Genomic DNA, 144,179 nt, shown 5'->3' on the forward strand with positions numbered 1-144,179 from the left:
GTTTAGCTCCAACTTGCCTCAACACACCTGCATGAAAGTTTAAAGTTTAAGAGCTTTATTAGGTGTATTTGATTGGGGTTGGAGCTAACCGGCCCTCAAGGTCCAAGTTAAGTGACTCCTGCTAGAGTATATAGTATATATTGCTAATTTTGTATGCTTCTAAACTGAAGCTTAATGCTTTACTGACAAATGTTGCATTACCAAGAAATACACATTACTAGTAATGGCACACATCAATGCAAAACATTAGTAATGACACCCCATCGGTAGACCTTAATGGCACTGGTGCCACTGCTCTCAAATGCTAGTCTGTAGCCCTGCTTTTTGTTGTCTTACCACCAGCACAGCAACAGTTTGCACCAACCACAAATCATAGAAATAGCTGCAAGCACCACTAAAATAATAACAACAGCAGCACATATTCCTATTATCCAGTTGCGAGACAGACCTGTATCTGGAAAAGATGAAGACAGACAGTCATTAGTGTAAGTGTATCTGTCAGTCTGATCTATAACACTCAACACTTGGACAAATTGCACTTGGCTAAAACATAGTGAATATAAATCAGATTCAGAGCAAGAGAGCATATCTGTTGTAATTTCAGTAATTATGATGTTCTCATTGACAGTGTTTATGTGTTTGATGTTTAATGATACAGATTTAATAGACATGAGTTACTCACCATTTGTGATAGGCCTAGCTGTGACATTATTCAGTATGTCTCTAAATTTTCCATCAGGACCACCATATGCAGAAAAACGTCCTTCAGAGATGTTAGCTATGTCTCCAAACACTCTTTCTTCATCCACTTTCTCAGTGTCAGTGTGTAGAGTGACAGAATCTCCCTCTATAACTAATACTGTCTTTATTTCACCTGTATCAACACATGAAAAACAATGACGAACAGCTACTCAGACATTCTTCAAAAGCACACGGAAAGGCACATTTCAGGTCTGACGGAACATTTGTAATGTGATATTATTTTTGCAATATCATTGTAATATTATCTTACCTTCCATGTTGCAAAGTATTGCCATAAGACTTTTTTTTAGTTGCTTTAATACTTAGTATAATTCTCTAGAGTTTGAGGAACACTGTTACTAAACTAACAGCCCCCAAAAATGTATTGTTTATTTGCCTTAAACATGTAAATCAGTGCAAACGTGTTCATTTTCATCTAAACTACTCACACATTGCTGTTGATTTAAGTAAATGTATTATTACATTGAGTTACTCACCACTGACAGTCACAGTGAAGGCCTTGTGTATGGTGTGTTTGCTGCTGCTGATCTCTAGTTGATAAAGTCCAGAGTCTGTGGTTCTAGTGTTTGTGATGGTCAGAGATCCAGTCTGATGATCCAGCTTCAGTCGGTCTCTGAATCTCCCACCAACAACATTGTCATATGTGTTGAAGATTTCAGCTGTTCTATTGATTTCAGCTAAAGGAGATTCCTGCTGTTCAAATCTCCATCCTATCACATCATCTCTCTGTATCTCAGGAACACCAGAGAGCAGAGTAACTGAATCTCCCTCCAGCACTGACAGTGACTTCACTCCTGAATCTCCTAAACCTGAAAAACAAACATTTTCTCCGTCATTCATTACTTTTATAACAGTTACTAAACAGTTTTAACTGAGATCATTTATTCTTGTCTAGTATAGATATACAAATAAAAGTTATTAAATGAAAAACTGAAACACTCACATATGACACTGAATGTCTTCTCTGAGGTCCTTCTGGGGCTGGAGATCACAAACTTATAAAGTCCCGAGTCTGTGGTGCTGATGTTTTTGATCTTGAGATCTCCAGTCTGATTGTCCAGCTGCAGTCTGTCTTTGAACTGCACATTATCATACGTGAGATTGTTCTCAATCACTCGAGCTATGCGAGTGTCATTAAACCTCCACTCAATCTCTTCATGTCGCAGTATTTCAGTGACATCAGTTACAGAATCTCCCTTCATCAGTGACACTGACTCAACAAAAACACCTGATGAAAAAACAGAAACAGTCAGTCAGTCAGAGATTAAACTTATACAATAGTTATTTAACTTTGTCTTTAGTCTTAAACAAACACTATAAAACAACAGAATTGAGTTAACTCAAATAAACAAGCAGCAAACTGTATGACTATCCATATTCAACTGTTTTGTTTCAATAATCTGGTGAATTGTTAATGGACATCTCAGTGTTTGTCAGGAAAACTGGATCATGGCTCATTACTTTGTGCCCAATTTAATGACAGAATTGCACTTCTCAATGAATTAGGTCTATCATCATCGACCATGCATAATGTTGTGAAAAGGTGCAACCATGCAACTTTATGGGAACCTTATTTTATGATTAAAAAAAAGAAAACCTATAAAGAATGTTCGTCTAACGTTAATATTCAGTATTCATTTCTCTCATTAATAATAATTAATAATAATAATAATAATAATAATAATAATTTTGTGCTTTTGTATAGACTGATTACCATTGTCCATTAACATAACATATAAAAAAAAAATCAGGCTGTCATTTCATGTACTTTCAAAAGTCCATATAACCCAAACTTGTTCATGTGTCCTTACATAAATATAGTTGCTTTGTTTAAACCAAGTAAAATAAAAAATGTAAATCTGTGTGGTTTTATAGATAGTCTATAATCACTCAAAATTACAGAACAATTAAAATCGTCACATTTTTTAATCATTCCAGACCTATTGACCCAGAAAAGTAATTATTATCACATTCATTATCTTTAGAAAAACACTTACTGATTGCAAACAAGGGGAACAGAAAGAGTATAAGAGCTCTCTTCATGTTGATGTAGAGTGGAGTGAATAGAGATGATTCTGGATGAAGTCCTCTGTTCTCTGAGTGTTCGTCAGTGGTCCGTGACATGAGATATATGACATGAGCTGTGCATTAATATAGGATTTCTGGTTCAGGGTGAGGCTCAGAAAAACGGATCACTGATGAAAAAATCCTGCCGCACCCTTAACCGGAAATATAGGCCTATGACATGAGAGTGTCATAATATAATATGAGATTGCCTAAAGATTTCTGGTTCAGGGTGATCTGATGACCCAGAAATGTTATTCTCCCATTTAGAAATCTTATGTTATGACACAAGTCATTTAATGTGAGGTTATAATAAGAACATAAGAGCTCTTTTCAGTCATTTTGTCTAAGTTAAAATTGGAAAAAAAAGTGTACTATTGTCTGCTTATTTTAATAAATAAAAGTATTAACTTTTGTTAAGTTAATATACTGTAATTAATATATGTTAGGTCTAGGCTATATAGATATAAAAATATTTAAATAAAACTAATTTTACAGAAATAAAATAATTTAAAAAATAAATATTCTGATATCATTGAATGAGATTTACAGCAGTAACAATAAATTATATTTTATTATATGATATACGATTAATATTGTGTTTTTAAATGGTGGTTTCATTCTAAACATGGTGATTATCTCTATATTTATCTGAATCTAACCATGTCATGTCAACAAATGGAAAAGTCAGTCATCTATTAATTATCATGTTAATTATTGTGCCTTTAGACACGTTTACCATAAAATACCGTATTTTTTGCTTAAATTAGGTTGTTGAATCTTTTTACCTCAGCGATTCTCAGTTAATATAGTTATACCTTGAACATTGTAAAAAGCATCAAATATTAAATCAAGTTACATAAGCACAAAATCATCACAGCCAAATAATATCATTGTACCCTAATATTTGATTACTTATTAAAAATTCCTATGTTTATCATTCTCAAATATTTAAACCAGGCAGGGTTAATAATAATATGTATATATCTTATATATAATATTTTAGTAAAAATAGACACTGAAGTGGCCTAAATAGATTTTTACTTATTATTTTATAAAAAGTGTAACATGTAAACTGAAAATTGTACTTAATCTTTTATGCACATGTGCCAAGACATGTCAGTTTGTCTAAATTAATAAGAAATGTAAGTATACCGTGAAGTAATTCTTCAGAAGTCTGAACTTTCTGTTTAAAAAAAATAAATTAATAAAATGTTTTGAGAATTGATCCAAATTATAGCCTAATTAGAAATGTGCTAAAGAAACAGACATCATTTACTTTTGTCAACTGCTTTCCACAAGTAAAAACAATAAACATGTAAACAATAATGAATAACCTACATAATTTGAATGATATGATATCAATTCTTTTTTTCACAGTAGCTACATAATTCGACCCATGTTTGGTGTTTTGATGTCTTTAACAGCAGCGGTTATTGCTTAAACGTAGAAGGAAGTTAGTTTTGTTATGCAAAACGATTACAAGAATTTAGAGGTTTCTGTTGTTTCTGGTAAATTAAGTCAGTCCCATAATCATCCTGTACGTAGAAGACACCAATAATTACCCAATACAAAGAATAATTATCCTATAACTATCTTACACCTATAATTATCCTATATCCACCTTATTCGTCCTGTAAGAGTGGGCGCAGCCGTCTGTAAATTGTATGGGTCTTGCTTCCGGTCTCATGGCATCCAGATGTTTTTGCTGTACAATTTTTTTTAATGATATATGATATGTAATATGATTTAATATGTAATATGATTTTGCTGCTTCATATTACAAATTGGTTTGTCTTACCACATTATTTTAACGTGTAATGTTAATTATGAACACACTGGTTTGTAGTGCATGTTTCTTCACGTTATTTCCCTGTAGTGACTAATGATTCAGAAGACTGGCTTATAGGTTTACTTCCGTGTTGAAGAATAAGGTGAATAGAAAGAATTATTATCCAAAGCTCAAGCCCATACACACCCCAGATATCATCTTTTCCTGTAAATCAGAGCTGTTCCGCACTGTTTTTTCTCTTTCATGCAAGGTGCCATGAAGATCTACATTAGTGAAAATGTTTATAAAATTGTGATTCTGTGATTTTTCGAATTTTATTGTTTGATTGTTATTAATGCCAACACTTAACTCAAGACAAGAGACGAGACTCATGATTTTTACATATAAAAATAATTATCAATTATCAAATGCATGACTGGAAAAAAAGTAACTAATCATCAGTTCTACTTTCTGAGTATGAATTATCATATGCAGTAAAAACTACAGCAGTCAAACACAGTGACAGGTTTTGTTCAGCTGACTGGATTCTCTCCTGTTGAGTCTCTTCTGACCTCAGAACTGTACATTAATCAAAGATTGATTTCCTAACTCAACTCCTTTTCACAAACTGAACATAGAAATAAAAGCAGTAATAAATAACAAAAAATAAACAACAGTCTTAGTTAACTCTATTAGCTGTATTAAGTGCGAACAAAATGTTCTCTCGCTAGGCTATATTAAAAGTGCAAATAAAGGCCAGTTATTGTTTTTTTAAGCAAGATGCAGAGCTATAGAGAACTACACCACACATTATACCCTGCATACTAATAACAGTTTAGATATTTAGGCTAATATGCGCCCATCATGGAGTCGCTCTAAAAACACCGGTTTTTTTTACATCGCGCGCGTTTTACTTTCGGCTTCGATTTAACGATCGCGCAAACTCTTGGCGGTGCTAAGCATTTATTCTTAAATACAACACATTCATTTTGTCAGACGATCTGCAACGAATGCTGATTTGATGTTTTTATGTCTTTTTTGTTCGCGCTGAATTAAATTTAAAATAATAAAGAAAAATAGTCCGGTGTTCTGTCGATTTGTCCTACGCTGTCAGATTTTCCTACCTCCCACTAAAACAGTTGGTAGTACAATTAGACAACGCAAAATTCCACTGTAAAGTTATGGTTTATTAACATCTACACCTACCACAACCCTAATCCTACCCTTACAGTACTGCAAATATAGTAATTATGTGTTATATTCGCGGTTGTAGCTAGAAGGGATACAGCTGCAGGAAACCAGTAATAAATATTTTCTACCAATTAGATTGCGTTTTTATTAAAGATTACACCTACCCCAACCCTAAACCTACCCTTACAGTAATGCAGATACATAAAATATTGTTGTTTAGAGTGAGAAAAAGGACGCGACATTGATGTGAGCATGCGCAGTAAACCCGTGTAGGAAAATATGATGGGTAGGATGAAATGTCAGGACACCGGCCAAAAATAAGTTTATTACATCACACTGCGATCTTTAGCACTTATTTACATAATTGCCACTTTTAGCATTTTATACAGGAACACAGAATAAAATATTTCTCTAAAACTCATGAAAACATGGGATGTGTAAACTTTTCATCAGTGACTTAAATAAAAAAAAGAAAGAAAGAAAAAGTTTTAACTCAGTATAAATCAGCGTGAAATCTCAGTCTCATGCACTGAATTCTGATTCACAAGTGATTCACAATCACACAAAACAATTAATCACACAACATTTTATTTTCCTAATACTAATAATGTCTGATGTGTTTCCTGTTATAACAGTAGTTTAGAAACAAACAAAAGCTTAGCGAAAAGGATTGACGTGTTTAAACAGTAAGATCATCTGTAAGTCTTGTATGAACACAGAGTAGATTTCAAGAAATCTTTTAAAATATTTAAGCATGAATACTTCAATTAAGCATAACTATGTGTGATGCAACAGAGTAAGAGCATCAAATAAAGACAAAGACACAAGGATAAAAGCACATAAATCAGTCAAACTGACTCTTAGTACAAAAAAAAAGAAAAAAAAGAAACACATAACATCTACTGAAGGACATCTACTTTCGCATCCGCGAGGAAACAGAAATAAAACACAGAATAAGAGACCTACCTGACCACTATAATGGTGACACACAAATTGTGATTTTGGTGAGTCTGCTTGTTAACATCAGGTGTCTTCAATAATGCTCAATCATAACTCAATTAACTTCTTAATTATCTCATTAACTTCAACTCTGCTTCAGTGTTACTTTTAACACTGCTTCAGTGTTTATATGAGTCCACACTCAGTGTTAAATTAACACTGGAGATTTTGCTGTGCAAATTAAATAAAATATTATATATATATATATATATATATATATATATATATATATATATATATATATATATATATATATATATATATATATATATTTACAAACAGCTGGAAGAGAAAACAAATGAGCATGTCCAGATTTTACAAATTGAAACAAAGTTTTTAAAGAAATAAATCTTACCTTCAGTGAACATCTTTTTTTTCATCTTGTTTCTGTAGTTGATCTCAACTCTAAATGTTACTTTTTTGATTATATCCTTTTTTTGTCTTTAACCATTTGGGCAAGAAGGTGTTTTTGCATCAAGTTTGGTTTTCTTTTACTTTTTTCATGTTTTACTAGGATTATTTCACTCTGTTTATTAAAAGACAGTTTATATTCATATCTGATGTTTACTAGAAGCACACATGTAGGAGGCTGACAATGAACATAATGTGTGACACTTAGCCTGCATTTTAAAATCTTTATTTGCATTACAATATGCATTTTTCTCAGTCCTGCTATCAAAAGTCATGTCTTTTTAAAATCATGTTAGAAAGTAATGCCAGTTAGTTCCTTGTGATTATTTTAAAGTAATGGTGGTTACATTCAAATAATCACTAGGGAGGCACACAAGGAGTATTTTACTAAAACACCCTAGCAGTTTTTATTTATTTTTATTTTAATGGAAAACCACACATCAAGTGTAGGCTATTATTTTTATGATGTCATGTTTGAAACAATTATATAAATGATAAACCAAACAAAAAAGAGAAAAACTGTGGTTTAACAGTTTAACTGTGGTTAAAAAAAGTGAACATGTTTTGTGTTTGAGTCCACTTTGACCCGAAAGTGAACTGTGATTTTATTTATGAAATTATACTGTGAATTTGTTTTTTCCAATTAGTCATATTTATCTCTTAAACTACTTACTTTTTTCGTCTTGCCCCTGGGGCTGCATTTTGTTTATTAACATATAGTTAGCGTATACACATAATTCTGAAATTAAAGTAAAATAACAAACTATTAATATCTTTTTTTTAAAAGGTTCATAGATCAAATACTGGATGACCAAAAAAAAACCTTTTTTAATTTTGCAGCAACAGCTTCATGGATAATTTGCTTAATTGTTTTAATTTTCAGATTTCAATTTTCATGCATTTTTATACATATAAATGTCTTGAGGATAGAAACGGCACCCATTTGGTGAACTGACTCAGTGCATTTCCTTTCTTTTAAATGTACTCTTGTATTTCATTATTTTTGTTTATTTGTTTTAAAAACTTGGAACAAAATGATGTGGAAAAAAAGTTTGTTGGTTGTCTTTTGTTCTCTTTTTCATTAAAGTAAAAGAAATGACAAGTTGTTGAATATTACACTGAATATTGCAATGAATTACTTCAGGGTTTATTAAATAATATCTGGATGCATTCATATGGTAAAAGGTCTCCCGAATGTTTATTTGTAGCACTGTGAGAATTTAAATCAATCAAAACGGACAAACTGGAGTGCTCGTCTGATTATTTTTTATTGGAAAAGACATGTGGAGAACAATGGAAGTGTACACCAAAAAAATAAAAAAATAAAAAAATAAAATCAATTGAGTGATGGACAAGACCAGTTTTAAAACAAGTTTAACTGCCATTAACATACACTTAAGGTATTGATTAGTACATTACTTGATGTGTATATTGAGTGTTCTCTGCACACCTTATGTCACTTCTACACGTGCACCAACTTTGTTTTAAGTTAGTTGGGTATAAGGCATTTACCAAAGATGCAGGAACTTTATTATACAATTCTTAGACAAAATTGCAGATGACAACCGTTTCTAAGCTAGGACTGGTTAATAAAATTTTTAAGGTGTGGCTTAACAAATGTGTATTTGCATGCACAATTTAAATACCTATAAAGGAATTTTGATGTCACATTGTTAATTTCAAATATCTATATTGAAATTCATCCTAGTCTCAAAGCTAAATCCCGAAAAAGATCTAAAAAAAAATAAAAAATAAAATAAAATCCCATTTAGATATCCATAATTAAATTGCAGATATCTTTAAATGAGTTTTGAATAGGAGGAATTTGCTCAGTCAAAAATAAAATCCAATATAGTAACTCTTGTAGGCTAATTTGACTAGTAATACATTACTTTCAGATTTTTTACATTTAAAAACAATTATGAATTAACGATATCTTAAATTTGATTATGACTAGTCAAACACCAATTAGAGATATCTCAAATGACATTTTTTCCTAGTGGTAATTCAGTTAGAGAAATTTCTCATTTATTATCACTAGTAAAATAGTAATTTGAGATATCTCTAATTAGGGCCCGAGCACCGAGGTGCGAGGACCCTCTTGTATCTGCTTTGTTTTTTATTATTATTAGGGCTCAAGCCCGAAGGGGCGAAGAGCCCTATTGTTCCCCTAAGGATTATTCTTTTTCTTATTATTATTAGGGCTCAAGCCCGAAGGGGCGAAGAGCCCTATTGTTCCCCTAAGGATTATTCTTATTATTAGGGCTCAAGCCCGAAGGGGCGAAGAGCCCTATTGTTCTTCTAAGGATTATTCTTCTTATTATTATTTTTTTTATTTTTTATTAAACCTTCCGGGGGTTTTTGGGGGCCTTAACATGCTCAAAAACTCTTGAAAATTGGCACACACATTGGAATCTGCGGCCATCAGGACGCCACAGAGACTGGGACCCGGGCGTGGCACAGGGGCTCTACAGCGCCCCCTGGAACACAGTCAGAAATCTTGAACCATAGCTCACACACACTTGCATGTATTTATATGAAACTCAGTACACTTGTAGATCTCATTGAGCTGAACAACTTTCGCGCTCTATGTCAAAGGCTCCGCCCAACAGGAAGTCAGCTATTCATGGCTGTTTAAAAAAAGCATGCTCTGGAATTTGAAATACTCCTCTGAGGTTTTCAACCCGTTCGCCAAGAAACTCGGTGAACATGATCGCAAGACATTGAGGATGAAAAATTGCGAGGGGATTTTTGATATCTCGAACGGTTTGCCCGTGGCGAGGCGTGGAACTTATGGCAAGAAATGAGAAACAGGAAATGTCTAATAACATCCACATACATTTCCTGAATTTGATTAAACTTCATCAGATTATTCATTGTATGATGTCGATCGCATATATGTGACTATTAGGAGTCAAAGTTATAGCGCCACCAACTGGCAGCAGGAAGTGTGTCATTTTACAAATGCTTTGAATTCAGCATCTTATTTTTACTCGATTTACTTAAAACTTCATCAGAATAATGACAAAACATGGCCGATGAAAATCTGTTGTGGGGATATTGATATCTGATATAGTGTTGCCATGGCAACGTGTCAAACTTGAATGTTCTGTTGTGGTGAGTTTGAGGCAGACAACAAGCTCAGATTTACATGAAACTCCAAACACATATCAGTATTAGTGATAGCTAGACAATGGCAAAAGCTTTTAAAAGGGCGTGAATGAGGCACTCTATAGCGCCACCTTTTGTCAAAAGTGGGGGGGTTAGTTTTAGCTACAGACACCAAACTTTGTACATAAATTGTTCTTATCAAGACGGACAACTTTCTAATTCACAGTCATAAGCTACGATCAACAGGAAGTCGGCTATTTTGATTTTAATGTGTATTTTTTGAGATTTTACAGTTGTGAATTAATGAATTCTCCTCACAGGGGAAGTACACTATACACACCAAACTTTGTCTACATGAAGAAAAAACATCGAGGAACTTAAATTGCGAACAGATTTTGGTTAGCTTGAACGGTTTTGTCGTGGTGATTTTTTGAAATGACAGTAAAAAAGGGAAACATTAATTGTCTTGTATTTTTAAATTGCAGCTTCCAAACACTTCAAAGCATTTTTTCATACAGATATCAAATCATTCTGAGGAAATATGCATAGTTTCACGACTTTACAACACTGTATGGGTAAAAGAAAATGTGAAAACTGTCAGACTTCTCAACTGACATGATCTCACTCTGGCCACTCTGTCTGTGTGAGGAAAGGGAGGGGGAGAGGGAGGGGGAGTGTGAGGGGGTTGGTGACTGTGAATTTTTGGTGACTGACAGTGTGTGTGGACTGTAGGGAGGGGCTGTCTGGCAGAGAGAGAGAGAGAGAGAGAGAGAGAGAGAGAGAGACCTAATCATCCCTTTAATAATCAGGAAAAAAATATCTGTATTTTAAATTGTTATTGTTTTTGTTGTTGCTAATGGTGGCGTTTTTTTCCTTTCATTACAGGTTAAGAAATCTCTTAGGCCTTATCCTTTTCTGGCAGTTTTAGGGATTTAAAAACATCCTAAGAATCCTTATTTATGCTGCAAATAATAATTTAAAACTCATTTGATACTGACCTATGACAAACTGTGACGTGACATGACATTTATTAATCTCATGGATGTAACAGTAAAACTCTTAAACTGACAGATAAAGCTGCAATGCAAGCAAAACTATTTCACAAATGCTTATAGGTTATTAAAATCATTACAAAACACTAATAAATTATTTAAGGATTTGGTAACACTGTAAAATAATGTCTAATTTGTTAACATTAGTAAATGCATTGGTAACACTTTATAATAATGGCACTCATTAGCTAAGCATTAGTAAATAGTTCATGATTATAAAGCCTTTTCGCTTAATAATAGTCATTATAAAGCAGTAATACATCTATAAATAAATTGTTCTTGGTTTAAAAGCACATATATTACAAAGGAGATTAAAGTCTCAGTTGTCTCATAAAATAAATAAATAAATAAACACAACCCAGTTTGATTCAGAATTCAGAAATATTTATTTCAAGATGCAATAAAAGGAAACTGTACACTTAAATAGCTTTTGAGCGATTCTTGAAGGACTAGCATCACCACTTCTTGTACGATGGTTTGAGGAATATATCTTCCAGATAGTACCACCACTCCCTATATGCAGAGTATGCAGTATTCGCAGGGCACCAACTCCCAGAAGGGGCACCATCCCAGTTGCTCAAAAAAAAATAAAAAATAAAAAATAAAACATGCGCCATTCTCCCATCCGCGCTCGTGACAGATCACACCACATGTTTGCGGCTGAATGTTCGTAATTGATGGATGGATGGACATCTATGCCTGGGTATAGGACATCAGCAATCCGGCACAGAGAAAAGAAAACTAAAGAAAGAAAAAAAAAACAGGCATAAAGCTGTCTTGACATTGGACATTCGAGAGTCTCAAATTTAGGGACGGTCTCTAAAGTTACATGTGATATTGTTATACACTTTTCTAACGTCAGTAGCATTTGAAGAGAATGACTTACAAAAACAACTGTAATTGTTCATCTAGGTGACAGCTATAATGCACAATTAATTTGAATGTTTGATATTTATTACAACAAACTGTAAGTCATATGTAAATTATGCTACTTTTTCACATGGACTCAAATGCAAATTTGAAGCTCAATAGCATTTGAGAAGAAAGACTTGCAGTCACAAAACAATTGTAATGTGTTCATATAGGTGATGGCTTTAATGCACACCTTATAAATTTTTTATAAATATAAAAATAATGTGTTACTAAAGTTATATATATTGTTCTGTGTATGTGATTTCAAAGTCTAGATTGGTCGGATTAACCCTTTAACTGCCGCATCCCTTAAAATTGTATTGTCAGAGGGTTACTGTAAATGCTTATGCCCGCTGGGCACAGTTTTCCTGATGCCACCGGGGTAGCGTTGCATTGATGGCTTGAGCCCGACATCGCTGCTTGCAGCTATATTTATTATTATTATTTTTTTTATTTTTTTTTAAACCTTCCGGGCATTTTTGGGGGCCTTAACATGCTCAAAAACTCTTGAAAATTGGCACACTCATTGGAATCTGCGGCCATCAGGACGCCACAGAGACTGGGACCCGGGCGTGGCACAGGGGCTCTACAGCGCCCCCTGGAACACAGTCAGACACCTTGAACCATAGCTCACACACACTTGCATGTATTTATATGAAACTCAGTACACTTATAGATCTCATTGAGCTGAACAACTTTCGCGCTCTATGTCATAGGCTCCGCCCAACAGGAAGTCAGCTATTCAGGGCTGTTTAAAAAAAGCATGCTCTGGAATTTGAAATACTCCTCTGAGGTTTTCAACCCGTTCGCCACGAAACTCGGTGAACATGATCTCAAGACATTGGGGATGAAAAATTGCGAGGGGATTTTTGATATCTCGAACGGTTTGCTCGTGGCGAGGCTTTGAAATTATGGCGAGAAATAAGAAACAGGAAATGTCTAATAACATCCACATACATTTCCTGAATTTGATCAAACTTCATTGGTTTGTTCGTTGTATGATACTGATCGTATATATGTGACTATTAAGAGTCAACATTATAGCGCCACCAACTGGCAGCAGGAAGTGTGTCATTTTCCAAATGCTTTGAATTCAGCATCTTATTTTTACTCTATTTACTTAAAACTTCATCAGAATAATGACAAAACACGGCCGATGTAAATCTGTTGTGGGGATATTGATATCTGATATAGTGTTGCCATGGCAACGTGTCAAACTTGAATGTTCTGTTATGGTGAGTTTGAGGCAGACAACAAGCTCAGATTTACATGAAACTCAAAACACATATCAGTATTAGTGATAGCTAGACAATGGCAAAAGCTTTTAAAAGGGCGTGAAGGAGGCACTCTATAGCGCCACCTTTTGTCAAAAGTGGGGGGGTTAGTTTTAGCTACAGACACCAAACTTGGTACATAAATTGTTCTTCTCAAGACGGACAACTTTCTAATTCGCAGTCATAAGCTACGACCAACAGGAAGTTGGCTATTTTGACTTGAATATGGATTTTTGGGAATTTTCTTTTGTGAATTAATGCATACTCCTCCCAGGGGAAGTACACTATACACACCAAACTTTGTCTACATTAAGAAAAACCATTGAGGAACTTAAATTGCGAACGGATTTTGGTTAGCTTGAACGGTTTTGTCGTGGTGAATTTTTGAAATGACAGTAAAAAGGGAAACATTAATTGTCTTGTATGTTTAAATTGCAGCTTCCAAACACTTCAAAGCATTTTTTCATACAAAGATCAAATCATTCTGAGGTAATATGCATAGTTTCACGACTTTACAACACTGTATGGATAAAAGAAAATTAAAAAACTGTCAGACTTCTCAACTGACATGATCTCACTCTGGCCACTCTGTCTGTGTGAGGAAAGGGAGGGGGAGAGGGAGGGGGGAGTGTGAGGGGGTTGGTGACTGTGACAGTGTGTGTGGACTGTAGGGAGGGGCTGTCTGGCAGAGAGAGAGAGAGAGAGACCTAATCATGCCTTTAATAATCAGGAAAAAAAAATCTATATTTTAAATTGTTATTGTTTTTGTTGTTGCTAATGGTGGTGTTTTTTCCTTTCATTACAGGTTAAGAAATCTCTTAGGCCTTATCCTTTTCTGACAGTTTTAGGGATTTAAAAACATCCTAAGAACCCTAATTTGTGCTGCAAATAATAATTTCAAACTCATTTGATACTGACCTATGACAACCTGTGACGTGACATGACATTTATTAATCTCATGGATGTAACAGTAAAACTCTTCAACTGACAGATAAAGCTGCAATGCAAGCAAAACTATTTCACAAATGCTTATAGGTCATTAAAATCATTACAAAACACTAATACATTATTTAAGGATTTGGTAACACTGTAAAATAATGTCTAATTTGTTAACATTAGTATATGCAATGGTAACACTTTATAATAATTGCACTCATTAGCTAAGCATTAGTAAATAGTTCATGATTATAAAGCCTTTTCCCTTAATAATAGTCATTATTAAGCAGTAATACATCCATAAATAAATTGTTCTTGGTTTAAAAGCACATATATTACAAAGGAGATTAAAGTCTCAGTTGTCTTATAAAATAAATAAATAAACACAACCCAGTTTGATTCAGAATTCAGAAATATTTATTTCAAGATGCAATAAAAGGAAACTGTACACTTGAATAGCTTTTATGCGATTCTTGAAGGATTAGCATCACCTCCTCTTGTAAGATGGTTTGAGGAATATATCTGCGAGATTGTACCGCTGCTCCCTATATGCATAGTATGCAGTCTTCTTAGGGCACCAACTCCCAGAGGGGGCACCATCCCAGTTGCTCAAAAAAAAAAAAAAAAAAACATGCGCCATTCTCCCATCCGCGCTCGCGACCGCTCACACCTCATGTTTGCGGCTGAATGTTCGTAATTGATGGATGGACATCTATGCCTGGGTATAGGACATCAGCAATCCGGAACAGAGAAAAGAAAACTAAAGAAAATAAAACAGGCATAAAGTTGTCTTGACATTGGAGTTTCTAGAGTCTCAAATTTAGGGCCGGTCTCTAAAGTTACATGTGCTATTGTTAAATAATTTTCTAACGTCAGTAGCATTTGAAGAGAATGACTTACAGTCATAAAAACAACTGTAATTGTTCATCTAGGTGACAGCTATAATGCACAATTAATTTGAATGTTTGATATTTATTACAACAAACTGTAAGTCATATGTAAATTATGCTACTTTTTCACATGGGCTCAAATGCAAATTTGAAGCTCAATAGCATTTGAGAAGAAAGACTTGCAGTCATAAAACAATTGTAATGTGTTCATATAGGTGTCAGCTACAATGCACACCTTATACATTTTTTATAAATATTAAAATAAAGTGTTACTAAAGTTATATATATTGTTCTGTGTATGTGATTTCAAAGTCTAGATTGGTCGGATTAACCCTTTAACTGCCGCATCCCTTAAAACTTGATTGTCAGAGGGTTACTGTAAATGCTTATGCCCCCTGGGCACAGTTATCCTGATGCCACCGGGGTGGCGTTGCACTGATGGCTTGAGCCCGACATCGCTGCTTGCAGCTATATTTATTAGGGCTCAAGCCCGAAGGGGCGAAGAGCCCTATTGTTCTTCTAAGGATTATTCTTCTTATTATTATTTTTTTTATTTTTTATTAAACCTTCCGGGGGTTTTTGGGGGCCTTAACATGCTCAAAAACTCTTGAAAATTGGCACACACATTGGAATCTGCGGCCATCAGGACGCCACAGAGACTGGGACCCGGGCGTGGCACAGGGGCTCTACAGCGCCCCCTGGAACACAGTCAGAAATCTTGAACCATAGCTCACACACACTTGCATGTATTTATATGAAACTCAGTACACTTGTAGATCTCATTGAGCTGAACAACTTTCGCGCTCTATGTCAAAGGCTCCGCCCAACAGGAAGTCAGCTATTCATGGCTGTTTAAAAAAAGCATGCTCTGGAATTTGAAATACTCCTCTGAGGTTTTCAACCCGTTCGCCACGAAACTCGGTGAACATGATCGCAAGACATTGAGGATGAAAAATTGCGAGGGGATTTTTGATATCTCGAACGGTTTGCCCGTGGCGAGGCGTGGAACTTATGGCAAGAAATGAGAAACAGGAAATGTCTAATAACATCCACATACATTTCCTGAATTTGATTAAACTTCATCAGATTATTCATTGTATGATGTCGATCGCATATATGTGACTATTAGGAGTCAAAGTTATAGCGCCACCAACTGGCAGCAGGAAGTGTGTCATTTTACAAATGCTTTGAATTCAGCATCTTATTTTTACTCGATTTACTTAAAACTTCATCAGAATAATGACAAAACATGGCCGATGAAAATCTGTTGTGGGGATATTGATATCTGATATAGTGTTGCCATGGCAACGTGTCAAACTTGAATGTTCTGTTGTGGTGAGTTTGAGGCAGACAACAAGCTCAGATTTACATGAAACTCCAAACACATATCAGTATTAGTGATAGCTAGACAATGGCAAAAGCTTTTAAAAGGGCGTGAATGAGGCACTCTATAGCGCCACCTTTTGTCAAAAGTGGGGGGGTTAGTTTTAGCTACAGACACCAAACTTTGTACATAAATTGTTCTTATCAAGACGGACAACTTTCTAATTCACAGTCATAAGCTACGATCAACAGGAAGTCGGCTATTTTGATTTTAATGTGTATTTTTTGAGATTTTACAGTTGTGAATTAATGAATACTCCTCACAGGGGAAGTACACTATACACACCAAACTTTGTCTACATGAAGAAAAAACATCGAGGAACTTAAATTGCGAACAGATTTTGGTTAGCTTGAACGGTTTTGTCGTGGTGATTTTTTGAAATGACAGTAAAAAAGGGAAACATTAATTGTCTTGTATTTTTAAATTGCAGCTTCCAAACACTTCAAAGCATTTTTTCATACAGATATCAAATCATTCTGAGGAAATATGCATAGTTTCACGACTTTACAACACTGTATGGGTAAAAGAAAATGTGAAAACTGTCAGACTTCTCAACTGACATGATCTCACTCTGGCCACTCTGTCTGTGTGAGGAAAGGGAGGGGGAGAGGGAGGGGGAGTGTGAGGGGGTTGGTGACTGTGAATTTTTGGTGACTGACAGTGTGTGTGGACTGTAGGGAGGGGCTGTCTGGCAGAGAGAGAGAGAGAGAGAGAGAGAGAGAGAGAGACCTAATCATCCCTTTAATAATCAGGAAAAAAATATCTGTATTTTAAATTGTTATTGTTTTTGTTGTTGCTAATGGTGGCGTTTTTTTCCTTTCATTACAGGTTAAGAAATCTCTTAGGCCTTATCCTTTTCTGGCAGTTTTAGGGATTTAAAAACATCCTAAGAATCCTTATTTATGCTGCAAATAATAATTTAAAACTCATTTGATACTGACCTATGACAAACTGTGACGTGACATGACATTTATTAATCTCATGGATGTAACAGTAAAACTCTTAAACTGACAGATAAAGCTGCAATGCAAGCAAAACTATTTCACAAATGCTTATAGGTTATTAAAATCATTACAAAACACTAATAAATTATTTAAGGATTTGGTAACACTGTAAAATAATGTCTAATTTGTTAACATTAGTAAATGCATTGGTAACACTTTATAATAATGGCACTCATTAGCTAAGCATTAGTAAATAGTTCATGATTATAAAGCCTTTTCGCTTAATAATAGTCATTATAAAGCAGTAATACATCTATAAATAAATTGTTCTTGGTTTAAAAGCACATATATTACAAAGGAGATTAAAGTCTCAGTTGTCTCATAAAATAAATAAATAAATAAACACAACCCAGTTTGATTCAGAATTCAGAAATATTTATTTCAAGATGCAATAAAAGGAAACTGTACACTTAAATAGCTTTTGAGCGATTCTTGAAGGACTAGCATCACCACTTCTTGTACGATGGTTTGAGGAATATATCTTCCAGATAGTACCACCACTCCCTATATGCAGAGTATGCAGTATTCGCAGGGCACCAACTCCCAGAAGGGGCACCATCCCAGTTGCTCAAAAAAAATAAAAAATAAAAAATAAAACATGCGCCATTCTCCCATCCGCGCTCGTGACAGATCACACCACATGTTTGCGGCTGAATGTTCGTAATTGATGGATGGATGGACATCTATGCCTGGGTATAGGACATCAGCAATCCGGCACAGAGAAAAGAAAACTAAAGAAAGAAAAAAAAAACAGGCATAAAGCTGTCTTGACATTGGACATTCGAGAGTCTCAAATTTAGGGACGGTCTCTAAAGTTACATGTGATATTGTTATACACTTTTCTAACGTCAGTAGCATTTGAAGAGAATGACTTACAAAAACAACTGTAATTGTTCATCTAGGTGACAGCTATAATGCACAATTAATTTGAATGTTTGATATTTATTACAACAAACTGTAAGTCATATGTAAATTATGCTACTTTTTCACATGGACTCAAATGCAAATTTGAAGCTCAATAGCATTTGAGAAGAAAGACTTGCAGTCACAAAACAATTGTAATGTGTTCATATAGGTGATGGCTTTAATGCACACCTTATAAATTTTTTATAAATATAAAAATAATGTGTTACTAAAGTTATATATATTGTTCTGTGTATGTGATTTCAAAGTCTAGATTGGTCGGATTAACCCTTTAACTGCCGCATCCCTTAAAATTGTATTGTCAGAGGGTTACTGTAAATGCTTATGCCCGCTGGGCACAGTTTTCCTGATGCCACCGGGGGTAGCGTTGCATTGATGGCTTGAGCCCGACATCGCTGCTTGCAGCTATATTTATTATTTTTTTTTATTTTTTATTAAACCTTCCGGGGGTTTTTGGGGGCCTTAACATGCTCAAAAACTCTTGAAAATTGGCACACACATTGGAATCTGCGGCCATCAGGACGCCACAGAGACTGGGACCCGGGCGTGGCACAGGGGCTCTACAGCGCCCCCTGGAACACAGTCAGAAATCTTGAACCATAGCTCACACACACTTGCATATATTTATATGAAACTCAGTACACTTGTAGATCTCATTGAGCTGAACAACTTTCGCGCTCTATGTCAAAGGCTCCGCCCAACAGGAAGTCAGCTATTCATGGCTGTTTAAAAAAAGCATGTTCTGGAATTTGATATACTTGTCATAGGTTTTTTACATGATTGCCACCAAACTCGGTGAACATGATCTCAAGACATTGGGGATGAAAAATTGCGAGGGGATTTTTTATATCTCGAACGGTTTGCCCGTGGCGAGGCGTTGAAATTAGGGCAAAAAGTGAGAAACAGGAAATGCCTAATAACATCCACATACATTGCCTGAGTTTGATCAAACTTCATCGGTTTGTTCGATGTATGATACCGATCGTATATATGTGATTATTAAGAGTCAACGTTATAGCGCCACCAACTGGCAGCAGGAAGTGAGTCATTTTCAAAATGCTTTGAATTCAGCATCTTATTTTTACTCGATTTGCTTCAAACTTCATCAGAATAATGACAAAACATGGCCGATGTAAATCTGTTGTGGGGATATTGATATCTTATATATTGTTGCCATGGCAACGTGTCAAACTTGAATATTCTGTTATGGTGATTTTGAGGCAGATAACAACCTCAGATTTACATGAAACTCAAAACACATATCAGTATTCTTGATAGCTAGACAATGGAAAAAGCTTTTAAAAGGGCGTGGAAGAGGCACTCTATAGCGCCACCTTTTGTCAAAAGTGGGGGGGTTAGTTTTAGCTACAGACACCAAACTCGGTACAAAAATTGTTCTTATCAACACGGACAACTTTCTAATTCACAGTCATCAGCTACGATCAACAGGAAGTCAGCTATTTTGATTTGAATGTGGATTTTTTTTTTACATTTAGCTGTGAATTAATGCATACTGCTCAGAGGAGAGTAACACTATACACACCAAACTTTGTCTACATGATGCCAAAACATTTTAAACAACTTAAATTGCCAATGGATTTTGGATAGCTTGAACGGTTTTGTCATGGTGATTTTTTTAAATGACAATAAAAATGGAATTATTAATTGTCCTGCATTTTTAAATTCCAAACACTTCAAAACCTTTTTTCATACAGAAAAAAAGTCATTCTGAGTAAATATGGATAGTTTCACGACTTTACAACACTGTATGGATAACAGAAAATTAAAAAACTGTCAGACATCTCATCTCACTCTGTCCCTCTGTTTGAGTATATGTGCTTCAGACTTCCATTGTCTGAGAGAAATAGCGCCCCTACAGGTGCAATTACCGGACTTTTACTTTCACTTTTAAATCGGTTAAAAATACAAATACATACTTAGATTTAATTCACACTGACAAGCTAAACCAACATATCTGATTATTACCGGTTCAGGGCTCATGGATAAATAATTTCTGGCCAGAGATACGTGAGAAATAGGAGAGATGAATCACCGCTGTGATCACGAGCGTCTGGAGTAAAGAGCTCAGAAAAAACGAATTTATTCCTGTTTTAAAGCTTTTAAAAATAAATTATTACAGCGATATCACACAATCAACCAATTAGAACACACCAAGAGCTAAATTCAGATGTTTTTGAACTGTTTGTGTGAAAATTAAATATTTGTGGCTGCCTAACTGAAATCACCGCTCCGATCAGCGCTTACAGTGTCGAGCTCAAAACAAACTAATTTATTCTTGTTTAAGAGCTTTTTTAAATAAAATATTACCACAAATGCACACAATAAACCCATTGTAACACTGCAAGAGCTAAATGCAGGTGTTTGTGACTCGTTTAAGTGTGAAAGACTATTTGACACCGCCACTGGCAGAATAACATGTATCTCTCGAGCTGCAGGATTCTGCCTTTCGTCGTACGAACGAACACATAACGGACAAGATTATTTCAAAATAGCTTGGCGAATATGAACGAAAACAGCCAATTGAACATAAACTGTTGAGAAATAAATCTGAAGTGGATCTACTGGATTTGAATATTAAGTGACCGCATATACCAGCTGCTTCTGTCTTCAATTTGAATCTATAAAAAAAATGAAACTCATTCATCTTGGCTGCTTTTTTAATGTGTGTACGTATGTATTTATTATTTTGCTCTAACAAGACTTAATCTATATTTAATTAAATCAATTACATTTTATTTGTCCATTTCTGCATCTAAACGCCTAAAAACATAAAACATGATCTATTATACTATTGTTAGCAATTTCTTTATCGTCCAATTTTTCTGGTGTACACACTTTTATTTTCATAATAAACTTGTTTGTTAGATTATACACAGTTACAGTGGTCTATAATAAATATTGACAGGTTTTATTCAAGCTGTTTAGAATGATTGCAGTAGGCTAATTTTTTTAAATGTAAATCCAAAAAAAAAAAAAAAAAAAAATTAATAAAAAACATTGGAAAACAATAACTGTTGTACTTTTTTTATACATTTTGTATAATTTCATAGTTTATGCATTATAGTTATAAAAACAAATAAATGTAGCCACTCACATAGAAATAGGCCTTATCCTTTTCTGACAGTTTTAGGGATTTTTAAAAATCCTAAAAAACCTTATTTGTGCTGCAAATAATAATTTCAAACTCAAAAAGTAAATAGTCAGTTCATGCTTTATAAAGCCTTGTCCCAATATTAATAGTCAGTAGTAAGCAGTTTATAAATACAGCTATAAATAGCTTGTTTTTGGTTTATAAGCACATTTGTTAAAAAGGAGAGTAAAGGGTCAGTTATCTTCCTATGAAAAATAAAAAAATAAAAATAAACAAACAACAACACTGATTGATACAGAACTCAGAAATTCTATTGTGGATTTATGATAAAATCAGCCTGTAAATGATTTCATACTCCTCCAAGAAGACACAAGTAGTTCACACCAAACTTTTTTTAACATGAAGCCAATATACTGAGATGTTAAATTGCGAATGGGTTTAGGATAGCTTAAATGGTGTGGTCATAGCGATTTATTAAAGTAACATAAAAAAAATACAATAGTTATTTTACTATATCTTTAATTTTTTTCATTCCAAACTCTTCATATTTTTTTATATACGTAGAAGTTATCATTTGAAGGAAGCACAGTAAGATTAATAGCTTTATCATTTTCAAGAGCCAGCATAAAATTAAAACTATCATAACTTATAAATGAAGCTTGCAATTCTTAGTACCAGTAATGGCCACCAGATGGAGGTATAGGATTACTTTTAAATAATTATTGTAGAAACAAGTATGATTTAAATCATTTATAGAAATCTTTCAAAGAAAAATAATATGAATTTTATGTATTTACTGATAAAATGACCCTCACTTTATTAGAATAACAAGCTGAAATATTGTGAACTGTATATTAAGAATAATTCTTTATAGGCTTTATGGACAGACACGTTTTGAGTGACTCTTGAAGGATCAGCACCACATCCTCTTTTACCACTGTTTAAAGAATTTATCTTACAGAACAGATGCAAATTAATTTTGGATAGCTTGAATGGTTTTGTCGTGGTGATTTTTTGAAATAACAGTAAAAAAGTAACCAGTAAATGTCTTTTATTTTTTTAAAGTGCAGCTTCTAAACACTTCAACAAAATGTACACATAGAAGTCATGCTGAGGAAATATGCATAGTTTCATGACTATACAACACTATATGGATGATAGAAAATTAAAAAACTACCATACATCTGATGTCACTCTGTCCCTCTGTCACTGTGGGTAATGTGTGTGTGTGTGTGTGTGTTTGTGTGTTAAGTGTGTGTGCTGAGTTTGTGTGAATGTGTGGGAGAGGGGATGGGCTTGGTGTCAGAGAGAGAGAGAGAGAGAGAGAGAGAGAGAGAGAGAGGGAGGGAGACTTAATCATCTCTTTAATCACCAGCAGAAAAAAAAAGCAATTTTGTGTTGTTGTTGTTTTTTCATCATTACAGCTTAAGAAATATCTTAGGCCTCAACATCAACTGTTGCTGCTTTATATAGCCATCTCCCAAAATTAATAGTCATTAGTAAGCATTTTATAAATACAGCTATAATTAAATTGTTCATGGTTTATATGCACATTTATTTTGAGGAGATTAAAGGCTGTAATCTTCCTAAAAAAAATAAAAAAATAAAAATAAAAAAATAAACAAACACAGAACTCAGAAACATTTATTTCAAGATGCAATAAAAGAAAACTGTACACTATATATACATATATATACAATTGCATAAGTTTATATTTAATTTTTTTTATCAAGTGTACAGCTAATAATAATAATAATAATAATAATAATAATAATAATAATAATAATAATAATGCATTTTATTTAAGGCGCCTTTCAAACCACTCAAGGTCACCGTACAACAAGTAACAACAGTAACAATATTAAAACAAAAAATAACAGCAAATAACAATGTCAATAAAAAACCACAATAATGTTAGAATAGCACAACATATTGTGGAATACTATATTAAGACTTTATATATAGGCTTTATGAACAGATAGGTTTTGAGAGATGCTTGAAGTACTAGCATCACCTCCTCTTGTACGACGGTTTGAGGAATATATCTTCCAGATAGTACCGCCGCTCCCTATATGCAGAATACGCAGTCTTCGTAGGGCACCAACTCCCAGAGGAGGCACCATCCCAGTAAAATAAAACATGCGCCATTCTCCCATCCGCGCTCGCGACCGCTCGGACATTTGCGGATGAATGTTCGTAATTGATGGATGGACATCTATGCCCGGGTAAAAGTCATCAGCAATCCGGCACAGAGAAAAGAAAAATAAAGTAAAAAACAAAACAAAAACAGGCATAAATTTGGCTTGACATTGGACATTCGAGAGTCTCAAATTTAGGGACCGTCTCTTAAGTTACATGTGATATTGTTATACAATTTTCTAACGTCAGTAGCATTTGAAGAGAATGACTTACAGTCATAAAAACAACTGTAATTGTTCATCTAGGTGACAGCTATAATGCACCATTAAATTGAATGTTTGATATTTATTAAAACAAACTGTAAGTCATATGTAAATTATGCTACTTTTTCACATGGACTCAAAAGCAAATTTGAAGCTCAATAGCATTTGAGGAGAAAGACTTGCAGTCATAAAACAATTTTAATGTGTTAATTTAGGTGTCAGCTACAATGTACACCTTATACATTTATATATATATTAAAATAAAGTGTTACTAAAGTTATATATATTGTTCTGTGTATGTGATTTCAAAGTCTAGACGGGTCGGATTAACCCTTTAACTGCCATATCCCTTAAAATTTGATTGCCAGAGGGTTACTGTAAATGCTTATGCCCGCTGGGCACAGTTTTCCCGATGCCACCGGGGTGGCGTTGCACTGACGGCTTGAGCCCGCCATCGCTGCTTGCAGCTATATTTATTCTTCTTCTTCTTCTTCTTCTTCTTCTCCCGAATGAATCGCATTTTTGAGGGCTTTAACATGCTCAAAAAGTCATGAAACTTTGCACACTCGTCAAACCTGGTGAAAATTTTCGTCTGATATAGGATTCAGAAGAGGGTGTGGCAAAATGGCTCGACAGCGCCACCTATACCAAGAAAATCAACAGCCTTCCAGCTATGTTTCACGTACATGCACGAAAATTGGCACACATATGTAACACACCAATACCTACAAAAAAGACTCTTGGAGCAAAATTCTAAACCCAACAGGAAGTCGGTTATTTTTAATATTATGAGCATATTTTGTGTAATTTTGGTCATTTCCATGTGTTGTATTTTAACGAACTCCTCCTAGAGAGTTCTTCAAATCAACACCAAATTTGGTATGCCTAATCTAAAGGCCTTTGCGATGTTAAATTGCGAAGATCCTGACTTTTCGTTGAAGGGCGTGTCCGTGGCGGCCTGGCGAATTTCGATGATTCGCCATGAAAAATGAAGTTGCTATAACTCACACATACAATGACCAATCTGCCCCAAACTTCACATGTTTGATGAGACTCCGAACCTGAACAGATTGACATGCCCATATTCAGTTATAGTCATAGCGCCACCTATTGGCAACAGGAAGTGACATATTTTATGCTGCGACGAACTACTCCTAGAAATTGTATGACATCAATGTCTTTTTTGTGGTCAGTCTAATCTAAAGGCCTGTGCGATGTTCAGTTGTGAAGATCTTGAGTTTTCGTTAAAAGGCTTGTTCATGGCGCCGCGACGAAGTTCGATGTCTCGCCATGCGAATAAAAGATGTTATAACTCAGGCATAAGATGTCCGATCTTCCCCAAACTTCACATGTGTGATAAGAGTCCTGGCCTGAACAGATCTTCAGGCCAATATTCCACCGGGTGTGGCAGAATGGCTCTATAGCGCCACCTATACACTTTCAACGGAGTGCGCCTCGAGCTATGTTTCACGTACATGTACAAAAATTGGTACACACATGTAACACTCCAATACCTACAAAAAAGTCTCTTGGTACGAAATCCGGATCCCAACAGGAAGTCGGTTATTTTGAATTTTCCCTTCAAAATTGCTGTTGTTTTTGCCATTTTCAGGGGTTGTACTTTAACGAACTCCTCCTAGAGATTTATTCAGATCAACATCAAACTTGGTCAGTGTAATCTAAAGCCCTTTGCGATAATAAATTGCGAAGGACTTGAGGTTTCGTTAAAGGGCGGGTCCATGGCGGCCTGAAAAATTTCGATGTTTCGCCATGAAAAAGGAAGTTGCTGTAACTCAGACATACAATGTCCAATCTGCCCCAAACTTCACATGTTGGATAAGACTCTTGACCTGAACAGATCTACATGCCAATATTCAGTTATAGTCATAGCGCCACCTATTGGCAACAGGAAGTTACATATTTTACACTGTGACAAACTACTCCTAGAAATTTTATGACATCAATGTCTTTTTTGTGGTCAGTCTAATCTAAAGACCTGTGTGATGTTTAGTTGTGAATATCTTGAGTTTTTGTTAAAAGGTGTGTCCATTGCGCCGTGATGAAGTTCAATGTCTCGCCATGGGAATAAAAGATGTTATAACTCAGGCATAAAATGTCCGATCTTGCCCAAACTTCACTTGTTTGATAAGGGTCCTGGCCTGAACAGATCTGAAGGCCAATATTCCATCGAGTGTGGCAAAATGGCTCAATAGCGCCACCTATACACTTTCAACGGAGTGCGTATACACTTTAAACGGAGAGCGCCTTGAGCTATGTTTCACGTACATGTACAAGAATCGGTACACACATGTAACACCAATATCAACGAAAAAGTCTCTTGGTACGAAGTCCGAATCCCAACAGGAAGTCAGTTATTTGGAATTTTCTCTGCAAAATTAGTGTTGTTTTGGCCATTTTCAGGGGTTGTACTTTAACGAACTCCTCCTAGATATTTATTCAGATCAACACCAAACTTGGTCAGTGTAATCTAAAGCCTTTTGCGATCTTAAATTGCGAAGATCTTGAGGTTTCGTTAAAGGGCGTGTCCATGGCGGCCTGACAAATTTCATTGTTTCGCCATGAAATAGGATGTTGTTGTAACTCAGACATAAAGTGTCCAATCCTCCCCAAACCTCACATGTTCGATAAAAGTCCTGCCCTGAACACATCTGAAGGCCAATATTCCATTATAATGATAGCGCCACCTGCTGGCAACAGGAAGATTGGCACATATATGGAATAAACATTGATATATTCTACTTATATTTATGAGTTTAAACGCATATTTCTCACCGTTCACCTATTAACTAAAGCCACTCGCTGCCGGTGAGCCCGGGTGCGAGGGCCCGTTCATCGCTGCTTGCAGCTTTAATTAGAATTATACCTGGTATAAAATCAGTTTTACATATCTTACAATTTCTATTAGTCAAAACTCATTAGTTGATATCAGAAAATGTTTATCAATAGAAGTAAAATGTACCAAAATGTACTTTGTGGTAAACAAACATTTATGTAAAAAAATTAAAAATAATAATAATAATAATTTAAAAAAATAAAATAAATAAATAAATAAAAAAATGTAATTACCACTATAACCAGTAGATGGAAGCAGATGAGCATTTTTGGCTCATTAATAATTGGTTTCTGCTCTTTTGCTTGCTTGAAATTATAAATTTCACTATTATATCAAATCAAAAAATCTAATTTTGCACTTTTTTGTGTATGAAGTAAGAAAAGTCACAAAGTGCCTTGAAAAACAAACTTTTAATTTTGTGAATGAATCACACATTAAGTGTTGTAATTAAGTTATTGGTCAGTTACACATAATACTATAGAACAGGGGTCACCAAACTCGGTCCTGAAGGGCCGGTGTCTTGCAGAGTTTAGCTCCAACTTGCCTCAACATACCTGCATGAAAGTTTAAAGTTTAAGAGCTTGATTAGCTGGTTTAGGTATTTAATTGGGGTTGGAGCTAACCGGCCCTCAAGGTCCAAGTTAAGTGACTCCTGCTATAGTATATAGTATATATTGATAATTTTGTATGATTCTCAACTGAAGCTTAATGCTTTACTGTCAAACGTGCTTTACCAAGAAATACACATTAATAGTAATGGCACATATTAATGCAAAACATTAGTAATGGCACCCCATCGGTAGACCTTAATGGCACTGGTGCAACTGCTCTCAGATGCTAGTCTGTAGCCCTGCTGGTTGTTGTCTTACCACCAGCACAGCAACAGTTTGCAACAATCACAAATCTTAGAAATAGCTGCAAGCACCACTAAAATAATAAAAGCAGCACATATTCCTATTATCCAGTTGCGAGACAGACCTGTATCTGGAAAAGATGAAGACAGACAGTCATTAGTGTAAGTGAATCTGTCAGTCTGATCTATAACACTCAACACTTGGACAAATTGCACTTGGATAAAACATAGTGAATATAAATCAGATTCAGAGCAAGAGAGCATATCTGTTGTAATTTCAGTAATTTTGATGTTCTCATTGACAGTGTTTATGTGTTTGATGTTTAATGATACAGACTTAATAGACATGAGTTACTCACCATTTGTGATCGGCCTAGCTGTGACATTATTCAGTATGTCTCTAAATTTTCCATCAGGACCACCATATGCAGAAAAACGTCCTTCAGAGATGTTAGCTATGTCTCCAAACACTCTTTCTTCATCCACTTTCTCAGTGTCAGTGTGTAGAGTGACAGAATTTCCCTCTATAACTAGTACTGTCTTTATTTCACCTGTATCAACACATGAAAAACAATGACGAACAGCTACTCAGACATTCTTCAAAAGCACACGGAAAGGCATATTTCAGGTCTGACGGAACATGTGTAATGTGATATTAATTTTGCAATATTATTGTAATATTATCTTCCTCCGCCATCCATTTCTCCAACCGCTCCTGAGTACTGAATACTGCCAGTTCTTCAAGTTCCTCTTCCTGTTTCTATCTGATATAAACCATGTAGTTTGGGCATCATGTTGCAAAGTATTGCCATAAGACTTTTTTTAGTTGCTTTAATACTTAGTATAATTCTCTAGAGTTTGAGGAACACTGTTACTAAACTAACAGCCCCAAAAAATGATTGTTTATTTGCCTTAAACATGTAAATCAGTGCAAACGTGTTCATTTTCATCTAAACTACTCACACATTGCTGTTGATTTAAGTAAATGTATTATTACATTGAGTTACTCACCACTGACAGTCACAGTGAAGGTCTTGTGTATGGTGTGTTTGCTGCTGCTGATCTCTAGTTGATAAAGTCCAGAGTCTGTGGTTCTAGTGTTTGTGATGGTCAGAGATCCAGTCTGATGATCCAGCTTCAGTCGGTCTCTGAATCTCCCACCAAGAACATTGTCATATGTGTTGAAGATTTCAGCTGTTCTATTGATTTCAGCTAAAGGAGATTCCTGCTGTTCAAATATCCATCGTATCACACCATCTCTCTGTATTTCAGAGACACCAGAGAGCAGAGTGACTGAATCTCCCTCCAGCACTGACAGTGACTTCACTCCTGAATCTCTCAAACCTGAAAAACAAACATTTTCTCCGTCATTCATTACTTTTATAACAGTTACTAAACAGTTTTAACTGAGATCATTTATTCTTGTCTAGTATAGATATACAACTAAAAGTTATTAAATGAAAAACTGAAACACTCACATATGACACTGAATGTCTTCTCTGAGGTCCTTCTGGGGCTGGAGATCACAAACTTATAAAGTCCCGAGTCTGTGGTGCTGATGTTTGTGATCTTGAGATCTCCAGTCTGATTGTCCAGCTGCAGTCTGTCCTTGAACTGCACATTATCATACGTGACATTGTTCTCAATCACTCGAGCTATGCGAGTGTCATTAAACCTCCACTCAATCTCTTCATCTTGCAGTATTTCAGTGACATCAGTTACAGAATCTCCCTTCATCAGTGACACTGACTCAACAAAAACACCTGATGAAAAAACAGAAACAGTCAGTCAGTCAGAGATTAAACTTATACAATAGTTATTTAACTTTGTCTTTAGTCTCAAACAAACACTATAAAACAACAGTATTGAGTTAACTCAAATAAACAAGCAGCAAACTGTGTGACTATCCATATTCAACTGTTTTGTTTCAATAATCTGGTGAATTGTTAATGGACATCTCAGTGTTTGTCAGGAAAACTGGATCATGGCTCATTTCTGTGTGCCAAATTTAATGACAGAATTGCACTTCTCAATGCAAAAATGTAATAGAATTTAGGTATTTTATCTTCGACCATGCATAATGTTGTGAAAAGGTGCAACCATGCAACTTTCTGGGAACCTTATTTTAAAAAAAAAAAGAAAGAAAGAAAACCTATAAAGAATTGTTACGGTTGTGAGAAATCTGTACAAATCAAAGCTTTTAGAGGACTTAATATCCCATTTGTGTTACTTGAGTGAAGCATGTCGAAATGATGTTATTGCGCTCATTAAAAAGTTTCCTGGTCTTTTTTCTGATGTGCCTAGTCAAACCACAGTACTGGAGCATGATATTGATGATAGCGGGTGATTGCTCTTCTATCAAGCAGAATTCTTATCGTGTAAACCCCATCAAGAGAGAAATAATGCAAGAAGAGACTGCATACTTGTTAGAACACGGTTTCGCTGTGCCAAGTTCCAGTCCATGGAGCTCACCTTGTCTGTTGGTGCCTAAATCAGGTGGGAATTTTCAATTCTGCACAGATTACCGCAAGGTAAATTCCCTCACAAAACCTGACTCCTATCCTTTACCAAGGATGGATGATTGTATTGATAGGGTTGGCGCTGCAAAGTCTGTAACTAAGCTTGACCTATTAAAAGGGTACTGGCAGATCCCTTTGACAGCCAGGGCTTCAAAGATTTCAGCCTTTGTTACGCCTGACCACTTCCTGCAGTACAAGTGGATGGCTTTTGGTATGCGAAATGCACCCACCACTTTCCAACGCCTAATGAGAATAGTGCTGGCTGGGTTAGAGAATAGTGAGGCATACTTGGATGACATTGTCGTTTATTCATCTGACTGGCAACAGCATCTAACAAGTCTGTATGCAGTTTTTCATCAACTAAGTGATGCATCTGTTACCTTGAATCTTGCTGAATGTGAGTTCGGTAAAGCTGTTGTGACATATCTTGGGAAATGTGTGGATCAAGGACAGGTGTGTCCTGTCGACATAAAAGTTGAGTGCATAATTTATTTTCCAGCTCCCAAAACAAAACGAGAGTTTTACCGTGCTTTTTGCAAGAACTTTGCTGACGTTGCATCACCCCTTACCAACTTATTTGGTCAAGCTAAAGTTTTCGAGTGGACCTCAGAGTGTCAGTCAGCATTTGATGCTGTTAAAATGTTGATGTGTAGTGCTCCAGTTCTATCAGCTCTGGATTTTTTGCGATCATTTAAATTGGAAGTGGATGCGATTGAGGTGGGAGCAGGAGCAGTCCTTATTCAGGAGGATGATACAGGAATTGATCACCCAGTATCTTATTTTTCAAGGAAGTTTACGAAATCGCAGAAACATTATAGCACTATCAAAAAGGAAGCTCTTGCACTGTTGCTTGCACTGCAGCATTTTGAAATCTACCTTGATGCTTGTAATGTTCCCATCCTGGTGTATACGGATCATAATCCCCTGGTTTTTCTTTTTCGAATGTCAAATTCAAATCAAAGACTGATGCGCTGGTCTCTTTTGATACAAGTTTTTAATTTGGAAATTCGGCACACGAAGGGTTGTGAGAATGTGCTTGCTGATGCCTTGTCACGTGCACCATGTAACCTCGGGGATTGAGAATTGTCTTGTAATTACAAATATTAATTTGTAATTTTAAGGGTGTGGGTGTTACGGTTGTGAGGTTTTTGTTGTTCCTGCTGTCTCCTTCTCCTCTAGGATTGGTCTTGGATTTAATGAGAAGCCGTTGGTGGTTGGAGAAAGAGGAAGAGAAAGAGGCCTGGACTATAATATATATATATATATATATATATATAAATATATATAAAATGCCCTGGAATTCCTCTGGAGGTAGCTCTTTGCCTTTTTTGCCTGCACTTTGTTGTACTGTGTGTGAGACCTGTGAAAGTGTAGTCCAATGTCTGTTGTGCTCTGTGTAGTGGTAACAGAGTGCTGTTAGCCAATGGTAACTGTTTGTGACATGCTCTTAAGAAACCTCACACTGTAAAAAGTGATACTCTATATTTACTCAATTAAATTGTGGCAACAGATTACAAGCAATATTGTTAATTACATTTAACACATTAGAATTAATTGGAATTAATCAAATGAGATGCTTGAAAGAAATTATTCAAAATGAGTAAAATAACATGAAAAAAATGATTAAAATATATTTAAAAATATCGGTTTTGTTGGATAAAACGAGAAGCACCCAGCTGCAGCCTGCATATAGAGGCGGGGTGGCACAAATTAACCCGCCCCATACCTACTGTGATTGGTTTGACCATCTTTCATAGGCATACATGATAGGAAATGCGTGTGTAGTTGGTGTACACTGTTAAAAATAATACATTATATTTAGTTAATAAAATTGTGGCAACAGATTACAAGCAATATTATTAATTAAATTTAACACATAAGAATTCATTAGAATTAATCAAATGAGATACTTAGAAATTAACCATTCAAAATGAGTTAAATAGCACAAAAAATAAGCTAAGTTTAAACAAATAGAAACAACAACAAAAAAATAACTTTTCTTTAAGAAAAACAACACACTATGAACATTATGTTATGCATACCAGGCCAGTAGTTGGCGACTAAGAAACACAGCCCAAAAATGTAATTTACAAAGTCATGCTTTAGTTGATTACATGGAGATGATACAGGCATCATGTTCAAAAGCTCATGTTTTCAAGCTACCAAAACTGGAGACACCTGATGTTAACAAACAAAATCACTGCAGGAGAATAATCTAAATTTTGGTTACCATTACGGTGGTCAGTGTTTGCTGTAGTTGGGAACTTTACCCTTAACCTTTCAAACAAAACTTTTTTTGGTTGCTGTAATTGTGAGATTGCCGCTAGATAAGCCAATAAAGAGTAAGATCAGGTGGTGTTGTTTGTTTTGACAGCATTTGGTCTGGATTTCAGTTGTCCTATGTTTGAACAGCATAAGGTCTGGACATTTATAAAAAAAAAAAAAAAATATATAGGCACACAAACATCAAGAATCAGCCTGAGAATCTCAACAATGGTGACCATCAAAAATCTTGCTGCACTGCATTCTGGGTGCCACCAATCAAAACTAATTTATGGATCCCATCATGCTGTCTGTCACCATTCTTGAGAATCATATGCTGGTTCTTGATGTCACTTAGTGCCAAAGAGAAAGTTTCCCTTCTCCATCACATTTTTTTTTCTTAATCAGAACTCTTAAATTCTGGATTTCACATAAAAATCCAGGTCTTCTATTGCAGAATTACAGATGTTGCTTTAATGAATGTCAATTTGTCTCAGAGAACAGGCTCAATTTATAATGCTCAGGCCAAACAAAGATTGTGTTAGATTATAACCAGGACCACCGCAATTCTGTCAACAAATCTAGCTGTTATAATTCAGTTACAACAGCAGTACAAAATGTAACATTAAAAAGTCAAGGGTCAAGAGCCCAACTAAAGCAAACACTGACCACTATAATGGTAACCCTATAAATGTACCTTTTTTTCCTTCAGAGATTCTGTTTGTGAACCTTAGGTGTCTTCAATAACTTTTGGGGGACTGAAGACACAAACTTCTGAACATGATGCCTGTATCATATCTATTTAAGCAACAAAAATGTGAACATGTATAGTGTTTCATGATCCCCAACTACTGGCCTGGCATGTATAACATAGTATTCTTTAGCATAGTGTTTTTTGTTTCTGTTTTCAATAAAATCAATATTTTTGTGAAAATTTTAATTAATTTTTTCATGTTATTCTACTCATTTTGAATGGTTGGTTGTAACCATCTAATTTGATTATTAATAATTAATTATAAAGTGTTAAATTTAATTAATAATATTCAATGTAACATTTTAAACAATTTTATTGAGTAAATAAAGTGAATCATTTTTTACAGTGCAGTGCCTTTATGATCACCTCTGTCAAAGTGAAATTAATTTGAGAAGCTGTAGGGGGTGAGTGCCTTTTTTCTTTAGGCCAAACGGCCTTATACTTTTCTCCTTTTTATTGGCTAGTTAAGGAGATAGGGTATGTTATTGTATATTTTGTTTTCTTTATTTGTGATTCCTAGGGAAGTTAGTTCATGTGGGAAAGTTAGTTTCTTTTGTTTGTTATTTTGGCATTAGCTCACCCCTGAATATTTTGCTTCAAATTTTTTTCTTACCTTTTCCTCTTTGTTAAATTTGTCTGATTTACTCAGGATACTTTGTCAAATTTAAACTGCAATATTCTGAAAACAATCAAGAGAGCAAGAACATTCTAATAAAAAGACTTAACCAAGATGCAGTGTTGTGTTGTTTATGTTACTTCCCTGACCTAGACCAGGGACCGTAACAGAATGTTCGTCTAACGTTAATCTTCAGTATTCGTTTCTCTCAGTTTATTGGACACTTACTTTCATTTATTTTGGGAAAAATGGATGAATTAAGCAAAGTTAATCGGACAGATCACGACAGCGTCCAGAAACTAACACGGTCATTAACTTTGTTTAAACAACTAAATAAAATAAGAAGAGACTGTAACATATTAATTAATGATATAATGTATTTTTGGGGGGGGAAATAGGAATAGCTAGCTAAATAAAAGTTATACATCTGTCAAACAGCGCTATTTACCTGCATCACACTTCACTATGGAAATAATAAGATGCTATAAAGACATTATTATTATTATTATTATTATTATTATTATTATTAATTTTGTGCTTTTGTATAGACTGATTACCATTGTCCATTAACATAACATATCACAAAAAAATCAGGCTGTCATTTCATGTACTTTCAAAAGTCCATATAACCCAAACTTGTTCATGTGTCCTTACATAAATATAGTTGCTTTGTTTAAACCAAGTACAAATAAAAAATGTAAACCTGTGTGGTTTTATTGATAGTCTATAATCACTCAAAATTACAGAACAATTACAATCTTCAATTTTTTTTTTAATCATTCCAGACCTATTGACCCAGAAAAGTAATTATTATCACATTCATTATCTTTAGAAAAACACTTACTGATTGCAAACAAGGGGAACAGAAACAGTATAAGAGCTCTCTTCATGTTGATGTAGAGTGGAGTGAATATAGATGATTCTTGATGAAGTCCTCTGTTCTCTGAGTGTTTGTCAGCGATCTGTTTTTCAGAGTCGTGTCATAACATGAGATATATGACACGAGCTGTGCATTAATATAGGATTTCCGGTTTTCCGAAACAAAATCATTTAAAAAGTAATTATTCTGAAAGCACTGAAGGAGATTAAACAATAACTGCAGCAGTAACAATAAATGGTATTTTATTATCATCAATCAATCTATCAATCAATCAATCAATCAATTATATGATTTATGATTAATATTGTGTTTTTAAATGATGGTTTCATTCTGAACATGGTGATGCAAAACGATTACAAGAATTTAGAAGTTTCTGTTGTTTCTGGTAAAGGAAGTTAGCCCCATAATCACTTGACTTCACTTTCACTTCACTTTTTTAATCATCCTGTACATAGAAGACACAAAAAATAATTATCCTATAATTATCTTACACCAATAATTATCCTATATCCACCTTATTCTTCCTGTAAGAGTGGGCGCAGCCGTCTGTAAATTTTATGGGTCTGGCTTCCGGTCTCATGGCATCCAGATGTTTTTGCTGTACATTTTTTTTTTTAATATGATATATGATATGTAATATGGTTTAATATGTAATATGATTTTGCTGCTTCATATTACAAATTGGTGTGTCTTACCACATTATTATTTTAACATGTTATGTTAATTATGAACACACTGGTTTGTAGTGCAAATAGTTTTACCATTTAATGCATGTTTCTTCACGTTATTTCCCTGTAGTGACTAATGATTCAGAAGTCTGGCTCATAGGTTTACTTCCGTGTTGAAGAATTAGGTGGATAAAAAGAATTATTATCCTAAGATTATCCAAAGCACAAGCCCATACACACCCCAGATATCATCGTTTCCTGTAAATCAGAGCTGTCCCCAGCACTGTTTTTCTCTTTCATGCAAGGTGCCATGAAGATCTACATTAGTGAAAATGTTTATAAAATTGTGATTCTGTGATTTTCTAATTTAGTTGTTTGATTGTTATTAATGACAACACTTAACTCAAGAGACAAGACAAGACTCATGATTTTTACACATAAAAAATAATTATCAATTATCAAATGCATGACTGGAAAAAAAATGTAACTAATCATCAGTTCTTCTTTCTGAGTATGAATTATCATATGCAGTAAAAACTACAGCAGTCAAACACAGTGACAGGTTTTGTTCAGCTGACTGGATTCTCTCCTGTTGAGTCTCTTCAGACCTCAGAACTGTACATTAATCAAAGATTGATTTCCTAACTGAACTCCTTTTCACAAACTGAACATAGAAATAGAAGCAGTAATAAATAACAAAAAATAAACAACAGTCTTAGTTAACTCTATTAGTTGTATTAAGTGCGAACAAAATGTTCTCTCGCTAGGCTATATTAAAAGTGCAAATAAAGGCCAGTTATTGTTTATTAAGCAAGATGCAGAGCTATAGAGAACTACACCACACATTATACCCTGCATACTAATAACAGTTTAGATATGTTATGTAGGCTAATATGCGCGCATCATGGAGTCGCTCTCAAAACACAGGTTTTTTTTTTTTTTAATCGTGCGCGTTTTACTTTCGGTTTCGATTTAACGATCGCGCAAACTCTCGGCGGTGATGAGCGTTTATTCTCTGCAGAACCGGTACCGGGTCCAAAAATAGCATGCAAAATGTTCCAGTTTCATTTGCACAGCCTTCCTTATATGGTTTCAGGCCATATATGGGTTCATTTGAAAACTTAGAGTGTTTTCTTTACAAAGAATACCATTAATTGGGGTTTTATGATACATAAAGTAGTCAAATTAAGCTAAGAAATATATTTTCCCCCCCTATAAATTTCCGTCTAACGATTGCGAATAATTTTTCATAAGAATGTGTATTTAAAATATTTTTCACAAAACAGTCATGTCATATATCACAAGAAAGCTCTTATTCTCAGGAATCTGATGATGTAGATCATTTTATTGTGTGACAATCACAGATCGAATGATCTTCAACAGAATCGCGATGTAACATTTCTCACCTCATTGCAAATTATTATTTTGATCTTAGTCAGCTGCAAACAGCCACACATACCTATATACTCGATATAATCTTTTAGATTAGAATCTCTTCTTTCAAACAAGACCATTTTTACGTTTTTGTGTGCTTCCATTGCTGAGGTATAAAGCGTTCTGTACAAGTGCGCCAAAGAGGACTGACCAGATCTGCGCGCTGACCAGATCTCTAACTCATATTGATGCGCCTAAAGCCTTTCTTCTGCTATAGACATCTGAACTCTTTTGTGAAGCGCTATTAGTCCTAATAGCTGTCACTCAAAAGCCGTCTCATCCAGTCAGAGGTGCGAATATCCGCAAAAGCGGGGGTCACTGACTGCCCCGCCCTGTTTCCGTCTGGTGACGTCACTGAAGCGCTGGCCGAAGGGAAATTGTGTTTTTGGCTGCTTCTAAACAAAGAGCATGCGAGGAGAAACTACAAGCGGAAGAATCTCCGGATTAACAATGAATAATATTCATAATACAAGTTATGGATGACCACCGTCGCCGTGGAGAGGTCAGGACGCGCATCTGGTAAGCGTATACGCGTGATACTTGCTTTTATACATTTGATTCTTTATTTTGAAGCCTCGAAGCTCCGCTAGCCATAAGCTAATCTGTTTATTTTCATTATTGTACAGTATTTGACCGCATCTCAGTGAAGGTACAGTAAACAGTACAGTACTGGGTGGATGAACATAAATTAGTTTGTTGACGCTCCGAAGTTCGCGTACAAGATCGGGGAAGAGATTTAGCGCTGGTTTTGAATCGAAACAAACAGACACGCTGAAAAAACATAAAATATAATACATGCTTGAGACAGGCGAGGTCTCCCAATCTTTACACGATGCAGAATAGACATAAATGAAATGATATGAAGCTGGAGATTGTGGATTCTATTTTAGAATGTGATAGACCAGATATTTTTTATAATTTTATGCATGTTGCTATTGTGCAATTTGACTTATTCTCTTTCAAAAACTGTTCAGAAAACACACACACAAAAAAAGCACATTGTATTGAGATGGTTCATCATATGTGAAACAACATAAATGATACTATTTGTCACAAACAGCAGCTTTTTATGTAACTTCTGAGTGTTTTCTGTAAAATAATATACAGATATCACATTATTCCATACTGCAAGTGTGCAAAAGATGACTTCATACTTATTTAGACTAAAATTTTATACAAAAATGGTATTATTCCTTCCTTCAGTTGGAATAGAATAACTTTTGCATAGATTAAGATAGAAAGAAATTTCTTTTTTCCTCTATTAGCTGACATGTGCTAGAAAAACAAGAAATTGGTCTGAAGTTGCTAGGCCCTTCAATGCCTGAGCTATACTATTTCAAACTTCAGTTTACACAAAATAAAAAAGCGCCTTGTTTTTTTCCCTATTTATTATAACACAGACAGCATATATTGTAATTTTTATCAATTTCAACAGTGTTTTATGTCATTTCAAAGGGTTTCCTTTAAAATGATACCAAACTTTGTCATATCACACTTTTGCATGTGAATAGGGAAGCATTCAAAATTAGGAAGGAAAATGAAAAACGGAAATCCCCAAAATAGCATTTGTGCTTATACAACACATTCATTTTGTCAGACGATCTGCAACGAATGCTGCTTTGATGTTTTTATGTCTTTTTTGTTCGCGCTGAAGTAAATTTAAAATAATAAAGAAAAATAGTCCGGCCAAAAATAAGTTTAATACATCACACTGCGATCTTTAGCACTTATTTACACAATTGCCACTTTTAGCATTGCATAAAGGAATACAGAATAAAATATTTCTCTAAAATTCATGAAAACATGGGATGTGTAAACTTTTCATCAGTGACTGAAATAAAAAAGAAAGAAAGAAAAAGTTTTAACTCAGTATAAATCAGCGTGAAGTCTCAGTCTCATACACTGATTTCTTTAAAGTGATTCACAATCACACAAAACAATTAATCACACAACATTTTATTTTCCTAATACTAATAATGTCTGATGTGTTTCCTGTTATAAAAGTAGTTTAGAAACAAACAAAAGCTTAGCGAAAAGGATTGAAGTGTTTAAACAGTAAGATCATCTGTAAGTCTTGTATGAACACAGAGTAGATTTCAAGAAGTCTTTTAAAATATTTAAGCATGAATACTTCAATTAAGCATAACTATGTGTGATGCAACAGAGTAAGAGCATCAAATAAAAACAAAGACACAAAAATGAAAGCACATAAATCAGTCAAACTGACTCTTAGTACAAAAAAACCCCCAACATAATATCAATAGTGCAATATCAGCATCAGCACAAACGGTTACATCAATTTCATCATAAATCAAAGCATGCTTATCTGTTTGTGTCACAGCAAAAGAAAGTCTTTACTCATTAGTTTCATAAAAAAATGGATTGAATTCAGTAACTCTTTATGTGTACATTGTTATAGTGACTATAAAATACTGCTGTTCTGTTTCAGTTCACTTAATTACCTGTCTGGTATTAATGAAGGACATCTACTTTCACATCTGCGAGGAAACACAGAAATAAAACACAGAATAAGAGTCCTGCTTTAATGAAACTATTTGAGTTTGATAAACAACTGTAAATCTGCCTTAGCAAATGATTAAATAAAATACCTTGTCCTTTATTTGTAACAGTGTTCAGCATATGATATTTACATTATAGGTAATTGACAATAATAAAAAACAAAATTATAAAAATCTAGGCTACACACCCTTAACCTTATACTGTCGTTTCTTCAAAGCGCTTTTGAAACTGATCACTCTGGATGTTAGCGATGATGAGGTCTGCGTTATCATTCACAGAAATGTTTCTCCATCTGCAGTCAACACGTCTGTTAAAGCGATCAATGCGGAGGACTTCATCTCCAATCTTCCACAGTATCTCATCATCTCTCTGTATTTCAGTATCAGTGTTTAGTACTTCCCTCCATCATAAACATAATCCCGACTGCATCGACAAACACACAAGGAAAAGAGTTTTGAGAGATTAACCTGAAATAAAACGACCTGATACATCAGACATGAGTTATAATGTCAGATAATCTTCATAGCTTAAAGGCAAGGAAGGTGATCTGGTTCACAAACATTTTTATATCAGTATAAATTTAAACAAAAAAAAAGAACATGCAAAGTCTGTCAGCATGTGTTGTCTGTTTGATCTACTCACCGATGACAGCAGCACTGAATCTCTGCACTGTAAAAAATTTCTTGTTGTTTTTACAAAAACTTTTTGGCAGCTGTGGTTGCCAGAATAATTTTGTAAAAATACAGAAAACTGTAAACACATTTACGTCAAAAACTGTTAATTTTACAATATAAAGCTGTAATTTACAAACAAGAAAATGTGAATATAAACCAGTAAATTCAACAACACACAAAATTAAATCTGTTTTGTACCTTGAAAATACTGACAACCACCATAATAATAAAGATGGTACTGTATAAGAGAAAGCTACATGAAGTATCAAAGCTCATCACAAGTAGCTTCACCACAAGCAGAAGTATATATTAACATATAGAAGGTGCACATTTATGGAAACACAAAACACCATCATGGTAACACACGTGATACTAAAATAATGCAAAAAACTTTCATTAAGCAACAGAAGATGTAACATAAAGCTCAAATGTACATAACTGATAACAAGAACTATTTAAAAACATGATTATTTAAACAAAATACTTTCAAACGTGGAGTGTCACGCAGGGAATTCTGGGAATATCAGTTTACAGTTTTAGACTGTAAATTATACATTGATTTGTTCTTTTTTTACTTCTAAAAGCTGTATAATTAACAGAATTTTACTGTAAATTTACATTAAATGCTTTGTTAGATCTTTTACAGTTTTTCCCTGTATATAGTACGGGAACTTATACTGTTAACCTATTATCAGTTTTTTTTCCGTAGCGTTTTTACAAAATTTTACAGTTAAAATTACACTTATTTTTTACAGTGTGGTTTATGGTGCGTCTGACGCTGCTGATGTTCCTGATGGTCAGAGATCCAGTCTGATGATCCAGCTTCAGTCTGTCTCTGAATCCTGCAGCATCACCATCACATGTAGACTACACAAGTGTCTCCGCTGCATCACTTCATCTCTCTGTACTTCAGTAACATCAGTGTGTAGAGTAACAGAGTCTCCCTCCAGCACTGATATTAACTTCACTTCATCTGAAGACACAACTGAAGAAGAAACATGAACAGATACTGAGACGTACAGTAGGTACATCTTGTCTATTTATCAATTCAGTTTCAGAGTTATGATACTTAGCACTCCTTGAAAGTGTAAATATGCTAATCATAACATTCAAATGCATTAATACACACCAGTGACTCTGAATTTCTTTCTAAAGGTGTTGATGCTGTTGGTGACTTCATATTCTTTCAATATAGATGCACAGCGCCACCTAACGACAAACACCAGACATACACAAACTACAACCTCCAGAAACCTCTCACACACACACACACACACACGTTTGTTTTTGTGAAAAGTGGGGACATCCCATAGGCGTAATGGTTTTTATACTGTACAAACTGTATATTCTATGGCCGTACACCTAACCCTAACCCTCACATGAAACTTTGTGCATTTTTACTTTCTCAAAAAAACTCATTCTGTATGATTGATTTATTACGGATTAGCATTGGAGTTTGTGTCTATTATTGAAGGATTTTATTTGTGTGTATCTAAAAACGTACTAATCTATAATGTGAAACACTTCAGAGAGAAAGAGAAATATAAAAAACATTAATAGGTGAGGAAGACTGATGCAGAGTGAACAACAGGGTTTATTGTAAGGCAGATTGTTTGGTTGTTTCTTTCTTAGTTCAGATATAAGTTAGGAATAATGACAGGTCAGGACTCTTGTGAAAGACTTCCACACCAGACGATGATGGGGAAAATAAATAGGAAAGGAAATCAGGAGGATAACAAGAAAGAGCAAATGGGTTAAGACAGCCGTTTCAGTGACATTTACAGTTATTCACAGTTTATTTCAAAATGCAAGTGACCACGTCTGTGTTTTATACTGTATTACTGTTTCAAATGAAATAAAATGTCTATTTACATAAATCCTGTTTTCAGGTTGCCTCAAGGTTTAGACTGATATTTATATCCACATCACAATAAAATATTTGATCTGTTCAGTAAAACTCACAGGAGATATGATGAGAAAACAAACACACTTCTCTTTATTCATCTGATGTGATCTTTTCATCATCAGTGACTGAAATAATCAGAGTTTTAACTCTATACATGAGTACATGAACTGAATACATTACCAAACACACACCAGACTTAACCACACACAAAACTTTATTTTCATAACACTGAAGATCTAAAAAGTCTAAAGTCATCTACAAAATATCAAAGCTATGAATAACTAAAGTACAAATATGAGCAATAGTATCAAGTAAAAACAAACACAAATAAAATCATACACACATTAATTAACCTGAGTTTAGTCCTGAAATATTTTGCAGGTTTAACAACAATCAAGTCATTTTAGTGTCACATCCTGCGTTTAATCAGTCAAACTGAGTCAAAAGAGCGTAATATGATCAGTGTAACATCATCATCAGCACAAACAGAAAACTGTTACATTAACTTAATCTCGAATAAAAGCATGTTTCTCTGTTTATGTCAAAACAAACTCATCAGTTTCATATTACAAAAGCTCGACTGTGTCCACTTCAAACTCTTCATGTGTGTATTGATAAAGTGATTATAAACGACTAGAAACTGCTGCTGTTCTGTTTCAGTGAGTTTGGACAACTTCATCACTGAATCATTCATCAAAGATAGGACTCTCTTCCGGGGGTCTTCCACCCTTCCTTTGAGAAAAACTAGGGGAAAAAGAGAAAAACAATCAGTGTGAAATCATCATATAACACTGATGTAGTATTGTAATAACGGTGTTTAATAACTGAATTAATGAAGCCACAGTCACAAACATGAAATACTGAGGTTATGAACACAGAAGAAGAAGTTTATCAAGCTGTAGATAAACTATTAGTTTAAAGAATGAAGCTTTTGGTTAACTGCTAAATTTACTCTTATGTTTTACATTAATAACTGTGTTGTTAATATCAGAAAGTGAGTCAGTAAAATCATTAGATCAAGAAGAGATGAAGACGAGGTCGACTCTGTCTTTAGATTTGTATTAATGATGTTAATGTTATCATGATGTGTGAATGAACAACAGGGATTAATCTAAATCATACGTATCTTACAGCACTGAAGAAGTCTGAAAAGATGTGCCCAACAGCACTGAAGAAGTCTGAAACGTTGTGCCCAACACCACTGAATAAGTCTGAAAAGAGGAGCCGAACACTTCCTGAAAGCAAACAGATTTGAATTTATTGTAAATCTTTCATTTTCACAGCCACTCAAGAACCTATAGCTATATGTGTTATATTATATAATATTTCTGCTCGTCGATCGAGCTGTTAATACACGTCTCAAATCAAACTCAGATTAAATATCACAATCTTTGTCATTCTTCATGCTCAAAATCCCTCACTTTAAGCTGATATCTTGTGAACAGACGGATCTTTTACTATCAGAAGATCCAGAAAACCAGTCATTGTGATTAAATCAGATCTTACTGTTGTAATATTAGTCTGTGCTCACACTGTAATGTGTGTTTCTCTGTATTATTAGTAGATCAATCAGTCACTTTATCAAATCACAAATCAATCCTTGTTCTGTTCTTACACAAATGTAGATCCAGGTTTATGTTGCAGATCCAGCAGATAATTCATGAAGTATTTATCTTTCTTTAGTAATATTTATTATTGGTTTCTCTTTAGGTTAGTTTTGAGTAAACTGGGACTTCTCTGTTTCAGAGTATATGTTCAGAAATTACAAACAGTTTGTTCTTCAGTTTTACAAAGCACAAGGTCATTGCTGTCTCTGATACTTCTGGGTTTCTTCTGTAACGCTGTTTAGAGATGAACAGTTTTACAGTAATGCTGTTTAATATTGAATATCTTGAGTACAGTGGTGTCTAAACTCAGTCGCAGAAACGTCAATCAAACACACCTGAAGTAGATAATCAAGGTCTTAGAGGTGTATTAGAAACGTTCAGGTGTGTGTGTGTGTGTGAGTTTGTACACTTCTGCTTTAATATCATCATTACTATAAAGACACGTCACACTCCTATAAACACAAAAAATCCTGTGAGATCAGACATCATAACATCTGCAGAAACTGTGATGAGTTTGAGTTTTCTACAGACACACACACACAGACACAGCTCACAGTCGATCTGTATCTGCCCTTTATCTGTTATTATCTTAACGCTCATCAGACTTTTAGTTATTTTTTCATATTATATGAACTATGTGTGATACTTACTCCTTCGTCTTTCTAGTTCAGCGATCCTGCGTCGATGTTTAATCACAACAGGAGCTACAACTACAGCTACAGCTGCAGTCACCAGAATAACAACAGCAACAATAACACCAACAATCCCTGCTACAGCAGCTGGAGACAGACCTGGACCTGAAACAGACATTAGTGTGAGTGTGTGTCTGATCTGTAACACACACACTAGAAACAGCAGCACTATACTGATACTGTAATGATAGAGAGAAACAGACATTAGTGTGAGTGTGTGTCTGATCTGTAACACACACACTAGAAACAGCAGCTCTATACTGATACTGTAATGATAGAGAGAAACAGACATTAGTGTGAGTGTGTGTCTGATCTATAACACACACTCTAGAAACAGCAGCTCTATACTGATACTGTAATGATAGAGAGAAACAGACATTAGTGTGAGTGTGTGTCTGATCTGTAACACACACACTCTAGAAACAGCAGCTCTATACTGATACTGTAATGATAGAGAGAAACAGACATTAGTGTGAGTGTGTGTCTGATCTATAACACACACACTAGAAACAGCAGCTCTATACTGATACTGTAATGATAGAGAGAAACAGACATTAGTGTGAGTGTGTGTCTGATCTGTAACACACACACTAGAAACAGCAGCTCTATACTGATACTGTAATGATAGAGAGAAACAGACATTAGTGTGAGTGTGTGTCTGATCTGTAACACACACACTCTAGAAACAGCAGCTCTATACTGATACTGTAATGATAGAGAGAAACAGACATTAGTGTGAGTGTGTGTCTGATCTATAACACACACACTAGAAACAGCAGCTCTATACTGATACTGTAATGATAGAGAGAAACAGACATTAGTGTGAGTGTGTGTCTGATCTATAACACACACACTAGAAACAGCAGCTCTATACTGATACTGTAATGATAGAGAGAAACAGACATTAGTGTGAGTGTGTGTCTGATCTGTAACACACACACTAGAAACAGCAGCTCTATACTGATACTGTAATGATAGAGAGAAACAGACATTAGTGTGAGTGTGTGTCTGATCTGTAACACACACACTAGAAACAGCAGCTCTATACTGATACTGTAATGATAGAGAGAAACAGACATTAGTGTGAGTGTGTGTCTGATCTGTAACACACACACTAGAAACAGCAGCTCTATACTGATACTGTAATGATAGAGAGAAACAGACATTAGTGTGAGTGTGTGTCTGATCTGTAACACACACACTAGAAACAGCAGCTCTATACTGATACTGTAATGATAGAGAGAAACAGACATTAGTGTGAGTGTGTGTCTGATCTGTAACACACACACTAGAAACAGCAGCTCTATACTGATACTGTAATGATAGAGAGAAACAGACATTAGTGTGAGTGTGTGTCTGATCTGTAACACACACACTAGAAACAGCAGCTCTATACTGATACTGTAATGATAGAGAGAAACAGACATTAGTGTGAGTGTGTGTCTGATCTATAACACACACACTAGAAACAGCAGCACTATATAACCTGAGTGAAGAGCTGATGCTGTAATGACAGTCACAGACTGTATATAGATTACTATAATGTAAAATACAAGTGGACTACTGTAATATAAAGCAACACAGTAAGCATACAGTATTACAGTACTGTACACATTGTTGAAATACCTGTTCCGACTTTTGTCCTTTGAAATATTTTGAAACTGATATTGTTTTGAGTGTTTTGTATCAGACGGTAGTGTGAAGAGCTACTAATGAAACATTTATTTGACATGACTGAGGCATTATTAGTGAGGTAAGGCATTAAGGTCATTTTAATGTTTTTTTTTTTCTATTATGGAAAATGTTTGTAATAGTGATATTATAAAAATATAACAATTCTAAATAAGCAAAATTGATTAGCATTAATCTAATAACCTAATGTGGTTTTATTAACAAAGTTCGGGAGAAGCACGATCAGATAATCATCCAATTTGGTACAGGTGCATCTCGTTTAGCTAATCATCTTATAGCACGCACGCGTATATATATCCAGTCTTCCTACCTCCTGTCCCACGACAGTTTTTCGGCATAGACCGTCTGTCAGCATTCGGTTCGCTCTGTCAGCATTCGGTTCGCGCTGTCCGTCATCTTATCACAGGCCCAATCTTCCTTCCGACGAAGATATCTATCCGCCGAACACCAACAAGCGTCATCGCGTCAGCTGCTCTTCTCGCCAAGCCACACGTTGTGGCCAAAAGCTCGTGCAAATCCTTGAGCTCGCCTCACTCGGCAACACGATTTTGTCGCCAGGACCGGGCTCTATTATAATGCTGGATCGCAGCCGTGCTCCAGTTCTCCCCGCAGTAAACCTCTCTGGCTTTTTCAGCCGTGGCGCAGTTCGATGCTGCCTCCACTAGCGGCGAAGACCGTGCGTTGTTGTAGTGGCATGTCGTTCGTGAAAGAATCGTTTTTTCGAATGAATCTTCTAGGCGAACGAATCGTTCTCGGTTTACACTCATTCATGAAGAATTTTTCAGAGTTGTCATCCACAATGAGCGAGTTTCATATGAGTCTCAGAGATCGAGAGCTCTCATTCGTGAACGAAAGGACTAAACCGGTATACATGTCGAGTTGATTAAACAGATACATGTCGTTCGTAAACGCAAGGAACTCTTATCAATTTGTTAAGATGAGAGTAAACCGGGTCAGTTAGCCATTTAGCATGTCAATCTTGCAAAATGTAAAGCGCAGTTATAGGTACTGTGCACATATTGTTAACATATTTAGCATACAAAAGATAAATTCCACGTTTAATCCCCGATTTATGAACGTGAATATATAGATCAATATATGAACCGTCTGACCAAACAATTAAAATGCTAATCATGCAAGAAAACCTCGTGATTTGCTCATCTGAACAATTTAAATAGACGTTATATATAGAATGCGCTTATGAAGACGCCAAAATTTGTTAAACGGCGTTATGACTTAACTTTGTCCGATGACGATGCCACTTTTTAACCACGAAGCAAAGGCTTTTTGCAGAGTTGTCATCCACACCGAAATGTCTAAAGACATTACATTTGCTTTACTGTGCATGTTTAAACCTCACTGAGATGATACAGACATAAGTTTCATGCAATTATTCCGGAAGGATCAATTATTTAAGGACATATTTCACCATTTACTGGCATGATTATTCAGAATTTTTCACGCTACTGCCTCGTGTTTGGCTGCAGAACAACAAGTGTGAGTAAATTTTCTATCGTCTTTTTAGGACTGTTATATGAAAAGCATGCAAAGTAAATGTCTTTAGAAACGGCTTGAATTTGAATTACTGCAATTAACGTTACTGCTATAGACATGTCTATTGGTACAATGGTTTATAAAACTAACCATGCTACATTTGTTTCAAAGCCTCTATTTTCACAGTCCATACTACAACAGGAAAACAGCATCCCAAATTTATCTGCTCCGGAGGCTGTTTAAAAGGGCCCAAAGGCCAAAACAAGAGGAAAAGATGCTTTTCCAACAGGACTGTATTAATTCAGACAAGGTTTGAGCAATTGTCAAATCAGCCAACAACTACAGCAGCCAAAGCAAGCATGAAGCTACTTTTACTTGCAACACGGGCCTGCACATCTCAGTATTTCCATCCTGTTACTTCTGCTAGCAGTGCAGGCTACACAGGTTCTTCAAGACATCACACACCCCAGCCCCTTCCCACGACCCACAGCTACAGCAGCTGAAGCAAACGTGAGGCCGCCTCCATTCGTAAACGCGCCCTCAACTCTTCCGCTCCCTCATGCTACTAACCATTTTTCTGTTCAGTGGCCTCCAGCTCCAGATTTGCCAGAAGGCAGAGGGTACCAAGACCTATTATTGGTCAGGCCGATTATTTTATTTATTTATATATCTATCTCGAACCCTCTTCAGCCAACCCCTCTAACGCCAGCTCATCCCCTTTCACTAAAACTCCTAATCTACCATAGCTAACTCTCCTAACATGCCCTATCTATCTATAATGGTCAATCCTCACTTCAGCCATCCTTCCGCAGGAGCTTTCTCTGTATCTCCCCACCGCCGCAGCATTGACCGCTCCCGCAGGAGCCTTTTCTGTTTTTTCCTCACTGCCGCAGCAGTCTCCGCTCCTGCAGGAGCCTTTTCTGTTTTTTCCTCACTGCCGCAGCAGTCTCCGCTTCCGCAGGAGCCTCTACCTATATTTCACCACTGCCGCAGCAGTGTCTGCTCCCGCAGGAGCCTCTACCTATATTTCACCACTGCCGCAGCAGTGTCTGCTCCCGCAGGAGCCTCTACCTATATTTCACCACTGCCATAGCAGTGTCTGCTCCCGCAGGAGCCCTTTCCATCCTTCCCTACTGCCGCAATTCTCGCTGCCGCAAGAGCCTCAAAAATAAATAAATAAATAAATAAATAAATAAATAAATAAATAAATAAATAAATAAAAATATATATTTTATGTCCATTCTCCAATTCAACCTCATCAGGCTCGCTTTTGTCTAACTCCGGAACGCCCAATCTAAATTCACGATGGACCCTCATTTCATCAACGACTCTGGTATAAAAAAAAAAAAAAAAAAATAAAAAAAAAATTAATCGAGTAACAAAATGTGTTGTTGCTTAATTATACTGATGTGCGCATGCACAGTAAATCTGATGGGTAGGATAAAATGTCAGGACACCGGACCTTTATTTAGTCGGGTTGACGTACCTTTTCAGTTCTGTGTATGTGATGTGACGCTAGATTTACTTAAAGTCAAATGCTCATGAACTGACTGTCAGAGCAGTTCTGGAGATGTTGTTCATGTGTTCAAGTCCTCATTTAGTGAGACAGCAGACGCAGAAATTACCGTGAGAGTAATGCGCGCTTCAGTGTGTGCGTGAAAAAGGAAGTCGCGCTCCTGCTCCATTCATTAACAGAGACACACAGAACATGCAGGATTTACATTTAAACACTGTTCCGTCTTAATATTTAGAGATATTAATTCGTGAATCGGATGTAAGTGCAATTACCTATTTTGATTAATTCATTCAAAAAAAAAAAAAAAAAAAAAACATTTCATTGCGAAAGAACCCGACGTGAGATTTAGAATAAATTAAAAGAGGCTTCGAAGCAGAGGAATTTGCCTACATAATTTTTTGTAATCGCGTTACTCGAGGAATCGTTTCAGCCCTAATCTTAAGCAGCTCAAAAGGGGCCTCTCACATAATCCGATAGATGCCCTCGGTTGTTGTTCATCAGACATTTAAAAAAAAAAAAAAAAAAAAAAAAAAAAGTTATATATTCCTCCTTAAATCATGTTGTGTACTTGAATAATAGAAGCCTCTCAGTTATCGTTTCTTCGGCCAAAGTAAGGGCCCTCCAGCCATCGTTACAATCTCCTTGCCTATTTCAGCATCGGACAGGGCTCTCCCTTCCGGTGCAGCTGGGCAGTGGCTCCCTTCGGTCGCAGTGTGAGCCTTTCATCTGTCATTGAGTTGCGCTGCGCGCTCAGCGGCAGATGGGGGTATCCCTCCCGGTGCAGCAGAGCCACAGGCCCCCTTCGGTCGTTGTGACAGCCCTCCATCCGATGCATCAAATTAAGCCGCTTATACAGTCGCAAGGGGGACTCTCCCTTCCGGTGCAGCAGAGCCGCAGCTCCCTTCGGACGCAGCGAGAGTCCCTCCATCAGTCGCGTTTTCTTGCCTACTCCGTATCGGACGGGGCTCCCCTACCGGTGCAGCAGACCCACGGCTCCCTTCGGTCGCAGGGTGAACCCCCCGTCTGAGTTATGTTGCATGCTCAAGGGCGGACCGGGATCTCCCTCCCGGGGGAACACAGCCGCTGGCTCCCTTCGGTCGCAGCAGGAGCCCTCCATCCGATGCATCAAACCGTTCCTCGAATCTTCTTGCCTATTCTGCATCTGATGGGGCTCTCCCTTCCGGTGCAGCAGACCCACGGCTCCCTTCGGTCGCAGGGTGAACCCCCCGTCTGAGTTATGTTGCATGCTCAAGGGCGGATAGGGTTCTCCCTCCCGGGGGAATAGAGCTGCTGGCTCCCTTCGGTCGCAGTGAGAGCCCTCCATCAGACGCATCAAGCCATGCCTCGCTTCGCAAGGGGGACTCGCCTTTCCGGTGCAGCAGAGCCGCAGCTCCCTTCGGACGCAGCAAAAGTCCCTCCAACAGTCGTATTCTAGTTAGCGTCAATCAGGGCTCTCCCCTCCGGGGCAGCACTCCTGCTGCAGAGTTGCGAACCCCCTACGGAGGCTGGGAGAACCCTCAGAGGCAAAAAACCGTGCCTCCATAAACCCGCAATGGGGGACTCCCCCTTCCGGTGCAGCAGAGCCGCAGCTCCCTTCGGATGCAGCGGGAGTCCCTCCAACAGTCGCGTCTCTTTGCCTTCTCAGCATCGGACTAGGGCTCCTCTTCCGGTGCAGCAGACCCACAGCTCCCTTCGGTCGCAGTGTGAACCCCCCATCTGAGTTATGTTGCATGCTCCACGATGGCTAGGGATCTCCCTCCCGATGGGGTACAGCCGCTGGCTCCCTTCGGTTGCATTAGGAGCCCTTCATCCGACGCGCCAAACCGCGGCTCCAATCTCATTGCCTATTTAGCATCTGACGGGGCTCTCCCTTCTGGTGCAGCAGACCCACGGCTCCCTTCGGTCGCAGTGTGAACCCCCCGTCCGAGTTATGTTGCATACTCTATGGCGGCCAGGGATCTCCCTCCCGATGGGATACAGTCGCTGGCTCCCTTCAGTCGCAGTGAGAGCCCTCCATCAGATGCAACAAACCGCGCCTCGTACTCAGCCGCAAGAGGGACTCTCCCTTCCGGTGCAGCAGAGCCGCAGCTCCCTTCGGAGGCAGCAAGAGTCCCTCATTTCTTGATATCTGGCATTGTGCTCCTCCCATAAGCGGCATGGAGGGCTCGCTGGTAAGACGTTGCGAGCCGCAGCTCTCGTCGAACACTGCACGGGCTCTCCAGGTCGCTCTGCATTTTCTTCCCAACACGCATATTTTGGGGGGCAACTAAATTTTATCTCTCTGGCTGCTGTCCTATGGCTTTAAGCTTCTTTTGGGGAGTTATTTGGGTTCGGGCTATGCTGCGGGCCCGGACCCCTCCCCCAGGACAGCACGCCAAAATATGCCTACTATTTGCCTTCAGATTAGATGTAAGGGTGAACTCGTGAAATGTGGTTTTATTAACAAAGTTCGGGAGAAGCACGATCAGATAATCATCCAATTTGGTACAGGTGCATCTCGTTTAGCTAATCATCTTATAGCACGCACGCGTATATATATCCAGTCTTCCTACCTCCTGTCCCACGACAGTTTTTCGGCAACCCTCCTCCACCCCAACTCCTCACTTCTAATCTATTTATCCCAAATTGGGATAGGGGGAGTTATTTGGGTTCGGGCTATGCTCCGGGCCCGGACCCCTCCCCCAGGACAGCACGCCAAAATATGCCTACTATTTGCCTTCAGATTAGATGTAAGGGTGAACTCGTGAAAAGTTAATTGAAACAAACATGACAAATACAAAGAGTCAAAAAGACATTTAACTGTCAGAGTGATGTATATTAATAATTACTGTAGCTGTTCACACTGCAGCATCTGCATATGGACATTTAACATGGCTTAATTCATTAGAACAGTTTTTAAAAGACCAAAGTAAACACATTATAAATAAATTATACAATGTACAGACAAACCATGTGAGCCCAGAATGACAATGCAATGCCTTTTCTTCCCATAGAAAACATTATATGGAAAACACTTAAGGTGGCTTAATGTGTTAAGACAGTGTTTTTAAAAGACCAAACTCTGTAAACGCATTTTTAATCAACCTACTATGTACAGTCTAATAGATGAACCCAGAATAAGAATGCAGCTTGTTTAATAAAGACTTGTGTTTTCCTTCCATAGAAAACGTTATAAGGAAAACACTTAATGTGTGACACATCTGCTTGTCTGTACAAAGTATGATTTATCAAGAATGCCTCTTTGTATATCAGTCATTTTACAGTACTTTTTTGTATCCTTATAATAATGTTCTGATAAGGTTGTGAAGCTGAAAATACAGAGTTATGTTAGACACACATGCTTGCACTCTACCACTAATTACTTATAAATACACCCTTACTAACACTAAGCATACTTCCACACACATGCAAATAGATAGATAGATAAATAGATATTTGAAATAAGTGATAGGTAAAGAAAAGTTTAATGCAAGTCTCCTTTTCATAACACCATTTTCAGGTTTCATTGTAATCATGACGTGGCATAACTATCAAAACTGATCCCTCAATTTAAATGAAGTAGGTAAGCAGTTTGGATCATAAATAGATGGATATCTTGCTGTATTTTTCACCAAACCTCTCTGAGACACCAACAAACTAAAAAAGTGATTATAATGTAGTGTTTAATGAAGAGTAACTTTAGAAATGTTCTTAGAGCTGTGATTTAAATCAGATCAATTTTACACTGACAGATTTGATCTACTCACCAGTGACAGTAACAGTGAATCTCCCGTTTATGGTGCGTCTGCTGTTTCTGATCTTCACTTCATAAAGTCCAGAGTCTGTGGTTCTGGTGTCTGTGATGGTCAGAGATCCAGTCTGATTGTCCAACTTCAGTCTGTCTCTGAATCTCCCATCAGGTCCATCATATATGGAGAATCGTTGGGCTGCTTTATTGATTTCAGCTACAACAGTGCCTTCAAACATCCACAGTATCAGATCATCTGTCTGTATTTCAGTAACAGTCTGTAGAGTAACAGTTTCTCCCTCAATCACTGACACGGTCTTCACTGCATCTGTGACAACAACAAACACATGGAGAATAAAGAAAAGGACATGAATTAAATACATACAGGAAGATTTTTCACATTTCTCACTTCACAAATCTCAGGAAGTCTATTAAAGCTTAAAGTATAAATTTACAGGAACACTTTACTGGTCATAATGGAAATGTCCTGTTAGACTTGAAATATGCCATCAAAGGATTGACAAAGAGAAGAAGAGAAATGTGTCCTTAACTGTCCTTAATAATAATAGTAGCACATTTTGACTCACCGCTGACAGTCACATTGAATGACTTGTGTGTGGTGTATCCACTGCTGCCAATCCTGATGTCAGCTTCATAAACTCCAGAGTGACTGGTTCCAATGTCCCTGATGGTCAGAGATCCAGTCAAATATTCCAGCTGTAGTCTGTCTCTGAATCTCTCATCAAGACCATTATATGTTTTGAAGATTCCTTCCTTTCTACTGATTTCAGCTACAGGAGTGTTAAGATGTTCAAACCTCCATCGTATCACATCATCTCTCTGTATTTCATTAATATTGCTGTTGAGGGTGACAGAATTTCCCTCCTTCACTGACAATGGCTTCAATTCATCCACAGGGACGACTGCAGAACAACAGAACAGTTTCTCTGTCAGTCATCACATTTATAACACTTTCACTAAACAGATTTAACAGAGATCATTGAGTTTAGCATAATAAACATCATGCAACTTTCTACAGTATAAATGTAATGTATTCAATGGTTTTTAACTAGACAGCAAGGCATATACAATTGCTATACTGTACAAACCTGATTCCAAAAAAGTTCTTACACACTCTCAGAAAAGAAAGTACATAATTGTACCTTTAGGGGTACAATAGCTTTTCACTGGGGCTGAACCCTTTAAGGGTACAGCTTTTGTACCCTTGGTATAGGGTACAAATTTGTACCCTTGTGATTTGTACCTTAAGAGACCAGTTTTGTACCTGTGGTGACAATTTTGTACCTTTATTTAACAGTACAAAAATTCACCCTTCAAAAAGGGTACAATCGTTGACTATAATGAGATATATATATATATATATATATATATATATATATATATATATATATATATATAATATCATACCACACACATGCTGATTTAAAATCCTTTTCATTTTAAAAACAATGTCTAACTGTAACATAGAAATGATCATCTACTGAGTGAGTGTAATTTGCCTGAAAATCCATTGCATCTCCTGGTTTCAGTATAGTCCTTTTTTTTTATCAGCCTTGACACTGAATGAAAGTGACGCTCATAGGACAAAGGATCCACATGGTGTCTATGTTAAAACAATGGTATAGACTCAGAATGCAGTACATCTCTACATCAGTTATTTCTATGCCTGCTTCTGATATTTTTTGAAGGATCTCCTTGGTTGAAAGCCCTTTAAGAACCAGAGTCCAGGGCCCAAAGAGTAAAAGTCCTGCCATATTTTTGTTCCACCCATGAACTCATCAGCCGATTTCACCGGAGGAGGAACCAAGTCATTCCTTCCAAGTCACAAACGAGTCTTGAGTCACATCCCAAGTCCTCAAAGAGTTAAAGTTATCGAGAAGTACATAATTGAACCTTTAGGTGTACAATAGCTTGTCACTGGGGCTTTACCCTCAAGCTTTTGTACCCTTGGCATAGGGAACAAATTTGTACCCTTGTGGTTTGTACCTTAAGAGACCATTCTTGTACAGAGATGTCCAGGGGCCAAAGAGTACAAGTCCAGCAGCTGATTTCTTCATTCCTTCCAAGTCACAAATGACTTTCAAGTTAAATCCCAAGTCCTCAAAGAGTTCAAGTTAATGAGATAATTAGGTGACTATTGAATGTGCATTAATGATTAACACCTGCTGTTATTGAGAACTACAGAGGATCAGATGTTGATGTTTTATTGGTTAAAATGTTGCCACCATCATGGAGATCAGTGTTTGGTTTAATTGTGCTCTTGACCCTTGACTTGTTGTGCTATCTCTCTCTCTGTGGTTCTGCATCGCGTGTTGTGGAGAAGACAGAACTGGGAAATACGAAAAACATATAGTCACAATAAGCTAGTTTAAATATATCTCAAATTATTTAAGTTTTTGAATAATTCCAGTGAAACTATAGCACGCATAAAAAAAAAAAAAAAGATTTGCTCTAATTTGTACAGGGTATGAATTTTACATTTATTGTAACCCATGTAGAAGTTTGAAGTCCAGTGCTTTTTAGACACACACACACACATATATATCAAAAACCAGCATATGAATCTCTACAATGGTTACAATCAACAAAATGCTTCATGTTACAATACATTAATTACTCCCATAATGCACTGCAGTATGAATAATAATTTTCACCACTGTTGAGGATCACATGACAAACGTCCATGGCTAAATGACTAATTCCAAAACGTGTTTTTTTCCTTTTAATATTGAAGGATTATATGGTGGCATTTGCATAATGAGATCTCTCTCGTTTTTGTGAAAGTGACATACAGTTAAGTATAGTACACCCATCCAAAGTGCACAGACAGAGCAGTGAATACACAGCAGTTCTCTCTAACAACTAAGCCACAAACTCTTCTCTTTAAATGTATAATCAAGAATTTGAATCAAGATCATACAGTCATCATAAGCATAAGTCACCTGCTAGATCAAGAGTTTTATCAGCATTGCACAAATGTTTGCAGCAAAACAATAATGCAATTGTTTAGAAGCAAATTTATGAAAATTGCTTAAAGGCTCAAGAGCTCAACTGAAGCAAATACTCACCACAATTATGGTGGCAAAGTTTTTTTTTCCCTTTCAATTGATTTCATCCAAGGCTGTGCTTAAAGTCCGTTGTAGTTCTTGTGTTTCTCTTTTCTTTAGTGATGTTGATTGTCAACAGCAGGTGTTCATCACTAATGCATCTTCATTTAATTAGTCACTAAATTATCTCATTAACTTTTACTCTTTGGGGTCTTGGGATTTGACTCAAGACTCGTTTGTGACTTGGAAGGAATGACTTAGTTCCTCCTCTGATGAAATCATCTGCTGAGTTCATGGGTGGAGCACAAATATGCCAGGACTTTAACTCTTTGGCCCCTGGACTACCCAAATCTGGTAAGAACCATGCGTAACCGTGCTACGACTTCGTCTCCGCCAAAAGAAAGAAACGGAAGAAACCGGACGTTCTTTCAAATTGAGATTCAAGCAGCCAATCAGGGCTGGCTCTACAAATTGTACCTTAACCTTTAGAAGAAACGGTACATATATGTACCTTTTAATGTTTGGGAACATATATGTACCTTTTTGACCCTGAAAAAGGTACACACATGTACCTTGAGGTCCAATAATAAGCCCTATGGGGTACGTTAGTTTAGATTGTACCTTGGGGGACAGAAATGGACTCCTACTGTACCCCTATTTCTGCCAGTGCACTTTACAAATTGTGAATAAAAACAAATGCAATGATGTGGAAGTTTCAAATTTCCACAGAACAGTTTTCCACTTTGCCACAGTCCATTTTAAATGAGCTTTGGCCCAGAGAAAACACCTGCCCTTCTGGATCATTAATCACCCAATGCCAGTTTACCCAAATGTATTTTGGCACCCTGGGTTGCTAGTTGGCAGAAAATTTCATTGCATTCATCATCAAGTGCACTTGTTCCTATTTGTGTCATCAATCTGGCAACCTGCATTATTCGTCAAGTCTAAGGATGAGGGCTGGGTGAAAAAAACCCTCTCCAATATTTTGAATTTGGATTGCAATACCTAGTTCCCTTTCGAGGGAACTTTCGAACTGCATCCTCTAGGGGCCGCTATGAGGAACACCTCGTCGTAACCAGTGTCTGAAGCATACATTGAAAAAACATCAACTTGTTGGCCGGCGACAGCCTCCGACGTCACTACCGGCGTGACTATAAATCAGCACCGGGAGAGCACGTCACCGTCTTTTTCATCTTCAGCTGACTGTTTTGTTTGAAGCGTGCATCTGAAAGAACCGGTAAGGGCGATCTTTCTCTGTTTATCATGGTGACAACTAGCAAGCGTTTAGACGATGTGTGCATCCGTGTCTGTATTATTTGACACCCGATGACACATGCGATCTTTGCGTCATTTGTTTGGGTGAAGGGCACGCACGCGATGTCTTTGAGGAGGCAATCTGCGTGCATTGTGAGCATTTTTTCAATGGAAAAATCTCCGCTCTCGTTCGTCTCTTTTGAAAAAAAAAAAAAAAGGCAGCCATCTGCTTCCCATGGTTCAGGATATTTCTGCGTTGAGGCGTAGAAGTGAATGAGCTTGTGAGAATAGAGGTGGATCTGTCTGAATGGTTTAAAGAGGGACTTTCCCTTTCGCGCTCAAAAAAAAAAAAAAAGGGCGGCGGACGAGAGAGAGCCTTGGGAGGATGATGTTATATCTTTAACACTTTCTGATAATGAGGTTAGTGCTCTGCTGGGTTTTTACCTAGGAAAAGCAGGAGATATTTGAGGATGGTGAAGAAGCTGAGGCTGAGCCTTCTCAATTCTCCTGCCCTGCGTATGTAGAGCTGTTGGAGGTTATTAAGCGAGAATTACCTTTTGACCATAACCCTCCAGCTCAGGTGAGTCTTTATTTCTGCATGATCTCCATACAGAGATTAAAGAGAAATGAAAAACGCAGTTTTCTTCTCGCATCCATCGGTTTCGGCATGAAAGTAATCTGCCGACATCGAGGTGATGTGCCAAACGGCTATGAGGGAATGCCCCCTGTAGAAAGAGCTAAATTTTTTAGATATAATTTATAAAAAAAATTTGTCCGTGAATTTTTTTTCTTTCTGCAGGGGAAACATCCTCTCTTAATCTCCCTCCTTGCCATTTAAGCCCCTTCAGAAAATCATCTCACTTAAATTGCAAGGCATACGCAGTAGCAGGTCAGGCTGTGGCTTTATTAACACAAGGCTGGTGCTTCAAGCATATCAGACTGATCTGCTAAGAGACCTGGATAGAGGCAGGGACCTTTTTCTGATCTGGTAGCTGAGGTGTGCCGCACCATGGGTCTCTCCGTGCTACCAAGCAGGCCGTCTCCGCCATGGGCAGGACTATGGCGGCCATGGTGGCAGCGGAGAGACATCTGTGGACGAACTTGGCAGACATCGGGAGGAAAGAAAAATGCTTTCTTCTCGATGTTCAGGTTTCGCCTTCTGAGCATTTCGGTATTTCCGTTGAGATGGCGATTTGAGAAGTTCAGGGAGATGAAGGTGCACTCTGCTGCTTTCAGATCCTTCGTTCCACGAAGGTCCAGGTCTAAGCTCGAACAACATAGGGGTCCTGGCCTGTCTTGATCTGAGGATCAAAGACGAGCACAGAAAGCTAGTGTCACAACTCGCGCTCCTCCCCCACCTGCGGGCAAGGGTTAGAGGAATCGTGGGTCACGAGGAGTAAAGCAGAACCTAAGGGGTATGATCTAGACGAGGCAGCGTTCTCATCCGAATCAGAGTGATACTGAGGTATCTACTCATTCCCTTTGGGTATTTTTAACCCTCTGGAGTCTAAGAGGTTATCTGAAGAAAATAGCCTCATAACGCGTGTATGCGTTAAATTAGACTTCAGAGGGTTAACTTCTGCTTTTATCCTCCCCTTCCTAATTCCCCTGTAACCACCAGCTCTCCACCTGATCGAGGTTAGGTGGAAACCTCTCACATAAGTCTCATATGCTTGACCTATGATGTTTTTATGGTTCTATGTTCATAGCAACCACCTGACTGATGGTCCAGACTAAAAGGAGGCACCCCTTGAGCGGGGCTCCGGCGTGGGAGGGTGGGTGAGTAAATGTAACCCTCTCTGTATAAACTAATGTGTATTTAATTGCTGGTGGTTACGCGTCTACTAATAAACTATGTGAGTTTCCTTTACAGTGCTCAGTTACAGTGTTTACTAAACACTCGCCGGCACCAGCCATCCGGCTTCATGTTCCGGTATTAGGCGGCTGAGATCACAGGTTTCTGAGGGAGCCTCCTTGATCATCAGAACTGGCACAGCACTGCAGGGAATTTCATGGATGTCCGGCCAGGTCACCCCGAGGGGTCTCCTGGCTGCTTAGGGGTGCTGTCGCATCTAGCGGGAAGTGGAGGTGGCAGTTACAGAAGTCTTCTTGTATATGCTGCCTCAGGTGATGCTCCCCTCACCCAAGGTGTGTAAAATTGAGCTTGTCTCTCCCGTGAGATTCAGCACCTCTGCGATGCTTAGGAACCTTTAAGTACACACGCTAAGTTTTGTGTACTTTCTCAAAACCACATGGTGGTAAGTTTGCACGCAAGACTCTGCAAACTTTCAGAAATCTTGTACGATAAGGGTTACACTCTCCACTTCGTTCCCTTTCTTGAGATGATTAGACCTTGGTTCCTTGGGCTCCATTCAGCCAGTGTGTATTTGTTTATACACCTCAAGCATGGCTTCCCTCAACATGAGGGGCTATTTAGGTGATTCTCGTGGTAATTTAACAGCGCTCCCCTTTTTCCTAAAATGGGTCACCTATGAGCGCGCTACTCCGAGCTTGGAGTTCTCCTCTCATATGAGAATGAGTTCTCTGTTTTTTCCCCAGAGCGCTCCAGTATTGTTTCCTTAGATCGAGTTGATGACTCTCAAACATACGAGAGTTAAAAAAGTGAAGTGAAAAAAGTGACGTGACATTCAGCCAAGTATGGTGACCCATACTCAGAATTTGTGCTCCGTATTCAACCCATCCAAAGTGCACACACACAGAGCAGTGAACACACACACACTGTGGGCAGCCATTTATGCTGCAGCGCCCGGGGAGCATTTGAGGGTCCGGTGCCTTGCACAAGGGCACCTCAGTCGTTCTATTGAAGGTGGAGAGAGAACTGTACATGCACTCCACTCCCCCCACCTACAATTCCTGCTGGCCCGAGAATCGAACTCACAACCTTTCGATTGCCAATCCGACTCTCTAACCATTAGGCCACGACTTCCCTAAAGAGCCCCTCCTTAGAACAGTATTTGAAAATCCATGCTATGGTAAGTGTGCATGTGAAGTCTTTGCACACTTTTTGAAATCCACACTGTGGTAAGTTCACATGCTAGTATTCTGCGTTCTTTCTAAAATACTATATGGTGAGGGTTTCGCGCGGTTGCTTCGTGCCCTTTCTTGAGTTGGTAAAAGCCCCGTTCATCTTGGGCGCCACTCCACCTATGTATCCTCGGATACATATCTAAACAGGGTGTTGCTACTAGAGAACTGTCGAGACAGCTCTTTCAGCAAGCTTATGCGTAAGCTAGCAGTAGCCCCTGTGTGACAGGAAAGACTTGGTAGAAATGCTAGGTTCTTAGCCTTATCCCTTTAAAGGAATCTTTCCTGATTCCAAGCCTTCAGCTCTACCCTGGGCCGAGGCCCTAACAATTAAGTTGGGTATGTAGCTTAGTCCTTTTGGCCATAAGGGGTACTGTCACAGACAGCCGTCTAAACGTCCCAGGGGCAACTCCCATGGAAATGGTAGAGTTGGTACTTAGTGCTCGCCATGATTCTGGCCTGCACTCCCCTCAGCATGGCGGCGTGGGTATACTGTTCCCCACAACGGCCCCTAGAGAACGCAGTTCGAAGTTCCCTCGAAAGGGAACTGTCTCAGGTTACGTATGTAACCATAGTTCCCTGAGTAGGGAACGAGACACTGTGTCCTCTAGTTCCCTGCCATGCTTTGGACGCAAGCTTCAGACAAAGAATATAGTGACGTGCTCTCCCGGTGCTGATTTATAGTCGCGCCGGTAGTGACGTCGGCGGCTGTCACCGGCCAACAAGTTGGTGTTTTTTCAATGTATGCTACAGACACGGGTCACGACGAGGTGTTCCCCATAGAGGCCCCTAGAGGACGCAGTGTCTCGTTCCCTACTCAGGGAACTATGGTTACATACGTAACCTGAGACAGTTCAACCACGCAGTGTTAAACCTGAGAAGTCATACAATTTAGACTCCTGTAGCCTCTTTGTCTGAGCCGCTGTGTTTCATTAAGGAACTTTAATATACTCAATATATAAATTTTGAACAACTACTGAATGATTATTTGAAATCTGCTTTTCCCCCCTCATTGATTAGATTAAACATTATTGTCACTTGACAATGAAATACTGACTTTTTAGTTATTGATAGTGAAAAATGTAATATTGTATGGCCTACACGTCTAATTTCATTCCAACACTAATGGTCACGCAGCTGTTTTGAACGATTTTGTTTACTGATCAACTGTTAGCTAATCCCAAAAAAATAATTTAAAAAACTTTTTTACTCTTCTAAAAGAAGTTATGTCCAACTGTCGATTGTATTATTGTGATAATTTTACCAGAGAATTTCAAATAAATCTGAAACACATTATTTAAAAATTGTCTTGAACAGTTGAATTTCTATTCGATATCCAACGATACCAAAAAATCTAGTCAGTATTGATACCACAAAGTACACACTACTCAATAATACCAAAGTGGATACCACTGAAAAAAAATAATAAAAAAAAATAAATAAAACAACAATACTTAAATCATTGACTTTGTACCAAAGTCCCAGTAGTTTTGACAACACTATTATTATACACTTTGCCATCGAACTGTATAAATGCAATATCATGTATCGCTCTATATCAGCTTGACTGTGATCACCTATGGCCGAATCACAACCGTGCTTATACAGTATAGAGCGATATCACATGGTTATGAGTGCGATATTGCTCATATATTATATTACATTATATTATCACAAAATGAATCAGCTGTGGCAGATAGCGCATGGCTAAGAGTGTTGTCATACAACACTTGGATGGAACAAGTATGTAAATAAGCATCAACCAAAAGAAAAGAAAAAACATTTCTCATGACTCATTTTAAACTGAAATTCTGTGTATATAATACACTTTGCCAGTAATATTTTGCATCTGTAACAAAAAATAAATTAAATATAATTGGAGAATTCAAATGTAAATTTATTGTTCAGAGAGTGTAAAGTGGTAATTTGAAAAGCAAAAAAAAAAAGGTGAGGCGCTCACCACTGATGTTGAATGTCTTCGATGGGGATCCTCTGGTGCTGACGATTTTTATTTTCCACTGTCCAGAGTCTGTGTTTCTGATGTTTCTTATCGTAAGATCTCCAGTCTGATTTTCCAGCTGCAGTCTGCCGTTTAAATCCCCATCAGTATTAACCCATACTTTGATGCCATTGGGGTCACGACTGATTGTAGTAATGAGAATTCTATTTAACCTCCATTCTATCTCATCATTTTCATGTAGTTCAGTAACACCAGTGTATAAAGTGACAGAATCTCCCTCCATCACTGACACTGACGGTATTTCATCTGTATCCACAAACACACCTGGAGAACAGAGAGAAACAGTGAGAGATGTATTATAAGACTATCTATCTATCTATCTATCTATCTATCTATCTATCTATCTATCTATCTATCTATCTATCTATTTATCTATCTATCTGTCCTAGGGATGTACAATATTTGATTTGTGCCTTTATTCATTATTCCAATGTGATTTTATGACTGCTTTATTTAATCAGAAACACAAGGATTGCAAAATGAATGTAATTGTAAAATGAGATAAAAGGAGGAAGAAAAAAAAATAACATTATGATATAACAATGTAACATAAAAAAAACACATTAAAAATGTACAATGAGTTAATTTCGAAATGTAGGATAGTCTTAGGCTACAGTCTACTCAACAAAAATTAAAAGACGACCTTTACACAAAGGATCATATGCATGCTATTTTTATTAAACAGTAAATAAATATAAGGCCTATATATATATATATATATATATATATATATATATATATATATATATATACACACACACACACACACACACACACACACACACACACTAAATGGTGTCATTTCATTTTTATTTCGGTTCATTCACGTAGCCCTACAGGTCTTATACCAGATGGGCATTAGAAGCTGAGGGAGGCTGTTGTTGCGCATACCAGAGACACAATTCTGCACTTGCATTCTCAGATTAAATGCAGCGATTTAAAACAGTCGAAAGTAAAAAAAAAAAAAAAAAAAATTAAATAATCACATCACCGCACCTGTTAGTGGGTGTGATGTATTAGGCACCAAGTGAATATTTTGTCTTCAAAGTTGATGTGTTAGAAGCAGGAAGCAAGTTTGACAACGGGCAAATTGTAATGGCTAGACGACTGGGTCATAGCATCTCCAGAACTGCAGTTCTTGTGGGGTGTCCTGGTCTGCAGTGGTTAGTATCTACCAAAAGTGGTCCAGGAAAGGAACAGTGGTTCACGGTGACGGTCATGGACTCACTGATTCATGTGGGGAGCAGAGGCTGGCCTGTGTGGTCGATTCTAACAGACGAGCTACTGTTGCTCAGATTGCTAATAAGTTAATGCTGGTTCCTGATGGAAAGGTTTCATACACAGAATACACAGTGCATCACGGTTTGTTGTGTATGGGGCTGCATAGCTGCAGACCAGTCAGGGTGCCCATGCTAACCCCTTTACACCGCCAAAATCATCAACAGTGGGGATGTGAGCAACAGAGCTGGACCTAGTCTGATTAATCACATTTTCTCTTACATCACGTAGACGGCCTGCATGTGCATCGCTTACCTGGGGAAAACATGGCACCAGGATGCACTATAGGAACAAGGCAAGCCTGCAGAGGCAGTGTGCTGCTTTGGGCAATGTTCCACTGGGAAACATTGGGTCCTGCCATCCATGTTGATGTTACTTTGACACATAAAGCCCAGAGTATACTTATGACTGTAACTTTTAACTTATAACCACTCTGACACACACTTATGTAACCTATGCATGTAAAATAATTCAAGCCCATATATTAAACCTGCATTGCATATATTCATTTAATTGAATTGTTACTCACCCATGGCCAAGCATACTGTTTTACACATTTCTTCCATTGAGTCTGATCATACCAACTCTAAAAAGAGTAAGAGAGTGCAATCACTCAGTAATACAGATTGCTCTGAACTGGCCAGGGAAGTTGTGGCTGACAGAGATAATCCAGCTCCTGTTCGATCTGCCTTGGCCTCTCCCGTTGCACAGAGACCTCATCTCACAAGCACATGGAGAATTTTTCACCCGATGCCAGACAAAGTGACTCTTTGGGCCTGGCCTGTGAGAGGTTGAATTTAAGTGTTACGGGTTTGCCTCAGAGGTTGATTGAAATGATTCATTAGTGTTGTGTCACGGTTCATGGTTCTGTATGTTCATCTTGCGTCTCTATCTGATTGTGTGCGTCTGTTAACTAGCACCGCAGCTGCGGTCTATGAGCGCCAGCTGCAGCTCATTTGCACTGCCTTTATGTTTGGCTGACAATCCTGTTCGTGTTGTTGGTTCGTTAATTCTCGTCTGTCTCTCCTGTCTAGTTGTTGTTCCTGTTAACCTTATAATCACTAATGGAAAAATACATTGTATATATGAATTTTTTGTCATGACTAATTTATCCGGCATCAGCTGTATTAAAAAAAATAATCACTTTATCCAATATTTTAATTAAACCATACACAACTGCATTCTCACCCACCAGACTTTTTTTTTTTTTGTGTGTGTGTGCTTAGATTGTTTTACTTACAGCTATTTATAGTGTATATGCATATAATAAAGTATTTGTCATTATATTATTTACAACACACTGAGAGGTTTGAAATTTTTCCCTCAACATAAGAAGTCGTGGCAAGATGTGGACAAGATGTGGATCACTCAACATAGGATCTTGAGGTCATGACTTCACATTGCGTGGCCATGTTGTTACCTTAACAAAATGATCTAGTGGTCACAACATAATTATCACATTCCCACCATAGACTGTATAAAAACATGGTCACGTCACCCGTAGACTCCCGAAATGTGTTGAAGCCTAAAGTGTGCAGAGCGGGCCGTCGCCATCTTGGCAGCGTGTGACCGTGTGACTCTCCCGGAACAATCAAAAATGGGCAAAAAGGTTGGAGCTACTTGCTGAAGCCACACCCACCTAGCATGACGGCAGTGTCAGCAGCGACAATACATCTGTCACTCATGTGGCCACGCCCTTAATTATGCAGAAATTTCAGTCACAATATAATTTAAACGGATAAGTTATTAAAAAAAATCACCCCCCTCACAGTTGTCATGAAGGGCAAAATGTGCTCTATAAAGCTTTTTTTTTTTTTCTTGCACCAGGCTGTAAAAACGTTTTTTTTTCTGCTGTAAAGTTGGGCATTTTAACATGGGGAGTCTATGGGATTGACTGCCTTTAGCCAGCCTCAAGCGGGCAGTCGATGAATTACAGTTTTAGTCACTTCCTTGTTGGCTTCCAGAGAGAGAGCGGGAGCTTGCCGCTCGATTCCCACAAGTTATTAAAGCCCCTTTCACACTGCTCGTCGGACCCGGCAAATTGCCGGAACATTGCCAGGTTGCCTTCTGTGTGTAAGCAAACACGACCCGGGATTGATTCTGGCATTGAACCCGGGTCGGGGACCTAGTAACATTGCCGGGTTCAATCCCGGGACGAGCGCCGTGTGAAAAAATGCCAGATCTAATGCTGTGTCGAAGTGATGACGCACGTTATTGTGCGACTCTTTTACCAGCTGTTTTGAAGAAAGATCAACGTTCGCGACGAAATAATATGTGCAAATTGTAATGAAGCAGAGATCAGTTAGTTCTTCACTTTCTGCGCTGACACCGAGATTGTTTGCTTGCTTCAGTGAAAGTATAACGTGCCTAATGTTTTCGACTCATACATTACACGTCACGCCCTGATGTCAAGTGTCATTACGGGATCTTTACGGGTTGTGTGTGAAAGCACGCACATATCCCGGGTAATCACTGGCAGTGTGAAAGTGCAAAATCTAGAGACCCGGGAAAAATTGACGGAATGGCAGTGTGAACAGGGCTTAAGTGAACTGAACATGCCCCCTCCCGATCACCATACCTGTTATTTTTAATAACAAAAGGAAAATAAAATAAAAATAGCTATATCTAGACATGACATTAAATACCATTTCTTATACTGTGAAATAAGATTTTGGTTATATCACCAACCGGTACATTCATTTAAACCCACCCCCAAATTGAATCACGATTCATTTAACATCTCAGCCAACTTAAATCGTCACATATTTTAATATATTTTTTAAACGGCATGGGGTGCATCATTACATTACATCCTAAGTTTTGTGTTCCACTGCATATTAATGGTTGTTGAATGCAGTAGGTTTTTTTTTTTTTTTTTTTACCTATGACTTTGTTCCTTTTTTAACCAGTTTCACTTTGCATTGAAAAGATGATTCAATATGAAACTAAAATCTCCTTTCTCATTTTTGCTAGTTGTACTTCACTTGAAGCTGCAGTCTGTAACTTTTGGCGCTCTAGCAGTTCATAAACAGAACTGCATTCGTCTTGCGGAAGAACACTGTAGCTACTTCTACTTCTCTCTGTTTATGTCTATGACAAGTCATGCAGGTATGGGCTTCCGTGCAACGGTTCCAGAACAAAATAATTGAGAATATAATATAAAATGTCATCATAGGGACAGGCTCATAACTCGTAGGATATGGGAAATAGTTTACAGTTGCAAATGGACTTTGCAATTAAATATGGAATTCGGCAGAACTGTGCGTTAGCGAAAGTGAAAACGCAAACGGTAATGCAAGATTTGCTATTGCGTTTGGATTATGTCACAATTTATGTGTCCACATATGCAAACCGCTATTTAAAATACAATTTGAAATTCCTTTTGAAAATAGTCTGGAATATCCTTCCATATAATTGAGATATCGTGTAATTTAGGGCTTATAAAGTATGACTATGGGCTGGACAGTAACATGTCTGTTCTGAACGCAACCAGCCTGACGCAATGCTAAAAGAGACAATCAACCCACTATCTACAGTGGATGCAGTGTGGCACTGTGTGTCACCCGGTGATAAAGTAGACCTACTGAAAAAATATACTTAAAGCTGCAATCCATATAATATAACTTGTGTTATAAATTGTGTTCAAAATGTAGGCTACAACATTTCTATAATAAGCGAGTAGCCTACATCAAGCCATTTTGCAAACCATGTTTGTGGTTTATCCTGAATCACTAGCCTACATTTAAATAGCAATATTAATGACTGCGTCTGCTTTTTCACTCTCTCTGCGTCGCACACGTAATAGCCAAAACTCAAAATGAATCGGAATTCCTTTATCATTTGAATTTCCGAAGCCTTACACGGAAACCTGCTAATCAGTGTCAGGGATGGAACTATTTTGCCATGTTTTATTTTCACAGAAGTTATCTGAAATATGAACGTAGATACCTTTGCAATTAACATGTTTCTATGTATTTGACATTTATTTTTTCTAAATGTAATGTCATGCTGACCCAAAATGGTGACGTCTGTTTATTTATTATATTTATTTAGAGTGTATCCATTACTCCAGTATCATAATATAACAGAAATATTAGGTCGTCATTAAACTTTACTAAAAATGATCGTTCCATAAACAAATAGAAAAGAAAATGCACATTTTAGCCTTGTTAAATTCATATAATAGGCTTAATAATAACAATTATAAACTTACCCATGGCGAATAGGAAAATACTGACTGAAAGGGCGCGTTTCATATTGATGTGTAGATGATCCGGGCATTTAATAAAGTCCTTTCTTCTCTTGAGTGCTCGTCAGCGATCCGTTTTTGAGCTGCACCCACCGATCTTCAGAGAGAGGGAGTAAAGTCTTTCTGTGGCAGTCTGACACGGCTATGCGCCTGTCCAGGGGCCAGAGGCGTAGCGGACGAGCACAATAACCTCCTCGTGCTGGGTGCGCCGAAAGACGATGATCAGATATTGTCAAAAACATCAAATTTAGCCAATATTAAGAGGATTTGATGATGGCCTGTTAAATTCCTCTTATTATTAGGCCTGTTATTATTAGGTTACTTTTATTATTACAATAAATTTGCCCCACAAGAATTTCATACGCATCACCACGTAAATGATGTGCTTTGAGGATATTATTAGGATAGTCTATTATTACTCCTTATTTAAATTTTCTAAAGACACTTTTTATTATTAAACAATGGTTCACAGGCCTATAATCACAATTCATAACACTACATTCAACAATAAAATTAATGGCATATTATGGAGTCAATACAGGGCCACATATACTTGCAAAATAATTTGAGGTTATTTTTATTTTTTAGCAACCATAAAATAACTTTCCCAGAATGTTGCAGGGTGATTACAGCGTGAAAACTTTGCAGATGTTTATGTGTAATTATCTGTACAGAGACCTGAAATTCATTTAATTCAGCATGTATAAAAATACAGAAATTATATAAATCAAAACGTGTTTTAAATTTAAATATTAAGCCAAAAATCATAAATTTGTGGGTTTGTTTTCATCTTTATGTATTGTGTTACTGTTGTCGTTTCTGTTCATCTTTACTAGATGGACCATTTATACCTAATAAAGAATTAGTTAAACCCAAAATGAAAATTCTGTCAGTAATTGCTCACCCTCATGTCATTCCAAACCCGTAAGACTTTCGTTCATCTTTAGAACACAAATGAAGATATTTTTGATGAAATCGGAGAGCTATCTGACCTTCCATAGACAGCACCGCAACTCAAATGTTACCAGGTCTAGAAAACGTATAGTAAATACGTTGGTAAAAAAGTTCATGTCACATCAGTGGCTCACCTTCAGTAAATCTTATTTCATTGCAATTCCGTGTCACTAAACCACCACTTACCCTTCAATCTCACCAGGATATTATCTACTATCCTTGGCAGAAGTACATGCATAAATCCAGTACGACTGATCTTACTTTTTGCTTATTTAATATTCGCTCATTAACAAAAAACGAAGGACCTCTTATTTATAATCTCCTGAATGACAGTAAGTTTGACTTTCTTTGTCGCACTGAAACATGACCACAATCCCATGATTTTTGGCAGCTTATCATTTGTATTTATTACTTAAACAACAGATAAAAACAATATGTGGTTTTTACTGATTAGCAGTGTTGGGGGTAACACATTACAAGTAACATGAGTTACGTAATTAGATTATTTTTTCAGGTAACTAGTACAAGAAAATATAGAAGTTACTTTTTTTCTCCATTTATTGATGGAAAGCTCTCCTGTCCCCGTGTTGAGAGAAATTGGGAGTAAGATGTTACTTTAGTTCTAGAATAAATCTGAACATGCAATAATTCAACTCACTCTAAAAAAAAAAAAAGATTGATTTCCTCAAAATCCCCCCCACCCCCCCAAAAAAACAAACAAACAAACACTTAAAAGCAACTCAGAATAAGTTGCAAAGCTGCAATAATGAAATATGTTAAATAATACAAATATCTTTTATGTATTTAATCCCATTTTATTAACCAATTTGCTGCTGACCTTCAACGATCCAATTCAACCAAAAATTACACAAGATAAACATTTATTCTTCTGTTATTGCTGAAGAGCATTGATCTTTCTTATTGTGCATTTTACTGTACATTTGTGAATTTACATTTCGTTCAGCCTAAGGCTTTTGGTGCAAAAGGGCTTTTACATTTGCCCAAAATAAACATTCTTATACTAAAAGCAAACAAGCAAGCCCAGCCCAGATTTAACAAGTAACGTAAAAGTAACGAATCTCATTACTTTCAATAAAAAGTAACTAAGTAACAAATTAGTTATTTTTTAGGAAGTAACGCAATATTGTAATGAATTACTTTTAAAAGTAAGTTTCCCCAACACTGCTGATTGGGCATCCATAGAGAAAATTTCCATGCCGCATATAGGGTTATGAGTGTGCTGGATGACTACTGACATCCACAGAGGTGATCATTTTGGAGAAGAGAGGTTAGGAGAACGTTATAATAACATTCTTTGAACTTAAAATTAATGGTAGGGGAATGTTATAATAATGTTCTGGGAGCCAAAAACTAACATTTTGGGAATGCTAAGAAAACTTTCCTGGCCAATCAAAAACAAACCATAAAAAATAACGTTCTGTGAACCAAAAATGTTCCAGTAACCAAAAATTGTTAGCTGGGTATGTAATTGCCAGTAGTCTCATGAAGCCTCCCTGTTGGTAAGCTGCAATGATGATCGCTTTGTCTTATTAACTGAGTTTGGATTGTTTTCTAGCCCAAAGCTGAACTTACACAATAGATCTTTTTTTTTTTTTGTCAGCTTCTAGTCCTGTTAGTAGAGTCAAATATGTGTTATTTGTGATGGTAAGAGTGTGTGTATTAAACTTCTTGTAAACTCTGAACCTCTTGTTTATTTTACTATTTACTATTCATTTAAGTCTTTTGTCATCATTGAGCTGCACTCTAACCAATCTACGGTCCTGTTTGTCCCAGTTGCGTTTACCAGGACAATAAAAAGCAGCCTTGAGTGACCACGCACCCATCTCACAGTATTTATCATTCCACCATCTCCAACACAGTCACATAATTACCAGCTGGAGTGCCCATAATGTCCCTTAGAGAGCATAAAAAATGAACTGGAAACATAGACTGGAACGAAGCGGTCATCATATTTTTTCTTCTTCTGTGGATTTATTGGCAGATTGCTTAAGTGTGAAGGGATACCCGTCTAGGTATCCATAATCTGATCTATATTCTATTTCAATGTCTAATTTTCTTAATGAATTTTAAAATTGCTTTTATATTTATATAAGATCATAAATACTGGTTCAAATTTATTTAAACTAAAAATATCCATGAACCTCCCTTCTGACACAGTGTACATGACGAGTCCCAAATCAGATTCCCTTCTTCACCCAGAGAATACAAAAAACACTGGTTGAGGATTTTTGCTCTTCTTTTCAAAATTATTTTTAATTTTTGTGAAAATCATTACAATATAGGCAGCTGGGTGAAAGCGGAGCTGGGTACAGAAACAGTACCTCACTACTTAACAAGACTGCACATACTGAAAAGATATATTATTTCAAAAACGATACTACCTTGATAATAAATTTAGTTCAGGAGTTTGCTATGCACATACACAGATTAATGCACCCTCTTAAAACTGAACCAGCAGGTGATGCTAATGAGCTAAAAAAAATTATATATATATATATATATATATTATATTTGCTGGCATATTTCATATGTCAGCAGCTGCATAAATTATAATAATACACTAATAATGATGCAAATAATAAGGATAATACGATAATGATAACAAGCCTATAATCAAGCGATGAAAGAAAACCCATGTAAAATAAGCTTATACACTTAAAATAACCTGACTATTTCTTATTAAAAATAAATGAAATTAATTTTTAAAAAACATTAAAAGGAAAATGATAAATCATTAAAAGAACTGAATGTTAATCTAAAAATATAACTGAAAACTGAGCCAGTTGTGTGAAAGTAAAAATGTTCTGGCAAAGAGTGGATACACTAACAAAGTCAGAATACATGATTCATCTGTGAGCATATGATGATGATGATGATGATGATGATGATGATGATGACGTCTGTTATGATCTATCCTTTTTTCAAATTGGATGTGATGTCATACACCACAATACATGCAGCAGCCACACCCACCAGAACAGAGATGACCAATCGGGTCACAACTTCAGGAAAATGACAGCAGAAGGTACAATCTGAGGAAATAAAAAATAACATGAAACAGGACAGTACATTTGGACACCAACATTTCTTTTGAGGAGGACAATGTCATAGTCACTGGAGTTAAGAGAGTTGCAGGGGTGTGAATCTTAGTGCAGCTTAAATTCTGCACAACTATGTGTTAAGTCTGCTTAAGTTGTTGCCTGAAAAAATAAATGAATAACTCTACTATATTCAACACGGCCAAAGTATGGCAGGACATTAGATAAGTTCCAGAGTGAAACTGGAACTTTCATGCATTGTTTTTGGCATTATCTAGTTCTATTACAGGATGGAAGATGGATAATATTTTTAAATAACATTTAATGAAGACCCTAATTACACTGTTACACATTTCAAAGGGTGTTTACGGTAACTTACTGGCAACTACCGTGATATATCGCATTATACCAGCACATGTCTAATGGGCACCGGCACTCACTGTGACAGAGGAACTGTTCACTTGTCATGTGGAGCCACCTTCAAATCACCACAATCGACAAATTCAGAATGTTTTTATTTATTTATTTATAGTTTTGTTTTGCTCAGTAATAAAGGATCAATACATATTTATATGCAGTCAGGTTAATTATTTGATTTGTATCTCATCTTACAGAAGATGAAATCTCTAAACTTATCATCCCCAACCACCCTACCACCTGCCCTCTACACCTAATCCCCCCTGTTTCCAGTTATTTCTCCTGCACTTTTGCCTTCACTCCCACACATCATTAACACATCTCTTCTCACAGGCATTTTGCCAACTGATTCAAGCAGACTCGGGTAACCCCACTAAAAAAAAAAAAAAAAAAAAAAAAAGTCTACACTAGACATCTGTTGAAAGCTCCAGTTCCGTTTCTCTCCTCCCTTTCATAGCTAAATCACTTGAACATGTTGTGTTCAACCAAGTGTCCTGCTTCCTTTCATTGAAAAATCTGCTGGCCTATAACCAATCTGGATTTAAAAGTGGGCATTCAACTGAAAAAGCCCTACTGTCAGACACTGAAACACTACGGAGTGCAAGAGCTGAGTCCAAATCTTCAGCTCTTACTCTGCTAGATCTATCTGTTTCGATACTGTAAATCATCTAATCCTTTGTCCACACTCTCATTGCTGGGCATCACCGGAACTGCACTCCACTGGCTTGAGTCTTACCTCACAGGTAGGTCCTTCAGGGTGACTTGGGGAGGAGAGGTATCCAGATCACACCAACTGATCACTGGGGTTCCTCAGGGATCAGTTATTGGACCCCTCCTCTTCTGTAAATACACTTCATCACTGGGACCCATCATTCAGGCACATGGGTTTCCCTACCACTGATATGCTGATGACATGCAGCTTTGCTTCTCATTTCAACCAGAGGATTCAATGGTACCTGCACGCATCTCAGAATGCCTGACAGACATCTTGATCATGCATGTTTGCACTACACATCAGGAAGATTCCTTCACAGAACAGTGTCCTAACAGAAAATGCACCACAACTTCTTGTCCATGCCATTGTCATTTCATTGCAATGCTCTTCTGGCTGGACTTATTCAGAATCCAGCAGCACATTTTTTTTTTCCGTTGAACCCAAGACAGCCAATGTCTCACTGCTTCTCATTTCTCTGCACTAGCTTCCAGTTGTGACTCGAATCAAGATGTAGGAAGTTCCTACAGAACATCCATGGTCTATGCACCCTCCTACCTCAAATCTCTCCTATGTGTCAATATCCTCTTCAGAAGCTTGCGTTCAGTAAACGGGTAGTGGGTCATGCATGGTCCCATCACAGAGGGCAAAAAACCCCCAAAACAAATCACTCTTAAGGATGTTTTTTTTCACCATACCCTGTTGGTTGAATGGCCTACCTAATTCCATCCAGACAGCCAAATCCCTCTCAGTTTTCAAGGTACAACTAAAAACAGATCTTTTCCTTTGAAAAAAAAAAAAAAAAGAAAAAAAAAAGTTTTGTGTACGGAGGTGATTTGGCTGTTTACATGTTGTGCATCTCACATAGATGATTGTAATATGAAAAGCGAAAGTAACTTGTGGGTGTGATCACGTCACAGATAATGAGCTCAAATGGGAAAAACTGTACACTGTGCTGATTTCATACACATTACTTTATCACAGAATATTTATCAACATAATTTACATAATTACAAATTTACATAATTTAAAAGCAGACATTTCAAGCTTTCTATAGACATATTTGTAATGTCTGTGTGTAAAGTATTTGCTGAGTTCTGGCTCATTTGTATCAGACAGTGAAGACAGAAAGCACACCCTGTTTTTTATTTTATTTTACAAAAGCACAAAGTTATGTTGCTATTGTGAGTGTAGAGAAATAAAAGTAGACACGTAACCATTTCAAATGATGTATAACACTTATCAGTGTGACCAAAATGGACAGAGTATTTTTAGTGTCTTTCACACTGATCAGAAAAAAAATGAGCCAGTTGCGCTGGCGTGACTGTCGACCCCAGGGAGTTAATTATCATGTGTTATAACAGTTTTAAGTTGAAATGTGTTTAAAAACTGTATATAAATTCTTATAAAACAAAATAATTGTATTAAATGGCAAGGTTCAATAAGGGACACAAGAACAGAAATATTAAAATGATGATTCTGTTTGGTGTGAGCCCTGACTTGTAGTATTGTATTCAAGGTATAGATACGACTACAGATAAAGCATTTGTAGTGAAAAGATCGCACAATGATTACCTTTCATTGAACATGGTTGACAGTGTTGAGTGTTGTTGAGATGTGTGGTCTGGATGGTGAATGAATAAGCCACAACACAGCTGTAGAAATCATCCAGACACTCCACCTCCAGAGGTAGAGAGAGACTGATGCTGAGATCAGACACACTGATTCTGGACAATAAACTGTTTCCTTTGTACCAGGAGAGAGTCACATGACCCACATTCACCACTGAACACAACAGTGAACATTTGGACATTGATGGTGATGAACAGTTTTGAAGAGTTACTGCTTATGACAGGAACAGGCAGACGAGCTGAAAGAGAAATAGGAATGTATAAGATCTGTAATGAATACTATACAAACCTTGTGATGCTGACCATCTGAATGAAACACTTGATTTTGATTTTGCTGAATACAGCCATATGTTACAACACACTCAAAGACCATAATCTAATGTGTGTTAACAAACAATTATACTGATAGAAAATGGAGCTCAAAAAATGTCTTGTTTGAACAACTCCTGAAAAGGTTTGCTGTCTTGGAATAATGGCTGTTCAGTCACTTACCGTATTTTTCGGACTATAAGTCGCACCTGAGTATAAGTCGCATCAGCCCAAAAATACGTCATGATGAGGAAAAAAACATATATAAGTCCCACTGGACTATAAGTCGCATTTATTCAGAACCAAGAGCCAAGAGAAAACATTACCATCTCCAGCCGCGAGAGGGCGCTCTATGCTGCTCAGTTGTAGACTACAGCAGCACTGAGCAACATAGAGCGCCCTCTCGCGGCTGGAGACGGTAATGTTTTCTGTAAGTTAATTTCTCTTGGTTCATGTCAAATTAATTTGATGAATAAGTCGCAGGACCAGCCAAACTATGAAAAAAAGTGCGACTTATAGGTACGGTAAATACGGTAATCTATTAAGCATTAGTGGCCCTTGTGTCGCTGAGGCAATGATTTATTACTGTGGAGGCAGTACTGTAATGTACTAGAGGTGTAAAACGTCCTTTCATTAATTTCATTTTAATATTTTTTTTTCAAAAGAGAAAGAAGTTTTGAGGTCTGTAACTTAAATACTATTTTTAACTTAATGTTTTTTCCTCAGTATGCAAAAATAAAAGGCTTTTGTGTAAAGACGGTACTTCTTATACATGCTTAAAAAAAAGAAGAATAAGAAGAGAGTGAGACGTATTTTTCTACTCACCAAAGACAGTAACAGTGAATCCATATGTAGTATCTGTGCTACTGTTACTGATGGTCACTTCATAAAGTCCAGAGTCTGTGGTTCTGGTGTCTGTGATGGTCAGAGATCCAGTCTGATGATCCAGCTGCAGTCTGTCTCTGAATCTCCCATCAGAAACAAGGATTGGATTGATTTTAGCTATGACAGATCTCTCATTCCCAAAATACCACACTATCTTATCATCTGTCTGTATTTCTGTAAAACCAGAGTTTAGAGTGACAGAATCTCCCTCCATCACTGACACTGACTTCACTGTATCTGTTTCACCAAACACACCTGAAGAACAAACAGAAAAAGATTCTGTCACACATATTACAATTAAGTTTAATAAAGCTTTTACTGAAGTTTAAAGTTGTTTTGAAATTACAAACATTTGAAATGTGGAAAGTTTGAAATGGCAAAAGACTGAAACAACAGCATGGAAAATAGATGGCCAGGTACAAAAACATGTACAGGATGGATGATATCTGAATTTTAGTAGATTCTTATAAACAATTTTATAAACCTGATTTTTTAAACTTATATATCTAGTATTTATTTATTTTACCACGTATTGACAGAGGACAGTAGGCTATAGAGCACTGACAGTTAGCAAAGCAGGAGAGAAAATGAAATGGATTAGGGAAAGGACCACAAGTTGAGTTTTCATTCATTTATTTTTATTCGAGGTGAAACTGAAGCTCATTGGAACATTACATCCTACTGGGAAAATATAAATGCTTTGTACCTCAAATGGGAATATCTGACTGAAAATACAGCTGTTATGTTTAGCATCATAGCTTTAATTTCATGAGATAAACACAAATAATTAGTAAAAATCTGAATCCAGACTACATCTCATAATATCGAAGAAAAATGCAAGAACACATTCTGTGACTTATTTAAATAGTGTTTAGTTGAACACCAGAACCAAAAAATGTAACTTACCAACCAGACAAGTAAAACCAAACCAGGCAGCTACAAAAGTTTTTTCTTTAAACATCATCTTCCAGCTGTTTTTAAAGAAAAGATCTGAGAGCTGTGTGGTCTTAAGTCAATGATATATATTTTTAAACTGCGTCTGTCTTTGTGTCTTGACTGAGTGAGCATGTGTGAAGAGTGTGGTGGCTAGAGTCCAGTTTTGCAACAGTGATGTTTTGTGTGTGTGTGTGTGTGTGTGTGTGCGTTTTTGTTTCCCTCCACATTTCATTAGGCTTTGTGATTCATTTAAGACCTCAACATAACAATCTTGGACTGGAATAAATAACATGATTGTATTTGTCTTTAATAGAAAATGATTATTGAGAGTTTGTATTTCTCACCAAACAGAAATTTTCTCTGTTGCCGTTTTAAATGAGTGGGCAAACTGGAAGCAATGAGGTGTTTTCTTTTGCAATGGTACAAAATTACACTTGTTCTGTCCCAAAAGGCTCAGCTGATGTGGACATTTTTACAGATGTTACTGTTTTTGTAACACAAACCACAAATAACAGTCTGGTTTTCATAACTTTTCTCTTAAGAGAATATATCTGCCTTTAAACAAACAAACAAACAAAAAAAGATAAAAAGATTCAACATTTATAATTTGATATCAACAGATATGAAGATTTTATTGTGATGCATTTTTTTGGCCATATCACAGCCCTATTGCAAGATTTAAAAATACATATATTTTGTATATAAGAGATTTAAATGAAATACTTAATATAAATGGACTAAAGTGTGTCTAAGATAAGTTTTTTTTTTTCATCCAGCATTTCAAATATGGCAATTAATTGGTGTCAGTGAATGTAAAAGGAAGTGTGTTTGAGGGGTTGTGGTCTAATTCAGTCTGGTGGAAGTTAGCAAATAGTTTGCACTGTCAACAGTTTCTTCACTACGCAGCTTTACGACTGGTGCTCTCGGGTTTTCAAACATAATTGAATCTCTTTTAAACCTCTGAAGTGTTGAAGAAAATGCTTCACACATTGGCTTTTTGCTATTTGTGCTTTTGGTGTCTGGTTGGTAAGTTATTGACATGTTTTATGATTTATTGTTGCATGCTATAAATCAAATAATCTGGTCCCAGATAAAGGGTAGAAAATAGATGGATGGATGTTGCATGTTATTTGTGCAGTGCTCTAATGAATTTCAATCCCACCATCAATTTATACTAGACCGAATTTTACAAAATTTCGCTATATTATGCATGTAATTATTATTATTATTTTGTTTATTTTTTTTACCTGGCCATTTATGTTCCATGATGCCATTTAATTTTTTTTTACCTTTCCAACATTTGTAATTGAAAACGGTTTCAGTTAAAACGTCATTCAACTTATCTTTAACATGTGTGATTGAGAATCTGTTTGTGTTTGTTCTTCAGGTGTGTTTGGGGAAACAGATAGAGTAAAGTCAGTGTCAGTGATGGAAGGAGATTCAGTGAGTCTAAACTCTAGTCTTACTGAAATACAGACAGGTGATAAGATAGCATGGACATTTGGACCTAACATGTCTCTCATAGCTAAAATCAGTCGAGAGACCCAAACAATCCATGATGGTCCTGATGGGAGATTCAGAGACAGACTGCAGCTGGATCATCAGACTGGATCTCTGATCATCACAAACATCAACACTACAGACTCTGGACTTTATGAAGTGACCATCAGTAACAGCATAACAGAGATGAATTACAAATTCACTGTTACAGTCTACGGTGAGTAAATGGGATCCTGGGTAATCTTTAGTTCATTATTATATCCTGTATATTCATAGTCTGATGCATGTGTCACAATGTACATTCCTAAACCCTGAGTTACCGTTATTACTTGCAATGTCAACACTCATCACTGGATAAACAAAAAAAACTTTTTGCCAGTTGGAAATGGGTAGGTTCTTCAGAACCTGCATAAAAATTAAACATAGTAGGTTTTATTACGGCCTTTTCCTGAGCCTGAAGCCTGTACTGTGCAACAGGGATATTTTTTTTTATTATTATAAAAAAAAAAAAAAAAGCAATAGCAGCAAAAGCAATAGCACTATATCTGTCATTTTCTTGTCTCAAATATAAATAACAGTTTAACCATTTGCATAAGTTGTTAAAGGTGTGGCTCTGTGGATAGCCCTTGGCTCCTAATCACAAGGTTGTGGGTTTGAATCTCATATATAGACTAAAGATCTTCCTTCATTTTATTTGCATTTTGCTTTGTGTAATGTAGTTCATAGATGGCCTTATGACTGCTGCTTGAAGATATTTCATCCATAATGTATTTTTGTTTGTTTTATCATGGTTTCAGCTTCTCTGCCTGTTCCTGTCATCAGCAGAGACTCTTCCCAATGTTCATCATCATCATCATCTTCATCACAGCAGAATTGTTCATTGTTGTGTTCAGGGGTGAATGTGGGTCATGTGACTCTGTCCTGGTACAAAGGAAACAGTTTATTGTCCAGCATCAGTGTGTCTGATCTCAGCATCAGTCTCTCTCTACCTCTGGAGGTGGAATATCAGGAGAAAAACAGCTACAGCTGTGTGATCAACAATCCCATCACAAACCAGACCACACATCTGGACATCAGTCAACTCTGTCAGCCATGCTCAGGTATATAAGCAGTGATATTAACATTTATTTATTTGTGTCAGTTAGCTTTGGTTTCAATAATTTTGTCTATATCAGTGATGTCCGGTTAGTGAACGAATCGTTCAATTTAACCGGTTCTTCTTAGTGAACCAGTTGAACCAGTTCACCAAATCGAATTGAATCATTTGAAACGGTTCGCGTCTCCAGTAAGTATTAATCCACAAATGACTTAAGCTGTTAACTTTTTTAATGTGGCTGACACTCCCTCTGAGTTAAAACAAACCAATATCCTGGAGTAATGCATGTACTCAAACAGTACACTGACTGAAGATGAACACCAAGCAGAGCCAGATAACGAACAATAGACTGACTCTTTCACGAGTCAAGAACCGGTTGCATCGGTTTTCGGATCACCAGTACACTGAACCGAAAACCGTTTCTGTCAGATGTGTCAAATTTGAGAACCGATGAATGGATGATACCGCGCATGCATGCAATTTTTTCAAGAGAACAAAATGCATATCGAAGTATTTTGATAAACATCAGAAAGTGAGATAAAATAACTATATTTTAATTAGCATTTTTTAAAAGGATGAATGTATCTAATCTGTGTATTTTGTGAAATTATTATGTTAGATTATAGGCCAAAGGGGTTTTCAGGGAAGTTGGACAATAATTAAGACTCTAAAGACTCTATGTTTAATAGGAATAAGGGATGATTTATGAGATATCTGTACTGTACCCTGTATTTATAGTTAATGATGACACGTTCACAAATTGAGTTTGTAGTAAACAGAACATGAACACGAGTAGAGCAGCTGATGAAACTGAACTGCAGCACGTGCTGGTTGGAGCGATTCTCGTTCTTGAGTCAAGAACCGTTTGCATCGGTTTCCGGATCATCAGTACACTGAACCGAAAACCGTTTCATTCGTACGCGTTTGATTTGAGAACCGATGAATTGATGATACTACGTATGCATGATTCAGCATGAAGCCGACTGACTCACAGAGCGTCTGAACCGAACTGATTCTTTTGGTGATTAATTCTGAACTGATTCTGTGCTAATGTTATGAGCGCGGGTAAACCGAAGGCTTGAATCAAGGGCAATCTGGTGAAACGTAAGTTTATTTAATAACAAATAAATCACAATAGATTAAGTATAGTGGATCATGGTTTCTCCCCTTATTTATTTATTTTATATCTTCAAGACTGAAATCCTTGTATCCACATTATTGCTGTTACTGTATTTGGGTGCGTTGTTGCAAAACTTAAAATGTAAACATTTCCTGTTTATGAGGTTTTTGACCGACTAAAGTTATGATAACTTATTTACGATATTTTTCTTCCTTTAAGCAACAAACCAGAAAGAAGGAAAGTGTGCATAAACAAGATATTTGGTATTTAATAGGCCAAACTGGCTTTTGGCTATTGAAAACAATAATCGTAACCATCTGAAATTAACTGCAGTAACAGCACAGTAAGTAGCCTACATTCAATACAAACATAGATGATACAGAAATCAGCATTTAGCTTTTGTTTTTGAATTGGGTTGAAACTACATAAAACTGGCCTTAAATGAAAACATTAACTGTAACCATGTGAAATTAAAGGCAACAACTGCATAGTTCTCAGTGTTTCCCACATAATTAGATTCTATTTGCGGTGGTGTTTGGGGACCGGGGAAGGGGTATTAAGTTACACTGTAAAAATTTTTGCCGTTAAATAACAGTAATTTTCTTGCAGCAGGGGTGCCAGTAAAGTACTGTTAATTTACAGCTCTTAACCATTAATTTACCAATCTTATTTTTTAACAGTATTTTACCGTAAATTATAACATGGAAATTAACTCCACTCCCACTGCTTCAAACAGTTCGAGTTTTTAAAACTAGCATTCCTACGATGTTAGTACTATGAACTTATTTAATTTGAGTCCACTGAGAAGGAATATTTCTTACACTTAATGTGCAGTAATAAAGTAACTAAATACATGACTTTTACTCAAATCACTGCAGCTCATTGTCAGCTGTATTACACATGTATGTGCTGAAGTACTTAACACAGAGATCACCACTGTATCAGCGACTCCACATTTACTGCCTTTATATAAAGCAGCAGTAAATCAGAATTTGTGGCTCATCATTGAGTGAAGCACCGGCTATACTCTCCAGCACAATGGTGAACAACAAAACTACATTAAACTAAATGATCTCTCTTGTGCAAACACACATTAATACAGTCAAGTTCAGTATTTACTCTCATTATCAGTGTATGACTTTGCCTAATTTTTTTCTATGGATGTTTACAAATATTTTAGTTAAATTAACTTTTTTTTCATTTGGTAAATCTGACGTTTACATTTTACAGTATATTACTGTTTTTCCTTGACTTGACGGCAAAAAACTGTAGAAAAACACTTTTTTTTGCTGGCAACCATTAATTTACGGCAAGAAACAGTAGAAAAACAGTTATTTACTGGCAGCAGGGGTGCCAGTAAATAACTGTTTTTCTATAGTTTGTTTCCTGTAAATTAATTACAGTTTAATACTGTTAAATTATGTTTCATGCCGTTTTTTCTTCATCTTAAATCTTTAACCCTTTAAACCCCACAACAAAATCCTCAGTTTTAAATGAACACTTATAATGTGAGCACACTACAGAGTGTTAGAGTAACACTGAATCAGTGAAGTTAATGAGATAATTTGGTGATTAATTGATGATTGAGCATTAGTGATAAACACCTGCAGAATCACTGAAGGAAAGAGAAACACAAGAACTACAAATGACTTCAGCCACAGCCTTAGATGAAATCAACTGAATAAAAGAATACATCAAATCTCTCAAGATCTGATTAAACAACTACTAAAACAGCTTCACCAGATTCACATTACTAACCAGACTGACTTTATTTCTGTCAGATGTCTACAGAAGAACTTATGGAGAGTTAAATAGGTTTAGGTGTTTTTTCACTACCATGATGGAGATCAGTGTTTACTTTAGTTGGGCTCTTGAACGTGACTTTTCAACAACTAAGGTTTTTTTTTTTTTCATGCTGTAACAATGCGCCTTTGGAACCTGTTATAGCAAAACAAAAGTACACAGAAGAAAAGAAATCTGATATTGTTGTTTATAGATTGACAAGAACAAATACTATTATTTCTGATCTAATCCCGTGTCTCTTCTCTTATTGAATATTGATACTACAGCATAAGAAGATACACTGCTGAGCCATAAGTTATGAAAGACTGTTAAGAAAATTTCACTCATAATAAATAAAATAAAAAACCTTTGCTGATATTTAGACAGAAAGATCAAGAATCAGCGTATGAATCACAACAATGGTGACAATCCACAAAATAAATAAACATATCAGTTCTGAACATCACAACACATGCTTCTAAAACTTAAGACAAATGCAAAATTATAAGCACATAAGAATTCAAGAAAATAAGTGAACAATTCAGGGGCATAATTTATTCATGCCGCAATGCATGCTGGGAATCATGGATGAGTTTTATCCTGTGCTGGTACCCAGCATGCATTGCTTAATGAACCTTTTGATTGTCACCATTGTTGAGATTCATATGCTGATTGTTGATTTCTCTCTTTGAGTGTTGTGGGGACTGCTGCCCGAAATACTTTTTAACTAAAACTAGTCGTTAAATCCATAAATACTGGTTATCACACTACTTTTCAATCTTACAAAATTGAAGTGTCATTCACTCAAATATTTCAACACCAAATTAATATTTGATTATTATAGCAACACTTTAAGTCAGTCTAGTAGATCATGCCTGTTAGAAACAACCATAATCACTTGACTATCAAAATTAATACTGCTGTAACAGATGCATCATAAAGATACAAATACAGCAATAAAACAAAATGTAAAGTGCAAAACTCAATGGTCAGGAGCCCAACTAAAGTAAACACTGATCTCCACCATGGTGATGTCAAACGAAACAGTAACATTATCATCTAAATCTCTGTAATTCTCAATAAGATCTTTCGATCTCTGTTCTCTGATCTGATAGAAATAAAGTCAGTCTGGTTAGTAATGAGTGAAGTTGGTAAATCTTCAGTTGATTTCATCTAAGGCTGTGGCTGAAGTCAGTTGTAGTTCTTGTGTTTGTGTTGTTTCTTTTTTCTTCAGTGATTCTACTCGTTAACAGCAGCTGTTGATCATTGTCTGAATTCACTCATTAATTTTCATTCTCTCTGTCAGGTGGACTATATTAGTAAACTCATGTGGAATAGTGAATGAGGGTGTAGGGTGTGATTTGAAACACAGCCGCTGAGTGTCGACTTTGAACGTTGTTAATTTACGATTTTTAACAGCGATTTTTAACAGTGTATATATCTTAGTGTCATACCTTAAAGGGATAGTTCACCCAAAAATGAAAATTCTATCATCGTTTACTCACCCTCAAGTTGTTCCAAACCTGTATGAGTTTCTTTGTTCTGCTGAACACAAAGGAAGATATTTGGAAGAATGACAGAATCAAACAGATCTCGGTCACCCATTGTCTTCCATAGTAGGAAAAAATATATACTATGGTAGTCAATGGGGACCGAGATCTGTTTGGTTACAAACATTCTTCCAAAATAAATTAATTAAATAAATGCATTTAGCAGATGCTTTTATCCAAAGTGACTTACAGTGCATTCAGGCTATCAATTTTTACCTATCATGTGTTCCCGGGGAATCAAACCCACAACCTTGCACTTGATAAGGCAAAGCTCTACCAATTGAGCTACAGGAACACTGTATATCAAATATCTTCGTTTGTGTTCAGCAGAACAAATAAACTCATACAGGTTTGGAACAACTTGAGGGTGAGTAAACGATGATAGAATTTTCATTTTTGGGTGAACTATCCCTTTAAAGACATTGCTATTGCTAAATTGCTATGCCATTGCTACACTTTCTATGCTATGACTGCTCCACAGACTTCTTGATGCAAATTTTGCTCACACACATACACACAAACCTGGACCTGGAGATGGACACACCCACACACACACACACACACACACACACTCAAACTCACAAACTTACTGACACACTCAAACACAGGCTCACACACTCAAACATTCAAAAAGACTCACACACACACACACACAGACTCAGACACACAGGCTCACACACACACACAAACCTGGAGATTGAGGTGGACAAAAACCAACACACACTAACCTGAACCTGGAGATAATAATAATATAATGCCTAGTCTGGTGGCTGTGATATATATAATTAAACCTACCAACGTCCGTTGCCATAATTTTTGGAATGACTGATCGCGAGAGGAAAAAAAATGACGTTTTAGTCGCATAACATCAGTTAATGGAAACGCTGTCATTTCGCAATAGTCGTTTATCGATATTTAGAAAAAAACACAAAAGTTTTGTGCGAATCTGTAATGGAAACACATAGACTAACTTCTCAGAGTTATGTTGAGCAACAGTGTTCATTACTAACCATTCAACTCCGGATTGATTCTGGAATCTTCGCTGGGGGAATAAGCATTAAGCACCGGTGATCGGTCCTCTAACTAACACATGCTCATGTTTTGATTCAGATCATGTTCGAAGAGGAGGGGCTCGTCGCACGTGCCTCCGTTGTCAGTTTGTTAGTGGGAGGGAGCAAGCAGCGCGCAGCTCTACAATAAAATACAATTGTACCCATATTAAATAGTTTAAAAATCTGAATCAATCCGTGGCGGTCAGCGTTGATATTGTGGTGGTCCGCCACAAATTAATGAATGTATGGGAAACCTTGGTTCTACAGTCCAAACAACACAATCAACACACATTCATTAAGATGTTTCTTAATCAGCATTCAGTATTTGTTTTAGTTTTTAAATTTGGTTTTAAATTAAAAAAAAAGGTCTTTAGCAGTGAGACTAAATAAAAGTGTGCTATATGAATAAATTATTGCAAAATGTTAAAATCAAATAATGTTGGTGGGAATAAAACAAAGATGCAAAGTGTTTCATTCATCCAATAAAAAAGGGGTAATGATTCACATCTAGATTTTTTTACTTGAGCCAATGAAAACTATTAAAATATAGATGTGAATCATTACCCTAATTTTTTTAATTGGATGAATGAAACACTTTTTTTTTTCAGTGTGCTACAGCAGGTGATTTTTAAATCAAATTAGCTCACGCAGCTTCAGTGAGCACAGGAAAGGGACTCTTATTTTGTTCTTCTGTGCTTCCTGTTATCTGTGCCTCAGACATGTAGCTCTGCACTTCCAGTGCTAAATGGCTGCCCGTGTCCTGCGCACAGATTTCGAAATTCTTCCAAACATATGACATGATAGCGAATGATTACTATGTAGTATGTGCACGCGGGCACACTTCCAGAAAAATCGGCCGAAAAAAAGACCAAAAACCAGCTGGTCAACCGGTGCATCCCTAGTTTTTACAACCGGTTTATTGAATCGAACTGTCTGAAAGAACCGGTTCGCAGAAAAGAACCAAACTTCCCATTACTAGTCTGTATTCTGTTGTTCGTGTGTTCCTTTGTTTGATTTTCCGCTCTTCCTTTGTTGTCATAGTTACTGATATAATTAGTTCTTGAGTTCAGCTGTGCTTCATTAATTTACTTTGTTTGTATTGGTGTTCATTTTTATTTCACCAACGACAACTAGACAATAAAGAATTAAAACTCTTTTTGAATGACAAAAACTGACAAAAATCTATTGACATTTTTGTCCACAAATAAACATGTTAAAGGTGCCATATGCAAAAATTGAGGTAAAAATATCCAAAACATGACCTACACGCATCAAAAGAATGAGAATAAATAATGTGGAAAGTACAGCCCACTACTTCATTTCAGTTCAGGGAAGAGAGCGTCACCCGCTACAGGCAAACAACCGCGCTCGGAAACACAAATCAAATACGATAAGAAAAGGAGCCGAACCAGAGTAAACATCGGCACTGTTTTCAATCGCTGGAGACAACTGATGGACCTGAAAGAAATGAGGTTCGACTCAGAACTTGCAACATTTCTTTTGTATTGGTAAGTTAGATGCTGTTAGTATTTCGCTAGAAGTTTGTTTTATATGTTTGTGTATTTGTTTTCGGGAAGTTATAACATAGAAATGTATCTAAGGCTGTTCGATAAACATGCTAATGTTAGCAATGGCTAACCGTAGCTGCGTTTGATAATTAGCTAGCTATAACTTACCCATTGTTTTATTTCATAAGTAACCTGCTCTGTCTAGTCTGTTGGTCTCCTCTTTGCTTCGTGGTTTTTCTGTGCGTGAGAAAATTGATGTGTGGCGTGAAAGCGTGTGAAAAGAGTCAATTGCGTGTGTTTCACGGTGAATGCTTGAGAGTTGGCAACTCTGGTTACGTTGGTTGGCGCTAGCTTTGATCAGCTGTCTGATGTTGACCAATGATGTTGACAGAATGCTGTCTGTCAAATTAATTTAATTCAAATAATGTGTATATACAACTCAAAATGTAATATGAACAAAACGAATAGGAACATATTGACTGGTAAAGGTGAAGGGGAGTAGCTTGAAGATGTCATTTTTCAATATCACTTGACATCACCCAATGTTCCTCTGGAGGCAAAACGTCCTCTTTCAGGATTCAGCTATAGCTGTAGTGTTGTTGTGAAGGTAGGGGCGGAGCATAGAGACTATGCCGTTTCTCGTTTGTTACTCTAGAGTAGACCAATTCACTTTATTGAGGCATACTGCCCCCATCTGGTATGGAATGTGGAGTATGACTTGATTTTTTTTGCCAGACATGACAGATTGCACCTTTAAGGAGGGACGAGATTCAGAGTACTCTTTCAGGTTGCATGAACAGAGAATTAGAAACAAAATTATGTAGAATTTTCTGTTTTTACAAGTGTTCATGTAAACACAGTTGATTATGTCGTAAGTGAATGTAAACAGTAGGGATAACGTGTATCAGTACATTGCAGCCATAGCAACTGTGCATTAGCTTTAAAAGGGATAGCAACCTAGTTTAGCCAGTTGCTACCGCCCGGGTCATTGATTTTAATCAAGCAACAAAAGAAAATCACTTGATTATGGACAATACACGGGTAATGTGTCCCGGCAATTGATCCTGGGTTGCTAGATTTTGCTCCTTTCACACTGCCAGTTATTACCCGGAATATGTGCGTGCGTTCACATACAACCCGTAAAGGTCCGGTAACGGCACATGACATCAGGGTGTGACGTGTAATGTATGACTCGAAAATGCTAGGCATGTTAACGATCTCAGCATCAGCATGGATAGTGAGGAGCTAACTGATCTCTGTTTCATTACAGTTTACACATATTTTATCACAAACGTTGATCTGCTTTCAGAACACCTGGTAAAAGAGCAGCACAATAATGTGCATCATCACTATCACACACTCTTTACGGCATTAGTTCTGAATCCGGCAATGTTACTAGGTCCCCAACCCGGTACCCGGAATCAATCCTCAATGTTTGTGTTCACACAGAAGGCGACCCTGCAGTTTCCCAGGGCCAACATGCAGTGTGAAAGGGGCTTATTTTAGCAACGCAAACATGTAAATGCACATCACCTCCATAAAAAAAACTTGAGGGTTCAAGTTCATCTAAGCTACTTTTTGTTTTAGGAAGAAAACTGTTAGGAATAAGCTTTGTATTTACCTCAGAAGAAGAAAGCAATTCAAATATTTTATTCACATTTCACAATGATGGGCCCATTAGGGGAGGATACTTTGTCTTTGAGATGCAAATCACATTAATATTCATTCAGCTTCCATTGTATTCATTGTCACTTCCTTGCATATGGCTGTCTTAAAGGTCTTTTTATTCACGCTTTTTGAAGCTTTGATTGTGTTTACAGTGTACAATATAACATGTGTTTATGTTTCGCGTGTAAAAAAAAAACAGTATTTTTCACACAATTCACCTATCTGTATACCGCTTCAGAAGTACATAATGACTTCTGATTGGGCCAGCGGTTCCTGTGTTGTGATTCGACAACAGCTGAGTGCACGCTGCCTTCCTGGTAACTTGATTGGGCTAGAACACAAATGCTGGAGATGTACTTATAATCATAGGAGCGTTTTTACTGACGATATGCGCATGAAAATCGCATTCGTTTTTTTTTTTGCACAGCCCTAACATCTAGTTAACAAAGCTAAACAGCGTTGCCCTTTGTGTAATAAGTTACAGAAACTGTTAAACGCACCAACTTAAATAATAAAATACACTTACCGGTTGTGGTCCATAAACAACGCCTTCTCCAGACAAAGATGGAACTGCTCCATCTTTTAAGAATAATCTTTGTGCGAATCCGGCATTAAACTTATTGAGATTGAGGAAGTTGTCCTCAGCAAGCTGTCCTCATCAAAATGTGCTGCACATAGTGTTACGTGTAGATTATAATTTTCGGGAACCGAGTTCAACATAAATTGTAACCATTAATCTCCAAGTTCAGCGTCCCTGGGAAGCCCAAACAAAGATGATTGGACTCAGAGATGAAAATAACAGCGTTTCAACGACATGGCAAACACAAATGCAGCTTTTCCTTATTCTCCGTCGGAGCACAACAAGACCACGCCCCCCTTTTTGTGAATTCATGCGGGCGGAGGTTCAAAAAACTGTTTTAGTGACGTCATTACTGCAGGAACTAGAGGGGTGTAGTCCAAACGGGTCGTTCGTTGTAGGCGAATTCTGTTAAATAAAATATCTCGCTTGGCATTGAACTTTGAGCTTTAGAATTTTACAGATATTATTTGTACTCTAACAACAACATTACACACGAACTAAAGTTTAAAACATGGGATCACGAAGAAGGGGAGCTTTAAAGAAGTTAAATCAATTTTTTTGTTTTCTGTGAATGAGCAAGCTGGATGATTTTCACCTTATTTTGTAGCAAAAACTTTAGTCTACCACATCCAGTTTCAAAAAGCCTTGTTTACAAATGTTCAGTATGTGTTTTATGGCATGATTTTAGTCACTTCAAATATTTTGTTTTTTCACTGACCATGCATCAACATTGTTTTCTCAAAAATACAAACTTGTACATATATGCTAATTATATATTATTGTAGCCAGGTTTGTGGCAAATACAGTGTATACAGACTTATCCGTTATTATGTTTAGAAGAAACTGAAAAAAGTGAAAAATCCAGGACATGTAAAAACTGCTCAAGGGCCCAAAACCCCCCTCAGACCCTGGAGGGTTAACTCCCTGGGGTCTACTGTCACATCAGCTCAACCGGCTCACTGTATTCTGATCAGTGTGAAAGACACTAAAAATAAAATTTTGGTCACACTGATAAGTGTTATACATCATTTTAAACTGTTAACTGCCTACTTTTATTTTTCTACACTCACAATAGTAACATAAAATTAAGATGTAGAATAAAGAAGAAAAAACAGGGTGCACATTCTGTCTGATACAAATTAACCAAAACTCAGCAAGTACTTTACACACAGATGAGACAAATATGTCCCATTTGAGCTCATTATCTGTAATGTGATCACACCCACAAGCAACCTTTGCTTTTCATATAACAATCATCCATGTGAGACGCACAACATGTAAATGCCCACTTCGCCTCCATACAGCTTTTTTTTTTCAATAAAAAAAAGAATAGTTTTTAGTTGTGTCTTGAAAATTGAGAGGGATTTGGCTGTCTAGATAGAGTTAGGTAGGCCATTCAACCAACAGGGTATGGTGAAAGAAAACATCCTTGAAAGTGATTTTGTGCCCCTCTGCGATGGGACCCTGCATGAGCCACTACCCGTTTACTGAAAACAAGCTTCTGAAGAGGATGTTGACACATAGGAGACAGTGGAGGTAGGAGGGTGCATAGATCATGGATGTTCTGTAGGAAAGCAACAATGTCTTGATCTTGATTTGAGTCACAAAAGGAAAGTTAGTGCAGAGAGATGAGAAGCAGTGTGACACTGGCTTTCTTGGGTTCATAAAAAAAATAAAAAAGAAGACGTGCTGCTGGATTCTGTCATTAATTACTCAACCTTCATGTTGTTCCAGACTCATAAGAATTTAAATAATCATGGAGAACAAATAAAGATAAGTCTAACTGAAAAGAAATCAGAAGTTTCTGTTCCTTAATTGACAGCCTATACAAAATCATAGCTACATTTCTCACTTCAATGTACTTCTTTAATGGATGACCATGGCCGCTGATGGAAAATTTTCTAGATGAGGTGCCACGTCCAACAATTTTAGCATACATCCCAGTATGATTAATCCCAGTATAAAATGAAAATATTTAGACTTGAAACATTTTAAATAAAGATTTTTTTTGCCAAGTTTAAAATTAAAGATATAGTTCACACAAAAATTTAAATTCTGTTATCATTTACTCACCCTCATGTCGTTCCAAACCTGTAAGAGTTCTTATGTTGAACATAAAAGAAGATATTTTGAAGATTGCTGGTAATCAAAGAGTTGGTGGTCCCCTTTGACTTCGATAGTACTTCTTTTTCACTATAAAAAGTTTTATTACCAGCAATTTTCAAAATATCTTCTTTTATGTTCAGGATAAGAAAGCCACTCTTACAGGTTTGGAACGACATGAGGGTGAGTAAATGATGACAATTTTTCATTTTTGGGTGAACTATCCCCAAAATTCTATCAGGACCACTATCATCAAAGATAGTAGTGACAATAAGCATACAGTTTGGATTGGTGGTGTTATTCTGTTCTGGGCAAGAACTCCCTGTGCATCCTAGCATGGATGAGAGCAGGGAGAGCAGTGATAACAAAAATATAACAAAAACTAAAATAACGACTTTATTCAACAATTCCTCTCCTCTGTGTCTCCAAATCAGCGTAGCCCCATTTTGACACAGATTATTGCACAAGTTAAGGGTACGTATGATGACGAAAGCATGTTAGTGCCAGCCTTCCCAGAACTCATAGAGTCCTATGAATCCTTGTCCAGGCTAACAGTGCTTGTTGTTTGATAAAAAAAAAAAAAAGATTAATAACAATTTAAACGATTTGCCCCGTCGCATCTCGTGCTGACAGATTTTGGCTGTTGCGGTGTGGCACAGCGAGAAAACTGTCACATCCAGTGTACACATGGTGCAACACTGTGGTTGATTTTGATAGAAAAAATCCCCTTTGCCCTTGGGAGGTGACATGTCCTCACAAAAATTCTTGTTCTCCAAAAGCCTCTGCAGCATATCACGTTTTGATATGAAAAATAGCCCCATTGTATTCTTTTTATTAGTGTGACAGTGTGCTTAACATTTTTTGCAAAACAGATTGCTTTTTAAGTCACAAGATAGCTCATTCAATGCATTGTCAACTGCAAGGCATAAGCTGAACACATAACACTGCACAATCCCTGTCCTTATATCACAGAATCAAGTTTAATTGCCAAATCCACACTTTTGCCTTGGATCTCAGCTAGCTCATCTTCATCCACTCCTGTCCCCATGAGATCAGTTTCACTTCATTTCACTGGGTGCCCTCTACATATGACATAGTAAAGACACTGCACTTTGAATTGAATTTGGCTGTGTGTTGTTCAGTTAGCTTGCTCCATACACTTATGCCAAAACAAATCGGTCTCTGTATGTAGCTGAACCAATTGTATGCATTATTAACCTTCTCTTTAAATTATTCTTGAGCTTTTTTGGGGAAGCCAGTAAAAGAAATGGTCTTCCTGACAGTTAGAGAAATGAAAACAGATCGCTCCACAACAATTATCTGCTCCTGCACAAATTTACTTGTCAGCTCATTGATAATGATTATGATGTTATAGACAGACACATTCACTTACACTAATAGCTGTCTTCAGCATTATAGCACCAGGCTCACAGTTTTCTTCTCATTTTCCAGCCTCAGTCTCTCTGATCGTCTTGATCTCTGCTGCTGCTGGATCTCTGTTGATTTTAGCTGCAGTCGGGATCTTCTACGTCTATAAAAAACACAGAAAAACTGATCAAGAAGGCAAGTGTTATCTACTGATGCTGTGAAAATAAGTATATAAAAAAGTATTTTAATAAGGACATATTTTGGTATTAAAAAAAAGAAAGACAGATTTAAGATTTGTTGTTATAATGCATGTGTTATTGTACAAACAGTCCAGACTCGTACGGAAGAGATCACTTACACTGATCCAGTGTTCTACAAGAGAAACGCACAAAGAGCGGTAAGATCTGTTATATCTGTCGTGCTTTAGTGACCATCACGGCTCTTGGCACAGTTGGTCGTTATATGTCTCATACAGCTACCATGAACACCACAGAATAAAATGAAAAGGACAACTTCCACACTGCTTACTTATTCTCTATAAATGACATCATTTGGTTACTGCTATTACTTACTGATAAGTTCATATTGTTTCCATATTATTTAATGAATAAGCTTGAATCACATTCACTGCATAAACACTATTATATAAATATTAGCAAACCTTCCTGGGAAATAATGTTTGGCTAGTGCTAGTTTAACTACTTCCTAGTGAGTTTCAGGTTACAAACAATGTAGTGCAAATTCTTTTCTGCATTTAGTCTCGAGCTTGTTTATTAATTTATTTTACTTAATCTGCCAATGCTTAATGAGAATATTGCTGGTTCTATGACAACTTGTCTCTTTGTATCTGTGTTTTCTTTCAGATTGTTAAAAAGGAGGATAATGCAGTGTATGCTAGTGTTGTCCACAAACGTTAACTGAATTCTCTGTGATGGTGTTTCCTCATTAATGATGTTCTGATCACAGGCAGTGAGTTTATATGCACACTGGAATGCAGATTATTGCACAAAAAAAAAAACCTTTTTAAAGCACGGAAACTGTTTATTTGTGCTAAAATCTATTAGCAGCGACTTTAAAGTGTGCATTGTTCATGTAATTTAGACTTTTTTCTGTGCAACTTTTTAAATGATCTTCTTATTGTGATCCTGTATGTTCACTTGTGTTTCAATTATACTAGACAACCCAAAAACTCTTCTACATCTAACAGACATTTATTATACAGTACGTGCACTTATATTGTACAGAAAACCGCCACTGATTTTAAACAGCCAGTTCATATTCTGTTAAGTTCTCTCAATGCATTCATATCAAAATCAAGCAGAAAGCTTTGGCAATCAATTCTGCAGAATGACAGTAGCCATTTAATTTTGATATTAGCAGTGAACCGATTATATTATAGTCTTTTTACAGAATTAGAATCTTTTCACACAATCTTCTTTTTGTTTTTTGGCAGACAGCATGTGCATGAAAATGTGTCTATTCTAAACTATGTAAATGTATACCAGGCGTCTGTGTTTAATGTATGTTAGAGTGCACATGTCTTGAGGTGTCAGTAGTGTGTGTTTCGGCGAATAGCATGTGCATCCACAATTTGCATTCCTCTTTATGCTAAAATGTTTTACTGCAAAATAAAGTACATATATGCTGATGTTTGACAAAAAAATTCATAACTACTGGTTGAATGTGAAAAAAAATCTCATATATTATGTGTATGTGAAATATAAGATATATGCATGTGTCTATAGTTGATTTCTATCAGTTAATTTGCATACTAAAGCAGTGATCCTGCAGATAAGACGTGTTAGTTTCAGCAGAAATTATTTCCAGCTCTAGAAGTCGTTTCTGAGAAGTTTCCACTATTCTTGATATCACACTTATCTGTTTTGTGAAGAATGTGCCATGATCGTCTGTCACCATCGAGGACAAAGAAAGTCATTTCTTTTAAGAATAAATGCATTACAGTTCAAATTAAAAGCATCATTTGATATAAATTGTGGTATTCATGCAGTAATAATTTACTGGAAACTGAAGAGGAAAAAAATATGAGAATGATCATTTTGTTGTCATATATTTTTGGCAATTGCTATAAGCAATAATTTTTTTCATTAGTATATATCTATATCTATATATATAAATATTTTTCACTTTTTATTATATATACTGTACTAATTATATGGTTTTCGGGTATGGCCCTTCCATCAAATATGAAAAACAAATAAATACACAGACACACAAACACACACACACACACACACACACACACATATATATACATATATATAAAACAAAGATCCACAGAAAAAAAGGCTTTTCTTGATGCTGTCATGAAGTGGAAACATGATATTTATTTGACAATTCATCAATATTATCCATGTAATGACTTTATTAGTGAGTTTAAAGAAGGGTATCCACCATCATGTGGTTCTGCTCAACAGGAGTCAGAGACAATATTACACTTATTTGTCAGCTGAACTTTCACAAAATTATTAAAGTTGCATTGTTAATCTTGGATTTGTTTTACAGTTTGTTACGATAACTGATTCAATTGTGTTTATGGAATGTGTTTACTGGAGATAAATAATATAATCAAATAATCATTTCAGAGATCTTTAATTTTTGTGCATTTATTATGTCGGCGGAACAGAGACGGATCTACGAATACGAGAGAAAAAAAAAGGAAGAAAGTAAACGCCGTTTTCACCACCTGGAGGTTTGTAGGTGGACCCAGCCACAACAGACAACCTCGTAACTTTCCAAAGACTTGTGGTTTTTAAACTCCTGCATTGTGTAGTAACTTACACCAAAAACTAGATAATTCCCAATGTCCATATGTGTGCGTGGAGGTAAATGGTCCAGGTCTCTGTGCTGCTGCAGGGAGCTCGTATGGGTCGATTTTGGATGTCTGAGAGCTTCTCCAAATACTGCTGTTTTGCGCTTGGTGTAACCTAAACAAAACTGTATTCCATTGTTCCTATGTTTTCAATATGTATCGTGTGAGGTACTGGAGCAGTTTTTAACGCAGTAGTAACTTCCAGGCATGGTAAAACAACCTCCACTACAGAGTTAACAACACACGTAAACAATCATGATTTGCCGCCGGTATCCTGCCATGGAGGAGATAAGGGATTTAAATCCTGCCATGATTCAAAACTGAAAATAAAGTTCTGAAAGGTTGAAACTAACTGTTCGAAAACTCAAAATCTTCCTTTTTTTTTTTTTTTTTTTTTTTTTTGCAAGATCGAAAAAATAAGATTTGCAAGCTTGCAAAATGAAAAAAAAAAATACAATAAAATTATCTGCAAACATTGTTGTTTTTGAGATTTCCTGCTTTCAGAACTGCAAAATTATTTGTATGATTTTTTACAAATTTGTCAGTGTTCTCCCACTGTATTAGATTGTTTTCCAGGTTTGAAACCTTGTAAATGGTGATCTGAAAACTGGTGTGAGAATGTGTGAAAAAAAGTTTTGAAACTCTGAAAACAGAGCTTTGCAGGCTTGCAAAGTGGTAAAAAAATATTTAAATCTCTTCAAACATAATTTTGTTTTTAAGTTTTCCTTCTTCAGAAGTGCAACACTCTTTTAAATGGTGTTGTGCAATCATTTTTTCAGAGTTTCGAATTTGTCACTGTTCTCCCAGTGTATAGTTTTGAAATCTTGTAAATAGTGATCTGAAAATGTGAAAATGGTGTGCGAATAGGTGAAATAAAGTTTTGAAACTCTGAAAACTGAGGTTTCGAAAGGGTGAAACTTATTACATTGCATTACATTTGCAGACAATTTTTACAGAGCTGAGTTTACAACACCCACTTTACGGAGATATGCCCACACAGTTGCGAGCTTGCGACTCACGTGATTTGTGGCAGCGTTGTCACGCAGCTCTGCTCTGAAACTCAGACTGAGCGAAAATGAAGCGTCGCAACCTCGCAACTAAAAAAAAAGCCTGGAGGGAGGGCCTTCTGCTCTTGGCCAATGCTTTGCTGTCTGTTGACGTACAGTCCAATCACAAGTCGTATTTAGCCTACTGGAAAGGAGGGATTGACCGACTGCTCCGCCAATGACAAAAGCGCACAGGATACGCAAAATAAACGGTGCTAAAATTTAAAAAAGGTTACCGACTTGTCACTGGAATTCACCATACAATTGCCAGCAGCCACTGAGTTTACCACTGATAGTCCGGCGGTGCATCAGTATACACACTCACCTCACTTTCCTCACCAGGTGACTGGGGGGGTTGGTCCTGTTGCTAATTTCACATAATGATTACAAAATCATAATTTTTTAAAAAGGTTTTATTAAAAAAAAAAAACGCTTTATTAAATGAACTGTTATTTATAAGCTTTTTTTCCTTCTGGGGCCTGAAATTGATGAATTTTGGTAAATATTTAGCTAAATGTGTTTTTGTGTGTGTGCTGGTAGTAGCCTAGTTTTGGCACCTTGTCTGGTTTAGGCCGGTCATGGATAAATAATGATGACAATAAAACCACCATTAGGTGACAGCAAAACCATGGTTTAAGTATTTATTGAATCGTTCAAATCAAACTTTTCGTTCAAAACGGCTTAATCTATTAGAAAGTAAATAAAGAGTCCATTTGAATGGACTGTTGAATCACTGGCTCATTTGATTCGTTGAAAATCTGATGAATTCAAGGAACAGAACACTGTTAAGGTTACCGCACGCCTACAATGGAAATAACAAGCTTGAGCGCGCAAAAGACGCGATATGTGTTACTATGCACTGTTGTAGCGACAAAATTAATAGCACATTTGTGCTCGCGCACATGTGCTGATACTCAAGAATTGCTTAATATTCAATGAATATAAAAATGTAAAACATTTTTTTTTCATGGCTTAAACTATAAGGACATTCTAACTGTATTAATTAATTCTAGCAGGCTTCATTGCGCAGTGAATGCTTTTGGACTCACAAACAGCATATGAGGACAATGGGAGCAATAAAAAACAACAAAAGAGCAATGATATACAAGTGCTATAACAAGTCTCAGTTAGCTTACACGTAACAAAGGCTTTTAAATAATATAATAAAGAAATAAGAAAACAGATAGAATAGAAAAAGAATAGAGCAAGCTATTAGAGGTCTTTTTTTGCCTTTGTTAATTGTATAATAAAAGAAAACCGACAGAATAGAAAAGACTAGAAAACTTAATATTATTCTTTTTTTTTTTTAAGAATAGTGAGTGTTAAAGTTAGAGGGTCAAATAAATTTGGAAGAGATGTGTTTTAAGCTGATTCTTGATGGATAAGGATTGAGTACAGGCAATCCAGTAAAGATTTACCCAAACGAAGGTCTGGGACTACAGAATATCCTCAATGCAGAAAGCACTCTTTAACACACACACACACACACACACACTATCAATTTTAGTGATGTGGTGGAGAACAAATAGTTTATCATATGTTTTAAACATTATATATTTATTAGCCTACTTATTTACGTTATATATATACTTATATGTTATATATATATTATATATATATATATATATATATATATATATATATATATATATATATATATATATATATACACACTAATATAATATATGAAAATACAGATGTTTAGATTATAATTCAGGTTTATTTTTTTATTATTTTTACAAAATACAGATTTTAAAATGTCTCAATACATATAGCCTATAGTGATTGCAGTACACCTTTCTGAATATTTAAATACAATATCTCAATATTCTTTTGGATGCACTATAGAAGTCACTTTAATTGTAATATTCGCAAGCTCGCAACTGTGTGGGCATATCTCCGTAAAGTGGGTATTGTAAACTCAGCTCTGAAAAAATTGTCTGCAAATGTAATGCAATGTAATAAGTTTCGCACTTTCGAACCTCATTTTTCAGAGTTACGAAACTTTTTTCACCGATAAGCACACCAGTTTTCAGATAACTATTTTACAAGGTCTCAAATCTTGCAAACAAACTATACACCGGGAGAACAGTGACAAATTCGAAACTCTGAAAAAATGATTGCAAAGCAAAACACATGCCAACTGTATCAAATGGTAGTCTGGATTCCACTGATTTAGATACTTTATGATTCTTTACTCCCAATATAGAATAATAATAAAGCTGTATTCCACTGTTGTTCAAAATATTAAATAAATAAATAAACAAATGACGAGCTTAAACTGTCACATTAGTGCTCTCTAGTGTTCACAACACTGTAAAACCCGACAAGTTAACTTAACTCAAATCGTTTGAGTAAACCGATTGCCTTGACTGTAATACCCGACAAGTAAACTTAACTCAAACGGTTTGAGTAAACAGATATCCTTAAGTTATGTTAACTCAAACCGTTTGAGGAAACCGATTGCCTTAAACCATTTAAGTTGAAAAAACTAACAGTTATGAGTACTCTGAACTTAATTCAGTTGAGTTCACTGAAAGAAGATATACATTGCAATTAAGTGATTGAGTGATTAATTGAGTTTTAGTGAGGAACACCTGCTGTTAACAAACATAATTACTGAAGAAAAGAGAGAAAGGAACAACAGCTGACTTCAGATACAGCCTTACTCAAACCTGACAAGTTATGTTAACTCAAACCGTTTGAGGAAACTGATTGCCTTAAACCATTTAAGTTGAAAAAACTAACAGTTACGAGTTCTCTGAACTTAATTCAGTTGAGTTCACTGAAAGAAGATATACATTGCAATTAAGTAATTAAGTGATTAACTAAGTGATAATTATGAATTAGTGATGAACAGCTGCTGTTAACAAACAGAATCACTGAAGAAAAGAGAAACACAAGAACTACTACAACTGACTTCAGACACAGACTTAGATGAAATCAACTGAAATAAAATACATGAAATCTCTCAAGATCTGATTAAACAACCCCACAAACAGCATCACCAGCTCCACTTATTAATAACCAGACTGACTTTATTTCTGTCAGACGTCTACAGAAGATCTTATTGAGAAGGTTTAGATGTTGATTTATTGTTTAATTTGAAGTAACCATGTTAGAGATCAGTGTTTGCTTTAGTTGAGCTCTTGACCCTTGATTTCTGTCTTAGTCTTTTCTCTGGCTGTTATAACCATACGTTTCTAAAACACGTTTGTTAAAAAGCGACTCTACCAAATGTATCTTAATTCGCCTTTAGATCTAAAAAAAAAAAAAGAGAGAGATAATAATGGTCTAATGGTGGTAAAAGTGTGAGACCAGTTTACAAAAGTTGACAAATGCATCAGACAGGGCCTGTTTTATAAAGAGTGAACAAAACTAATTTTTATGAATTAATCTCGCAACGTTAATCTTCCAGAACTCTATTATTACATGAATTTTACTATCCATTTTACGTAAGAACCGTTACAAACGCAAAGAAAATATAGCCTTTGAAAAAATATCAAATTCCACAATTGGTCAAAGTGATGAAGGAAATCTCACCTTAAAGGATCCTGATGGTGTCAAACTCTGAACTCAGATTTGTGAGGGACTGTGAAGATTAATATGATGTTCTGGTTGTTAGGTGGTAGTATTCTAGTCAAAAGAGCTCATCCCAAAACTATAACATGATTCGAGACTCTCGTGTAAAGTCTGTGAGATGTTTTCACTTGGAGGACATAAATCTGATCGATTTGTGAAGGAACAGCACATGCAGACTACACGTGTGCAATATTTACTTTTTGCGTTCCATAAAGTCATAATGTACAACTAAGAAATGTCCAACAAAACGCCATTTGAAGACAAAACTTCTGTGCGGAAGTTTAATAACTTCAGAGTCCCAGAGAGGCGCGTGTGTTGTGACGTCACTCGAAGATGGCGACACGCTGCGAGATGCACACATAAACATTCACTGTTAAAGAAATAAAACATCAAATGGCGTTACATCATAATAAACCTTCGCAGCAGACGTTAGCGGAATCAAATGTGAAACACATTAAATGACCCTCTCGCGCAGTGCTACATCTTTGGTTTCTGTTTCTTATTTTCCAGCAGTTCACGTTTGTCCTGTGTTTATACTGGCGCTGTGCTCTGATTGGTCGCCTCTAATCTGGTGGGCGTGGCTACGGTGGCTGTTCTGGTTCATGACATCATAACCACAAGAGGTTAAGAAAACCCATCAGATGCAAATACTGTGGCATATTGGAGATTTAATCTGTAAATATGACAATATATGCAATGGTATAAATTCAAATATAGGCTAGTTAGCTATAAATAAAATCAGAAGGAAGTTCTACATGTGAGTGCAATTACACAAAATTATGTTGGATTGTATGTGGAAAAATAAACTACACTGGAGGAAATACAATGACAAATAGAACATTTTAATAATTTGCTTTGGTTTATGTAAAATGACAGTAAATAAATATATGATGATGATGATGATGATGATGACACACACACACACACACACACACACACACACACACAAGAGGCAAAGATCCAGCTTCAGTCTGTTTCTGAATCCTGCAGCATCACCATCACATGTAGATGAATGTTTTACCGTTTTATTGATTTCAGCAAGTCTCTCCATGTCTCCACTGATCTCCATGTCTATCACAACATTTTCATGTACTTCAGTAAGATCAGTATGACAGAATAATTAATTCCAAGTAATAAGTAATTCAACTCAAATTATATTAAATAAATTCAGTGCACACAGACTGGAGTAGTTCAAGTCTTAGAAGAAGAATTCAACTACTTCAGTCTGTGTGCACTGAATTTATTTAATACACAAGTTTCACAATTTGAGTTGAATTACTGAAATAAATGAACTTTCCACGACATTCTAATTTATTGAGATGCCCCTGTATATTAATTTTGGTCCTCTAGCTAAGCTACTAGTAAGAATATGTCATTGCATTTTTAAAACACAGAATTTTACTACACATCTCAAAATGGCCAACATGATAAAACTGGATATTGTTCAACTAAAGAGATCAGGCTCAATTTATATATATATATATATATATATATATATATATATATATATATATATATATATATATATATTAAGTTATGAGCAAAGATGGCCATATACTGAGCAGTATGTAGCACTGAAATTATGAGTAATTTTCAAAAAATAAGAGAGATCATACTAAATGCATGTTATTTTTTATTTATTACTGTCCTGACTAAGATATTGTACATAAAAGATATTAACATTTAGTCCATAATATAGTTCAAACATTCACTGATGCTCCAGAAGGAAACAAGGTCCCTTTTTAAGTGGACTAAATGTTAATATCTTTTATGTACAATATCTTACTCATGACAGTACTAAATAAAAAATAACATGCATTTAGTATGATCTCTCTTATTTTTTGAAAATTACTCATATTTTCACAGATTCTGCAAGGGGTGCCCAAACTTTCGAGCCCCACTGTATATATGAGATGATTTTTATAATTAAGTAATTGTATTATTATATATTTTATAGCATGCAATTGTATTATTGTTAGGGGAACCGATGAACTAAACCAATTTTTTTCAAAATACCACTTTTCATTTAATTTCCCAAATGATGTATTAAATTTTGTGTAGAGTTAAAATCATCACATCTCTTCTGTAAAATTTTTGAGAGACTGAGAAAAAAAGGTAAACTGAAAGTACCACAAACAGTTTCTTAGTCTTAATTCAGTGCTAATAATGGTTAATCTAAAGTATTCACACCGTGCTGATCTAAATAAGCTCATTATTACATTGAAAGGCTTAATAAACTCACCGCTGACAGTTAAAGTGAAGGTCTTGTGTATGGTGTGTTTGCTGCTGATCTCTACTGTATAAAGTCCAGAGTGTGTGATTGTGATGTCTGTGATGATTAGAGATCTGAGATTAGAGAGTCTGTCTCTGAATATCAGGACCATCATATAGAGATGTTTCCAGTTTTTCTATTGATTTCAGCTACAGGAGAGTTTTGATGTTCAAACTTCCACTGCATCACTTCATCTGTCTGTAGTTCAGTAACATCAGTGTTTAGAGTGACCGAATCTCCCTCCTTCACTGACACTGACTCACCAAACACACCTGATGAACAAAAGAACAGCCATACAGACTGACCAAATAAAAGAAATATAGATTCAATATACATGTACAAACAGCTGGAAGAGAAAACAAATGAGCATGCCCAGATTTGACAAAGTGAAACAAGATTTTTAAAGAAATAAACCTTACCTTCAGTGAACAATGAGATTAGAAAGTATAATAAAATGTTCTTCATACTGCTGCAAACTTCAGTACAATCTGTTTCTGAAGATGATCAGTGTTTGTGATGATCTGCGAAACTGTTTCTGTGTATGTCAGTCAAAAATACTGACAGAATTCAAGAATCAGTGAAAACCCGACTGAAGATCGCCAGAGACACTAATACAATATACTGGAGGGAGAAGGGTCTGCTGAACACTTCAAAATAGATACACAGCGCCACCTAACGACAAACACCAGACATACACAAACAACAACCTCCAGAAACCCCTCTCTCTCTCTCTCTCTCACACACACACACACACACACACACACACACACACACACACACACACACACACACACACTGTGTGTCTATTATTGGATGGATCTGATTTGTGTGTGTTTAAAACTTACTAATCCGTAATGTGAAACTCTTCAGAGAGAAAGAGAAACATAAAAAAAAAAATGTTTCAAATGAAATGAAATTTATATTTACAGAAATCCTGCTATCTGGTTTCCTGTAGTCTAAAGCTTTAGACTGATATTTATATCCACATCACAATAAAATATTTGATCTGTTCAGTAAAACTCACAGGAGATATGATGTGAAAACAATCACACTTCTCTATATTCATCTGATGTGATCTTTTCATCATCAGTGACTGAAATAATCAGAGTTTTAACTCTATACATGAGTACATGAACTGAATACATTACCAAACACACAACAGACTTAACCACACACAAAACTTTATTTTCATAGCACTGAAGATCTAAAAACTGGTTTATAAATGAGCAAAAGTTGAAGGACTCAGGGGACGGAAAGTATTTGAAAAAACTATACAAAGTTTTTTTTTTTTTTTTTTTTTAACTAAAGTAATCTACAAAATATCAAAGCTATGAACACTTAAAGCACAAATACAAGCAATACTATCAAATAAAAACAAACACAAATAAAATCATACACACATTAATTATCCTGAGTTTAGTCCTGAAATATTTTGCAGGTTTAACAACAATCAAGTAATTTTAGTGTCATATCCTGAGTTTAATCAGTCAAACTGAGTCAAAAGAGCTTAATATGAATAGCTTAATATGATCAGTGTAACATCAGCATCAGCACAAACAGAAAACTGTTACATTAACTTCCTCTCGAATAAAAGCATGTTTCTCTGTTTATGTCAAAACAAACTCATTAGTTTCATTTTACAAAAGCTCGACTGAATCCACTTCAAACTCTTCATGTGTGTATTGCTAAAGTGATTATAAACGACTAGAAACTGCTGCTGTTCTGTTTCAGTGAGTTTGGACAACTTCATCACTGAATCATTCATCAAAGATAGGACTCTCTTCCTGGGGTCTTCCACCCTTCAATTGAGAAAAACTAGAGGAAAAAAAGAGAAAAACAGTCAGTGTGAACTCATCATATAACACTGATGGAGTATTGTAATAACGGTGTTTAATAACTGAATTAATGAAGCCACAGTCACAAACATGAAATACTGAGGTTATGAACACAGAAGAAGAAGTTTATCAAGCTGTAGATAAACTATTAGTTTAAAGAATGAAGCTTTTGGTTAACTGCTAAATATCCTCTTATGTTTCACTAATACATTAATAACTGTGTTGTTAATATCGGAGAGTGAATCAGTAAAATCATCAAGAAGAGATGAAGACGAGGTGGACTCTGTCTTTAGATGTGTATTAATGATGTTAATGTTATCATGATGTGTGAATGAACAACAGGGATGAATCTAAATCATACGTATCTTACAGCACTGAAGAAGTCTGAAAAGGTGTGCCCAACACCACGGAATAAGTCTGAAAAGAGGAACCAAACACTTCCTGAAAGCAAACAGATTTGAATTTATTGTAAATCTTTCATTTTCACAGGACGCTCAAGAACCTATATCTATATGTGTTATATTATATAATATTTCTGCTCGTCGATCGAGCTGTTAATACACGTCTCAAATCAAACTCAGATTTAATATCACAATCTTTGTGATTCTTCATACTCAAAATCCCTCACTTTAAGCTGATATCTTGTGAACAGACGGACTGATCTTTTACTATCAGAAGATCCAGAAAACCAGTCATTGTGATTAAATCAGATCTTACTGTTGTAATATCAGTCTGTGCTCACACTGTAATGTGTGTTTCTCTGTATTATTAGTAGATCAATCAGTCACTTTATCAAATCACAAATCAATCCTTGTTCTGTTCTTACACAATGATCCAGGTTTATGTTGCAGATCCGGCAGATAATTCATGATGTATTTATCTTTCTTTAATCATATTTATTATTGGTTTAATATCTGAGTTTCTCTTTTGGTTAGCTTTGAGTAAACTATGACTTCTCTGTTTCAGAGTAAGTTCAGAAAGACACAAAGCTTGTTCTTCAGTTTTACAAAGCACAAGGTCATCGCTGTCTCTGATACTTCTGGGTTTCTTCTGTAACGCTGTTTAGAGATGAACAGTTTCACAGTAATGCTGTTTAATATTGAATATCTTTAATACAGTGGTGTCTAAACTCAGTCCTGCAGAGTTTAGCACAAATGTCAATCAAACACACCTGAAGTAGATAATCAAGGTCTTAGAGGTGTATTAGAAACGTTCAGGTGTGTGTGTGTGTGTGTGTGTGTGTGTGTGTGTGTTGAGGGAAGCTGGAGCTAAACTCTGCAGGACACGGCGCTCCAGAACTGAGTTTAGACTTTAATATCATCATTACTATAAAGACACGTCACACTCCTATCAACACAAAAAAGCATGTGAGATCAAACTCTATCATAATATCTGCAGAAACTGTGTTTGAGTTTTCTACAGACACACAGAGACACAGCTCACAGAAGATCTGTGTCTGCCCTTTATCTGTTATTATCTTAACGCTCATCAGACTTTATTCATTTTTTCATATTATATGAACTATGTGTGATACTTACTCTTTCGTCTTTCTAGTTCAGCGATCCTGCGTCGATGTTTAATCACAACAGGAGCTACAACTACAGCTACAGCTACAGCCACCAGAATAACAACAGCAAAAACAATCCCTGCTACAGCAGCTGGAGACAGACCTGGACCTGAAACAGACATTAGTGTGAGTGTGTGTCTGGTCTACAACACACACACTAGAAACAGCAGCTCTATACTGATACTGTAATGATAGAGAGAAACAGACATTAGTGTGAGTGTGTGTCTGATCTATAAGGATAAGGATAAGGATAAACTTTATTTGTCCCAGAAGGGAAATTTGTCTTGAGCAAAGTGCTACACAGTGTTGTTCTCTGAGCAGACAATAATAATAAAAATAGAATAAAATACTCTGTATGAGTCTGATATATAAAATACATATAATGCAAAACACAAGGTTCTAATATGTTATATGAGCATTTTTTTTTGGTGGAATTCAGCATTTTTATCGAGGCAGGAACAAATGAAAGCTTCAGTCTATTATAACACATAAACATCAGCACTACTGTATATAAATTGAGTGAAGACCTGATACTGTAATGATAGAGAGACACTCACAGACTGTATATATTTATAGGTTACTATAATGTAAAATGCAAATGGACTTAGGCTGGATGATTAATTGAAAAGTAATCGAAACCGAAATTCAGAACCTCTAACCGACTTAATTTTCCCATATCGGTAATTTCGTTTTTTTAATTCTGTTAATACTTCCCACTTAAAAGCATACCCAGTGGGCACCTTGATGTCAATTTGACGTCAAATATTAGACAAGATTTGATCAAGATGCTGCAAAACATAATTTCAAAGTCAGATTATACATCAAGTCCTTCCAGTGGTTAATTGGTGAAAATATTAGGTTCATCCCATACTGAAATTGATTATGTAAGTATATGGGCCAACATGTTTGACATTGAGTTGACATCAAATCAACATCGTGTTATAGGCGTTCAGTTGATGTCATATTGACATCACATTGATATCAACCCAGCGGGCAATTGATATCAAATAGACATCAAATTGACATCAAACATAGTCATCAAATAATTTTTTTTTTCTTCAAAATGCATCCATTCGGCATGTCATATGTTGTTTGATTTTTGCATGACTTGTAACTTCTGGGACTTCTGTGGTTAAAAACATATAAACAACAACAACAAAAAACTATTTATAAAATGTAGGCATAAATTACTGACAATGAAAGAGGTGAATATATTATATTTTACCAAAAATATACTGATTTGCTTAATTACAAATAAAAAAAATTATGCAGCATTTTTGCTGTAACCACACATTAAGTAAGTGTTGGTGCAGTGGATAAGACACATGCCTTTGGTGTGAGAGACCCGGGTTTGAATCCACTGTGACACACCAATGTGTCCCTGAGCAAGACACTTAACCCCTAGATGCTCCAGAGGCGTGTGACCTCTGACATACATATAGCAATTGTAAGTCGCTTTGGATAAAAGTGTCAGCTAAATGAAATTGTAATACCAAGTGTATACGGTATTACAACTACATGTTCATTTAAGAAAAATTTACAAAATTCTGATATAAACCAGTGCATTTAATAAAACACATCTTGCATTTAATACTGTTTTGTCATTATTCTTGTGGTCTAGAATAGGACATCAATGTGTTAAAAATGTTTTTAAAAAATGCAAATCAAATGAATGTCAAAAATTGACGGCAATTTAATGTCAAGTTTTGACATCGATTTGATTTGCATTTTTGACCAGTTCTTTGATGACTATGTTTGACGTCAATTTGATGTCTATTTGACATCAATTGCCCACTGGGTATAGTGCCTGTGTAGCCACATAAAAAGTGGCCTTCATTAACTTTTTAAATATCATTTTGGCGCTTGGAGTAGATGCGGAATTATAAAAGAATTGAGGCATTTATCAGTAACGTTAACGTTACCTGCTCAGCGGGAAAGTCGGCCAAGTGCTGGTACATGAAACAGAAAGAGAATTCATGTTTTTAAAAGCAGACATGAGTCCCTGTAGTTATGTGATTGCATTGAGGATTTAGGTAACTGGTAAATGATTCATCTCTGCTTTTTCGTGAAATCACTTACTGTTTTAAAGTAGTAATGATTTATACATTTTTTTTTGTCCTTTTCCGTAAACTGATTACTAGGGCTGGGCGATATATCGAGCGATATGATCATGCGCATCTAATCAGTAAAGCTGCTTCCGTGATCACCGCTAAAATCTCCATCACCTGCTTATAATTGGAGTGGCATTTAATAGACAGAGCCGTAGATCACTGACAAGCCACGCCATATCGCGTTAATTATCGCAGATGAATCGCATTCAATAATGAACGCGATATGGCGTGGCTTGTCAGCGATCTACGGCTCTGTCTATCACATAGACAGTAAAAGAAATGGACACAGCGACCCCATTGCAACTCAATTGAGACAAATGAAGCCCAGTTTTAGCGTTTTTTAGCACTTCCGTTTCTGACGCGCAGACTCAAACGAAGCTTGATGACGTCAGCAACCTGTCTGACAGATGTAAATCTTCTAGTAGCTGTGAGTGCAAACTGTCATCGTTAATCTTGCAGAGACGGCGAGCTTGAGCAGGGATTTCTTTGGCGTGAGTGAGCAGGAGTAAGTATTCTGATTAATTATTTTGTATAGTATTTTAAAATGTAACGGCAGTACGCCATATTAAGTTAATTGCCTGCGAGCTTCTCCACCTGTCTGTACGGTAATGCGACAGAGAGCCGAGTGGTTATGACGCAATCGTTAGCCTATTTTTTACAAAAACTGTTTATACGGGGCCATAATGTAACATAGAAGGTAATGGAGCCCATTATACATTTTCGTGTATCTTTAGAAATAAATAATGGACAAACAGAGTCTTTAAACGCCTCAGATGTAAAGTTATTCGCTGTCAAAGTGACGCCAAAATGAATGGGAGTCAATGGGAATGCTAACGCAAGTGAAGTTCTGCTAAAAGATGGCAGCCCCCACCCGACTTCAACTTCCGGTCGAGTTCCTTGCCCCTTGGTCTATCAGAGGTGGGACTTTCTTCTTCTTCTTCTTCTTCTTTTAGAGTTTAACTGGCGGTTGGCAAACCAACTTAAGGTGCATTTACCGCCATCTACCAGACAGGAGTGTGGTCGTCGAGAATAGTCAGAGGGAATTATTCACCTATGCGCATACTTATTATATAAATATGTACATATTAAATACGGTAGAACAACCCCGTATTTGAGGTGGGACTTTCAAGTCACAAGCAAGTCTTCAAGTCATATTCAAGTCCTCAAAGGGTTAAAGCTAAAGAGATAATTAAGTGACTAATTAAATGATGATTGTGCATTAGTGATGAACATCTGCTGTTAACAATCAACATCACTGAAGTAAAGAGAAACACAAGAACTACAACTGAATTTAGCCACAGCCTTCAACTGAAAAAAAAAAAAAAACACTATGCCACCATAATTGTGGTCAAGGTTTGCTTTAAGTAGTCTTGACCCTTTTACTAATTCAAAACAATTTGGTTCAAAACAATTGCAATATTGTTTTTGCAACAAACATGTATGCATTGCTGAATCAAACCTTGCAATAACATATGATCTTATGCTTTTTCTGCTTATAACTCATGATGACTGAACATCATGAAACTGTGTTTATCTTTGGATAGTAGACTGACACTCAGCTATTACTGAACTGAAGTAAAAAAAATAAAAATAATAATCACAATGATTCAATGTTGAAAGACACAAAAGGAGACAATAAGATCAGGTTTTTAGACAAACACACTTATCACACGATCCTCAACAGTGGTGACAATTTTTCATACTGCAGTGCATGACGGGAGTTTTTACTAAGGTTTTACCCAGCATGCAACATTTTGTTGATTGTCACCACTGTTGAGAGTCATATGCTGGTTCTTGATGTCTGTGTGTGTCTGCGGAGTATAGTTTTTCAACTTTTGTATGCACTTAGTAGATTTAAAATGCACTTACTTTAATTTTTTTTCCCCCATAGTGTTGTCTTACTGGGTTGATTATGCTAAACTTAAATAGAGCTAATGTTAATTTGATTGTAATCTGACCACCTATCACATACAGATTAATTTCTTCTCTCTGCTTTACAGCACCTCATGCAATGCTACATAAAGAGATCTAACATGACAGTCAAGGGTCAAGAGCCCCACTAAAGCACACGCTGATCTCCATTATGGTTGCATCACTTTAACCAATAAAACATCAACATCTGATCCTCTGTAATTCTCAAGAACAGCAGGTGTTCATCATTAATGCACAATCATCATTTAATTAGTCACTTAATTATCTCATTAACTTTAACCCTTTGAGGACTTGGATATGACTTGAAGACTTGCTTGTGACTTGAAAGTCCCACCTCTGCTGTCTATTAAATGCAACTCCAATTATGTGATGGAGATTTTAGCGGTGATCACGGAAGCAGCTTTACTGATTAGATGCGCATGATCATATCGTTAGATATATCGCCCAGCCCTAATGTTGATTGTAAACAGCAGGTGTTCATCACTAATGCATCTTCATTTAATTAGTCACTTAATTATCTCTTTAGCTTTAACTCTTTGAGGACTTGGGATTTGACTCAAGACTCGTTTGTGACTTGGAAGGAATGACTTGGTTCCTCCTCTGGTGAAATCGGCTGATGAGTTCATGGGTGGAACAAAAATATGGCAGGACTTTTACTCTTTGGCCCCTGGACTTCCCACCTCTGCAGATAAACAATTGATGATTATCATCACCAATATAAAGTATCACAACCTACACCTAAGTACAGGTTAACACCTGATGATATTCCTTCTGGGCTTTTGAGTCACAACTAATGTGTTTTAGAAACACACGGTTATAACAGCCAGAGAAAAGACTAAGACAGAAATCAAGGGTCAAGAGCCCAACTAAAGCAAACACTGATCTCTAACATGGTTACTTCAAATGAAACAATAAATCAACATCTAAACCTTAGTTCATTCTCAATAAGATCTTCTGTAGACGTCTGACAGAAATAAAGTCAGTCTGGTTATTAATAAGTGGAGCTGGTGATGCTGTTTGTGGGGTTGTTCAATCAGATCTTGAGAGATTTCATGTATTTTATTTCAGTTGATTTAATCTAAGTCTGTGTCTGAAGTCAGTTTTAGTAGTTCTTGTGTTTCTCTTTTCTTCAGTGATTCTGTTTGTTAACAGCAGCTGTTCATCACTAATTCTCAATCAGCACTTAGTTAATCAATTAATTACTTGAATGCAAAGTTTTAAAACTTACAGGGTTTAAATCAAGGCAATCTGTTTACTCAAACGGGTTTTACAGTGCTATTTCTTTTGTCTGTTTTCTTAATTGCAGAATATTTATCATGTGCATCCAGTCCTTCGTGCTGTCTTTGCTGTAAACTGGTTTAAAGGGACAGAAGTGAGAGACTTATTTACCCTCATTTGATAAAACTGTTTTGAAAAAAAATAATTTTACATTTAGAAATTTCTAGAATCTCTGTTTTGGGTTTTTTGTTAGTGTAAAAACTTTTCCAAAATAAAAAAGTAAGTGAAATGTTCACTTATTTTTCACAAGATCTTGAAGTGTTCCTGTAGCTCAGTGGTAGAACATTGCATTAGCAAGTGTAAGGTTGTGGGTTCGATTCCCCGGGAACACATGATAGGTGGAAATTGTTAGCCTGAATGCACTGTAAGTTGCTTTGGATAAAAGTGTCTGCTAAATGCATTAATTTAATATTATTTAATACAATTTTACTCAATAAAATTTACTTATTATTATTTTCTTTTTTTACTTAACTTAGTTAAGTAGATTTACTTAATTTCCAAATGTGTTAAATTTACTTGAAAAATGCTTGTGCAAAAACTTGCCAAATAAAAATTAAGTAAATTTACTTATTACTTTTTTCAGTGTAGGGTCCCCATCCACATTCAGCTTTGGTGCATGGATTATGGTCAAAAAAAGTCTTGAAGGTATTTTTTATTTACACCAGCTATTATAACAACCCTTAACTACACGAAATACGCCAGTCTTTCTGTGGTCCATATTAAAAGTAAACTAGCCTGTAAAATCTACACAGTGACCATGAAACTACTGAATCACAAAACAACTACCAGTAGCGGAAGCGCTTTACCTGAAATCTGACACGTTATAGTTCGAAAATGGCGGCATCCGCATTAACGTGAAAATAAGTTTGGATCATAAATGGATGCATATCTTGCAGTAATTTTCACCAAACCTCTCTGTGACACCAAGAAACTAAAATAGTTTGATACAAATGTTTTGTTCAACTATTGAAATGAAGAGTAACTTTAGAAATATTCTTAGAGCTCTGATCTAAATAAGACCGCTTTTATATTGACAGATTTGATCTACTCACCAGAGACAATAACAGTGAATCTCCTGTTTATGATGTGTCTGCTGCTGATGATCTTCAGTTCATAAAGTCCAGAGTCTGTGATTCTGGTGTTGTTGATGATCAGAGATCCAGTCTGATGATCCGGCTTCAGTCTGTCTCTGAATCTCTCATCAGGTCCATCAAATATGGAGAATCGTTCGGTTGTTTTATGGATTTCAGCTAGGACAGTGCCATCAAACATCCACTGTATCAGATCATCTTTCTGTATTTCAGTAACAGTCAGTAGAGTAACAGTTTCTCCCTCAATCACTGACACTGTCTTCACTGCATCTGTCACAACAAACACATAAAGAACAGTGAGGAACAGTGACTCACCCATTAATTAATAGCATAAATATTTTTTTGTATTGTCTATTTAAGCTCATTAAAGCAATCGTTGTTTCATTTTACTTTTTTATTTTAATTAATTTGTTTAATTACTACATCACCACTTCACTGTTCTGAAAGGCACATTTCACATTTCCTGTAAATGATTGACAAAGACAAGAAGAGAAATGTGTTCATCAATAGTGCAGGTGAACATGAGTTCACCATTAAACTGAACATTAAAGCGAATAAGTAACACAGAAAAATGAAGCATCTGTAATACATTTTCAACCACTTCATAACACATGAAAAAGTATACAGTATACAGTATACATTCAGTATATATTCAATATAAAAATCACCCCACACAGCTGCAGTGTCACTACATCATAAAAAGTGTGACAATGGTCCTATTAGTTAATAATAATAGTAGTTCATTTGCAAATCAAAATCTTTAATTTTGAATTAATCTTCTTTTAAAGAGTTGCTAAACGAAGCCTTGAACAGTTAATTTTAAGCATACATGTTTATTTTAATCTTAACGCTTCACACAGTGCTGATCTTATTAAATTAATTATTAAATTGTTGGACTCACCGCTGACAGTCACATTGAATGACTTGTGTGTGGTGTATCCACGGCTGTCACTCCTGATCTCAACTTCATAAACTCCAGAGTGACTGGTTCCAATGTTCTTGATGGTCAGAGATCCAGTCAAATATTCCAGCTGTAGTCTTTCTCTGAATCTCCCATCAGGTCCATCAGATGTGTTGAAGATTCCAACCTTTCTACTGATTTCAGCTACAGGAGTGTTAAGATGTTCAAATCTCCATCGTATCACACCATCTCTCTGTATTTCAGAGACACCAGAGTGCAGAGAGACTGAATCTCCCACCAGCACTGACAGCGACTTCACTCCTGAATCTCTCACACCTGAACAACAAACACAAACAGTTTCTCTGTCAGTCACTAAACAGATTTAACAGAGATTGTCTTGTCTAATAAACATCATGTCACTTTCTGCAGTATAATTTTAATTTATTCAATGGTTTTTAAAATGATTTTAAACAATCGTGGCCAGGACCCACAGCTTAATCTGCAGGGAGAGGGGAGGTGAATTCCAAAATTGGATGTTTGGTCTTTTGTCCATTAATTCAGAATCCAGCACTGGCCACTTGATTTTCTAGGACCATAGTAAGATGACGTAGGGCAGTTTGGGTCAGGCCAAAAACAAGGATATCATCTGCAAAGTCAAGATCTGCAAGGAGGAGGTTGCGACCTGTTCAGGTATGCCGATGTGCAGGTGGTCAATGTAATTGTGGCTGATGAAGATGATGTCAAGGAGGAATAGCATCGGCGAAAGCATGCAACCTTGTTGTATACCAGTTTCAATTGTGAAAAAAAATATATTACCCCTTCTTCCATCCGTACACAGCAGTGAGAGCCTTGTTACAGGTTACTAAAAATGTCAAAAAAATCAAGATTCTGTAATCCCAGAATATCTTGCATGGCATTTTTAGAGTCAAAAGCCCTGACAGTTAATTAAGTTCACTGAGATTCATTGTTGGTATTCCAGTGACTGTTACACCATTTGCCCAGATCATATTTTTTTCATTCCTGCTGCTGTGATCATGTCGCGGTTGACTGGCAGATCAGGTCAATATTCTGCAATACGTCTATACTATTGTTTAAACATGAGGAAATTGTTTTCATGCACTTTTCCACCTCCAGTTCACCACACATCTGCCTTCAGTTTTATAGTTCTGGTGCTGGTATTCAGCTTATGTTTAATGTATAAAGGAAGGAAAGGTAACTTTTGATCAGCGAGAAAGGCTGACACTCCTGCACACCCATGCAATATCCTACCAGAGAACATTGCATCTCCTTCACCACAATACATTCATCTGTTAAGCTTTTTTTCTATTGGTCCATTCTGCTGTCTGTTTATGGTGTTACTGTTTCTTTTAATATTTAGTTTGTAGTTAAAAGTATGGCATTATGCATGCAATCTTTTTTTCCTGTTTATAATTAAGATTTTAGTTTGGACATTAAACTGCACAGGTTGTCAAATACTTTGGTTTCATGTAGTCTGTTTGTCTGGCCCACTGAGTCTGATTAAGGAATTTAAACTTTTAAGGAGTTTTTTTAAAAACTATTGAATGCTTATTTGTTTTTTTTTTTGATTAGCATTTTACGTGCAAATAATTAACATATTTTATAGAGTGATAAATAATTATGAACATAATTTTTGAATTAAAAGACACTCACCACTGACTCTGAATGTCTTCTCTGAGGATACTCTGGGGCTGTTGATCTCAAACTTATAAAGTCCAGAGTCTGTGATTCTGAAGTTTGAGATCTTGAGATCTCCAGTCTGAATGTCCAGCTGCAATCTGTCCTTGAACTTCATGTCATTATCATATATAGCTTTGTTCCCAGTCACTCTAGCTATGCGAGTGGAGTTAAACCTCCATTCAACTTCATCGTCTGTCTTTATTTCAGTAGCATCAGTGTGAAGAGTGACTGAATCTCCCTCCTTCACTGACACTGACTCACCAAACACACCTGAAAAACAATCAGAAACAGTCAGAGAGAAACAAAACTTATAAAACAATCAATCAATTTCAATTATGTGTCTACTGATCAGTGGCACTAATAAATGTCTTGTGAATTACTACTGTCTACATTAATGAAGACATGAATGGATGTCTCTTTATGCCCAGATTCATAAACATGGGGGAAAAAAGGAACATTTATTTTGAATGTAATGTAATGCAGTCATTGTTATTGGAACATATACAGGGGTTGGTCCATCCCAAGTGATCCAATGGAGGTTTACTTACCAATTATTATTATTTTGTTTTATTGATTACCTCTATGAATCGGCATTGCAAACCACTTGCAAAAACCTTATCATTCCGCTATAAAAATGATGAGTTTGGGGTTCTGCTGGTTACAGATGTAGGGCTGGTGGAACTCTGGGAAAAGCATACTTTATTCATGTGTTTTGAGAAGTGGCCGGATGTCATTTAAGCATCGAAAATAATAACTATACAGAGTTTATAATAAAATATGCTTGTCAATGGATTCTTATTTTTTTATTTTTTTCAGTCCTGTTGAATGTTAAGTGACAGAACGTTCTGTGTCTCTTCAAACACTAGCGCTTCAATCCATCGCAGTTAAATCACAAAATAAAATATGATATGATCACGATGAACACTGATTTTAATTAGGGGACAAATATGTGAGGGCTTCTACTGTATATTCTTCCACTAGACTGTTTAGGAATGTTAATTTGGATAATTGTGTGTCCATGTATTTATTCACTAACATGAATAATGTCAGGCCTTATGATACATTTGATTCTAGTACATGTAAGAATAAAACTACCACATTAAAGTCAGTTCTATGTCGATACATAACTGCTACACTAACATTCATTAACACTCACTACTTTCCCATCCACTTTTTAAGTTATGCCTGGCTGCAGCCATAAAAAAAAACAAACAAAAAAAAAAACACTTACCGATACCGAATACCGGGAACAGAAATAGTAAAATTGCTCTCTTCATGATATGGTGAAGTGAATTATGATCCGTAGAGTTATTACAGTCCTCTGATCGACACGTTTTTCTCAGTGCTAGACCGAAAAAAAGAAGAGGAAAAAAGACTTATTTACACTGATGGAAATTTACTGCTGATTTATCTTTATTATTTATATTACGCTGAAGGAGACACGTCCAAAGTTGTTTTCGTTCTTTATTTTTATTGTGAACCACAGCAAAATCTCCGTCCAGTACCCTGATCTCACTGCAGTGGTGAATGCTCTGTTTGTGTCAGGATCTGTGTCAGACTGTGTCAGGAACGACAGCGTCACACACAGCCAGTGTTTTACACAGTAGACCTACTAAACTCTAAAGGTTTCTTTTTTTAGTTGATTAGATATTTAAGTTTAACTTGATCATATTAAATATTGCTTGTGTTATTTTGCATGGTGTTTTACAGTGTGGCGTTTTTTTATTATTATTTTTTTTTACAGGGCCTTTAGGGGTAGGTGTATGTGAAGTACAGATCAGTGCAGGTCTGGGGTTTCACACTGTAAACGCAAATATCAAAAATCAAATATAACTTTGAACACGTTAATGAACAGTACCAATTAAAAAAATAAAGAAAGAAAGAAAGAAAGAAAGAAAGAAAGAAAGAAAGAAAGAAAAAGCTTTCCACCCATTGGAATCACTAAAACTATGCATTGGCCAAGTCCCAAGCTGTTCTATCAGTGACCATAGCAAAACACACAGAAATACACAGAAAGGCTGGTCAAATGCTTTTAATCTTTATAGAAATCATGATAATTTCAGCAGCTGCTTGAAAGCTGAATGGAGCACAGAGAAAGAAAACCTTACTACACAACAATAATGCAATACTTAACAAAATAATGCATATTAAAAAGCTACATTATTCAAAAGGGCGAATGTACCACCATGCTATTAAATGTAATCAAACAGCTTTCTTATTTACATGCATTGACTTAAGAAGCCTCTTAACATTTATAACATTGATTAAAGACTGACCCAGTGAGTGGCGCTATTGATCTAAAGAAATTAGTAAAAAAAAAAAAAAAAAAAAAAAAAAAGATAAAAAAAATAACACTAAGTGGTGAAAGAAAACTGTTATTCTCAGTTTTAGTGAAGACAAAATAACTAAACTGTAATCTATAAGGTCATTCAGTATCAATGTTTTTGTTTACATGAAAAACAAAGCAAATGTTGGACTCATGTGAGAATATATGATTTATCTGCAGGGGCCTGATGATGATGATGTCTGTTCTTTCCTCTCTGCTTTTCACCTTCTCTGGATGTGATGTCATACACCACAATAAAAACAGAAGCCACACCCACCACAGCAGAGATGACCAATCGAGTCAAAGCTTCAGTATCATGGCAACAGCACGTGCAATCTAAGGGAATAAATTAACAGAATGAAACAGAATGGTACATTCATTTATTACAGAAGGAGATGTGTGTAATTTCTGTGGCACACTAATGTGTTAAATGTCCTTGTTAGCTTTTATCATATTCATACAACCTTATACTATTTAGTTTTCGACTAAAAGTCTCAAAATTTTAGTTTAGTCTTAGTCAAAGTAAACCTGAAGTATTATAGTCTAGATTTAGTCAATGAAAACTTGACATTTTAGCAATAAGATTATTATTAATTAACCATACAGCAGAATTACATACAGCTCAAATTTATAATCGTAATGATTGTTGTCAATTGAGAAATTAACTTTTGCATTTCAGGTGTTGCATTTTTTTTTACCAGTAATCACAAATTAATAGAATGTGGACTCATGGTGTATTTTACCTCTTCTAGTGTACTGATTTATTATAGGCTTTTTATTATATAAATTAATACCAAGTACTTATGCAATCTGTCAACACTATGAAAACTGCTCAAACAAATGAAAAAAAAATATATATATATTATATAAGGGTGATTTTCTAAGTAATTCACTTAGAAATTCAAAATGACACTTTAAATGTCAAATTTCAATAGCCTATTTCTCTATTAAAACAACAGTGGTCGATTAAATGCATTTATTTTGTGGTCAGGAGATATGGAAAATAGCTATTTTTGTTTAACTTTTGAATGGTTTGGTCAAAAACCACAAGATTGGTCTCTACATTCGGAGCAGGTTGCTGAGTATGACAGTGTTTTAGTGCCACGTAAAAATTTTTTAACTCTCTAAAATTACGAGATTAAAGCCGTAATATTTTGAGAATAAAATCAAAATATTACGAGAATAAAATCAAAATATTATGAGAATAAACTCAAAATGTTTTGAGAATAAAGTCGAAATATTATGAGAATAAAGTCAAAACATTTTGAGAATAAAGTTTCAATATTATGACATTAAAGTCGAAATATTACGAGAATAAAGTCAAAATGTTTTGAGAATAAAATCATAATACTGCGAGAATGAAGTTGAAATTTTTCAAAAATAAAGTTTAAATATTACAAGATTAAAAACTAAATATAACGAAAATAAATTTTCACAAATTTGGAATTTTTACAAAGAAAACTAATTTAATGAATTGTTTCAAATAAATACAGCGATCTGATCATTAAAGAGGTTGAAAAACACATTGTGTTTCTCTAAAAGACCCTCTGAGACATTAAAAGTAGGCCTATCAAAGGCACAAATCTAATTGCTATTGGGTGGCTGGCGCACTACATTTAACGAATGCAATGGATCAGTGGTTTTCAACCAGTGTCCCGCGATGGTATTGCAGGTGGGCCGCCAATTACTATTAAAAGAAGCAATAATATTGTTAATATACGTAAAAATGTCTAAGTCATAACAAACTAACATCACTTCATAGATATATAATTAAATAACAAAAAATAAATATTAAACTGTAACTATGCTTCCACAATTCGAGCTCGCTGATTGGTTTAAGAATAAACCATCAATTTATCTTCGATATTTTTGCTGCATATGCTACAGAACAACAGCAGTTGTGCCAAGGGGTGCCAGCCCGAGTTATTTTCTCAGTCTATTGCCAGTTCATTCAATAAAGACCGTTAACAAGCTAGCTTCTGAGTACTAAGTTATTAACCCAACAATAGCGGGGTCAGTTAATTTGTTTTCAGTGGGCCGTGCAAACATATGTGTTTGGTTGTGTGGGCCGCGAGTTGAAAAATGTTGGGAACCACTGCAATGGAAGATGAAATATTATTTCCAAGCATACTGTCCCTGTGAGTATGACACATTGTATGATTTCTGCTAATAGTCCCACATATATCTGTAGTGTATTAAATAAGAGAGCTACAGCACCCCCTGAAGGAATGTCGATTGGGTGTGTGAGCTGATGTTAAAATAAAAGTTGTTCCTGTCCAGTCTGTTAATAAATATCATATTCTTGATATTAAGCTGTTTCCATGAGTCTTTAAAATCGACTCTTCCTCATCCCAGTAAGATGTCAGGCTGCTCGGACGCAACAATATTCAAATCAATCCCGGAGGCCTGCAACTTCTCCCGCTGTTCTCAATAGGGGGCATTTACTTTTACATAACATTCACTTCTATAATTAAAATTCTTGAAACATTTCGACTTTATTCTCAAAGTATTTCGACTTTATTCTCAAAGTATTTCGACTTTATTCTCAAAGTATTTCGACTTTATTCTCAAAAGTATTTCGACTTTATTCTCAAAGTATTTAGACTTTATTCTCAAAGTATTTAGACTTTATTCTCAAAGTATTTAGACTTTATTCAAATAATATTATGACTTTATTCTCAAAGTATTTCGACTTTATTCTCAAAGTATTTCGACTTTATTCTCAAAGTATTTCAACTTTATTTTCAAAGAATTTCACCTTTATTCTCAAAGTATTTAGACTATATTCTCAAAGTATTTTGACTTTATTCTCATAATATTTCCACTTTATTCTCAAAGTATTTCGACTTTATTCTCAAAGTATTTCGACTTTATTCTCAAAGTATTTCAACTTTATTCTCAAAGAATTTCACCTTTATTCTCAAAGTATTTAGACTTTATTCTCAAAGTATTTGACTTTATTCTCAGAATATTTCGACTTTATTCTCAAAGTATTTCGACTTTATTCTCAAAGTATTTTGACTTTATTCACAAAGTATTTAGACTTTATTCTCATAATAATATGACTTTATTCACAAAGTATTTCAACTTTATTCTCAAAGTATTTCGACTATATTCTCAAAGTATTTTGACTTTATTCTCAGAATATTTCGACTTTATTCTCATAATATTTCGACTTTATTCTCAAAGTATTTCGACTTTATTCTCAAAGTATTTTGACTTTATTCACAAAGTATTTAGACTTTATTCTCATAATAATATGACTTTATTCACAAAGTATTTCAACTTTATTCTCAAAGTATTTCGACTATATTCTCAAAGTATTTTGACTTTATTCTCATAATATTTCGACTTTATTCTCAAAGTATTTCGACTTTATTCTCAAAGTATTTCAACTTTATTCTCAAAGAATTTCACCTTTATTCTCAAAGTATTTAGACTTTATTCTCAAAGTATTTGACTTTATTCTCAGAATATTTCGACTTTATTCTCAAAGTATTTCAACTTTATTCTCAAAGTATTTCGACTTTATTCTCAAAGTATTTAGACTTTATTCTCAAAGTATTTAGACTTTATTCTCATAATAATATGACTTTATTCACAAAGTATTTCAACTTTATTCTCAAAGTATTTCGACTTTATTCACAAAGTATTTTGACTCTATTCTCATAATTTCGACTCTAATCCCAAAGTATTTCGACATTATTCTTATAATATTTTGAATATATTCTCAAAGTATTTCAACTTGATTCTCAAAATATTTAGACTTTAATGTCGTAATCTTTTTTTTTTTTTTTACATGGCACTAAAACGCTGTCATAACACTGAGTCTATTTTATTATATTTAATATTTTACAAATGCATCAGTGTATCAGTTAAAATCTTGTGTAATTATACACCAATGCATTTGCAAAAATTATTATGAAGTATAAGACAAAAAAAATGCTACTATATGCCATAATCGGCCAAACTGTCTGTCCACCATTTTGATTGGTTAAAATCTTACTTTTTCAAACTCTTCCAAGACCGTTGGTACAATTTTCACCAAATTTAGCTCAGATCAAATCAAAACCATTTGCATTTGCAGCACAAATTTGATGGCATGGTGCCATACTGCATCTGAGACTTATCTCTGCAAAGCTTTGACATATTCACACCAAACTTTGTGTGTCTTTGTCACCTCACACTGACTGACCTCACCACATCAATATGGTAAAACTGCAACCTATTGGTCAAAAGTGATCAACTTTTAAATCATATTTTGTATATATGAATTTTTCTCTGCCATTTTGACTACAATCATATGAAAATGTCTCTAATTACTCATTATTGCAGTTGGTCAAATGCTCGCTGCCATGCTTGCTCCTGATTTTGTCCCTATTGCTCTTGGCCCCTTAATTGCTGCTTGTAGCTATATTTAGAAACTGTTTCACGCTTGCAAAATGTGAAACATTTCTGAAACCTTCCAGAAATTTTGGAAACATTCCAGTTTTTGGAAAATTCGGGAAAATACCAAGGCATTTGGCAAAGTTGTGAAAAGTTTCTGGAAATTTGCCACCCCTTTGAGACCCCACGTGGTATAAGAAAAATAACAAAACTACAAGAGGCAAAAATGCATTTTTATGAGCAGGAAGTAATATCTATTCCTTCCAGATCCTGTTTAACTTTTATTCTTGTCACCATTAAAACACTGTATAATAGAGCTGTAACTCTCTACTCACCATTACAGACAGAAACATTGAATCTGTATTTATCCTCTGATCTGCTGTTTTTGATGGTCACTTCATAAAGTCCAGAGTCTGTGGTTCTGGTGTTTGTGATGGTCAGAGATCCAGTCTGATTGTTCAGTTTCAGTCTGTCTCTGAATCTGTCATCAGCACCATCAGATGGGTATGAGATCCCAGCCTCTCGACTGATTCTAGCTATGAGTGACCTGTTCGGTCCAAACTTCCACAGAATCTGATCATCTTTCTGTATTTCAGTGAGACTAGTGTTTAGAGTGACTGAATCTCCTTCATTCACTGACACTGACTTCACTTCATCTGGATCAGCAAACACTCCTGAAGAACAGAGACAAACAGTTTTTCAGTCACACAAACAATTTGGTTGGTTTAGTGTTAAGAAGAGTTACAAAAATAAAAATAAAACAGTGTGGGGAACAAACTAATTTTTTTAATCTACTGATGTTGGAACTGAAGTTCATCAGAGATCCACACAAAAATAACATGTAAATATAAATCATGAAACATGTCTATAACTCACCAACCAGACAGCAATAACACAAACAGCAGTTAGCAAAAGTTTGAAACATTTTCTTCAGCAGTTCAGTGGTCTGAGTTTCACTCAAGTCTGAAAAACTGTGAGCACCTGCAGTTAAACAGTGTAGAGAAAAAGCTGGTCACAATGTGAACTATTCTCTAACTTCCCCCAGACTGAATTAGACCACGCCTCTAAACGTGCACTTGCAGTGTGCACCAAGAACTAGGAAAATAAAAGTATCAGACTGGGTCTCGGTATCAGCAGATCCTCAATATTCAATGACTGGGATCAGGGACATCCCTACTGTAGCAGTGGCAGGACCAAACAAAACTTCAGTCAGTAGATTAAAGAGAAATGTAAAAAAAAATAACTAAACAAACCATTTTGATCCAATAGTTCGGGCACCAGACAAGTTCAATCTTGTCAAATGTCACAACATATGTCAACACAGCATTCCTTACATGCATTTTGTGGGGATCTCCAATGATCACTTATGCACAGATCTCGAATGAGCCTAGTGTTGTGAGTGTCCTATAGCATTGAAAAATTCAGAAATGCTCAACATTATGCAAATAAACAGCCAAGAGATTAAAAATATGCAGACTGTAAAGAGTTTCTGCTGAATTTAGTGCGTAAACACATATGTTTACATATTGAGTTGTTACATTTAATATCACAGTTTGGACGCTTTCATTTTCTATTAAGTTTTTTAATTGAAATTGTATCTTTCCAACAGTTTATGAGTCTATATATGTTGATATTGTGTGTGTAGTGAATCACAGTGAAGAAAGAGTTTTGTTGTGAAACTAGACTACAGTTCAACACACTATATGCTCAACTCAAGCCGAGACACAAAGACAGAAGTAGTTTTTTCTTCTTCCTGACTTTACTTCAGTCCACGACGCTCGCAGATCATCTTTTAAGCACCCTGAGTGATACCATTTTAAACCCTGGAGATGTTTCGAACAAAAACTGTTGTTTTTTCATGGCTGTGCTTTTGCTATCTTGGTAAGTTTTTTTGGAAGAAACATTTTTGGGGTGTATGGCAGACATTAGTACAGATCAGTTTTTTTCCCCTTGCTGTTCTATTTACTTTTGTAACTCTTAACATGTACAATATATTAAGATGAGTGAAGTCAGATGTCTGGTTTTTCCACAAGGCCATTTATTTGCCATGCCGCTAATTCTATATTTTGATTCTATGTTTGATTCTTATTCCAAATTAGCGTTTTTTTTTAAAACTACTACAAACTAAAAGCTTGATTGAATTAAATATTAATTATATTATGTGTGACTGAAAAACTGTTTGTCTCTGTTCTTCAGGAGTGTTTGCTGATCCAGGTGAAGTGAAGTCAGTGTCAGTGACTGAAGGAGATTCTGTCACTCTAAACACTAGACTCACTGAAATACAGAAAGATGATGAGATTCTGTGGAAGTTTGGACAGAACAGGTCACTCATAGCTAGAATCAGTCGAGAGGCTGGGATCTTCAACACATATGATGGTCCTGATGGGAGATTCAGAAACAGACTGAAGCTGGATCATCAGACTGGATCTCTGACCATCACAAACACCAACACCACAGACTCTGGACTTTATGAAGTGACCATCAAAAACAGCAAATCAGAGGATAAATACAGATTCAATGTTACTGTCTGTAATGGTGAGTAGAGAGTTACTCTCCCTCTGTTATATCTTACAAACTCGTCCTAGTATTTACAGTGAGAATTCTGCAAAATAAAAAAAAGGATTCTAATGTTTTCAGCATCTTTGACATTTCTAACACTCCAATTCCATTCGAAATATGAATCCCTATAACTAAATTACTTCAGCGTCTTCTCGTGATAGTGCTGATGTTTATATAGCGTTTGTTACAGATCAGACACGTTTTTGTGCTCCACTCCACTACTTTTTAATGTTTTTCTATGTAATCATGCACTACACAGACATCGTTGACCTTTGTGCTCACATCTCGTGTCTTATGCAGCTTCATGATAGGCCACTTTTAAGACTGCTCTGATGCTGGACTTCACAGGCAAAAAAACTAAACAAAACAGAAGCAGCATCAGAACTGCATGTGACACTAGTGGCTGGGAAGGCATAATTGTAGTACAGGATTTATTGCCAATGCATGTTCACACAGTATTTGAAGCTAACAGAAACAGTCTATCAGCTGTGCTGATAATGTTCATAGTGTTTGTTATACATCAGACTCATTCACTCACACTGAAGTCTTCCTTTGGTCCCTGCAACAGTCTCATCCTCTTCTTCTTATCCTCCAGACTCGATCTCTCTGACAGTGTTGTCCTCTGCTGCTGCTGCTGTTGGGTCTCTGTTGATTTTAGCTGCAGTCGGGATCTTCTACATCTACAAGAAATACAGAAAAACTGACCAAGAAGGCAAGTGTCATCTACTGAAGCAACGTCTGTGATCACAGATTTTATCAACACAATAATAAACTATTTTTATGAAGAAAAACAAGACGTTTTGTTGAATTAATACCTCTATTATTATTGTTTTAAACAGTTCAGACTCGTACAGAAGAGATCACTTACGCTGTTCCAAAGTTCTTCAAAAGCAGAGCACAGAAAGCGGTAAGATCATTTATAGTCACCTATAATACCTGTGACTCACACATATATATTTATAAAAGCATTAGCAAATTAGATGCTTTTGTCCCATAACTGCCCACACTTTCTTTTTCATACTATAATACAGATAACAAACACACCCACAAAAAAACTTGTAAAATAAAAATAAATAAATAAATAAAATGCAAATATGAGATGTTACAATGACAAAAAACTAAGGTCAAAACTGTTTTATTTATATATATATTTGTATTTTTTCCTTGGAGGAGGAATTGAGCTTATATAGTTAAGAAATAAATAAGATTGATACATTTATGAATAAGATCTGAAGACAAAACAGAAAATAAAAAAACTGAGAGAAATACATATCAAGATCTCAGATAAGTGTTAAAACACTTCTAACAGTCACTAAGCTAAAGTTCAGTCTGTTTTCCTGAAACGTGCATTTAGTCTAACAGACAGAGCTGTCACTGATGTCTTGTATAAGGAAACAGAGTCTAAAACTGCTTACAGTTTTACAGGATAGTAATAAAACAATCTATAAAATCTGAATTAAACATCCCATGTATAACACTGACAGGAAAGGACCCTGAAAATGTGTATGCAATCATCATAATTTCATAAAACAAGATTATTTTTGAACTTAGGATGCTGAAGACTACCATATGAAACATTAGATATACTAGCAGACATCTCAATCTGAATCTGAAGAATCAAGCTCATTAACTGTGTTAAACTCTTTCATCATCTCCTGGGCATTTGTCTCTTTGTATCTCTTTGTGTCTTTTTTCAGGAAGTCAAACAGGAGGATGAGACGATGTACGCACATGTCGCACGAAAAGCTGTTTAAACTCTTTAATGATACGGTGATTACAGTGATTTTACACAAATGCTAGTAAGATGACTATAGCAACAAAGCTGTTAAACATGCAAAAGTGTGGTTTGGTTTATATGATGTTTCAGAGAAGTGCTTTCCGCAAAAAAAATGCTTTTTTAAGTGCATGTAAACAGGGTCACTATTAATAAATATATTAATAGTGACATTATAATAAAAATATTATATAGGACCCTTACTGCTCTGTTAAAAAACAATTAGGTTTGTCTTCCTTTAAAGGGATAGTTCACCCAAAAACAAATGTTTGCTGTTAATTTACTCTCCCTGATATCATTCAAGATGAAGGTGACACTTTTTTCCTTCAGTAGAATGGTAAAGAAGATTTTAAGCTGATACTGTTGTCTTTGGTCATTCATGTAATGCAAGTCAGCAGCTACCAGCAATTGCAAGTCTAAAAAACAATCATACGCAGGTTAGACAAAAGAAATAACCAATATTGAGAGGTCTTATGAAGTGAAACGATCGGTGTGTGTAAAAAACGGAACATTTTACAATATTATTACCTCAACTTGAAAAAAACAGTCCCGAGTGATGTCCGGTTCGTGAGTGAATCATTCTTTTGAACTGTTTTTTAAAATTGAACTGAATCATGAACCAGTTCACCAAATCAGACTGAACCATCTGTAACCTAATTAAAGTTTTTATACTTTCGTATGGTTTCTGTAACAATGTGAGCTGATGAAGACTAATTTATTCACCTGCTTAAGACATCATCATATTGGGTTTTAATAATATAATTGCATGTATGGTGCGTCAATGCACATACCTGTCAAGTATCCCGTTTTGGCCGAGAAAGTCACATATTTTACCCTTCTTTCCCGCCGTCCTCCCGTATTAGTATTTTCCCGTAAATCTCCCGTATTTTTATTATTTTTTTTTTTTTACCTGCGTTATTAATAAAATAATAATAATAAAAACATTCCCAATCTGAGCTCTGTCACTAGTCTCGCGATTACTCCCACCTGTAGTAGCCTGTCGCCAGGGGTGTGTGAGGTCAGATGACATGAGTTATAACGTGGGAAAAACAACAACAACAAAAGGAAAAACAGAGACGGATAATGGATGCTACGATAGAGAGTGAAGGCACACCTGCCAAAAAACCAAAACCCATGTGTAAATACCGTGATAAATGGGACAGCGAATTTACTTTCTTAAAGAATGTCTGCAACAAATTGGTACAACAACTCACTAAAAGAGTAAAAGAAAAGTTGTGAAATGAAAAGAAAAACTGTAAAAGAAAAGCAATATGAAATGAAAAGAATGTGTGGAATTAAAATAAAATGTAAATGTAAAAACAAGCAATGTTAAATTAACAGAAAATATGCAAATAAGCCTTTAAATAAATGCTCTTCATATATACCCTTTTTTGTTTTCATTTGGGCTATAACACCTGTCTTAAAATGTAAGGGATACTGGAGCTTTGTTGGGGTGGTGGGACTGCTCGCAATGGGCGCTGGAAAATTTCCCTTATTTTCAAATCCAAAACTTGACAGGTATGTCAATACATGATTATGTAAAGAAACTATAGTGAACCAGTTTATTGAAATGAACCGTCAGAAAGAACCAGTTTGCAGAAAAAGAATCAGATTTCCCCATTTACCTCCATTTCTGCAAATAATTTAAACAAAATAATTTAATTCTTGCACAAACTGATCGTTTCACTTCATAAGACCTCAAAATATCGTCAGGAGTCAAAGGTATTAATTTTGTGCTCCTTTTATGAATCAACAAGGAGCACATTTTCAGCTAAAATCTTTTGCTGTTCTGCTGAAGAAAAAAAGTCACCTATCTTGGATGGACTGAGGATGAGTAAATTAACAGCAAATGTCATTTTTGAGTGAACTGTTCCTTTAAGTGCATGTAAGCTCTGAACAGCAATATTACCACTTTATTCAAATGTTTTTATTTGTGTTGTATGCAATTTAGATTTCTGTTAATGTCATTTAGATCTTTTTTAATGATATGCTTATTGTGATCCTACATGTTAATGTGTGTTTCAATTAAACTAGAGGTCAAAGGGTAAAACATAATCACACAGAGAGAAAGTATTAGAAATAGATAAAAAATAATTCATCTACATGTATATAGACATTTATCTTACACAAACATGTATTGTACAAAGCCACTTCATTTGTTCCAGCAGCTTATTTTCTCAATTCTCTCAGTGCATTCATATCAAAAGTCATATTTAAAAAGCAGACAGCCATTCTGAGAGTCAAATTAAAACCACTGAGAAAATTTTAGCAAAAAAATCAATTTTTTATATTAGCAGTAAACTTACGATATCGCTATCTTTTTATAGTAACAAAAACACAGTCATTTCACAGAAGGCCTCGTTTAATATCTGGAAAGAGATGTGGTTTTATTTGTTTAGCTAGACAGCATGTGCATGAAAATGTGTCTATGCCAGACGTCTGTGTTTAATGTATGTTAGAGTGCACATGTCTTGAGGTGTCAATAGTTTCGGTTAATAGCATGTGCATCCACAATTTGCATTCCTCTTTATGTGAAACCGTTTTACTGCAAAATAAAGTACATATATGAATGCTAATGTTTGACAAAAAAAGATTATTATAAGTGAAATAATATAAAATATTATATGTGTATGTGAAATATAAGATATATGCATGTGTCTATAGCTGATTTCTATCAGTCGTTAATTTGCATACTAATGCAGTGGTCCTGCAGATAAGACGTGTTAGTTTCAGCAGAAATTATTTCCAGCTCTAGAAGTCGTTTCTGAGAAGTTTCCACTATTCTTGATATCACACTTAATCTGTTTTGTGAAGAATGTGCCATGATCGTCTGTCACCATCGAGGACAAAGAAAGTAATTTGTTTTAAGAATAAATGCAATGCAGTGATAATTAAAATGCGTAATTTAATACAAGTTGTAGTATTTATGCTTCATGCTACAAACTGCAGAAGTGATTATTATGCTTAGAGATAAGTGTGTGTGTATATATTATTTTATATTATATGTGCGCACGCGTATGTGTGTGTGTGTGTGTGTTGGTTGTTTGTGTGTGGTTCTTTTTACAATTACATCTTTGACTTTTTCATTAGGGATAAAATAAAATAAAACATCGTTTATAAAAAAAAAAAAAAATAAATAATAATAATATTGCTGTGCAATTAACTTTTTGTTCATAATATGTATCAGGGTAATTCCTAAAAAAAGTCAAAGAAATTTGTTTGATATTATCCATGCACCTATTTTATTAATTTAAGTATAAAGAAGGGTATTTGCCATTATGTGTTTTTTCTAAAGAGCAGTCAATCTTACACTTTCTTTTGGACTACTGTACTACTTTTACTAAATTATTTTGGACCCAAGTTTCATCGTTTATCTTTGAATTAAAATGCATTTTTTTTTTTTTATGGGATGTGATACTGCTTTAATGGAGTTTTTTTTTTTTTTTTTGGTAAATACCACATGAACAAAGCAAATCACAAGCCAACTGTACCCAATGGTAGACTGTTTTCAACTGATTTAAAGATTATGGTTCTTTAATCTCAATACATAACAATTATAAATATGCCTTTGTTGCCCTTTTGTTAACAATACATTTGAAAAATAATAATAATAACAATAAATGCTAACAAAATATAAAAATAAATAAATAAAAAAACATGTGCCAAACTGTTAGTCTATCGCTGTCTAGTGTTCATAACTAGAATTTTCATTTCCAAGAATAAATAGATCTACTTTTAACAGATGAGAAACCAAATACTTTAAAATAACTAAAATCTTTAAAAATACGATTAGTCACAGATTCGTTCAATACTGACCTGTTTTGAAAGTATTCAGTTCTAAAATTTGTTTTATTTGCAGTGCAGAGTCGTTCATAAACAAGTTAAAATAAAGTTAACTTAAAGTCAACTATATTAACCTTAATGCCCTGCTTGATTATAAAGTTAACTATCTTCATTGCTGAGGATACATTTGTTGGTTTGATTTAAAAATGACTGTAAGTAAAGATTCACTTCATCGAGAGCTGCACCAAACGACTCAGCGCGTCAGAGCTAAATGATTCACTCAGACTGATTCGCGACTCGTTTTAAAGCGTTCTGATTTTGCTTGGCCAATTCACTGAAAAGAGCCGACTCAAAAGAGTGATTCATTCTTTAATCGCTGGTTCTGAAACGAAACAGCCGACAGAGTAAATTAGATGATTGGTGAAATGTTAGGAAATCTAAATAATGATCTAATGTTAAGTCTAAAGCGGTGATAGAGTAGCCCATGAGCGTGAGTCCCGTTTACAACACTTGACAAATAGACAATCTCGCACGAAAATCTCACCTGAAGCGTCAAGGACACACGGACTCGAGGGAATGTAAAGATTTTAGCTGTTGTCTGGGATTTGCTGTGCGGTTACTATGGTGTTCTGGTTGTTACAGTAGGTGGCTGTTTAGATGAGCTATAGTCAAAAGAGCTCAACCCAAAACCTCTTCTGTAAGTCTGGGACGTTTTCAACTAACTTACATCTGATATATTTGTAAATAAACGGCACATGCAGACTATAACAGCACATGCAGACTATAACTATTTACGTTCCTTGGAAAGGCATAATTTACCACTTTTACTAAAAGAAAAATCCAGCAAAACGCCGTTTGAAGATGTATTGTGACGTCACGCGAACATGGCGACACGCAGCGAGCTGCACACATAAACATTCACTTTTAAACAAATACAACATCAAATGGCGTTACATGATAATAAAACCTCTAAGGAAACGTGAATCAACTCTGAAACATTAAACGACTTTCGCGCATTGCTGCATCTTTGGTTTCTGTTTCTGTTTTTCCAGCAGTTCACGTCTGTCCTGTGTTTAGACTGGAGCTGTGCTCTGATTGGCCGTCTCTGCTCTGGTGGGCGTGGCTACTGTGGCTGTTCTGGTTCATGGCATCATATCCACAAGAGGTTAAAGTGACATATTGCAAATTTAGTTATAAATAAAATCAGCAGGAAGTTCTACATGTGGGTGCAATTATATTTGCCAACGTTATAAAATTATTTTTGAAAAAATAAACCACACTGAGAAATTTGACAAATAGAAGATTTTAACAATTTGCTTTGGTTTTGTACAATGTCAGTAAATAATACTTTTTTAAAATAAATAAATAGATTAACTAGGCTGTTTATTTGTTTATTTTTGTCCAATCGTATTCATAAATTCATAAATAGCAACTTACGTATATTTTAGGAAGCCTGTATCTCATGTGTTCATGATCTTGTCGCTCGTGGCGCCTCACTGTGGTCAAACTACGAACTACAACAGTAACTATGTACATCTTTCTACATAAAACTGATAACGTACTTTAATATTTTTTTATGTTTTTAGTTCGCATTTAGCACTTAGAAAATAATGACATGTATGTTCCCAGCAGGAGGATCAAGAGAGCTTTGAACAGAGAGGATGAATCTGCTGGAGCGCCACCTGCAGGATGAGTATTAAAACAGCGTCATTTATTCACTTGATGAACCTGATCCAGATATGAACACTGGACATTCACAATTAATTCGTTTAAAAAATTTATTTCTAAATGTAATTCACCATATCTGTGTTTTGCACTGTATTAGTATTTAAAATTAAATTAAATTTACATTTGCATAAATTATGTTTTCGGTTTCCTTTAGACTGATATTTATATCCAAATTTGACCCGAACAAAACTCATGTAAACATGGTACATATAAACCTGCTTTACTTTTGAATTGAAGTGATCTTTTCATCATAAATAACTGAAGTAATGAAATATATTAATATAGATGAGTGAAAAGTCTCAAATACTGAATTAAACACAACAGAATTAGTCAGACTCAACATTTTATTTTCTTAATACTAACACTGTCAACTGAAAATACTGTGATGTGTTTTGTGTTATTAACAGTGGTTTCTAAACAAGCAAAAGCTGAAGGAATGAAATGTTTCTACAGTAATATCATCTGAATGAACACATACTGCAGTCTTCAGAAAAACACTGAATTCAGATCAGTTCAGATATCACACTCACATCTTATCAGGTGAAAGACAGATTTAAAAACAAAATATAATGCCGTTTATATGGCACTGCATTTAATACAAAATATTTAAGCATGAACACTTCAATAAAGCACAAGTATGTGATGTAAAAGCGCAAGAACATCCTATAAAAACAAACAAGAACTATTGCATATAGCTATAAATCAATTAGCTTGAGATTATTTCCGCATAATCTTACAGGTTTAATAACAATCAAGCTGTTTCACAGTGTAACATCCTGCATTACTGTAAATCAGTCAAACTGGCCTTTAATACAAAATAACATCAGTGCAATATCAGCATCAGCGCATTTCAAGAAGCGTTGGTCAATTCAGTCTCTTCATCAGAACGATCACTTGTGTCCTGTGTCCCATTCAAAGCACGGTTTGTCTGTTCACTAAAACATTTGTGAAGAAACAAGAAAAACAAGTTAGTCCAAAAGAGAAAAACAAGTCAGTCTGAACTCATCATATATCACTGATGTAGTTTTGTAATAATGGTGTTTAATAACTGAATTAATGAAGCCACAGTAACAAACAGAGGTGGAGAGTCCAGGGGTCAGAAAGTAAAAGTCCTGCCACATTTTTGCTCCACCCATGAACTCAGCAGCTGATTTCACCAGAGGAGGAAACAAGTCATTCCTTCCAAGTCACAAACTAGTCTCAACTCAAATCCCAAGTCCTCAAAGAGTTAAAGTCAATGAGATAATTAAGAGACTAATTAAATGATGATTGTGCATTGGTGATGAACACCTGCTGTTATTGTGCGTTACAGAGGACCAGATGCTGATGTTTTATTGGTTAAAATTATGCCACCATCATGGAGATCAGTGTTTGCTTTAGTTGGGCTCTTGACCCTTTTAATAATTCAAAGTAATTTGCTTTTAAACGCTTGCGGTTGTGTTACATAGTAAACATTAACACATTGCTGAATTAAAAGCTTGAAGTAGAAAATTTAATTGCCCTTTTTTCATCTAAAACATTTTAATTAACTTCATGAAGGTGTCTCTCTTTGGTTTGTTAAATTATGTTCAGCAATTACTGAACTACAAAAAAAGTCCTATTAAACAAATATTATTGTAATGCTTAAATATTGGGGTAAAAAATTGTACAGGCTCGGGATTTTAGACATGAGCACTTATCATATGATCCTCAACAGTGGTTACAATAATTATTCATGCTACAGTGCATAATCAGAGTTTTTACTATGGTGTTACCCAGCATGCACTTCAGCTTGAAGCGTTTTGTTGATTGTCACCATTGTTGAGATTCATATGCTGGGTCATGATGTCTGTGCGTCTTATTAGGAAAAGCTTTCGAAAAATGTATATTTATTACATACATTAGGAAATGTATTCATTATAGTGATTAAACCAACGGTTCCACAAGGTAGGTTATTTAAAATCTGAACATTTGTTAATAATAAATACATAAAATTGTTTTGGAAATAAACAGGCTGATGCCTAATAATTACTTCATCATGTAAAACAAGCTAGTAACGGTTTTCTGCACAGCACTGATCACACTGTTTTATAACAGCACATGTACTTTTACAGAGAAATATCTAACATAAGAAACCAAAGGTCAAGAGCCCAACTGAAGCAAACACTGATCTCCATGATGGTGGCATAATTTTAACCAATAAAACATCAGCATCTGATCCTCTGTAACGCCCAATAACAGCAGGTGTTCATCACCAATGCACAATCATCATTTAATTAGTCTCTTAATTATCTCATTGACTTTAACTCTTTGGGGACTTGGGATTTGAGTTGAGACTAGTTTGTGACTTGGAAGGAATGACTTGTTTCCTCCTCTGGTGAAATCAGCTGCTGAGTTCATGGGTGGAGCAAAAATGTGGCAGGACTTTTACTTTCTGACCCCTGGACTCTCCACCTCTGGTAACAAACATGAAATACTGAGGTTATGAACTCAAGCTCAAGAGCTCAAGCTGAAACTAAACTATTATGATTCTGGTTAATTGATAAAGTTACCCTCTTTTTTAAACCAATACATTAACAATAACTGTGATTTACAGAGGACTAGAGTGACTGTTAATAATGGGTCAATTATTAATAGAGATTTAAACAGTTAAGAAAACTACAAACTACTAAATATATAAGAAAAATATTTAAATATAATGAACTAGAAACACATGGTTATAACAGCCAGAGAAAAGACTAAGACAGAAATCAAGGGTCAAGAGCCCAACTAAAGCAGACACTGATCTCTAACATGGTTACTTCAAATGAAACAATAAATCAACATCTAAACCTTAGTTCATTCTCAATAAGATCTTCTGTAGACGTCTGACAGAAATAAAGTCAGTCTGGTTATTAATAAGTGGAGCTGGTGATGCTGTTTGTGGGTTGTTTAATCAGATCTTGAGAGATTTCATGTATTTTATTTCAGTTGATTTCATCTAAGTCTGTGTCTGAAGTCAGTTGTAGTAGTTCTTGTGTTTCTCTTTTCTTCAGTGATTCTGTTTGTTAACTGCAGCTGTTCATCACTAATTCTCAATCAGCACTTAGTTAATCAATTAATTACTTGAATGCAAAGTTTTAAAACTTACAGGGTTTAAATCAAGGCAAACGATTTGAGTAAAGTTTACTTATCGGGTTTTACAGTGCTATTTCTTTAGTCTGTTTTCTTAATTGCAGAATATTTATCATGTGCATCCAGTCCTTCGTGCTGTCTTTGCTGTAAACTGGTTTAAAGGGACAGAAGTGAGAGACTTATTTACCCTCATTTGATAAAACTGTTTTGAAAAAAAATATTTTACATTTAGAAATTTCTAGAATATCTGTTTCGGGTTTTTTGTTAGTGTAAAAACTTTTCAAAATAAAAAAGTAAGTAAGTGAAATTTTCACTTATTTTTGTCACAAAATCTTGAAGTGTTCCTGTAGCTCAGTGGTAGAACATTGCATTAGCAAGTGTAAGGTTGTGGGTTCGATTCCCTGGGAACACATGATAGGTGAAAATTGTTAGCCTGAATGCACTGTAAGTTGCTTTGGATAAAAGTGTCTGCTAAATGCATTAATTTAATATTATTTAATTAAATTTTACTCAATAAAATGTACTTCTTATTATTTTTTTTTTTTTACTTAACTTAGTTAAGTAGATTTACTTAATTTCCAAATGTGTTAAATTTACTTGAAACATGCTTGTGCAAAAACTTGCCAAATAAAAATTAAGTAAATTTACTCATTACTTTTTTCAGTGTATGTTATTATTTTCCACAGCACTCTAGTCTGTTCTCAGATTAATATCTGAATGAAGGCAGTGTGTCTCAGAGAACACAAGTTTAATGACTTCTGTTAGTCAGAAACATCAGTAAAGGTCAGCTTTGTCTTTATATTTGTATTAATAATAATGTATCTGAATGAACAGGAATGGATCCAATCATACACACCTTCCTCTGTTTGTTGTTCCTGACTGATTCCTTGCTAAAAACAAACAGATTTTAATTAACTGTAAATATTTTATTTTCACACTCAGACAGAACCATCTTAAACATGAAGAGCCATCTTCACAGATCACAGATTTAATTCGTTCTTGTGTCAGAAATAACTGTCCAAAAATAATGAAATATAGATTATAGAAAAATGAAGGATCTGAGGTAACTGTGCATTTGTGTTGTGTTTTACTCAAATTCTTTTATATTCATTCATGTATTCTTCATTCATTCATGATCATTTATCATTTAATAATTTTAATGAATCAATTTAATTGTATAATCATTTATTACTGATTTTTTAATAGATAAGTACTATATTATGATATTATATTATTGTTTTATATTATTTTTCCATTATTGTTTAGTCTTATGACAGTGTTTCAAGGGCTGGTTGAGATACGAGGAATGTTTATTGAAACTCAAGGTTATGGGATGTTGTTTAGAAGCAGTTTTGGTGTAACAATACTTGTTAGATTCGAGCTGGTCAGACGAAGTCTAAGCATCGAAACATACACAACTAAAACTAATGAACTAAAATAAAAAAACTATTTGATGTCATGATCTCTGTATCAACCTGGTATCTTCTACACAGATGAACTGTGCTCTTACTTTCAGAAGCTGAATAAAGCAGTCATTCAGATCAGATGGAGAACTGTGTTTTTAAAGTAATATTAATCTGTGCTAACTGCTATGTCGGTATCAATGCAATGCTAGACTTACCAGTTACATTATTAGGTTTATGATGTATGATCCTGCAGATGTTTCATGCTGTATTTATAATAATACAATCATTTTACTATTTATATTTGTATTATCTTTGTCAGTTTATTTTTATGTTAGTTAAAAGATGTGATCAGTTTAGTATTTCCATATGAATGGTGGTTTAAATACTGAATATCACATCACCTTCCTGAAAAACATGCAGAAAAAGCTGTTGAGATCAAACTCGATCATAATATCTGCAGAAACTGTCTGTAAACAGAGACACAGCTCACAGTAGATCTGTGTCTGCCCTTCATCTGTTACTAGCTTAACAGTAATCAGACTTTTGTTTTTTTCCTCCATTTTACATGAATTGTTGTGTGATACTTACTCTTATACTTCTTGTAGAAATAGTAAATCACACCAGTAGCAGCAGCAAGAAGAAGACCACCACCAACACCAATCCCTGCTACAGCAGCTGGAGACAGACCTGAATCTGGAAGAGCTGAAGAGAGACAGTCATTATGAGAAACACTAGAAACATCAGCACTGATGGCTTCAGAAGAACTGCACATCTGTCACATCTTTCTTACATCCAGCTACATGTCTGTTACTTTGTTCATGTGTTTTCTGTGAGTTATAAAGTTATTCTTCCTGCAGGAGCTGCTTCACGGCTCAGAAAAGACTAATTATAAGGCCTTACGATACATTTTATTCTAGTACATGTAAGAATAAAACTACCACGTTAAAGTCAGTTCTATGTCGATACATAACTGCTCACTAACATTCATTAACACTCACTCTGTCCCATCCACTTTTTAAGTTATGCCTGGCTGCAGCCATGCTAAAAAATAAATACAAAAAATTAAAAATAAATAAATATATAAAACACTTACCGATAACGAAAACCGGGAATAGAAAGAGTAAAAATGCTCTCTTCATGATGTGGTGAAGTGAATAATGATCGGTAGAGTTATTACAGTCCTCCGATCAACGCGTTTTTCTCAGCGCTAGACCGAAAAAAGGAGAGGAAAAAAAGAAAAATCTCTTTTCGTATTGACCGATTTACGCTGATGGAAATTTACTGCCGATTTATCTTTATTATTTAAATTACGCTGAAGGAGACACGTCCACGCGTTCTTTATTTTTATTTTGAACCACAGCAAAAGCTCCGTCCAGTAGCCTGAGCTCTCTACAGTGGTGAATGCTCTGTTTGTGTCAGGATCAGTGTCAGACTGTGTCAGGAACGACAGCGTCACACTCACCCAGTGTTTTACACAGTAGACCAACTAAACTCTACAGGTTTCTTTTTTGAAAGGAATCGACTAGCCGACTACAAAGTTTTTTAGGCTTTTTCTTTTCCTTTTTTAGTGTTATTTTTGCTTTGTGTTTTATAGCGTGGCGTTTCATTAATATTCTTTTTATTTACAGGGTGTATGTGTGAAGTGCAGATCACTGCAGGTGTGGCCTGATGCTGCCACACTTGAAATGCAAAAATCAAATATGTATTAAAAATATAATTTAAAAGTCATTAATGGCTGTATTTGCCTAATGATATAAACTGAATTGTTGGTTTTCTAATTAGGCTGAACACATTACTGAACACAGTAGCTACCCATTAAAAAATGCTTTCCACCCAGAATCAATACAACTATGCATTGGCTAAGTCCCAAGCTGTTCTATCAGTGGCCATTGCAAAACACACAGAAATACACAGAAAGGCTGGTCAAATGCTTTTAATTTTTATAGAAGTCACGATAATTTCAGCAGCTGCTTGAAAGCTGAATGGAGCACAGAGAAAGAAAACCTTACTACACAACAATAATGCAATACTTAACAAAATAATAATGAAAACCTACATTATTCAAAAGGGCGAATCTACCACCATGCTACTAAATGTAAACAAACAGCTTTATTTTTAAAAATGCATCGACTAAAGAACTAAGAAGCCTTAAAGATTTAACACTGATCCAGTAGGTGGCGCTATTGATCTAAAGAAATGAGTTATATATATTAAAAAAAAATAGTCAACCAAAAGAACCACTTAGTGGTGAGAGAAACTGTTATTCTCAGTTATGGTGAAGCCAAAATAACTAAACTGTAATCTATAAGGGCATTCAGTATCAATGTTGTTGTTGTTGTGTACATGTGAAAATATTCTGCCAAATGTTGGACACGTGAGAATATATGATTTATCTGCAGGGGCCTGATGATGATGATGATGATGTCTGTTCTTTCATTTCTACTTTTCACCTTTTCTGGATGTGATGTCATACACCACAATAAAAACAGAAGCCACGCCCACCACAGCAGAGATGACCAATCGAGTCAAAGCTTCAGTATCATGGCAACAACATGTGCAATCTAAGGGAATAAATGAACAGAATGGTACATTCATTTATTACAGAGGGAGATGTGTGTAATTCCTGTACCATTAGTTGCATACAATGAAAATTAAAAGCGAAGTCATCTTTATTCTGATACCGTACTGACATTCTGATATCCTTTATGATATCATCTTCAGACCATGTCAACAAAAAACAAAAACAATCAAGTTAATCAGTCAAATGGTTTACAAATAATGTGCAAATGAATTTTTTACGAGTGGGTGCAAAATCGTAATACTACGAGAATAAAGTCGAAATATTTGAGATTAAAATCAAAATATTACAAAAATAAATTTTCACATATTTCGAATTTCCTCAAAGAAAACAGTTTAATTTAATGAATTGTTTCACATAAATACAGCGATCTGATCAATAAAGAGGTTGAAGAAACATAATTTGAGTTTTGCTATAAAATGGATTTTGAAAGCTGTGACATTAAAAGTAGGTCTATCAAAAGCACAAATCTTATTGTGCACTATTGTGGCTGGTGCACTACAAATAATGAATGCAATGGAAGATATGTAATTTTATTTCCAAGCATACTGTCCCCGCAAGTATGACACATGGTATGATTTCTTGGTATGGTATGATGACTTTATTCTCCAAATATTTCGACTTTATTCTCAAAGTGTTTTGACTTTTTTATTCTCAAAGTATTCCGACTTATATAACAACATATATAAGTCCCACTGGACTATAAGTCGTATTTATTTAGAACCAAGAACCAAGAGAAAACATTACCGTCTACAGCCGCGAGAGGGCGCTCTATGTTTTTAGTGTAGACTACAGGAGCACTGAGCAGCATAGAGCGCCCTCTCGTGGCTGGAGACGGTAATGTTTTCTATTGGTTCATTTCTCTCTATTCATGTCAAATTAATTTTGATAAATAAGTCGCACCTGACTATAAGTCGCAGGACAGGCCAAACTATGAAAAAAAAGTGTGATTTATAGTCCGGAAAATACGGTATATGCCATAAATCGGCCAAACTGTCTGTCCACCATTTTGATTTATGTTGAAATCCTACTTTTACTAGACCATGGGTACAAATTTTCACCAAATCCTCAGATCATGCTAATTAAATACAAAAATAAAGAAAAAAAATAATAGAAAATTAAAAATAAGATAATTGAAATGGTTTTCATTTACCACATCAAATTTGATAACATGATGCCAAACTGCATCTGAGACTTACCTCCACATCTCTGAACTTCTTGTCCTGATTAGTTGATTTTGATTAGTTGAAAACCTACTATTTCAAACTCCCCCTATACACTTCTTCTGATTTTCATTCATTCAACATGGATTTATCTTCAGACCAAGCCAGCAAAAACATATGGATTTCATGTCAATACTGTAGGTGAAACCGTTTGCATTTAATACACAGATTTGATGGCATGGTGCCAAACTGCATCTGAGACTTATCTCTGCAAAGCTTTGACATACTGACACCAAACTTTGTGTCTTCGTCACCTCACACTGACTGACCTCACCACATAGATATGGTACGCAAACTACACAAACTACTATATATATATATATATACGCAAACCTGCCATATTGGAACAGTCAAAGCTGAACTTTGCTCTGGAATAACAATATTTATTGAAAATTAAAACATTTTTTTAAACTTAAAGCGGAGAAGATAGGACCATTTATACATTTGTAAAAAAGGAGAACTGTAAAAAAAAATCAATTAGCATCCAAAAAAGGCTATCAATCTGATGGAGTTACAATCAAGGTTTTTTGAGCTCACATAGTGGGAGTAGGGTTGCAAAAGGTGGAACATTTCTGAAACTCTCCAGTTTTTGGAGACTTTCAGAAAATACCAAGGTATTTGAAGAAAGTTTTGAAAAATTTCTGGAAATTTACCACCCCTTTGAGACCCCAAGTGGTAGAAGAAAAAGAACAAAACTACAAGAGGTAAAAATGCATTTTTTCTTCTTGAGCAGAAAGTATTGTCTATTCCTTCCAGATCCTGTTTAACTTTTTTTCACTTCACCATTGAAACACTATAATAGGGCTGTAACTCTCTACTCACCATTAGAGAGAGAAACATTGAATCTGTATTTATCCTCTGATCTGCTGATTTTGATGGTCACTTCATAAAGTCCAGCGTCTGTGGTGTTGATGTTTGTGATGGTCAGAGATCCAGTCTGATTGTTCAGCTCCAGTCTGTTTCTAAATTTCTCATCAGGACCATCATATGTGTTGAAGACCCCAGTCTCTCGACTGATTTTAGCTATGAGTGACCTGTTCTGTCCAAACTTCCACAGAATCTGATCATCTTTCTGTATTTCAGTGAGACTAGTGTTTAGAGTGACTGAATCTCCTTCAGTCACTGACACTGACTTCACTTCATCTGCATCAGCAAACACTCCTGATGAACAAACACAAACAGTCTCTCAATCACACAAAAATAAAGGTTGGTTTTATAAAGCTTTAACTGAAGTTCGAGCTAGTTATTAAAACTTTGGAAAGGGAAAAACATAGACCTGGCAAAATACAGAATCAAATTCAAAGAAGATAAATGGCCATGTAGAAAACACAGATTTCTGCTGTATTCACACACCTTTATATATTGAACATTTTAAGTTTTGGTTTAGTGTTAAGAAGAGTCAAAAAAATAAAAATAAAACATTTTGTTTTATTTATTGATGTTGGAGCTGAAGTTCATCAGAGATCCACTCAAAAACAACCTGCAGATATGAATTATAAAACGTGTCTATAACTCACCAACCAGACAGCAACAGCACAAACCACAAAAAGCAAAAGTTTGAAACATTTTCTTCAGAAGTTCAGTGGTCTGAGTTTCACTCAAGTCTGAAAAACTGTGAGCACCTGCAAGCTGGTCACAATGTGAACTATTCTCTAACTTCCCCCAGACTGAATTAGACCACGCCTCTAAATGTGCACTTGCAGTGTGCACCAAGCACTAGGAAAATAAAAGTATCAGATTGGGTCTCGGTATCAGCAGATCCTCAATATTCAATGACTAGGAACATTTTATCTCCAAAAATTGTAATTTTGTCTTATTTCATCAACGAAGTTGCATAGTCATAGTTATCGGTTATTAACCTTACTGTCACGTTGTCTTAGTCATGGGAACATTTTTCGTCAGTCTTCGTTAACGAAATTAACACTAGAGCTCGCCAAAGTGAACATGAGGCTATCTCCACAACACTTAGGTTAACTGCACAGTGCCACCTAGTGGTCAAGAGATATGGAAAATGGCTATTTTTGTTTAAACTTTGAATCAAAAAACACAAGACTGGTCTGTACATTCGGAGCAGGTTGCTGAGTACGATGGCGTTTTAGTGACTCGTTGAAAAAAAAACCTAAAATAACAAGATAAAAGTCATAACATTTCAAGAATAAAGTCGAAATTACGAGAACAAAGTTGAAACATTTTGAGAATAAAGTTTAAATATTATGAGATTAAAGTCAAAATATTATGACAATAAAGTCAAAAAATTATGAGAATAAAGTTGAAATGTTTCGAGAATAAAATCGTAATACTACGAGAATAAAGTCGAAATATTTGAGATCAAAATCAAAATATTACAAAAATAAATTTTCACATATTTCGAATTTCCTCAAAGAAAACAGTTTAATTTAATGAATTGTTTCACATAAATACAGCGATCTGATCAATAAAGAGGTTGAAGAAACATAATTTGAGTTTTGCTATAAAATGGATTTTGAAAGCTGTGACATTAAAAGTAGGTCTATCAAAAGCACAAATCTTATTGTGCACTATTGTGGCTGGTGCACTACAAATAATGAATGCAATGGAAGATATGTAATTTTATTTCCAAGCATACTGTCCCCGCGAGTATGACACATGGTATGATTTCTTGGTATGGTATGATGACTTTATTCTCGAAATATTTCGACTTTATTCTCAAAGTGTTTTGACTTTTTTATTTTCAAAGTATTCCGACTTATATAACAACATATATAAGTCCCACTGGACTATAAGTCGTATTTATTTAGAACCAAGAACCAAGAGAAAACATTACCGTCTACAGCCGCGAGAGGGCGCTCTATGTTCTCAGTGTAGACTACAGGAGCACTGAGCAGCATAGAGCGCCCTCTCGTGGCTGGAGACGGTAATGTTTTCTATTGGTTCATTTCTCTCTATTCATGTCAAATTAATTTTGATAAATAAGTCGCACCTGACTATAAGTCGCAGGACAGGCCAAACTATGAAAAAAAGTGCGACTTATAGTCCGGAAAATACGGTATATGCCATAAATCGGCCAAACTGTCTGTCCACCATTTTGATTTATGTTGAAATCCTACTTTTACTAGACCATGGGTACAAATTTTCACCAAATCCTCAGATCATGCTAATTGAAACACTATAATAGGGCTGTAACTCTCTACTCACCATTAGAGAGAGAAACATCGAATCTGTATTTATGCTCTGATCTGCTGATTTTGATGGTCACTTCATAAAGTCCAGCGTCTGTGGTGTTGATGTTTGTGATGGTTAGAGATCCAGTCTGATGATCCAGCTCCAGTCTGTTTCTAAATTTCTCATCAGGACCATCATATGTGTTGAAGACCCCAGTCTCTCGACTGATTTTAGCTATGAGTGACCTGTTCGGTCCAAACTTCCACAGAATCTGATCATCTTTCTGTATTTCAGTGAGTCTAGTGTTTAGAGTGACTGAATCTCCTTCAGTCACTGACACTGACTTCACTTCATCTGGATCAGCAAACACACCTGATGAACAAACACAAACAGTCTCTCAATCACACAAAAATAAAGGATGGTTTTATAAAGCTTTAACTGAAGTTCGAGCTAGTTATTAAAACTTTGGAAAGGGAAAAACATAGACCTGGCAAAATACAGAATCAAATTCAAAGATAAATGGCCATGTAGAAAACACAGATTTCTGCTGTATTCACACACCTTTATATATTGAACATTTTAAGTTTTGGTTTAGTGTTAAGAAGAGTCAAAAAAATAAAAATAAAACATTTTTTTTATTTATTGATGTTGGAGCTGAAGTTCATCAGAGATCCACTCAAAAACAACCTGCAGATATGAATTATAAAACGTGTCTATAACTCACCAACCAGACAGCAACAGCACAAACCACAAAAAGCAAAAGTTTGAAACATTTTCTTCAGAAGTTCAGTGGTCTGAGTTTCACTCAAGTCTGAAAAACTGTGAGCACCTGCAAGCTGGTCACAATGTGAACTATTCTCTAACTTCCCCCAGACTGAATTAGACCACGCCTCTAAATGTGCACTTGCAGTGTGCACCAAGCACTAGGAAAATAAAAGTATCAGATTGGGTCTCGGTATCAGCAGATCCTCAATATTCAATGACTGGGATCAGGGACATCCCTACTGTAGCAGTGGCAGGACCAAACAAAACTTCAGTCAGTAGATTAAAGAGAAATGTAAAAAAATAACTAAACAAACAATTTTAATCCAATAGTTCGGCCAACAGACAAGTTAAATCTTGTCAAATATCACGGTTTCAAACCAGCAGAGGTGGAGAGTCCAGGGGTCAGAAAGTAAAAGTCCTGCCACATTTTTGCTCCACCCATGAACTCAGCAGCTGATTTCACCAGAGGAGGAAACAAGTCATTCCTTCCAAGTCACAAACTAGTCTCAACTCAAATCCCAAGTCCTCAAAGAGTTAAAGTCAATGAGATAATTAAGAGACTAATTAAATGATGATTGTGCATTGGTGATGAACACCTGCTGTTATTGTGCGTTACAGAGGATCAGATGCTGATGTTTTATTGGTTAAAATTATGCCACCATCATGGAGATCAGTGTTTGCTTCAGTTGGGCTCTTGACCTTTGGTTTCTTATGTTAGATATTTCTCTGTAAAAGTACATGTGCTGTTATAAAACAGTGTGATCAGTGCTGTGCAGAAAACTGTTACTAGCTGGTTTTACATGATGAAGTAATTATTAGGCATCAGGCTGTTTATTTCCAAAACAATTTTATGTATTTATTATTAGCAAATGTTCAGTTTTTAAATAACCTACCTTGTGGAACCGTTGGTTTAATCACTATAATGAATACATTTCCTAATGTATGTAATAAATATACATTTTTCGAAATCTTTTCCTAATAAGACGCACAGACATCATGACCCAGCATATGAATCTCAACAATGGTGACAATCAACAAAACGCTTCAAGCTGAAGTGCATGCTGGGTAACACCATAGTAAAAACTCTGATTATGCACTGTAGCATGAATAATTATTGTAACCACTGTTGAGGATCATATGATAAGTGCTCATGTCTAAAATCCCGAGCCTGTACAATTTTTCCCCCAATATTTAAGCATTACAATACTATTTGTTTAATAGGACTTTTTTTGTAGTTCAGTAATTGCTGAACATAATTTAACA

General features: G+C 35.9%; 4 protein-coding genes and 3 long non-coding RNA genes across 11 annotated transcripts; 1 reads left to right on the forward strand and 6 right to left on the reverse strand.

The window, feature by feature from the left end:
* Window positions 1-27,294: 27,294 nt before the first annotated feature.
* Window positions 27,295-29,668, reverse strand: LOC113040712 (uncharacterized). The gene is made up of 4 exons (XM_026198979.1): window positions 29,385-29,668; window positions 28,918-29,250; window positions 28,266-28,457; window positions 27,295-28,037 (listed from the first exon to the last, which is right to left on the reverse strand). The coding sequence occupies exons 1-4, from the start codon at window positions 29,641-29,643 to the stop codon at window positions 27,919-27,921; spliced, it is 903 nt and encodes a 300-aa protein (XP_026054764.1). The 5' UTR covers window positions 29,644-29,668; the 3' UTR covers window positions 27,295-27,918.
* A 9,565-nt stretch (window positions 29,669-39,233) lies between these two features.
* Window positions 39,234-40,242, reverse strand: LOC113040713 (uncharacterized). Its single transcript, XR_003275293.1, has 3 exons — window positions 40,202-40,242; window positions 39,747-39,982; window positions 39,234-39,537 (listed from the first exon to the last, which is right to left on the reverse strand). It is a non-coding gene; the product is annotated as an uncharacterized LOC113040713 (long non-coding RNA).
* A 1,976-nt stretch (window positions 40,243-42,218) lies between these two features.
* On the reverse strand, window positions 42,219-67,971 carry LOC113040282 (uncharacterized). Of its 3 annotated transcripts, none has more exons than XM_026198622.1 (7): window positions 67,746-67,971; window positions 62,195-62,518; window positions 53,455-53,790; window positions 52,887-53,195; window positions 44,397-44,543; window positions 43,304-43,374; window positions 42,219-42,883 (listed from the first exon to the last, which is right to left on the reverse strand). In XM_026198622.1, the coding sequence occupies exons 1-7, from the start codon at window positions 67,786-67,788 to the stop codon at window positions 42,833-42,835; spliced, it is 1,281 nt and encodes a 426-aa protein (XP_026054407.1). In that variant the 5' UTR covers window positions 67,789-67,971; the 3' UTR covers window positions 42,219-42,832. The 3 variants fall into 3 exon arrangements, with proteins under 3 accessions (XP_026054407.1, XP_026054405.1, XP_026054406.1); XM_026198620.1 differs by having other exon boundaries at window positions 43,271-43,374; XM_026198621.1 differs by lacking the exon at window positions 67,746-67,971 and adding an exon at window positions 64,062-64,548 and having other exon boundaries at window positions 43,271-43,374.
* Window positions 67,972-69,926: 1,955 nt separating this feature from the next.
* On the reverse strand, window positions 69,927-100,073 carry LOC113040284 (uncharacterized). Its single transcript, XR_003275174.1, has 5 exons — window positions 99,431-100,073; window positions 92,037-92,174; window positions 75,689-76,003; window positions 74,499-74,793; window positions 69,927-71,788 (listed from the first exon to the last, which is right to left on the reverse strand). It is a non-coding gene; the product is annotated as an uncharacterized LOC113040284 (long non-coding RNA).
* LOC113040285 (uncharacterized) lies at window positions 92,212-94,002 on the forward strand. Its single transcript, XR_003275175.1, has 2 exons — window positions 92,212-92,408; window positions 92,875-94,002. It is a non-coding gene; the product is annotated as an uncharacterized LOC113040285 (long non-coding RNA).
* Window positions 100,074-103,076: 3,003 nt separating the features above from the next.
* On the reverse strand, window positions 103,077-136,699 carry LOC113040283 (uncharacterized). 3 transcript variants are annotated; one of them, XM_026198625.1, is made up of 7 exons: window positions 136,303-136,699; window positions 114,128-114,424; window positions 112,457-112,792; window positions 111,517-111,825; window positions 105,115-105,252; window positions 103,947-104,017; window positions 103,077-103,556 (listed from the first exon to the last, which is right to left on the reverse strand). In XM_026198625.1, the coding sequence occupies exons 1-7, from the start codon at window positions 136,346-136,348 to the stop codon at window positions 103,506-103,508; spliced, it is 1,248 nt and encodes a 415-aa protein (XP_026054410.1). In that variant the 5' UTR covers window positions 136,349-136,699; the 3' UTR covers window positions 103,077-103,505. The 3 variants fall into 3 exon arrangements, with proteins under 3 accessions (XP_026054410.1, XP_026054411.1, XP_026054409.1); XM_026198626.1 differs by lacking the exon at window positions 136,303-136,699 and adding an exon at window positions 115,386-115,666 and having other exon boundaries at window positions 105,115-105,246; XM_026198624.1 differs by lacking the exon at window positions 136,303-136,699 and adding an exon at window positions 115,386-115,666.
* A 427-nt stretch (window positions 136,700-137,126) lies between these two features.
* On the reverse strand, window positions 137,127-143,204 carry LOC113040287 (uncharacterized). The gene is made up of 4 exons (XM_026198627.1): window positions 142,876-143,204; window positions 142,185-142,523; window positions 139,833-140,171; window positions 137,127-137,770 (listed from the first exon to the last, which is right to left on the reverse strand). Exons 1-4 carry the CDS (start codon window positions 142,922-142,924, stop codon window positions 137,649-137,651), a joined length of 849 nt encoding a protein of 282 aa, XP_026054412.1. The 5' UTR covers window positions 142,925-143,204; the 3' UTR covers window positions 137,127-137,648.
* Between the last annotated feature and the right edge of the window lie 975 nt (window positions 143,205-144,179).

Source organism: Carassius auratus, chromosome 22 (genome assembly GCF_003368295.1).
Source record: "Carassius auratus strain Wakin chromosome 22, ASM336829v1, whole genome shotgun sequence".
Lineage (NCBI taxonomy): Eukaryota > Metazoa > Chordata > Actinopteri > Cypriniformes > Cyprinidae > Carassius > Carassius auratus.

Bases quoted from the DNA above. Each gene is read 5' to 3' on its own strand.
- LOC113040712 (XM_026198979.1), bottom strand. From the start codon at position 29,643: ATGAAGGGAGATTCTGTAACTGATGTCACTGAAATACTGCAAGATGAA. The intron at 29,251-29,384 runs GTGAGTGTTTCA...TTTGTTTTTCAG, and splicing joins GAAGACATTCAGTGTCATAT to GTTTGAGAGATTCAGGAGTG. The intron at 28,038-28,265 runs GTGAGTAACTCA...CATCTTTTCCAG, and splicing joins AGCTAGGCCGATCACAAATG to ATACAGGTCTGTCTCGCAAC.
- LOC113040282 (XM_026198620.1), bottom strand. From the start codon at position 67,788: ATGAAACGCGCCCTTTCAGTCAGTATTTTCCTATTCGCCATGG. The intron at 62,519-67,745 runs GTAAGTTTATAA...TCTGTTCTCCAG, and splicing joins TATTTTCCTATTCGCCATGG to GTGTGTTTGTGGATACAGAT. The intron at 44,544-52,886 runs GTGAGTAGATCA...TGTCTGTTTCAG, and splicing joins ATTCACTGTTACTGTCACTG to GTCCAGGTCTGTCTCCAGCT.
- LOC113040283 (XM_026198625.1), bottom strand. From the start codon at position 136,348: ATGAAGAGAGCATTTTTACTCTTTCTATTCCCGGTTTTCGTTATCG. The intron at 105,253-111,516 runs GTGAGTAGATCA...TGTCTGTTTCAG, and splicing joins ATTCACTGTTATTGTCTCTG to GTCCAGGTCTGTCTCCAGCT. The intron at 104,018-105,114 runs GTAAGTATCACA...GTTTGCTTTCAG, and splicing joins TGAACTAGAAAGACGAAAGA to GAAGTGTTTGGTTCCTCTTT.
- LOC113040287 (XM_026198627.1), bottom strand. From the start codon at position 142,924: ATGTTTCAAACTTTTGCTTTTTGTGGTTTGTGCTGTTGCTGTCTGGTT. The intron at 142,524-142,875 runs GTGAGTTATAGA...TTTGTTCATCAG, and splicing joins GTGCTGTTGCTGTCTGGTTG to GTGTGTTTGCTGATCCAGAT. The intron at 140,172-142,184 runs GTGAGTAGAGAG...TTTGTTCATCAG, and splicing joins CGATGTTTCTCTCTCTAATG to GAGTGTTTGCTGATGCAGAT.